Source organism: Pristiophorus japonicus, chromosome 14, assembly GCF_044704955.1.
Source record: "Pristiophorus japonicus isolate sPriJap1 chromosome 14, sPriJap1.hap1, whole genome shotgun sequence".
Lineage (NCBI taxonomy): Eukaryota > Metazoa > Chordata > Chondrichthyes > Pristiophoridae > Pristiophorus > Pristiophorus japonicus.
Window position 1 is genome coordinate 146,093,095 of NC_091990.1, and position 144,179 is coordinate 146,237,273.

General features: G+C 44.5%; 2 protein-coding genes across 6 annotated transcripts; both read left to right on the forward strand.

Moving 5' to 3' along the window:
* The first annotated feature begins 1,313 nt into the window (after window positions 1-1,313).
* Window positions 1,314-104,650, forward strand: alkbh3 (alkB homolog 3, alpha-ketoglutarate dependent dioxygenase). 5 transcript variants are annotated; one of them, XM_070899673.1, is made up of 11 exons: window positions 1,314-1,624; window positions 12,611-12,727; window positions 22,101-22,198; window positions 39,052-39,086; window positions 40,513-40,560; window positions 42,545-42,648; window positions 52,765-52,853; window positions 52,960-53,169; window positions 90,865-90,939; window positions 99,233-99,331; window positions 103,922-104,649. In XM_070899673.1, exons 2-11 carry the CDS (start codon window positions 12,649-12,651, stop codon window positions 103,997-103,999), a joined length of 915 nt encoding a protein of 304 aa, XP_070755774.1. In that variant the 5' UTR covers window positions 1,314-1,624; window positions 12,611-12,648; the 3' UTR covers window positions 104,000-104,649. The 5 variants fall into 5 exon arrangements, with proteins under 5 accessions (XP_070755774.1, XP_070755775.1, XP_070755776.1 ...); XM_070899674.1 differs by lacking the exon at window positions 1,314-1,624 and adding an exon at window positions 1,784-1,964; XM_070899675.1 differs by lacking the exons at window positions 1,314-1,624; window positions 90,865-90,939 and adding exons at window positions 2,558-3,157; window positions 57,951-58,017 and having other exon boundaries at window positions 103,922-104,650.
* Window positions 104,651-138,702: 34,052 nt separating this feature from the next.
* On the forward strand, window positions 138,703-139,740 carry c14h11orf96 (chromosome 14 C11orf96 homolog). Its single transcript, XM_070898628.1, has one exon. The coding sequence runs from the start codon at window positions 138,784-138,786 to the stop codon at window positions 139,150-139,152; it is 369 nt and encodes a 122-aa protein (XP_070754729.1). The 5' UTR covers window positions 138,703-138,783; the 3' UTR covers window positions 139,153-139,740.
* The last annotated feature ends 4,439 nt before the right edge of the window (window positions 139,741-144,179 follow it).

Below are 144,179 nucleotides of genomic sequence, written 5' to 3' on the forward strand. Positions count from 1 at the left end.
GAGTAGGGTGTTTGTAGTCAAACTAGACAATGGACAAATTTGCAGAAAGCACCTGGACCAAACGAGGCTGCGGTTCAGACTGCCCTGAACAACCCACAGCAGACACCACCTTTTTAGAGCCCACAACACACACCCAAAGGATCAACGACACAACCCCGGACCACGAAATCAAACCCATCACGCCCAACAGCCCAGTAAGGCCAGGCTCACCCAGCAGCCCTGCAGGGCCAACAACACGCCAGAACAGACATTTGTACTGAGGCAGTCCACCAGGGAAAGAAAGGCTCCCGACCGCCTCACCTTGTAAATAGTGTTCACTTTGGCTTTGGGGGGGGAAGTGATGTTGTGTATCTGTAAGTGGAGGGAAGCAGTTGAACAGGTGGTCTCATGAAAACTAAATTAATGAGTCTCTCATACTTATTGGAGATGAGTGTTGTGTATCTGTAAAGCATGCACTCCCATGTTCCACCACCAGGGAGCGCATCCCCTGAAGTCCCAAGGGATCCCAGCATCCCTTGGGAGCACTGTATATAAGCCGACCCCTAAGGCTTGTTCCTCACTCTGGAGTGTCTTAATAAAGACTGAGGTCACTGTTACTTTAACCTCCCTGTGTGCAGTCTTATCTGTGTTAGGAACAGAATAATGAGGGACAGTGCCGAAGGGTTTAAGGGGACAGTTGCTATATGGGAGGGGGGAAGAAAGCTAGTTATTTTTGCTCTCCAAGCTGATACTGGAGTAGTGAGTGTTTTGGGTAAAGGAGAATGAGACCCAAATGTGCTTGATGTCACCTAGCCAGATCTGGCAATGGATGGCTAAATCAGTTGTGCAGCAGGTATTTTCAAGTCTGCCCCTTGGACATAACAGAATGAAGATGGGGACTATACCAAGAGGAGCGGACAGGAGAGAGTACAGGTTTTGCTAGGGACAAGGGGATCAAACGTGTAATAATAACTGAGAAGGTTCTTGGATCCTCAATAAGTTTACCCAAACTTGCATCGAACATGTGGATATGTCCGAATGAGATTGTTTAAAGCAGAGACTGGATGCCAAAAGTGGAAAAAGAATTCCTTTTTCTAGTAATATTCGTCATCTTAAGCAGAAAGCTCACCACAATTTGTTTAAAAAGAAATCTAATCAAAATTCCAACAGCTCCATACTTCCAGCATGTGTAGTATATCTATTATTAAAATCTTCAACCTGCACACACTTGATGTCACAGTCTCACACACCCACTCCCGCGCTCACACATACTATTGTACTTCTACAATCTGGTCACCAGGTGGCACTGGATTATGTTTGGCCAGGAATCACAATAGTGCGGCACAGGCGGAGGCCATTCGACCCATCGAGACTGCTGGCTTTTTCGAAGAGCAATCCAGTCTGTCCCACTACCCCGGCTCTTTCCCCATTTCCCTGCAATTTTTCTCCTTCAAGTATTTATCCAATTCCCTTTCGAAAAGAATTATCTCTCAATCAACATAAAAACAGATGGTCATTATCACATTGCTGTCTGTGGGAGCTTGCTGTGCTTCCCACATTACAAAAGGGACTATACTCCAAAAGTACTTCATTGGCTGTAAAGCGCTTTGAGACGTTTGGTGGTTGTGAAAGACGCTATGTAAATGTAAGTTTCGATTTCCCCTCTTTTTTTTCTCTCTCTCACTTATTTCTCTCTGCTCCTCTCTTTCATTTTCTAGTCTCAGCCTCAGGTCTGCAGATCCGGCCAGAGGATATACTGAGGCTGGGCCGAAGGCAGTGCGACACCTGCAGAAACAAAATGCAGGAGTCGCTGTGTGAAATGGCCGTCCCGCCCGCCGCCAGTGGTGCCGATTGAAGTGGGAGATTGTTCTCCCAGAGCCGGGGGCGGGGGAGAGGCTGGCGGGTGGGAACGATTGTCCGGCGCTCCGCGGTGCCGGAATCAGCCGGTCCCTGAGACTGTGACACAGCGGGAGTTAGAGTCTGAGGTTGGTGGGGAACGGACCGGAAATCGCGGGCGGGGATCTCCCATAACAACCGGAGAAAGCCCCCTCCCCCATAGTAACCGGAGAGAGCCCTCTCCCCTATACTAACCGGGGAGAGTCCCCCCATCCCCATAGTAACCGGAGAGAGCCCCCTCCCATAGTAACCGGAGAAAGCCCCCTCCCCTATACTAACCGGGGAGAGTCCCCCCATCCCCATAGTAACCGGAGAAAGCCCCCTCCCCCATAGTAACCGGAGAGAGCCCCCTCCCCTATACTAACCGGGGAGAGTCCCCCCATCCCCATAGTAACCGGAGAGAGCCCCCTCCCATAGTAACCGGAGAGAGCCCCCCCCATAGTAACCGGAGAAAGCCCCCTCTCCCATAGTAACCGGAGAGAGCCCCCTCTCCCATAGTAACCGGAGAGAGCCCCCTCACCCATAGTAACCGGAGAGAGCCCCCTCACCCATAGTAACCGGAGAGAGTCCCCCCCCCCATAGTAACCGGAGAGAGTCCCCCCCCCCCCATAGTAACCGGAGAGAGCCCCTCTCCCCATAGTAACCGGAGAGAGCTCCTCCCCATAGTAACCGGAGAGAGCCCCCGCCCCCATAGTAACCGGAGAGAGCCCCCACATAGTAACCGGAGATAGCTCCCCCTCCCCAATTTGAAACGGAGGGAGGGCCCCCCATAGTAACCGGAGAGCCGCCCTCATAGCAACTGTGAATAGAGCCCAATTCACTGGGAGTGAGGAGCTATCTCTCTTGATTCCACCACTGTTTCTATGCGATAAGTTGCTACTCCAACATATAGTCCTGGATAGCTGCAATTTCCTCCAGCTAACAATTGATGATTTTAAAGTCTTCATCTTCAGCCCCACTACAAACTTTGTTCTCTTGTGACCGATTCCATCTGCTCCATGGCCGCTGTCTCGGGCTTACTCTGATTGTTGGAAACTTCAGTCTGAACCCTGAGCTGAGCTTCAAGCCCACATTCTCTCCACCACAGAGACTGCATACTTCCATTTCCGTAACATCACTCACCCCTGTCCCTTTGGTTTGCCGCTTTTTTTTGTTGGTTATGGCTCTATCAAATGCTTGTGACATTTTTCTGCGTTATAGGCACTATATAAATACAAGTTGTTGTTGACCTATATTTCTGATACGGAGTAAATATGGTGATATATCAGCCAAAAACCTGCAAGTTGGTTTGAGTTTTTTTTAAAGTAAACTATATTGCCAGATTTTCAAAATGTAATTCTGTATGTTGTAAAATATGACAAACATTTGAAATGGTTGTGTGGCAATAACTAGTTGCACTTCTGTAATTGAGGGCTAATTTCTAAATTAACAGAAACTGAATTTTCACACATTCCTTTTCTCTTCCTCCCCGCCCCATATATGCACATTTTATATATATATATGTAGCTTATTGTTTCTGAAATTTATCATCGTTGCTGTAATTCAGCAGCAGTTCTGGAAATCTCAGTCTATACATTTGTTTCTGAATGTGATTCTCAGTTTTAACAGTTATGAAAATAACTATTAATATGGGCCTTTGTTGTAGAGAGATTGTATGGGTTGGTAACAATCAGCTTGGCTCAGTTGGTACCAGTCTTTCTTCACACAGAGGGTTGTAAATCTTTGGAATTCTTTACCCCAGGGCAGATGCTCAGTCGAAGAGTATATTCAAGACTGAGATCAATAGATTTTTGGGCACTAAGGGTGTTATGTCTTTAATACTCTTATGAATGACTCCACGAGATCTAGTATTGTCCTTGAGCTGTTATGACCTTAGTCCCATTTATTGTAACTCCAGAGTGAGGCACAAGCCCGGTGAGCAGCCTTTTATACTAGGCCCTGCACACCTATGCAGGTGACCCTCAGGTCTTTCACCACAGTGCCCTCTGGTGGCACACCTTGTGACTGTACAGTTAGTATACATGGTTTACATACATGACAAAGGGAATCAAGGGATTATGGGGATATGGCACGAAAGTGGAGTTGATGTAGAAGTTCAACCATGATATTGAATGATGTGCAGGCTCGAGGGGCTGTATGGCCTACTCCTATTTCTTATGTTCTTACTCAAGACAATTGTGAGGCTTAAGATGTTTACCTAAACTGACACTTCAGTGTGGTATAGAGTTGTGGTATAGAGACTCTGTCTCATAATTGTGATGTTAAACTATGGCCCTGTCTGCCTGCTCAGGTAGATGTAAATAATCATAGAATGGTAACAGCACGGAAGAAGTCCATTCGGCTCATGAATCCGTGCCGATTCTCAGCTAGTCCCACTCGCCTGCCCTTTCCCTGTAGCCCTGCAAATTAATTTTCCTTCAGATATTTATCCAATTCCCTTTTGAAAGATAAGATTGAGTCTGCCTCTTTCCGGCAGTGCAATCCTGATCTTAACTATTCGCTGCGTAAAAAGTTTTTTCTTGCGTTGCTTTTGGTTTTTTTGACAATCGCCTTAATTCTGTGACCTCTGGTTTTCGACCCTTCTGCCAATGGGAACAGCTTCTCTCTATCTACTCTGTCCATAAGCAGGAGTAGGCCATACGACCTCGAGCCTGCCCCGCCATTTAATACGATCATGGCTGATCCAATCATGGATTCAGGTCCACTTCCCTGCCCACTCCCCATAACCCCTTATTTCCTTATCGGTTAAGAAGCTGTCTATCTCTGTCTTAAATTTATTCATTGACCCAGCTTTCACAGCTCTCTGAGGCAGCGAATTCCAACTGATTTACAACCCTCTGAGAGAAGAAATTCCTCCTCATCTCAGTTTTAAATGGGCGGCCCCTTATTCTAAGATCATGCCCCCTAGTTCTAGTCTCCCCTATCAGTAGAAACATCCTCTCTGCATCCACCTTGTCAAGCCCCCCCCCCATAATCTTCTGAATTCCAATGAGTAGAGGCCCAACCTACTCAACCTTTCCTCATAAGTCAACCCCCTCATCTCCGGAATCAACCTAGTGAACCTTCTCTGAACTGCCTCCAAAGCAAGTATATCCTTTCTTAAATATGGAAACCTAATCTGTACGCAGTATTCCAGGTGTGGCCTCACCAATACCCTGTATAACTGTAGCAAGACTTCCCTGCTTTTATACTCCATCCCCTTTGCAATAAGGGCAAAGATTCCATTGGCTTTTCTGATCACTTGCTGTAACTGCATACTAACCTTTTGTGTTTCATGCACCAGGATCCCCAGATCCTGCTGTACTGCAGCACTTTGCAAATTTTCTCCATTTAAATAATAACTTGCTCTTCGACTTTTTTTCTGCCAAAGTGCATAACCTCACACTTTCCAACATTAAACTCCATCTGCTAAATCTTTTCCTACTCACTTAACCTGTCTATATCCTTTTGCAGGTTTTTTGTGTCCTCACACATTGCTTTTCCTCCCATTTTTGTATCGTCAGCAAACTTGGCTACGTTACATTCAGTCCCTTCATCCAAGTCGTCAATATAGATTGTAAATAGTTGGGGTCCCAGCACTGGTCCCTGCGGCACCCCACTAGTTACTGATTGCCAACCCGAGAATGAACCATTTATCCCGATTCTGTTTTCTGTTAGTCAATCCTCTAGCCAGGCCAATGGGGCAGAACTCCCTATTTCCTCTTCCCGCGAGCGTTTGACTAAAAATAAGAGAAAAGATGCGCATCTACCTTTTAGTCGAATGCCCGCCAGAGATCCCGAACTCGAGGCATCCTCTTCTTGCATAATGGAGTGTGTTCACGTTGGGACGTCCGCAGGAGTCATGTGGGCCTGGACACCCAATCACGGGTAAGTATTTTCTTATTCATAGTAACAGGAGTTTCGTAAATGTAAAACTCCTATTACTATGAATGAGAAACACCCCAAAATGCGCACACACTACATAAATCATTAAAAAAAACACCTCACATAAATACACTAATAGAAATTAAAGTTGTTAGAAATGTTTTTTTAAAGAAAAAAAATTTGCCGATTTTTAAAAAAAAGTTTTAATTATGATTAAAAATAAATGTAACGTATTGGGCAAGGTTTTAAAAAATGTGCTTTTTAACTTTAATTTATTTATATTTTTGTATGTTTTTAAACTCTTACGCCTGTAAAAGTAGGCTAGGCAAGAGTTTTGAGCACATTTGCTGGGCAAAATATGCTTAAATCCTGCAATCTTGCCCTTGCAAATGTCCTCACTCCCGAGATACGGAGGATCTGTCAAGCCAGAAACTTAACAGATCGGAAAAGCCGGTTTTCAGCGCAAGCACATTGCACGCTGAAAACCGGCTTTTCCGATGCCTTCCCGGGTCCGTAGAAACTTCGTACGGATCCGGGGAGGCCGGGATTTCTGCCCCAATATATTACCCCCAACCCCGTGAACTTTTATCCTTTGCAGTAACCTTTTATGTGGCACCTTGTCAAATGCCTTCTGGAAGTCCAAATACCCCACATCCACTGGTTCCCCTTTATCCACTCTGTTCATTACATCCTCAAAGAACTCCAGCAAATTTGTCAAACATGACTTCCCCTTCATCAATCCATGCTGACTCTGCCTGACTGAATTTTGCTTTTCCAAATGTCCTACTACTGCTTCTTTAATAATGGACTCCAACATTTGCCCAACCACAGATGTTAGGCTAATTGGTCTATAGTTTCCTGCTTTTTGTCTGCCTCCTTTTTTAAATAGGGGCGTTACATTTGCAGTTTTCCAATCTGCTGGGACCTCCCTAGAATCCAGGGAATTTTGGTAAATTACAACCAATGCATCCACTATCTCTGCCGCTACTTCTCTTAAGATCCTAGGATGCAAGCCATCAGATCCAGGGGATTTATCTGCCTTTAGTCCCATTATCTTACTGAGTGCTACCTTCTTAGTGATTGTGATTGTGTTCCTCCTCCCCCCTATAGCCCCTTGACTATCCACTGTTGGGATATTTTTAGTGTCCTCTACCGTAAAGACTGATACAAAATATTTGTTCAGAGTTTCTGCCACCTCCATGTTCCCCATTACTAATTCCCCGGTCTTGTCCTCTAAGGGACCAACATTTATTTTAGCCACTCTTTTCCTTTTTATATACCTGTAGAAACTCTTGCTATCAGGTTTTATATTTCATGCTGGTTTACTTTCATAGAATATCTTTCTTTTCTTAATCATTTTTTTACTCATTCTTTGCTGGCTTTTAAAAGCTTACCAATCTTCTGTCCTCCCACTCGTTTTGGCCACTTTGTATGCCCTTGTTTTTAATTGGATACCATCCTTTATTTCTTTAGTTAACCACAGATGGCTATCTTTTATTTTGCACCCTTTCTTCCTCACTGGAATATATTTTTCTTGAGAGTTATAATTGTCCAGACCACTCATTATTTTGAACACATCCCAAATCTTCTCTCAATCTTCTCTGCTCCAAGGAGAACGACCCCAGTTTCTCCAATCTATCAATGTAACTGAAGGTCCCTCATTCCTGGAATCATTCTCGTAAATCTTTTCTGCACCTTCACTAAGGTCTTCACAACTTTCCTAAAATGTGGTTCCCAGAATTGGATACAATACTCCAGTTGGGGCCGAACCAGTGTTTTATACAGGTTCATCATCATTTTCACACTTTCATACAGATTGAGCATCCAAAATCCGGAGTTCCGGAATCCAGGACGATCCGTCACAGCGTCATCCGGAATCCGTAAAATGTTCCGGAATCCAGACCAGATGACCCTGCCGACCTCAGGGCCTCACCGTTGCCCGACCTCGGGCCTCGCATCGCCGGCCTGCCCGAATACCTCCTCGGCGAGATCGGCCAGCCCGAACACCTCCTTGATGCGGCCCACCCGACGACAACATCCTTGGCGGGGCCCACCCGACAACAATCTCGGCGGGTTTCGCCCGTCGATGACCACCTTGGCGGGGCCCGGCCCGACGGCGACCTCCTTGGTGGGGCCCGGCCCGGCCCGATGGCAACCTCCTTGGCGGGGCCCGGCCCGGCCCGACGGCGACCTCCTTGGCGGGGCCCGGCCCGGCCCGGCCCGACGGCGACCTCCTTGGCGGGGCCCGGCCCGGCCCGACGGCGACCTCCTTGGCGGGGCCCGGCCTGGCCTGACGGTGACCTCCTTGGCGGGGCCCGGCCCGGCCCGACGGTGACCTCCTTGGCGGGGCCCGGCCCGGCCCGACGGCGACCTCCTTGGCGGGGCCCGGCCCGGCCCGACGGCGACCTCCTTGGCGGGGCCCGGCCCGGCCCGACGGTGACCTCCTTGGCGGGGCCCGGCCTGGCCCGACGGCGACCTCCTTGGCGGGGCCCGGCCCGGCCCGACGGCGACCTACTTGGCGGGGCCCGGCCAGGCCCGACGGCGACCTCCTTGGCGGGGCCCGGCCCGGCCCGGCCCGACGGCGACCTCCTTGGCGGGGCCCGGCCCGGCCCGACGGCGACCTCCTTGGCGGGGCCAGGCCCGGCCCGACAGCGACCTTCTTGGCGGGGCCCGGCCCGGCCCGACGGTGACCTCCTTGGCGGGGCCCGGCCCGGCCCGACGGTGACCTCCTTGGCGGGGCCCGGCCCGGCCCGACGGCGACCTCCTTGGCGGGGCCCGGCCCGGCCCGACGGCGACCTCCTTGGCGGGGCCCGGCCCGGCCCGACGGTGACCTCCTTGGCGGGGCCCGGCCTGGCCCGACGGCGACCTCCTTGGCGGGGCCCGGCCCGGCCCGACGGCGACCTACTTGGCGGGGCCCGGCCAGGCCCGACGGCGACCTCCTTGGCGGGGCCCGGCCCGGCCCGGCCCGACGGCGACCTCCTTGGCGGGGCCCGGCCCGGCCCGACGGCGACCTCCTTGGCGGGGCCAGGCCCGGCCCGACAGCGACCTTCTTGGCGGGGCCCGGCCCGGCCCGACGGTGACCTCCTTGGCGGGGCCCGGCCCGGCCCGACGGTGACCTCCTTGGCGGGGCCCGGCCCGGCCCGGCCCGACGGCGACCTCCTTGGCGGGGCCCGGCCCGGCCCGACGGCGACCTCCTTGGCGGGGCCCGGCCCGGCCCGACGGTGACCTCCTTGGCGGGGCCCGGCCAGGCCCGACGGCGACCTCCTTGGCGGGGCCCGGCCAGGCCCGACGGCGACCTCCTTGGCGAGGCCCGGCCCGGCCCGACGGCGACCTCCTTGACGGGGCCCGGCCTGGCCCGACGGCGACCTCCTTGGCGGGGCCCGGCCCGACGGCGACCTGCTTGGCGGGGCCCGGCCCGACGGTGATCTCCTTGGCGGGGCCCGGCCCGGCCCGACGGCGACCTCCCTGGTGGGGCCCGGCACGGCCCGACGGCGACCTCCTTGGCGGGGCCCGGCACGGCCCGACGGTGACCTCCCTGGTGGGGCCCGGCCCGACAGTGATCTCCTTAGTGGGGCCCGGCCCGACGGTAACCTCCTTGGTGGGGCCCGGCCCAACGGCGACCTCCTTGACAGGGCCCGGCCCAGCGGCGACCTCCTTGGCGGGGCCCGGCACGGCCCGACGGCGACCTCCCTGCCGGGGCCACGCCCGAACACCTCCATGGTGGCAGGGCCCCACCGACGATCTCCTGGACGGGGCCGGCGACCCGATCAGCTTCTCGGAGAGCAAACCCCCCCCCCTTCCCCCCTCCCCTTTCTGACATTCCGAAGTCTGAAAAAACATGAAATCTGGCTCGGCCTCGGTCCCAAGGTTGCTGGATTCGGGATGCTCAACTATTTATGAAGCCCAGGATCCTGTAAGCCTTTTTAACTGCTTTCTCAGCCTGCCCTATCAACTGAATGATTTATGCACACATACCCCTAGGTCTCTCTATTCGTGCACCCCCTTTAGGATTGCACCATTTAGTTTATATGTCCTCTCCTCATTCTTTCGTCCAAAATGCTTCACACTTTTCTGCGTTAAACTTCTTCTCCCATGTTTTCGGCCATTTCACCAGCCTGTCTATGTCCTCCTGAGGTCTATCACACTCCTCCTTACTGTTCGCTATACTTCCAAGTTTTGTGTCAGCCATAAATTTTGAAATTGTGCCCTGTACACCCACATCCAAGTCATTTATATGAAGAAAAGCAGTGGTCTGAGTACCTTCCTCCAGTCTGGAAAAAAAATCATGTGGCACTATTTGAAAAGTGGGAGTTCTCATGATATCCTAGCCAAATTAACTCTAAAATCAGATTATTTAGTTATTGATTCATTCGTTTTTGTGGGCCCCTCCTGCATGTTATCACGTTTGCTGAGAGAACAATAGTGAGTGTTTCAAAAATAATTCACTTAGCTGTAAAGCACCTTGTAACGTCCTGAGGACGTGAAAGAAGTTATGTAAATTCACGCATTTTGCTTTCTATGTGCATCCTTAAAACTACAAACAAATCTCATTTCAATTGATGTGTACATTTTTATCGCTGAGCTGCGACTCAGCAAGTCCAAAGTCAGTGGTGTCTGCCTGCTCCTCTGACCATAGTAAAACATCTATAGTGTTGGGACAGTGCAGAAGCAGCGTGCAGTGTTGGAGATTGCAACTGCTCCTGTGCAACGGACTACAGGAAGAGGTTCTGCGATGTAAAACACACCATGAGAAAGGTTTCCTTGCCCATAGCTGTTGTTTATTGCTGCCGGATGTTGATACACGTATAGCTGACAGCGACAGGAAAGTAAACTTGCAGTGCTGCCCACTGGAAAGATCCATTTCATCAGGTTTTCGTGGCAATTCATCCTCGTTCAAGTGACCGCCTATGAATGAATGATTTACCGGCTACGCGAGACCCGCACTTCTGTGACATTATCGCAGCACAGAATAAGCTTGTGCTAAAAAAAATGCAATTAGCCCCTTAGGTTTGGCACTCGTCAGTTTTTCGAGTGGGTTGTTATGAACATTTCTAAAATGTAAGCCGGGCGTCAAACGGTCAGGTTTTTTTCCATTATCGGGTGTTTGATTTTCTTGTTGATAAAATACTTATTCAAACTCCAATCTCATTTTCTGACATAGAGACATAGAAAATAGGTGCAGGAATAGGCCATCCGGCCTTTCGAGCTTGCACCACCATTCAATAAGATCATGGCTGATCATTCCTTCAGTACCCCGTTCCTGCTTTCTCGCCATACCCCTTGATTTATTTAGCCGCAAGGGCCATATCTAACTCCCTCTTGAATATATCCAATGAACTGGCATCAACAACTCTCTGCGGTAGGGAATTCCACAGGTTAACAACTCTCTGAGTGAAGAAGTTCCTCCTCATCTCAGTCCTAAATGGCTTACCCCTTATCCAAAGACTATGTCCCCTGGTTCTGGACTTCCCCAACATCAGGAACATTCTTCCTGCATCTAACCTGTCCAGTCTCGTCAGAATTTTATATGTTTCTATGAGATCCCCTCTTATCCTTCTAAACTCCAGTGAATACAGGCCCAGTCGATCCAGTCTCTCCTCATATGTCAGTCCTGCCATCCCAGGAATCAGTCTGGTGAACCTTCGCTGCACTCCCTCAATAGCAAGAACATCCTTCCTCAGATTAGGAGACCAAAACTGAACACACTATTCCAGTTGGGGCCTCACCAAGGCCCTGTACAACTACAGTAAGACTTCCCTACTCCTATACTCAAATCCCCTTGCTATGAAGGCCAACATACCATTTGCCTTCTTCACCGCCTGCTGTACCTGCATGCCAACCTTCAATGACTGATGAATCATGACACCCAGGTCTTGCTGCACCTCCCCTTTTCCAAATCTGCCACCATTCAGCTAATCCTATTTTCTGCTCTGCCCCTGTTCAGTTTTGGAATTGGTAAAAATATGGCGTCCTTATTGGTTCCCACAATAATAAGCAATATCAGTGATGAATGAGCATGATAAATGACCAGTTTATAGGATTTTAGCATTGGTCGTTATAGGCATTGTCTTCAGTCCTCGCCAGAAACCCGTTCCCAAGCCACCAACTCCATTCCTCTCCCTAGTCACTGTCGGAGGCCGAACCAGATTGTTTGCCACCTTGGCATCCTAATTGAACCTGAGATGAGCTTCCGACAACATATCCGCTCCATCACCAAGACTTCCACCTTCGTAACATCGCCCATCTCCAAACTTGCCTCAATTCATCTACTGAAAACCTCATGTTACCTCTTGACTTGACTATTCCAGTGCTCGCCTGGTCAGCCTCCCATTTTCCAAGCTTCATAAACTTGAACTCATCCAAAACTTTGCTGCCCGATCCTAACTTGTAACAAGTCCTGTTTGCCCAGCACCCCTGTGCTCACTGACCTATATTTCCTGCTGGTCCAGCAATGCGTTGATTCTAAAATTCTCATCCTTGTTTTCAAATCCCTCCTTGGCCTTTGTCCCTCACTATCTCTGTAACCTCTTCCAGCCCTACATTACTCCAAGATCTCTCTACTTCTCCAATTCTGGCCTCTTCCTCATCCCCAATTTTAATCACTCCAGCATTGGCAGCCATGCCTTCAGCTGCCGATGCCCTAAGTTCTGGATTTCCCTCCCTAAGCCTCTCCATCTCTAACTCTCCTTTAAGGTGCTCCTTAAAGTCTATCTCTTTTCACCTGTCCTAAAATCATCCTGCGTGGCTCGGTGTTAATGTTGATGACTCTCCTGTGAAGCGCTTTGGGATGTTTTACTACGTTAAAGGCGCTATATAAATGCAAGTTGCTGTTCTGACAGCTCGATCGTGTGACCCTCTACTTTTCTTTTAGTGTGTTATGGCAGTGAAGAAGTGAGATTTACAAGACTCATGGCAGACAAAAGACAGCGGGCAAGAGTGCAGGGTTCGTGGGCAGGGCCCAGTAAGACCGCAGCAAGCTCATTTCAAGGTATGACATGTAAACCGGAATTTTTTTTAAAATCAGCATTTTCTTTTTAGAAAACTGGTAGGTTATTATTGAAGCAGAAAATTAGGATTGTTGCTATCATGGGGAATGAGAATGGTTATCAGTGTTTACATATTAGAATGAATAAGGGGCTTCGAGTTGACCAAACACTAAACTAGTGAATGCATAATCTGAGTTTCGCTCAGTATTTTTTGTTTTTTTAAACTATCTCGTCCTACTGTCTTATCTTGTTTACCTACTGCATCTAATGAAGTTTTGTCAGTTCATTTTAATTCTTTAACAATGTCAAGAGGTATGGAATCTTAATAATAAACAAGCCTTGAGCTGCTGCTATGGAAACTTATGTTCACAGCACGTTAGCATTGCTGTACAGCTGCTGTTTGGTAAGTTATGCAGCCTGAGAGCATAGTGCTAGAGTATCGGATTCTGAATTAGGATGCCCAAATTTGCATTGCAATCTCAACTGACAGAATTGGGATTTTCCCATTGAGATCACCAGGGGAAGAGTGGGTCCCTTTTCCCTTCCTCTTCTCTCTGCATTCCCCCCTCCCCCCCCCTTTGCTTAAGGGCAGAACTTGCCAGAATGACTGAAGCATTGATGTGTAATGATGCGTACAGGATGGAACATTCAGCTCTCCTGATCAACGATAATGGATATGAATTGTGGAGGACGTAAGTGAATGATTGAAGAAAATTTAAGACTATAATTTTCTAACATTCAATGATAAGTGTAGGGGATATCAATCCTGCACAAGCTACCCAAAGAGATATGTAATTTGATGGGTTTCAGTACCTAACTAGTTAACATTTTCTGTTAATGTGTAAAATGATAGTGACGTCAATACTTTATTGTGATGTCATTACTGTGGCAATGTAATTTTCTTTCTTGCTTTTGGGACAACACAAATACTGTTAAGTGTCATGTTTTGAAAAAATTAGATGAAAACACCATCCTGGGGTCCAAACGACACATAAGTGGATCCCCTGTAGACTCAATAGCATTTCTGCAACATAATGAAAAATAGAACATTTTATCAAAAGAATGTAATTGCCTTCTCAATTTTCAGTTATGCATCATTTTATTCAACACAACAATTGTACCTCATCATTTTTTAGATGTTTTTAATCCCCTTCTCCTTGCGCCTCCCACACAAGTGATCTGTTCCAAGCCCCTGCTAATGTTACTGTTAAGCCAACTATTAGCAGATAGTCTGGAATGGCTCACTTTAATTTTTCCCTCGCCAGTTACATTTAAGGTTGGGAATTGCAAGTGTGAACTTTTAATCTACCCTTCCATGGTATTGATGCCGAATCACTCAGTCGTTTGTAAATGTCATATTATCAGTCCTGACAAAGTCTACAGCTGAAACCTTCAGATGCTGAAGAATATACTGTATTTTTCAGCATGTTGTGTTTGTATTTCCTATTTCCAGTATTTGAAGTTTTTGCTGTTTTATGATTTTTTTGTAAATGTCAGGATTTAAAACCGATGTAAGTTGCTATTCAAACCCTGTGCCAGCCTCCCAAGTATTTGCTTGGATTATATAACAGAATCATAAAAGGTTTCACTGGGTATGGCAGAAATATTAAATGAGTACTTTCCATCGGTGTATCCATAGGACAATTGAATACAAGATGATTTATACTGTTTTACCCATGTACAAGATCTTAGTCAAGCCGCACTTGGAATAGTGTCCAGTTTTGGTCTCCTCACATGGTGGGTGATATTGAGGCTCTGGAAAGGGTGTAGAGGAGGGCCACTAGACTAATTCCCAGTCTAAAGCATCTTGGTTATTAAGATAGGCGGAAAGTATGGCGGAGAGGCACTGTTGGTGCGAATACACGACCTCATCTCTCTCATCTGGAGGGAGGAGAGCATGCCGGGAGATCTCAGCGATGCAGTGATCATGACCATCTTTTAAAAAGGGGACAAGTCCGAATGCGGCAACTACAGAGGAATCTCCCTGCTAACAGCCACTGGGAAAGTTATCGCTAGAGTCCTCCTCAACTGTCCTCTCCTTGTGGCCGAGGAGCTCCTCCTGGAGTCACAGTGTGGATTTTGTCATCTACAGGGCACAACGGACCTCATGATATTTGCAGTGTGACAGCTGCAGGAAAAATGCAGGGAACAGCGTCAGCCCTTATACATGGCCGCCTTTGACATTACAAAGGCCTTTGACTCTGTCAACTGCGAGGGTCTATGGAACGTCCTCCTCCATTTTGGATGCGCCCAAAAGTTCGTCAACATCCTCTGCCTGCTCCATGACGACATGCAGGCCGTGATTCTTACCAACGGATCCATTACAGACCCAATTCACGTCCAGACCGGGGTCAAACAGGGCTGCATCATCACCCCAACCCTCTTCTCAATCTTCCTCGCTGTCATGCTCCACCTCACAGTCAACAAGCTCCCCGCTAGAGTGGAACTAAACTACGGAACCAGTGGGAACCTGTTCAACCTTCGCCGTCTCCAGGCCAAATCCAAGACCACTCCAAGCTCTGTCGTCGAGCTACAGTATGCGGACAACGCCTGCGTCTGCACAAATATAAAGGCTGAACTCCAGGACATAGTCGACGTATTTATCAACACCTACACCGAGGCGTACTAAAGCATGGGCCTTACGCTAAACATCCGTAAGACAAAGGTCCTTCACCAGCCTGTCCTCGCCGCACAGCACTGCCCCCCAGTCATCAAGATCCACGGCGCAGCCCTGGACAACGTGGACCATTTCCCATACTTTGAGAGCCTCCTATCAACAAGAGCAGACATTGATGATGAGATTCAACACCGCCTCCAGTGTGCCAGTGCAGCCTTCAGCCACCTGAGGAAAAGAGTGTTCGTAGATCCAGGCCCTCAAATCTGCCACCAAGCTCATGGTCTACAGGGCTGTAGTAATACCCGCCCTCCTGTATGGCGGGTATTACTACAGCTCTGTAGACCATGTACAATAAACACCTCAAGTCGCTGGAGAAATACCACCAACGCTGTCTCCGCAAGATCCTACAAATCCCCTGGGAGGACAGATGCACCAACATTAGCGTGCTTGACCAGGCCAACATCCACAGCATTGAAGCACTGACCACACTTGATCAGCTCCACTGGGCAGGCCACATTGTCTGCATGCCAGGTACGAGACTCCCAAAGCAAGCGCTCTACTTGGAACTCCTTCACGAGCCAAAGGTGGGAGAGGAAACGTTACAAGGACACCCTAAAAGTCTCCCTGATAAAGTGCAACATCCCCACCGACACCTGGGAGTCCATGGCCAAAGACCACCCTAAGTGGAGGAAGTGCATTCGGGAGGACGCTGAGCACCTCGAGCCTCATCGCCGAGAGCATGCAGAAATCAAGCGCAGGGAGCGGAAAGAGCGTGCGGCAAATCTGTCCCACCCTCCCTTACCCTCAACGACTATCTGTCCCACCTGTGACCGGGACTGTGGCTCTCATATTGGACTGTTCAGCTCATAAGGATTCAGTTTAAGAGTGGAAGCAAATCTTCCTCGATTCCGAGGGACTGCTTAATTGATAATTAAGATAGGCCAAAAAGAGTTAGGACTCTATAACTTAGAGAAGCGTAGATTTAGGGGGGGATCTGATTGAGGATTATAAGATCAAATCATAGAATGGTTACAGCACAAAAGAAGGCCATTTGGCCCGTTGAGCCTGTGCCGACTCTCAGTGAGTCCCACTCACCTGCCCTTTCCCTGTAGCCCTGCAAATTTTTTTCCACCTGATACTTATCCAACTCTCTTTTGACCAATAAGATTAAGTCTGCATCCACCACCCTTTCAAGCAGTGCATTCCATATTCCAACCATATTATCATCATAGGCAATCCCTTGGGGTCGAGAATGACTTGCTTCCACACTAAAAATGAGTGCTCAGGTAACTGATTAACTCATTTTAAATGGTGGAAGATGCCTTTGCGTGAATTCTTTTAACGTGGAGTGGCCGTTGCACACCAGCTACCACACGGGTTTGACGGAGCAAGGTCTTTGTCCAGTGGCACGGAGATCCAAGATGACTGGAGACCAGGTTCCGCTGCATGTGCCCACACACAAACCCAAACATACTCCTACTGTCCTCCTTCCCACAGGATCTCTACGTGGAATTCATAGTACGCAATGTGAGCCTCACAGCCTCGCTATTGGCCCGTGCTGTACCTTCCCTTGGTCTTGTCCACACTGCTCCACCTCCTGTGATCCGACCTCTCCACTCCTCTGTGTCTCGTCTGTCCTCTCCTCTCCGCTCCCAACTACTCTGCGTAAAAAAGTTTTTTCTTACATCGCCTTTGGTTCTTTTGCCAATCACCTTAAATCTATATCCTCTGGTTCTCGACCCTTCTGCCAATGGGAGCAGTTTCTCTCTATCTACTCTGTCCGGACCCCTCATGATTTTGAACATCTCGATCAAACGTCCTCTCAATCTTCTCTCTTCCAAGGAGAACAACCCCAGCTTCTCCAGTCTATCAATGTGATTGAAGTCCCTCATTCCTGGAATCATTCTCGTAAATCTTTTCTGCACGGTTTTTAAGGCCTTCACATCTTTCCTAAAGTGTGGTGTCCAGAATTGGACACAATACTCCAGTTGGGTCTGAACCAGTGTTTTATAAAGGTTCATCATGATTTTCACACTTTTGTAATCTATACCTCTATTTATGAAGCCCAGGATCCCGTAAGTCGTCTTAACTGCTTTCTCAACCTGCCCTGCCACCTTCAACGATTTGTGCACACATACCTCCAGGTCTCTCTGTTCCTGCACCCGCTTTAGGATTGTACCATTTAGTTTATATCTTCTCCTCATTCTTTCATAAAAATATATTACTTCACACTTTTCTGCGTTAAATTTTATCTGCCACGTGTCCATCCATTTCACTAGCCTGTCTATATCTTCCTGAAGTCCATCACTCTCCTCCTCACTATACTTCCAAGTTTTGTGTCATCTGCAAATTTTGAAATTGTGCCCTGTACACCCACATCCAAGTCATTAATATATATCAAGAAAAGCAGTGGTCCTTGAACTGACCGCTCTATACTTTCCTGCAGTCCAAAAAACAACCGTTCACCACTACTCTCTGTTTTCTGTCACTTAGCCAATTTTGTATCCATGCTGCCACTGTCCCTGTTATTCCATGGGCTACAACTTTGTTGGCAAGCCTATTACATGGCACTTTGTCGAACACCGTTTGGAAATTGATGTACACTAGATCAAACCTCATTAACCCTACCTGTTACCTCATCAAAGAACCCGATCATGTTGGTTAAACACGATTTGCCTGGCTTTCCTTAATTAATCCACACCTATCCAAGTGACAATTTTATCCCTGATTACTGACTGTTTCTAAAAGCTTCCCCGCTACCGAGGTTAAACTGACTGGCCTGTAGTTGCTGGGTTTACTTTTTCACCCTTTTTTGAACAATGGTGTATCATTTGCAATTCTCCAGTCCTCTGGCACCACATCCATATCTATGGAGGATTGGAATATTATGGCCAGTACCTCTGCAATTTCCACCCTCAATTCCCTTGGGATGCATCCCATCCGCTCCTGGTGATTTATCTACTTTAAATACAGCCAGCCTTTCTAATGCCTCTTTTAACAATTTTTATCCTATCAAGTGTCTCCACTACTTCCTCCTTCACTATATGGCAGTAACCTCTTCCTTGGTGAAGACAGATGCAAAGTGCTTGTTTAGTACTTCAGCCATACCCTCTGCCTCCATGCATATGTCTCCTTTTTGGTCCCTAATTAGCCGCACTCCTCTTCTTACTACCCTTTTATGATGTATGCCTATAGAAGACTTTTGGATTACCTTTTATGTTGGCTGCCATTCTATTCTCATACCCTCTCTTTTCCCTTCGTATTTTTATTTTCACTTCTCCTCTGACCTTTCTATATTTAGCCTGACTCTCAGATGTATTTAAAACCTTGCATCTGTCATACGTGCTCTTTTTCTGCTGCTTCATATTCTCTATCTGTTTCGTCATCCAGAGAGCACTGACTTTAGTTGCCCTGCCTTTCTCGCTAGTGGGAATATACTTCAACTGTACTTGAACTATTTCCTCTTTAAAGGCAGCCCATTGTTCTATTACAGTTTTGCCTGCCAATCTTTGATTCCAGTTTACCTGGGCCAGATCCATTCTCATCCCATTGAAATTGGCTTCCCCTCTGTTAGACCTTTTTACTCTAGATTGCTCCCTGTCCTTTTCCATAGAAATGAAGGGAATTGATTGTGTTCCAGTTGACAGTTTTTTTTCAATTAAACAGGTTAGGCAGGACCAGGGGTCACACATTTAAGTTGTATAAGGATATATCTAGGTTAGATGTCAGAAGGTGGTTCTTTTCCCAGAGAATAGTGGACTTTGAAACAAGTTGCCATCTCGTGTGGTGGACGCGGACTTGCTGAATCCCTTCAAGCGAGAGCTGGATCTGTTTCTGGCTGGGACGGAGATCACCTCTTACAGAAGGTAGGTACTGCAGGGAATTCAGGGCCAGAGTGATCTCCTGGACTAGTTTCGATTGCCTAGATGGATCAGAGGGAGATTTCCAGATTTTTCCCCAAATTAGCCTGGGTTTTTTCATCTTTTTTTTGCCTCTCCCAAGAGATCACATGGTTTCGGGTGTGGTGAAGTGTATATGTTTTGATACACAAGGTATCGCAGTTGTGTGGGACAGGCTCGCTGGACCAGATGGTCTTTACCTGTCCGTCATTGTTCGTATGTTCGTCACCACTGAGCTTATCAAATTCTACAGCATGGTGTGATATTTTATCAAGTTGGCGTGGGTGAATAAAACTTATATTTTCAATTTAAATTTTAAATAAAGGCGCTAAATAATTGCAAGTTGTTATTTATTTAAGATTTATTTAAGAAAAAGAATTAATGTATTATTTACTTTTTTTTTCTTTTTAGAAATTATAATCCTTTTACCATTTGGGTTAAGGGAATGCTTAAAGCTGCAATGATCCTCCTATTTACATGTTGCAGCCCTGATGCTGTTGTTTGATTACAGAACATGTCCAGATGAGGGCACCAAGTGCTTAGCAACACTAATGACAAAATTTGCAAATCACATTTTTTGAACAGTTGGATGTCTGCTCATTACTTGTGTGTGTGAAACTAACACTGCTGTGCCTGAAATAGTCATTTTTGCTTTGGTTAATGGATTAGTGTTATCTTATGTCAGGAGTTGGAAATCTTTTCACAAAAAGCACATTTTTCTTTTTTGTTGTTGTTGTGAGGGTAACGATCATTTTTTTAAAATGTATTTCTTTTCCTCAATTGTGTCTCCTCCTGCCATACAGTGTCCATGGCTGAGAGATTTGAGTTCCTCCCAGACTTCTATCATTACTTCTGGATCTGTTCATTGATATTTAAGGCCATTAAGGGAATGATTCTTCTCCCTCTGATTGAGAGCTTGGGCTCGTCTCAATATTTATCCAAAGTACTGGAGGTCAGAGCATGTACGCAACAATTTGGGGTATTGTAGATGTGAAGTCACATCTCATCTTGGTGCTGACTATGCAAGGGCACTGTAACGCACTGCTGGCATGCAGGAATTTTAAAAAGCTTATTGATTTTCCCTTTATGAAAACAAAGGAATTGGATGATATACTGTCGGTATAGAACATAGAGTGAAGGCCATGATTTCCACATGACAATTGGATGATATACTGTCGGTATAGAACATAGAGTGACGGCCATGATTTCCCACATGACAATTGGATGATATACTGTCGGTATAGAACATAGAGTGACGGCCATGATTTCCCACATGACAATTGGATGATATACTGTCGGTATAGAACATAGAGTGACGACCATGATTTCCCACATGACAATTGGATGATATACTGTCGGTATAGAACATAGAGTGACGACCATGATTTCCCACATGACAATTGGATGATATACTGTCGGTATAGAACATAGAGTGACGACCATGATTTCCCACATGACAATTGGATGATATACTGTCGGTATAGAACATAGAGTGACGACCATGATTTCCCACATGACAATTGGATGATATACTGTCGGTATAGAACATAGAGTGACGACCATGATTTCCCACATGACAATTGGATGATATACTGTCGGTATAGAACATAGAGTGACGACCATGATTTCCCACATGACAATTGGATGATATACTGTCAGTATAGAACATAGAGTGACGACCATGATTTCCCACATGACAATTGGATGATGTACTGTCGGTATAGAACATAGAGTGACGACCATGATTTCCCACATGACAATTGGATGATGTACTGTCGGTATAGAACATAGAGTGACGGCCATGATTTCCCACATGACAATTGAAAGCAGAGTTGCCCGAGACCACTCTTCCTCGGTTGATGAAAGCTAGTTTAAGAGCAGTAGTAGCAGAGGTCAGATCGAATTGCCTGAATGTAACATAGGAAGAACCTGAAAAAGGGAGGGAAATACAAAATGGAGGGGTGGGGGAGAGGGGGAGGAAGAGGTCAATTAAGGAGGATGTGACCACGTCCTTTTCACTGTCCTTTATCCAGCTGCCAGTACTTTTTCCACCTCACAGATGCCATGTTCTCCCTCAAAGACATTTGTTGAATGGGCCTAATGAGATGATAACAAGTGATTGATATTACAATAATTGACTTGAGACCCTTTTTAAAAAGCACATGTTCTGGTGGAAACTTTAGTCTGTGGGGAAAAAAGTATCAAAATAACTCAAATGCCTACATAGAAATGTCATCATCATAGGCAGTCCCTCGAAATCGAGAAAGACTTGCTCTCCACTGTAAGTGAGTTCTCAGGTGGCTGAACAGTCCAATATGGGAATTGCAGTCTCTGTCACAGGTGGGACAGACCGTGTTTGAAGGAAAGGGTGGGTGGGAAGTCTGGTTTGCCACATGCTCCTTCCGCTGCCTGCGCATGTTTTCTGCATGCTCTCACGGCGAGACTTGAGGTGCTCAGCCCCCTCCCGGATGCTCTTCTTCCACTTAGGGCGGTCTTTGGCCAGAGACTCCCAGGTGTCGGCGGAGATGTTGCACTTTATCAATAAGGCTTTGAGGGCGTCCTTGAAATGTTTCCTCTGCCCACCTGGGGCTTGCTTGCCGTGTAGGAGTTCCGAGCAGAACGCTTGCTTTGGGAGTCTTGTCGGGCATACGGCATACCCGACACACAGAAATGTAGTCTTGTTAGAATATGCATCTTAGAGGGTGAGTGTATGCAAATTTTTGATTTTTAAAATGTTGCATTGATGGGACACCCTGTATCTTTCGTGTATTTAGAAATGTCGATTTTGAATATAATAAGGAGCATTTTGTGTTTGTAATATCTGCATTTTAAAGTGTAGTGTGACCCATTTACTTTTAGCTAGCAGACATTCTTCAGAAAATGATGTTGGAGCGCATTGGCCAGCGAAAGAACAGGCTGCAGCTGATAGAAGATTTGTCTTTCAAGATCCAACAGAGGTAATCTAAAGAATGGAATGTTTTTTTAAGTTTGTGATCCTATCTTGCTTAGTACATTGGGTCCAATTTTACAGGCAGTATGATGCAATCCACTGACGTACAGACCACTAATATCCAAAGTGCTCGAGAATTAAAAGCGCCTTTCATGAATAGAGGCCAACTTTATATTTTGCTTGATACAGACAAGCAACAAACTTACCAGAAATGAAAACAGATCCCTGCATTCACTCCACAGGTAAACTGGGAGCAAGAAGGCAGGAGAGGTACATATTTCCCCAGGCAGGATGGTCTTTGCAAGCACAGTCACACTTTTCACATGGGAAAAGAAAGTGCATATATGCTGCTCCTTGATTATTGCTTAATGCAATAAAAATCTGTTTTAAAAAGCTGTATAGAAACAGAGAAAATAGATGCAGGAGTAGGCCATTCGGCCCTTCGAGCCTGCACTACCATTCAATAAGCTCATGGCTGATCATTCACCTCAGTACCCCTTTCCTGCTTTCTCGCCATACCCCTTGACCCCTTTAGCCGTAAGGGCCCATATCTAACTCCCTCTTGAATATATCCAATGAACTGGCATCAACAACTCTCTGCGGCAGGGAATTCCACAGGTTAACAACTCTCTGAGTGAAGAAGTTTCTCCTCATCTCAGTCCTAAATGACTTACCCCCTTATCCTTAGACTGTGTCCCCTGGTTCTGGACTTCCCCAACATCGGGAACATTCGTCCTGTATCTAACCTGTCCAGTCCCGTCAGAATTTTATATGTTTCTATGAGATCCCCTCTCATCCTTCTAAACTCCAGTGAATACAGGCCCAGTCGATCCAGTCTCTCCTCATATGTCAGTCGCTGTACTCCCTCAATAGCAAGAACGTCCTTCCTCAGATTAGGAGACCAAAACTGAACACAATATTCCAGGTGAGGCCTCACCAAGACCCTGTACAACTGCAGTAAGACCTTCCTGCTCCTATACTCAAAATCCCCTAGCTATGAAGGCCAACATTCCATTTGCCTTCTTCACCGCCTGCTGTACCTGCATGCCAACTTTCAATGACTGATGTGCCATGACAGCTAGGTCTCGTTGCACCTCCCCTTTTCCTAATCTGCCGTCATTCAGATAATCTGCCTTCGGGTTTTTGCCACCAAAGTGGATAACCTCTCATTTATCCACATTATACTGCATCTGCCATACATTTGCCCACTCACCTAACCTGTCCAAGTTACCCTGCAGCCTCTTAGTGTCCTCCTCACAGCTCACACTGCCACCCAGCTTATTGTCATCTGCAACTTGGAGATATTACACTCAATTCCTTCACTACATCATTAATGTATATTGTAAATAGCTGAGGTCCTAGCACTGAGCCCTGCAGCACCCCACTAGTCACTGCCTGCCATTCTGAAAAGGACCCGTTTATCCCGACTCTCTGCTTCCTGTCTGCCAATCTGTTCTCTATTCACGTCAGTACATTACCCCCAATACCATGTGCTTTAATTTTGCACACCAATCTCTTGTGTGGGACCTTGTCAAAAGCCTTTTGAAAGTCTAAATACACCACATCCATTGGTTCTCCCTTGTCCACTCTACTAGTTACATCCTCAAAAGATTTTCGAAGATTTGTCAAGCATGATTTCCCTTTCATAAATCCATGCTGACTTGGACTGATCCTGTCACTGCTTTCCAAATGTGCTGCTATTTCATCTTTAATAATTGATTCCAATATTTTCCCCACTACTGATGTCAGCCTAACCGGTCTATAATTACCCGTTTTCTCTCTTCCATCCTTTTTTAAAAAGTGCTGTTACATTAGCTACCTTCCAGTCCATAGGAACGGATCCAGAGTCGACAGACTGTTGGAAAATGATCACCAATGCATCCACTATTTCGAGGGCCACTTCCTTAAGTACTCTGGGATGCAGACTATCAGGCCCTGGGGATTTATCGGCCTTCAATCCCATCAATTTCCCTAACAGGATTTCCTTCAGTTCCTCCTTCTCACTAGACCCTCGGTCTCCTAGTATTTCCGGAAGGTTATTTGTGTCTTCCTTCGTGAAGACAGAACCAAAGTATTTGTTCAACTGGTCTGCCATTTCTTTGTTCCCCATTTATAAATTCACCTGAATCTGACTGCAAGGGTCCTATGTTTGTCTTCACTAATCTTTTTCTCTTCGCATATCTATAGAAGCTTTTGCAGTCAGTTTTTATGTTCACAGCAAGCTTACTCTCATACTCTATTTTCCCCCTCCTAATTAAACCATTTATCCTGCTCTGCTGAATTCTAAGTTTCTCCCAGTCCTCAGGTTTGCTGCTTTTTCTGGCCAATTTATATACCTCTTCCTTGGATTTAACACTATCCTTAATTTCCCTTGTTAGCCACGGTTGAGCCACCTTCCCCGTTTTATTTTTACACCAGACAGGGATGTACAATTGTTGAAGTTCATCCATGTGACCTTTAAATGTTTGCCATTGCCTATCTGCCGTCAACCCTTTAAGTATCATTCGCCAGTCTATTCTAGCTAATTCACGTCTCATACCATCGAGGTTACCTTTCCTTAAGTTCAGGACCCTAGTCTCTGAATTATGTGTGTCACTCTCCATCTTAATAAAGAATTCTACCATATTATGGTCATTCTTACCCAAGGGGCCTCGCACAATAAGATTGCTAATTAGTCCTTTCTCATTACACATCCAGTCTAGGATGGCCAGCCCTCTAGTTGGTTCCTTGACATATTGGTCTAGAAAACCATCCCTAATACACTCCAGGAAATCCTCTTCCACCGTATTGCTACCAATTTGGTTAGCCCAATCAATATGTAGATTAAAGTCGCCCATGATAACTGCTGTACCTTTATTGCACGCATCCCTAATTTCTTGTTTGATGCTGTCCCCAACTTCACTACTACTGTTTGATGGTCTGTACGCAACTCCCACTAGTGTTTTTGCCCTTTGGTATTCCGCAGCTCCACCCATACAGATTCCACATCATCCAAGCTAATGTCCTTCCTTACTATTGCGTTAATTTCCTCTTTAACCAGCAACGCTACCCCACCTCCTTTTACTTTCTGTTTATCCTTCCTGAATGTTGAATACCCGTGGAAACGGAGTACTCAGCCTTGGTCACCCTGGAGCCATGTCTCCGTGATGCCAATTATATCATATTCATTCATTGTTGCCTGTGCAGTTAATTCGTCCACCTTACTACAAATACTCCTCGCCTTGAGGCGCAGAGCCTTCAGGCTTGTCTTTTTAACACACTTTGCCACTTTAGAATTTTGCTGTAATGTGGCCTTTTTGATTTTTGCTTTGGGTTTCTCTGCCCTCCACTTTTACTTTCTTCTTTCTATCTTTTGCTTCAGCCCCCATTCTACTTCCCTCTGTCTCCCTGGATAGGTTCCCATCCCCCTGCCATATTAGTTTAACCCCTCCCCAACAGCACTAGCAAACACTCCCCCTAGGACATTGGTTCCGGTCCTGCCCAGGTGCAGACCGTCCGGTTTGTACTGGTCCCACTTACCCCAGAACCGGTTCCAATGTCCCAAGAATTTGAATCCCTCCCTTCTGCACCACTCTTCAAGCCATGTATTCATCTGAGCTATCCTGCGATTCCTGCTCTGACTAGCACGTGGCACTGGTAGCAATCCTGAGATTACTACCTTTGAGGTCCTACTTTTTAATTTAACTCCTAGCTCCCTAAATTCAGCTTGTAGGACCTCATCCCATTTTTTACCTATATCGTTAAAGTATCGTACTGTGAAGGTTTCCATGCAATCTGTTGTCAGTCCCAAAGCACAGAATAGTATTAATTTATTAATCTTGGACAATTCAATTCAGTGCTTTTTATTATGTATCAAGTCACAATGCTGGTTAACATTGATTTAAATGTTAACCAATGGCATTGATGTGATACAAAATGTTGAATATTCTGTGGGATATGTTCTTGATGCATGTTAGTTGCTCCCCAATTTTCTTGTTTTTAACAAATCGCAAATGTAAATCACGCCACTGTACACATTCCTGTCATGTGTTTAAAGGGCATAGGATGTGCATCGTAAATTATTTAATGCTTTCTGCTTAGCTTTGCACATGGCAGTATGTCTTGAGGATTCATTCGTTTTCGAACAGTCTGTAATCCAAGTGGATATAGAAGGTTTGATTTCAGCTGTGTGTTTTTAAGAACATCTAAAAGGCTTGATGGCTAGAATTGTATGCATGAAAACACACATATGGCTTGTTTATCAGAATTTTAAAGAGGGAAGATTCTTGATCTTATCAGCCTTCTATAGTACAGAATTGCTTCAGGAAACAGTTCTGTTAATTAGAATTTTTGCTCTTTGGCTGTAAAAATCACTGCACATATGTGTTTTATATTTTTGCTGTCTCTGCTTTGGCTTTTGGTACTGATACCAAAGGCAGAACCTGGGTTTGTGCTTCTGATATTCAGTAAGCCACTCCAATGTGGGCTCCTTGGGCTGGAATTTGGTCAGCATTTCCACTGGGCTTTTCGGCAGTATTCCTATTTTTTGGTTGAAAACCACCCGGTGCAAGTTTGATCAAAGTGTTCCGCCGGCAGTTTCGAAATACCGCTGGGGAGCGGACTGTCGGCATGCAACACTGAAAAAAACGCATCCGCTCAAGTGTGGTGGTAGTGGTGTTCTGTAGTTGCTGAAACAAACACTGCCCAGGAGAAACCAGCCGGAGCAGCCCTTCGATCAGCGGTAGGTATGAAACCCTACAAAAAAAGGTAAGTGAAAGGTTTTTTTACATTCTTTTGCAGCAATTCACTGGAAAAGGGTCCCGTGAATGTTTTCCAATTTTTGATTTTTTTTTGTTATTTTGAAAAATTTTCCCCCTCCCTAGGCCCATATTTTGACTAAATACCACTCAATTTGACAAGATCGCGTTTTCCGCCGAGAATCCACGTGGAACACCGATTTTTCCATTTTTTAATCAATTTTCCGCCGTTCTTAATTGAATAATCTTAGCCGTTTTTTGGGCGGTAGTCCCGTGGTGGCAGTTTTTGATCAAATTCCAGCCCTTTATAAATCACTACACATATAGTGGTAAAAATAATCATATGAATGGGTTAATTTGTTCCTGCTATAAAAGGGGCTATTAGAAACTACTCGATGATTTTATTGATTTTTTTAAAACCAAAAAAATCATTAGTATCTGCATTAACATTATGAATATTGAGAATTATTAAATTGGATACTCTGAAATTGCTATCTTGCCTTTTTTATTTTGCTTCCTAAGTGGTGCCTACATTTTGATGAAAGACAATGATTAATGTTTGATTGATGTGGATAATTAATGTTTAAGTACATTGCTGTGATGATTGGATGAGTTCGGTCACAGGTAACTTCAAGTGAGTAACTGTATGTTGTGTGGGTGTGTGACAGCGTGGGCAATAGTGATGCATTGAAGAGGTAACTGTGTGGGCGACAGACTGTGGGTGACTTGTTTACCTCTGATTCAGAATAGAGAGAATATGGTTATGTTTTGAGGACTTAGTGACAAGGACATGTAGTTTTCTCTCTCACTTCTAGAGATGACCTTCCAAATGATTTCTATTCCTAATGTTTTGTAGAAACAGAATTTTCTTTAAATTCTCTCTCTCTCTTAAATTAAACCAGCAAAACTGATAATCTGCCTCTCAGAAGTCTTTCTGTTTTGAGGGCATACAAGTGACCTCTTACCTGTGCTAATGTTGTAATTGGGTTCTCTTGCAACTCAACCTGCAAATTCTTTCCTCCTTGTGGGGAAGATCTGGTACCCACCCCATTAGTAGAGCTGAGACAGGGAACTATGAGTATAAGTCTACATCCTACCCACTGTGCTACGCTTGTTAGTGTACCAATATGATGTAGTGTCAGCTGTGGCTCAGTGGGTAGCACTCTCTCCTCTGATTTAGAAGGTTGTGGGTTCAAGTTTCACTCCAGAGACTTGAGCAAAAAATCTCGACTTACACTCCAGTGCAGTACTGAGGAAGTGCTGCACTGTTGGAAGTGCTGTCTTTTGGATGAGACATGATACCGAAGTCTCCTCTACCCTCTCAGGTGAACGTGTAAGATCCCATGGCACTATTTCGATGAAGAGCTGGGGAGTTATCCCCGGTGTCCTGGCCAATATTTATCCATCAATCAACATAACAAAAGAAAACAGATTATCTGGTCATTAGCACATTACTGTTTGTGGGAGCTTGCTGTGCACAAATTGGCTGCCGCATTTCCTACATTACAACAGTGACTACACTTCAAAAGTATTTCATTGGCTGTAAAGCACTGTGGGATATCTGGGTGTCATGAAAGGTGTTATATAAATGCAAGTCTTTTCTTTTTAGTTGTTGACCACCCGAGATTTCAGTTTTGTTTTTCAATTTTACATCTCAGTTTTTTTCTCGTGCTTTTCCCAGGTTGTTAGAAAATGCCCGAGTTGACGTGGTGGTGCACACCCTTCATCTCTGAGGAAGCACCTGGCCTCCACTTGGCTCCACTCCTGAGAATTTGACATGTAAACAAGTGCACAATTGGTCAGTTTAAAAGCAGCTTTGGGATCAGGCCTCTCCTTTGAGGAATGGTGTATAGCATGGAAGGAATCTAAAAGGGAAAAAACTCAGTAAGGATAGTGTTAGAGTTGAATATATAAGTACCATCTTTTTTTCAAAATAATTACTGTACAAAATTACAGACACAAAAGATGTAGATTCATATAATCAGGTTGACCTTTTGGAAAAGTTTGACATACTTCAGGTTAAGGACCTTAACCTTAAATATACAACCACAAATTACATACCCACAGGATCGGTCAACTCTTCCTGGAAAATTTTAAGAAGTTGCGAATCTCCAAAATTTGCTGGTCAATTTATACCACTTTGCCGTTTGCTTCGTACAAATGGTATCTCACCCTTAGCCGCCACGTTATTTTTAAGAATTTGCTGAATTTTCACATTAATTGCCCATTAAACATGTCGCAGAAAGTTAGGGCTCATAATTAACAGCCTAAGTACCTTTATAACAATGTGATTATTGTTAATGCAATGCCCAGAAAAAGAGAACAATTTAAACTATTGCATCTCACTCCTGCGTGCAATAAATTCTTCTTAAAGATTTTTAAAATGTCAAATTTTTAAATTGTTATCTATCTTTTTTTTTTAGCAATTAGCATTGACTTCTAGTCAACATTTGCTCCCTCCTAATCACTCATTTTATTGGAGCACCAGGAGGTGCTGAACATCAAAGTGTCACGTTTTCATGACTAAAGGACAAAATAGAAAAACATCCGCAAGCTGAAAATATAATAATGAATAGTCAACATGGATTTCAAAGGGGAAAGTGTTGCTTGACCAACCTCATTGAATTCTTTGAAGAGGTAACAGAGAGTGTAGACAAAGGTAATGCGGTAGATGTAATATATCTAGATTTCCAAAAGGTACTTTGATAAGGTACCACATAATAGATTAATGAATGAGGTCAGATCATGCAGAGTCAGGAAACAAGTAGCAGAATGGATAGCCAGCTGGCTGCAAGACAGAAAACAGAGAGATGGGGTAATGGGTAGCTGTTCAGAGTGGTAGATGGTGGGTCCACAAGGATCAGTGCTGGACACACGGTTGTTCAAAATTTATGTTAGCCATTTAGACTTTGGAATCAAAAACACAATTTCTAAATTTGTGGACCACACCAAATTGGGGGCAATACTCAACAGTGAGGGGACTGCAACAACTTACGAGAAGGCATTAATACACTTGCAGAATGGGCATATCATTGACAAATGATTTTCAACATGGATAAGTGTGAGGTATTGCATTTTGGTAAGAAAAATAAGGAGGTCATAGATTACTTGGAAAATAAGAATCTAAATGGGGCAGAGGAGCAAAGGGACCTGGGAGTACAAATAAACAAATCACTAAGTTACAATACAGATCAATAAGACCATAACAAAAGCAAACCAAGCACTGGAGTTTATTTCTAGAGGGAAAGAAGAAATGTACTGAGTTATGCAAAAGTTGTATCGAACCTTAGTAAGACTACACTTGGAGTACTGTGTACAGTTCTGCTCACCATATTATAAAAATGATATAGAGGCACTGGAGAAGGTGCAGACAAGATGTACAAGGATGATACCGGAACTGCAAGGTTTTACCTATCAGGAAAGGAAGAACAGGCTGGGTCTTTTTTCTCTTGAAGGCTAAAGTGTACCCGAATAAAGGTCTTTAAAATTATGAAAGGTTTTCATAGAGTAGATACAGAGAGAGTGGTTCCACTTGTGGGGAAGTGCAAAACTAGAGGCCATCAATATAAGATAGTCACCAAGAAATTAGATAGGGAATTCAGAAGAACCCTCTTTACCCAGAGAGTAATGAGAATGTGGAACTTGCTACCACAGGGAGCAGTTGAGGCGAATAGCATAGATGCATTAAAGGGGAAGCGAGGTAAACATTTGAAGGAGATGGGAGTAGAATCAGAGAATGGTTACAGCACAGATGGCAGCCATTCGGCCCATCGAGCCTGTGTCCGCTCTCGACAAGAGCACTTCAGCTAGTCCCACTTCCCCACCCCTTCCCCACCCCTTCCCCGTAGCCCTGCAATGTTTTCCCCTTCAGGTACTTATCCAATTCCCTTTTGATAGCCACAATCGAATCTGCCTCCACCACCTTTTCAGGCAGTGAATTCCAGATCCTAACCACTGACTGCATAAAAAGGTTTTCCCTCAAGTTGCCTTTTGTTCTGCAAATCACCTTAAATCTGTGTCCTCTGGTTTTCGACCCTTCTGCCAATGGGAACAGTTTCGCTCTATCTACTCTGAGCATACCCCTCATGATTTTGAATACCGCTATCAAATCTCCTCTCAACCTCCTCTGCTCTAAGGAAACATAGAAACATAGAAAATAGGTGCAGGAGTAGGCCATTCGGCCCTTTGAGCCTGCACCATCAATAAGATCATGGCTGATCATTCACCTCAGTACCCCTTTCGTGCTTTCTCTCCATACCACTTGATCCCTTTAGCCGTAAGGACCATATTTAACTATCTCTTGAATATATCTAACGAACTGGCTTCAACAACTCTCTGCGGTAGAGAATTCCACAGGTTCACAATTCTCTGAGTGAAGAAGTTTCTCCTCATCTCGGTCCTAAATGGCTTACCCCTTATCCTTAGACTGTGACCCCTCGTTCTGGACTTCCCCAACATCGGGAACATTCCTCCAGCATCTAATCTATCCAGTCCCGTCAGAATTTTATATGTTTCTATGAGATCCCCGCTCATTCTTCTAAACTCCAGAGAATATGGTCCGAGTCGATCTAGTCTCTCCTCATATGTCAGTCCTGCCATCCCGGGAATCAATCTGATGAACCTTCGCTGTACTCCCTCAATAGCAAGAACGTCCTTCCTCAGATTAGGAGACCAAAACTGAACACAATATTCCAGGTGAGGCCTCACCGAGATCCTGTACAACTGCAGTAAGACCTCCCTGCTCCAATACTCAAATCCCCTAGCTATGAAGGCCAACATGCCATTTGTCTTCTTCACCGCCTGCTGTACCTGCATGCCAACTTTCAATGATTGATGTACCATGACACCCAGGTCTCGTTGCACCTCCCCTTTTCCTATTCTGCCGCCATTCAGATAATATTCTGCCTTCGTGTTTTTGCCCCCAAAGTGGATAACCTCACATTTATCCACATTATACTGCATCTGCCATACATTTGCCCACTCACCTAACCTGTCCAAGTCACCCTGCAGCCTCTTAGCATCCTCGTCACAGTCCAAATACACCACATCCACTGGTTCTCCCTTGTCCACTTTACTAGTTACATCCTCAAAAAATTCTATAAGATTTGTCAAGCATGATTTCCCTTTCATAAATCCATGCTGACTTGGACTGATCCTGTCACTGCTTTCCAAATGCGCTGCTATTTCATCTTTAGTACTTGATTCCAACATTTTCCCCACTACCGATGTTAGGCTAACCATTCTATAATTCCCCGTTTTCTCTCTCCCTCATTTTTAAAAAAGTGGTGTTACATTAGCTATTCTCCAGTCCATAGGAATTGATCCAGAGTCGATAGACTGTTGGAAAATGATCACCAATGCATCTATTATTTCTAGGGCCACTTCCTTAAGTACTCTGAGATGCAGATTATCCGGCCCCGGTGATTTATCGGCCTTCAATCACATCAATTTCCCCAACACAATTTCCCGCCTAATAAGGATTTCCTTCAGTTCCTCCTTCTCACTGGACCCTCGGTCCCCTAGTATTTCTGGAAGGTTATTTGTGTCTTCCTTCGTGAAGACAGAACCAAAGTATTTGTTCATCTGGTCTGCCATTTCTTTGTTCCCCATTTATAAATTCACCTGAATCTGACTGCAAGGGACCTATGTTTGTCTTCACTAATCTTTTTCTCTTCACATATATATCGAAGCTTTTGCAGTCAATTTTTATGTTCCCAGCAAGCTTCCCCTCATACTCTATTTTCCCCCTCCTAATTAAACCCTTTGTCCTCCTCTGCCGAATTCTAAATTTCTTCCAGTCCTCGGGTTTGCTGCTTTTTCTGGCCAATTTATATACCTCTTCCTTGGATTTAACACTATCCCTAATTTCCTTTGTTAGACACGGTTGAGCCACCCTCCCCGTTTTATTTTTACTCCAGACAGGGATGTACAATTGTTGAAGTTCATCCATGTGATCTTTAAATGTTTGCCATTGCCTATCCACCGTCAACCCTTTAAGTATCATTTGCCAGTCTATTCTAGCCAATTCACGTCTCATACCATCGAGGTTACCTTTCCTTAAGTTCAGGACCCTAGTCTCTGAATTAACTGTGTCACTGTCCACCTTAATAAAGAATTCTACCATATTATGGTCACTCTTCCCCAAGGGGCCTCGCACAACACCCAGTCAAGGATGGCCAGCCCTCTAGTTGGCTCCTCGACATATTGGTCTAGAAAACCATCCCTAATACACTCCAGGAAATCCTCCTCCACCGTATTGCTACCAATTTGGTTAGCCCAATCTATATGTAGATTAAAGTTGCCCATGATAACTGGTGGACCTTTATTGCACACATCCCTAATTTCTTGTTTGATGCTGTCCCCAACCTCGTTATTATGTTTGGTGGTCTGTACACAACTCCCACTAGTGTTTTCTGCCCTTTGGTATTCTGCAGCTCAACCATACAGATGCCACATCATCCAAGCTAATGTCCTTCCTTACTATTGCGTTTATTTCCTCTTTAACCAGCAACGCTATCCCACCTCCTTTTCCTTTCTGTCTATCCTTCCTGAATGTTGAATACCCCTCGATTTTGAGTTCCCAGCCTTGGTCACCCTGGAGCCATGTCTCTGTAATCCCAATTATACCTTATTACGAATACTCCTCGCATTGAGGCACAGAACCTTCAGGCTTGTCTTTTTAACACATGTTGTTCCTTTAGAATTTTGCTGTAATGTGGCCCTTTTTGATTTTTGCCTTGGGTTTCTCTGCCCTCCACTTTTACTTTTGTTCTTTCTATCTTTTGCTTCTTCCCCCATTTTACTTCCCTCTGTCTCCCTGCATAGGTTCCCATCCCCCTGCCATATTAGTTTAACCTCTCCCTAACAGCACTAGCAAACACTCCACCTAGGACATTGGTTCCGGTCCTGCCCAGGTGCAGACCATCCGGTTTGTACTGGTCCCACCTTCCCCAGAACCAATGTCGCAGGAATTTGAATCCCTCCCTCCTGCACCACTCCTCAAGCCACGTATTCATCTTAGCTATCATGCTATTTCTACTCTGACTAGCACGTGGTACTGATAGCAATCCTGAGATTACTACCTTTGAGGTCCAGCTTTTTAATTTAACTCCTAGCTCCCATTCAGCTTGTAGGACCTCATCCCGTTTTTTACCTATATCGTTGGTACCTATATGCACCACGACAACTGGCTGTTCACCCTCCCCCTCCAAAATGTTCTGCAGCCGCTCCGAGACATCCTTGACCCTTGCAGCAGGGAGTCAACATACCATCCTGGAGTCTCGATTGTGGCCGTAGAAACGTCTATCTATTCCCCTTACAATAGAATCCCCTACCACTATAGCTCTCCCACTCTTTTTCCTGCCCTCCAGTGCAGCAGAGCCGTCCACGGTGCCATGAACTTGGCTGCTGCTGCCCTCCCCTGATGAGTCATCCCCCCCAAAAGCACCCAAGGTGGTCTATCTGTTTTGGAGGGGGATGATCGCAGGGGACCTCTGCAGTACCTTCTTCCACTGCTCTGCCTGATGGTCACCCGTTCCCTATCTGCCTGAGTAACCTTTACCTGCGGTATGACCAACTCACTAAATTGCTAATCCCGACATCCTCAACTTCGCGGATGCTCCAGAGTGAATCCATGCGCCGCTCCAGTGCCGCAATGCGGTCTGTCAGGAGCTGCAGCTGGACATACTTCCTGCATATGTAGTTGTCAGGGACATTTCCCACATAGCACAGGAGGAGCATGGCACGGTGCTGTGCTCAACTGGCATGACTTAACCCTTAAATTACTTAATTTACTTAATTTGGCAATAATGACAAAGGTTTCCTACTGATAAGAAAAAGAAAAAAGAAAAACTACTCATCAATCAGCCAGCCAATCACTTACCCTCTTGGCTGTGACGTCACACCTCGATTACTTTTTACTTCATTGTTTACTTCCCGCCTCTGCTGCAGCTAGCAGCTCCCTCTCTGCCGCTGCTCGCTCTCAGCCGCTGCCCTTGTAGTCCTGTTCACCCGCTGACTTCCTCTCGCGATGCTGCTCCCTCTCAGCCGCTGCTCGCTCCCAGCCGCTGCCCTTGTAGTCCCGCTCACCCGCTGACCTCCTCTCGCGATGTTGCTCCCTCTCTGCTGCTCGCTCTCAGCCGCCGCCCTTGTAGTCCCACTCACCCGCCGACCTCTTCTCGCGATGCTGCTCCCTCTCAGCCGCTGTTCGCTCCCAGCCGCTGCCCTTGTAGTCCCACTCACCCGCCGACCTCTTCTCGCGATGCTGCTGAGAACAACCCCAGCTTCTCCAGTTTATCCACGTAACTGAAGTCCCTCAGCCCTGGAATCATTCTTGAAAATCTTTTCTGCATTTCATATCCTTCCTAAAGTATGGTACCCAGAATTGGATGCAATATTCCAGTTGAGGCCGATCCACTATTTTCTAAAGGTGGTTCTTGTACTCTATGCCCCTAATAGAGAGTTATGCTGCTAGAGTTAAATAAGGTTAGATCCTAAGTACCTAGCCAAGAATGTTTAAACTATCATTTTAAATTGCAGTAACAATTTAGCAAGTTACCTTATTCCCAGTAACCATTTGTTGAGATCAATGCAGAATATCACTTAAATGTTAATTATAAGAGGGTGTTTTGTTCTAGCCCTTACAATACTATGTTTTTATGTTATCTCCAGCCCTACAATCCTCCGCGATATCTGCGCTCCTCCAATTCTGGCCTCTTGAGCATTCCCGATTTTAGTCGCTCCACCATTGGCGGCCGTGCCTTCAGCTGCCAAGGCCCTAAACTCTGGAATTCACTCCTTTAAGCTCTCCGTCTCTCTATGTCTCCTTAAAACTTACCTCTTTGACCAAGCTTTTGGTCATCTGCCCTAATATCTCCTTGTGTGGTTCAGTATCATATTTTGTTTGATAATGCTCTAACCCCATGAGATGTTTTACTACGTTAAAGGCGCGGACACGATGGACCGAAATGGCCTCCTTCCGTGCTGTACATTTCGATGATTCTATGAGTCTATATAAATACAAGTTGTTAACTTTAACTATACACAAACTTTGTGTAAAATAACTGATAGTCTGTGAATGTTGGAATTCTCTCTCTTTTTAAACGTTTATAAATGATTTCTTTGCTGCTAAAAAGAGGAGGGTCAAAATTAATTTTCACCAGTCGCACAGAATGGAATTCTGGCAAATCACCAACCCACTTTAGACCATGCCCGATTTTCTTTTCCATTATTTACAATGGAATAGGAAATCGGGTGTGGTGTAAAATGGGCTTCAGATTCACTATGAGCCAGTTTTGCGCTACTGGTGAAGACAATTTTCACCCTCGACATAACAAAAATTCAAACAGATTTTAAAACAAATGCAGTATAAAAACCTATCCTCTTATCTCTTCCTAGCCCCCCAAAAATGGGGGAACCAGTGGATGTGGTGTATTTGGATTTTTAGAAGGCATTCAATAAGGTGCCACATAAAAGGTTACTGTACAAGTTAAAGTTCACTGGGTTGGGGGTAATATATTAGCATGGATAGAGGATTGGCTAACTAACAGAAAACAGAGCTGGGATAAATGGGTCATTTTCGATTGGCAACAGTGACGGGTGGAGTGCCGCAGGGATCAGTGCTGGGTCCTCAACTATTTACAATCTATATTAATGACTTGGATGAAGGGACCGAGTGTAATGTTGCCAAGTTTGCTGATGATACAAAGATGTGTGGGAAAGCAAATTGTGAGGAGGACACAAAAAATCTGCACAGTGATATAGACAGGCTAAGTGAGTGGGCATAAATTTGGCAGGTGGAGTATAATGTAGGAAAATGTGAGGTTATCCACTTTGGCAGAAAAAATAGAAAAGCAAATTTTAATTTAAATGGAGAAAAATTGCAAAGTGCTACAGGACAGAAGGACCTGGGGGTCCTTGTGCATGAAACACAAAAAGTTAGTATGCATATACAGCAAGTAATCAGGAAGGCAAATGAAATGTTGGCCTTTATTGCAAGGGGGTTAGAGTATAAAAGAAGAGAAGTCCTGCTACAACTGCACAGGGTATTGGTGAGGCCACACCTAGAGTACAGTTTTGGTCTCCGTATTTAAGAAAGGATATACTTGCATTGGAGGCTGTTCAGAGAAGGGTCACTAGGTTGATTCCGGACATGAGGGGGTTGACTTATGAAGATAGGTTGAGTAGGTTGGGCCTATACACATTGGAGTTCAGAAGAATGAGAGGTGATCTTATCGAAACATATAAGATAATAGGCCCAAGTTTCGGCCTCAGTTGCTCCTGATTTTTTGGAGCAACTGGTGTAGAATGGAGTATCTTAGAAATTCAAATTCTCGGCATTTAGTTTGCTCCAGTTCCAGTCAGTTAGAACAGTTTCAGTTTGGAACAGATTTCTTTTCCCAAAAGGGGGCGTGTCCGGCCACTTACGCCCGTTTTGAAAGTTTCGGCAGTGAAAACATACTCCAAACTAACTTAGAATGGAGTAAGTGTAGATTTTTGTACGCTCAGAAAAACCTTGTCTACACTTAGAAAATCAGGCGTAGGTTACAAATCAGGCGTAGGGAATGGGGGGGGTGGGGGTTTAAAGGGAAGTTTACAAACATTAAACACTTCAGTTTTACAAATAAGGAGCCATCATTAATAATAAATGATAAATACATCAATAAATCAACCAATAAATCAATCAAAAAAAATTAATAAAAAATGAAAGAAATTTAAAAATCAATAAATAAAACATTTTCTACTTACCGACTGCAGCACCGGGAGTCCTCCAACAGCGTGCTGGGATGCACCCCCCCCCCTCAGTGTGTGTCTGTCAGTGTCTCTATCTCTCTGTCTGTCTGTGTGTGTGTCTCTCACTGTCTGTCAGTGTATGTGTTTCTGACGGCGTGGAGGGAGAGAGTGGGGCGTGGAGGGAGAGAGTGGGGCGTGGAGGGAGAGAGTGGGGCGTGGAGGGAGAGGGGAAGGGGGGAGGAGAAGGAGGGAGGAGGGGGGGAGGAGAAGGAAAGGGGAGGAGGAGAAGGAAAGGGAGAAGGAGGCTGAACGGGCCGGGCCCAAGATTTCGGGCTGGGCCCGCCCCCAGCACCGGATTTACAGGTAGGTGGCGTCGCGTCCCTGGTCCGGGGGGCGTTGGGAGCGCGGGTCGGGAGCACGGTGGCGGGGGGGGAGCGCGGAGATCGGGTCGGGGGAGGAGAGCGGGGGCCGGGTCGGGGGGGGGGCGGAGAGCGGGGGCCGGGTCTGGGGGGGGGGGGGGGGAGTGCGGGTGGGGTCAGGGGGGCGGTCGGGTCCGGGGGTGGGTGGGGAGGAGCGGGAGTCAAGTCGGGTCGGGTCCGGTTGGGAGGAAGCAAGAGCTGGGCGTGGGAGGCAGCCTTATCCACGCCGCCCCAGTGAGGCCATTCGGCCAGGGCTAGGGGCTGCGTGCTTCGGGTCCCTCCCACACAGTTTTGGGCGCCTGGAGCTACTGCACATGCACGCCCACTGTAGCAGAGGTCCCGGCACTGTTTTCAGCGCAGGGACCTCTGCCCCCCACAGTTTGTGCTGCGCCGCGCCCAGCTCCAGAGGACCTGCAGGGAGCCAGAGAATAGGTAAGTATTTTTTAGGCGCACTTTGTGGCGCGAAAAACGGGCGTCCAGGTCGGGGCTGCGCGGCCCGAAACTTGGGCCCAATGTCTCAGAATAAGGGGCCGCCCATTTAAAACACTGATGAGGAGGAATTTCTTCTCTCAGAGGGTTGTAAATCTATGAAATTCTCTGTCCCAGAGAGCTGGGCAATTGAATATATTTAAGGCGGAGATAGACAGATTTTTAAGTGATAAGGGAATAAAAGGTTATGGGGAGCGGGCAGGGAGCTGAGTCCATGATCAGATCAGCCATAATCTTATTAAATGGCGGAGCAGGCTCGAGGGATCAGGTGTCCTACTCCTGCATCTCTTATGTTTTTATGATGATTGCCATTGCCAGACAATTATACTTGTGTAGTGAATAGTATGAACGTATATTCTAATATCTTTAAAGAATTTGTAATGTATTCTCCTCCTGATTGCTTAACATTACTTCAATGATTTGACTTAAAAAAAAATTAAATGTGCAATATTTTCATTCTTTTGTGTAACATGTTTCCTCGTTAGGTTCAGCGTAAAATTCCAGAAGAAAGGATCATTGAGTAAGTACAAAAATGCCATTCTGTATAACTCTTGGTAAAAAGACTTAAAATCCTGCACTGTAATGTTTCTCATACTGATGCAGAATACTGTCATAGGCTATGATCTTTTGTTATGCTGTGAAAGTGATGAATGCAAACTGCTCAAACAAGACCTAAAACAACACATGTCTAGCTGTATCAGCAATTTATAGTCCAGTTCCCAAAAAGCTAAGTCCTCAATTTTTGCCATAGAGTTAGAATCACCACTTCTTTCCAATTGGGAAAATAACAGACAATTTCCAGGTACAAAATTCTAGTTTGCATAGGAAATAACCAATGTTGGTAGTAATCTCATGGCTCACATGTCAGTTGTAAACTGCTCAAACTGCAGTTTGTGACATCATCTGCACCCCGTTGATTTTGCTACCTAGGGATCAACTGCAGCTATGTTTTCCTCTAATCAGCACCAATTTCTTTCAGGTCTGCTATTTTTGCATAGATACAACATACCTAAAACATGAATTAATTGGCTATGTTGTTACTTGCTACTAGATTATCTCTGACATCAAAGTTAAATCTTTTTACGTAGACTCATACTAATGATCGCTATTTTGGCCTAATTTTTAATCTTGTGTGTATACTTCCTGATGATCTGGAAGGTGCTATATTTAAGGAAGTTTGTTCTTCTATCTGTGTATATCATTTTGGATTTCTTCCCATCATATTGGAAGTTTGATTTTTTTTCAGGATGTTTTGAGATGTTCTGAGTAGGTAAAATTTTTCCTGTTTCATGGCTGCATTTCTGTGACTAAATTGGCTGACAAGTTGTCACAGGAATACAGTTACAAAATAAAAAGTATTGAAGTCAGGAAAAACTCCGAAACAATGGAAATCCTCATTATGCAAGGAAAATGTCATTACTATGAGAGGATTATGCATGATAAATTGGATTTCTGGCTTATTTGTGTTTTCAGTGTTCTGTTTATAAAAAAAAAAATTTAATTCCTCCAAGGACATTTCAACTCATTCTCTTAAGTCTTCCTCCATCTCTGACTGGGTTTCACTAAAACGGTTTCCAGATTGCTATTTAAAATGCTCCTGAGTAGTTTCAACTTAGCGATCTTTATAGTAATATGGATTTTTAAACTGCTTTGATTTTATGTTCAAATGAGCAGATTATATTAAGAAAGGCAAGTTGGATTTGGAGAGTCTGAGTCATGGGTTGGAGATGATGACCAACTGAAGAACAAATAATGTTTCAATTGTAGTGTAAACTAAACATCTATTTGAAGAGCAGTAAATTACAGAAAATAAGTTACTAATTATTAGTCCTGGTGATCTTCCAATTTATGCATTCAATGCCATTGGTTTATTTTCCATATTGTATCCAACCAGTCTTACAGGTTTCCTTCTCAGATTTTAAACAAATTATTTCTTTATTCTTAAGCAAAGGCGGTTTATATGAAATCAGCAGTGGGATATCAGGAGTTTCCAGGTAAGAAATTAAGGTTTTTCCTCCTGTTCTCTGTGTGAAAAGTCAGGGTAGAATGAATAATTTGGGGGATTTGTTTATCTTTGTACATTTTCTTTGTGAGTCACAATGTTGTATAACAAGAACCTAGAATTAGTGATTTCAATGCTGAATCATGAAAATTGACATGAAATTTAAATGGATGGTCTTCAAAGCTCCTGAAAGGCACGGGCTCAAGTTAAGATATAATTCTAGTGGTGCTGGGAACCCACTGGTACTTGCCCAAGTGGATAGGCTTTGTTGCTTCATGAGAAAGTCTGCTCCGTGACTGTTCAACCATGGGGCATCACAATCTTGGTCCAGTCCTTCCCCGCACACACCTCATTCGAACAGGAGTCACTGTAAAGGAACAGGAACTGTGGTGGACATTTTTGCTCTCTAGCTCAGGGACACTAAGACCACTTATAACAGCACCCTTACTGCCATTCCGATTTGACATTAGCTAATTTAGTGCAAACTCGCAATCAAATTTTGCAAGTTCCAGGTCTGCATGGTTCAGTACCACTTTGGGAGGTTCCCTGATCCAGTGAGCCATCAAAGTGGATGTTTCTTGTCATGAATAGCCAAAATGGCAGCAACCATCGCGATATAGGATTTCTCTTGTCAAATAATGGTTAATTGGACATTGTTAAATCCTTACTCAACAAATAATCCTTTTATTCCTCAGTTGTAATTTAACTAAATTGAGGTGGCTATATGTTTTTAGAAAACTTTTATTTAAAAGAAATCAAATCTTTATTTAAAAAAAGTGAAACTGCAGTTTTGTTTTACAATGTTTAAGATTCGAGAACTGCATAATTATAATGCCCAAGTCAATTGCCTCAACAGTTCAAGTTTTCTTTAGTCTTGCAGGAAAAAACTTGATGTGGCCTTCCTTTTGATGTAGCATTTCCTCCTGTCATTTCAGTGATGAAACGTGTTGCTATCAATGGTTACACTATGAAAAACGATATGATTACCAAAACCTTGTATACTGGTAATCTAGTAGCAAAAGTATCTATATTGAAAGATAGTCTCGCACTCCAGTCTACCAACCTTAATTGTGAAATGTTAGCTGAATTGTTTTGTAGTGCCTTGCAGTCGTTTCATTTTCTGCTGCCAAGTTCCCCAGTGATCAGTACTTGTCTCTCTGCTCCCCAATCCGTGCCATTCACTTTGCCATTGTTTTCTGCATACTCCATTGGGCTGATCTCCCATGGCCCTGCTCCCAAAATTGGTGCAATGCAGCAGAGAAATGGATGATAACCTTTTCCACGCATTTTGGTTCTTAATAGCACTGCACATGCTCTATGGCTCTTCGGGTATTTTGAAGAAAACACAGCAATGTAAATGTCATGCAAATGAGTATCAGCGACCTCTGAACTTAAACCTTCTCATAGCACTGGGTGCAGTTCGGGGTAAATTGCTTCTAGAAAAATAGTGCTACTGATTCCAGAGCTGCCATTTAGCCACTTAAGGGGCAGGCTCATGCTGCCAAGAAAGGTCTTTATTTTTGGCCTTTTGAATAAAAAATGTCTTTGGTGCTTCTGGACTTAATGTTTTACATCTAGTGATGGAGGCAGTGTTTAGTACTGTGCCACTTGTCCTTTTGTGATGTGGCTTATTTGGAGGCAGCTGCTGAAGTAATTCCCTGAGCACCTGTTTCTGCCCCAAAATGCCCCCACTCGGTGCCTGCTCCTCAGCCCAGTGGACTGCACTTCAGGTGCGTTCCATACTAATTACATCCAGATCCGACTGGAGGTGGGGGGACAAATTGGCCTTATTTTTTATTGCTTCACTCTTACTCCTCCATACCCACCACAACAAATTAGGTTGTAGGGGATTAGCATTCGAATAAACGTTTGCAGTACCTCGAAATCATATCATAGAATGTCTAGGTTTTACAGACGATTCAGAGAAACTTTTTCAGTTTATTCTAACTTTTTTTCTTGTATTTTTCCATTACCAGACTGCATCTAAAACCTGGTTTTGTTGACCCAAAAGAAGCTGATTGGATGTTTGAACAGCTACATATGGAAATACCCTGGCGCCAAAAATCTAACATCAGACAGGGTTTGTTTCATCTTAGAATGTTTGTAGTTTTCTAGTGTATTATATTTCTGTCACAAATATAATGAGGTTTAATCCTCATGCCTCAAAATTTACAAAATATAGGGATCTGTTTAGTTTCCTTGTTTTTTTCCCCAAATTATTTTCCCCTTGCAAGTGTCCACGTTTCTGTTAATACCACTCATAAACCAGCTACTAGAAAGTGTGAGCGATGTGGATTCTCACTTTTCTCCCTCCAGCAAACCACCTCCATTAGGTATGTCTTTCAAATAGTCCATCTTAGAATTCATAACCTTCTATCATTAATGCACTTTGCCATCTCAAATCTTTGCCACCTTGCCATGCTATCTAAGTTCTCCCCTCTCCAAGATTCAAATGGGCCCAAGAAATATTTTTGGCTCCCACTGGAGCCACGTTGGCACTGGAGAAGATAGTGAATGTTTGGGGCCTTCAGAAAGCTGAGTCTCAATTAATATAAGTTCGACTGAGGCCTTTCAGGAACGCAAAGGGAGAATTTCCCAGGGAAGCCCCAGAATCTCACCACCCCTGCCCCAGACTCATCCCTTTCACATAGGCTGCCCAACAAGAATTTAAAGGTCCTGTCTAAATAATGTGGAATCCCAACAGAGCTGATTCTGGCCCATATTCTGGATGCACCTGGGCAGAAATGGGACTTGCGTCCTCTCCCAGCTCAGGAATTTCTGGGCCTAGATATTTCGAGAAGAAAGCAGACAGTTTGAATCTAGCTCAAGACATGCTACAGTCTCCTGAGAAGAGTTGGTTAAATAAGCTACAGACCATTAAAGTTATTGTAACAGAGCTTTTGGACTCTATTCAGGCAAGTTAAATTTACAACTCTAGTATCTTTTGAGTGTACTGGGGAAAGAAAGCGAGCAGATCTAGTCTCAGTCAACTGAAAAGTACTTTCTGTTGGATTTATAGAATACTAATGACAGTAAAATCTGCACCCCAGCCTTTGGTGCTGACCAAAGCAGTTGCAGTGAAACATTATGCAAGTGTAAACAAGAAAATTTACCTTTACAGTTGATTAACATCCCGATGCTTATCTGTACATGATCAAGAATGAACTGTTGCTTGGTCTACTCTAACTTTTATAGTTTAATTCAAAGCACTTTCAACTTGTGCAGTATCTCATTTGAATTTAAGTGATGCCTTATTTCCAGCATTTGTTTATCAAGTGATATCGTCATTGGGATGATGAGATTCTTGTTACCGACACAAAAGGTCTACTGAGTTAATGTTAACGGAACAGCTATTTTAATGGTTAATGGAACATTTTTTATTTTAATAGTCTCTACAAACTTAAGGTTGGTCAAAAATGCTAATATTTAATAATCCCTTTGTAATTTAAAAGCTTGTTTACTGATAGATTCTGTGGTTATTAATTTTTATGATGGCAGGTTGTTCAGCAATTTATTTCAAATGAGCTGATGAACTTGATGGATGAACTTCAGCAATTGTACATCCCTGTCTGGAGTAAAAATAAAACTGGGAAGGTGGCTCTCAACCGTGGCTAACAAGGGAAATTAAGGATAGTGTCAAATCCAAGGACGAGGCATATAAATTGGCCACAAAAGCAGCAAACCTGAGGACTGGGAGAAATTTAGAATTCAGCAGAGGAGGACAAAGGGCTTAATTAAGAGGGGGAAAATAGAGTACGAGAAGAAGCTTGCTGGGAACATAAAAACTGACTGCAAAAGCTTCTATAGATATGTGAAGAGGAAAAGATTAGTGAAGACAAACGTAGGTCCCTCGCAGTCAGATTCAGGTGAATTTATAATGGGGAACAAAGAAATGGCAGACCAATTGAACAAATACTTTGGTTCTGTCTTCACGAAGGAAGACACAAATAACCTTCCGGAAGTACTCGGGGACCGAGGGTTTAGTGAGAAGGAGGAACTGAAGGATATCCTTATTAGGTGGGAAATTGTGTTAGGGAAATCGATGGGATTGAAGGCCACTAAATCCCCGGGGCCTGATAGTCTGCGTCCCAGAGTACTTAAGGAAGTGGCCCTAGAAATAGTGGATACATTGGTGATCATTTTCCAACAGTCTATCGATTCTGGATCAGTTCCTATGGACTGGAGGGTAACTAATGTAACACCACTTTTTAAGAAAGGAGGGAGAGAGAAAACGGGTAATTATAGACCGGTTAGCCAGACATCAGTAGTGGGGAAAATGTTGGAATCAATTATTAAGGATGAAATAGCAGCGCATTTGGAAAGCAGTGACAGGATCGGTCAAAGTCAGCATGGATTTATGAAGGGGAAATCATGCTTGATAAATCTTCTGGAATTTTTTGAGGATGTAACTAGTAGAGTGGGCAAGGGAGAACCAGTGGATGTAGTGTATTTGGACTTTCAAAAGGCTTTTGACAAGGTCCCACACAAGAGATTAGTGTGCAAAATCAAATCACATGGTATTGGGGGTAATATACTGACGTGGATAGAGAACTGGTTGGCAGACAGGAAGCAGAGAGTCGGGATAAACGGGTCCTTTTCAGAATGGCAGGCAGTGACTAGTGGAGTGCCGCAGGGCTCAGTGCTGGGACCCCAGCTCTTTACAATATACATCAATGATTTAGATGAAGGTGTTGAGTGTAATATCTCCAAGTTTGCAAATGACACTAAACTGGGTGACGGTGTGAGCTGTGAGGGGGACGCTAAGAGGCTGCAGGGTGACTTGGACAGGTTAGGTGAGTGGGCAAATGCATGGTAGATGCAGTATAATGTGGATAAATGTGAGGTTATCCACTTTGGGGGCAAAAACGCGAAGACAGAATATTATCTGAATGGCGGCAGATTAGGAAAAGGGGAGGTGTAACGAGACCTGGGTGTCATGGTTCATCAGTCATTAAAAGTTGGCATACAGGCACAGCAGGCGGTGAAGAAGGAAAATGGTATGTTGGCCTTCATAGCTAGGGGATTTGAGTATCGGAGTTGTAGGGAGGTCTTACTGCAGTTGTACAGGGCCTTGGTGAGGCCTCACCTGGAATATTGTGTTCAGTTTTGGTCTCCTAATCTGAGGAAGGACGTTCTTGCTATTGAGGGAGTGCAGCGAAGGTTCACCAGACTGATTTCCGGGATGGCAGCACTGACACATGAGGAAAGACTGAATCGACTGGGTCTTTATACACTGGAGTTTAGAAGGATGAGAGGGGATCTCATAGAAACATATAAGATTCTGACGGGATGGGACAGGTTAGATGCGGGTAGAATGTTCCCGATGTTGGGGAAGTCCAGAACCAGGGGACCCAGTCTTAGGATAAGGGGTAGGCCATTTAGGATTGAGATGAGGAGAAACTTCTTCACTCAGAGTTGTTAAGCTGTGGAATTCCCTGCCGCAGAGAGTTGTTGATGCAAGTTGATTAGATATATTCAAGAAGGAGTTAGATATGGCCCTTACGCCTAAGGGGATCAAGGGGTATGGAGAGAAAGCAGGAAAGGGGTACTGAGGGAATGATCAGCCATGATCTTATTGAATGGTGGTGCAGGCTCGAAGGGCCGAATGGCCTACTCCGGCACCTATTTTCTATGTTTCTATGATAGCTCAAGTGTTTGTTGGAGCATTAAGACTAAGGGCTCAATTTCCCCCAAAACATTTTTTTGGCGTACTTTAAGAGTTATGGACAATTTTTTGGGACCCAAGTACGCCAAAAAAAGAATTCTAAGTTTCCCTGTTGGATTTCTTCATTTTGGCGTGGCTTAACCAGACCTTTCGTTTTGGGGGTGCAGCCTTGATCTGCGCCAAAAGGATCGGACTGCCATGGTAACCAGAGACACAATGTGAGCTGAGGCTGCAAAGTGAAGTATACAGCCAGCTCCCAACACATTAAAAGAATTGAAAAACACATAGCAGCAACTTGCCTCCAACCCCGCCTGAAGAGCTTGCCGGTCCAGTCCCATTCTCAATCCCCATTTCCTCTGCTCGCTCGCTCTCTCTCTCTCTCTCTCTCTCTCTCTCTCTCTCTCTCTCTCTCTCTCTCTCTCAATCGGGGACCGGGAGAATGGCAACCGAAAATGGGACCGGACCAGCAAGCCCTTTGGACGGGGTTGGAGGTAAGTTGCTGCTATGTATTTTTCAATTCTTTTAGTGTGTCCGAGCATCTGCTGTTCTGATTTCCATATCTCTCCGGAAGGTTTTTCTGGAGAGGCCACATATGTTGGCCTAAGCAGAACTGGAGTAACTCTCAGCTGGCCAAACTTCCCTAAATGGCCAGAATTGGCGTGAGTGGCAGGTTATGCCCCCTTTGGCTGAAAAAAAAACTGACCTAAAAAAATCGTAACTAACTGAGTTACAATGGTGCAAATTGATTGAGGAAATTGTGGTTTTTCAACTTAGGCCAAAAAGAGCAGCCCATTCCAAAATAAACGGCGCAAATCACTGGGGAAAATTGAGCCCTAAAGGTTGGAGTCTACAAAATGTTTTAAGTTTTACATTTAGAAACCTGCTGTTCTCTATCGAGGGACTGAAACTATGTAAAATTGATGTTTCTTGCTAAGCACTGCTTTAGTACTATGCCTTTACACTACACTACATACATGCTTTTACTGCATTTAGTGTGGTAAGCAAAAAGAGATTTGTATGCTAATTGTGGCGAATCCAGCGTCCATTTGGAACACTAAATGCTTGGAGTGCTGTCAGGTGTTCTCTCATCCTGCAAACCTAGGCACAGCCCCTAATAATGGCCATTCTATCTTACTGTAGAATAACTTACTTTGTAAAAGTAATTTTGTAGAATATTCTCTCAGATGGTTCCTCTCTGACTTTGTTTTGGTGTTAGAGCTCTAGTTCCTATCTTGATTCTGATCTGATTTTTAATACTAATATAAATTTAGTCTGATTTCATGCCAATTCTAACCACATTATAAATCTATTCTAATTCTAAATTGGTAAATATATACCTGGACTAAAATGTGAATGGTCCTTGATATATAATCTATATCATACGATTCAATGCATGTTCCCTTGCTTGCCACTATGTAAACAAAACATGTGTAATTAGCACACAAGAATATTCTCATTGTCTCTTAGTAAATATACAAATTGTCAGTTTTTCCTGTACTTATGCAGAAATATCTCCAGAAACCCTATATTCACGAGAGGAGGCAGTAGCAAAGTTCCTGATGATTAAAATCCTCCATGTTCAGTTTTTTTCCTTACTAAATTTCAGTTGCTGAGTGGGAATAGCCTGAAGTAATCCATAATTCTTTTTTGAAAAAAAAATTGTGCATGTGCTTCAGTTACTTTTTGCAGGAGGTATTTTTTCCCCTTTTTAACTCCTTATGGGGAAATTGTATTTTCAATTCCACACCTTTCCTGGACACGTGACCTGCTCCAACACTGCTGGGAGGTGTGTGAGAGTGGCACTATGTGACTCCTATTGATTTTTCCCTCCTTTTATGGGAAAAGCCTGAAAGATTAAGAACAGTAGTCCAACATGTAGAGACTCTTGGGTGCAAACTCACATTCCATCACTCAGTGGCACAGTGCATTGATGTTCCATTGTGCTGCGCTAACATGCAATCTCAAGCACCAATTGATAGTGATTCATTTTCACTGTTTTATCATCGTCATTTTCATCAGACTTGTTCATTTACTTTGTCACTAGGCTATGGTTGCCTATTGTAATGAATCCCAGTGGGCACTGTCTGTGTCAAACTTTATATTCAGAAAACTAAAATGAGACATTCCAAATGTAGTCTTCTCTCTTCCAAGTGCTCCCACAGACCTTGATTATTGTACTAATGCTCATTAAAACTAATTTGGGCTTGGTCCTAGAACAAATAATTAGAGGAACAATTAGGATCCACTGATAGCTCTGATGTAACAAAGAGCAAGAGAGAATAATGTTGCTGGGGGTGAAGATAAGAGAATGCATCTTCAGTTCCTCAGCTTCATTCCTTTCTGACACCGATGCCTTCTCCAGTGCAGTCTTGTTCACTGCTCAAGGTCATTTTCCATTGGAGTTGCTTGGACCCCTGCATGGGAGGTTGATTGATTTTATATGCTACTTATATGCCTATATTGGTTGCATTCTTCCAATGGTTCTGACAAATTCTACTCTTAGAGGAAATTTAATCCATCTTAATTGGGTAAAACCCCTGAAGGTAGGATCTCCTTCCAGGAATGTTATTCCAGCAATGCGACCAAGTAATCATTCAGACACATCTGGTAAACTTGTCATGCATATAGGGAAGTTAGAGTGAGGTTCGTCCCACTCACTTCCCTTTTATTTTTCGTTTCTCTACCTTTCTATCTCTATCTTAACTTTATTCTTATTGAGAATGGGACAATATTAGCGATACAAAAGCAAAATACTGTGGATCCTGGAATCTGAAATAAAAACTGAGAATGCTAGAAATCTCAGCAGGCCGGGCAACATCTGTGGAGAGAAAAACAAAGTTAATGTTTCGGGTCGTCGACCCTTTGTCAGAACGGCCGAATGTTTGAAGAGAGCACATTCTTAAGCACTGAAAGGGGCAGGGGAAGAAAGAATAAAATGGAAGGTCTGTGATAGGGTGGGTTGCAGGAGAGATTAGAGAGACAAAAGGGATGATGGGCCGCATTGAAATGGTAATGACAGAAGTTAGAAAAAGGTTAAGCTGGATAGCGTGTGAATGGCAGAGTAATGACCAGCTGCCATTAGAGACAAAAAAAAAGAGAAGAAAGAAGAAAAAAAACATAAGATTGGTGGGGGGAGTGGGGGTAGGGACTCAAAGATGGCCAGAGGTTATGCTCCGAAATTGTTGAACTCGATGTTGAGTCCAGTCTCCACTCCATTCCTTCTCTGAGATCTCCGTCCTCGGACTCCTCCACTGTTCCAATGAAGCTCAAGCAAGCTCAGGGAACAGCGCCTCATCTTTCATTTGGGCACTTTACAGCCTTCTGGACTCAACATCAATTAAACAATTTCAGAACATAACCTTTTTTTTCTCTTTGTCTCTAATGGCAGCTGGTCATTACTCCGCCATTCACAGGCTATCCAGCTTAACCTTTTTCTAACTTCTGTCATTACCATTTCAATTCGACCCATCATCCCTTTTGTCTCGCTAATCTCTCCTCCCTTCCACCCTATCACAGACCTTCCCTTTTTCACTGCTTAAAATGTTCTTTTCAAACATTCGGCAGTTCTGACGAAGGGTCGTCGACCCGAATCATTAACTTTGTTTTTCTCTCCACAGATGCTGCCTAACCAGCTGAGATTTCTAATATTGGTGATATGATGTATCTGTTTTTATTGCCAGTTTGTTACTAAATAAATAGTCAAAATTTTCTTTTTTATAGCGTAGGTAGTGAAATGTGCTCTATTTTATATCTATTTTCCCGTCCCTACCTCACCGTGAATATCAATATCAGTACTGTAAAGACAAGAGTGCAGCAAACACATTGCTGTTTGTCCGAACAACACTTATCTAAATTGGCCAGACCTTCCAATATGCCCTGTATTTCCATCATGCTGTACCTTTTCTGCTAATTTAATATAATTTAATACAGTACAACATTGGAATTAATGTGATCAGCTTACCAAATGTTTCACTTAATGAAACAGTGGTGTTTCCTGAACTGATTGGTTAAATGACGTCCACTGTGCACATTGGTGTCACACCTCTTTTTTTTTTATTCATTCCTGGGATGTTGGCTCTGCCTAATTGACCTTGAGAAGGTGGTAGTGAGCCACCTTCTTGAGCCGCTGCAGTCCTTTTGCTGATGATACTCCCACAGTGCTGTTAGGGAGGGAGTTCCAGAATTTTTACCCAGCGACAATGAAGGAATGGCGATATATTTCCAAGTCAGGATAGCGTGTGACTTGGAGGGAAACTTGGACGTGATGGTATTCCCATGCGCCTGCTGCCCTTGTCCTTTTAGGTGGTAGAGGTCGTAAGTTTGGGAGATGGTGTCGAAGAAGCCTGGGCATGTTGCTGCAGTGCATCTTCTGATAGTACACACTGCAGCCACGGTGCGCCAGTGGTAGAGGGAGTGAATGTTTAAGGTAGTGGATGGGGTGCCAATCAAGCGGGCTGCTTTGTCCTGGATGGTGTTGAGCTTCTTGAGTGATGTTGGAGTTGCACTCATCCAGACAAGTGGACAGAATTCCATCACACCTCTGACTTGTGCCTTGTAGATGGTGAAAAGGCTTTGGGGAGTCAGGAGGTGAGACACTCACTGCAGAATAACCAGCCTCTGACCAGCTCTTGTAGTCACAGTATTTATCTGGCTGGCCCTGTTAAGTTTCTGGTCATCAACCCCCAGGATGTTGATGGGGGAGGATTCGGTGATGGTAATGCCGTTGAATGGGCGGTGGTTAGATGCTCTCTTATTGGAGATAGTCATTGCCTGGCACATGTGTGGTGCGAGTGTTACTTGCCACTTATCAGCCCAAGCCTGAATATTACCCAGGTCTTGCTGCATGCGGACATAGACTGCTTCATTATCTGAGGGGTTGCAAACACTGTGCAATCATTAGTGAACATCCCCATATCTGACCTTATGATGGAGGGAAGGTCATTGATGAAACAGCTGAAGATGGTTGGGACCTAGGACACTGCCCTGAGGAACTCCTGCAGTAATGTCCTGGGGCTGAGATGATTGGCCTTCAACAAACACAACCATCTTAATTTGTGCTAGGTTTGACTCCAGCCAGTGGAGAGTCTTTTTCCTGATTCCCATTGACTTCAATTTTACTAGGGCTCCTTGATGCCACACTCTGTCAAATGCTGCCTTGATGTCAAGGGCAGTTACTTTCACCTCACCTCTGGAATTTACCTCTTTTGCCCATGTTTGGACCAAGGCTGTTATGAGGTCTGGAGCCGAGTGGCCCTGGCAGAACTCAAACTGGGCATTGGTGAGCAGGTTATTGGTGAGTAAGTGCTGGTTGATTGCACTGTCGACAACAGCTTCCATCACTTTACTGATCATTGAGAGTAGATTGATGGAGAGGTAAGTGTCTGGTTTGACTTGTCCTGATTTTTGTGGACAGGATATACCAGGGCAGTTTTCCATATTGTCAGATAGATGCTAGTGTTGTAGCTGTACTGAAACAGCTTAGTTGCTGGAGGCGCGTCTAGTTCTGGAGCACAAGTCTTCAGCGGAGATATTGTAGGGACCCATACTCTTCGCTGTATCCAGTGCACTCAGCCATTTCTTGATATCACGTGGAGTGAATCAAATTGACTGAAGATTGGCTTCTGTGATGGTGGGGACCTCAGGAGGAGGCCGAGATGGATCATCTGGTTAAAGATGGTTGCAAACACTTCAGCCTTGTCTTTTACACTCACGTGCTGGGTTCCACCATCATTGAGGGTGGAGATGTTCATGGAGCCTCCTTCTCCCATCAGGTGTTTAATGGTCCCACCCCAACTCATGACTGATGTGGCAGGACTGCAGAGCTTTGATCTGATCCGTTGGTTGTGGGATAAACTGACAACTTTCATAAACTGATTGTCTAGCTTCTGACTTCTGTTTTGAAGCAAGATAACAATGTTCCATAAAACAAACATTTTGTACCGTTTGTTCTCATAATTTCAGAAGTGCTTTGTGAATAATTTCAGTTGCCCCATCATTTTAAAGGAAACATTCCTTGATGTTCCTCTCAATATGAAACATTGATAGACTATCCAAACGAGTGCATTGCTTTAATGTTTTGGGAGAGGAGGAGGAGTAAACCAAATGAAACTATCTAGATGCTTGTATTATGTGTTTTGTAATTCAACTCCAAACCTGTTGTATTTGAAAGAACCACTATAATGTCTAAAATGGTAATCGAGTAATACAGAGATATTTTTTAAATTTCAATCTACCTGAAAGGACTTTTATAGATAGTGTCTGAAGCCTATTTGATTGGGGGTGGGTGGCATCCCAGCCGAACTCTATCCTTGCACACCGGACATCCATACTGATCCACTTTCCAGCAGGGTCATAGAATGGACTCGAGTGAGAATCATGGCTGATTCTCTTTTTGACTAACTCTTGCTTGACATTGTGGCATTCCTGTTTAAAGGGTCAGTACAAAAGACGATCGTGTGGTATATTTGGACAGATATAATGGCTCTTGGAAAAAGGACTTATTTTCATCTGTGAATGTTTTATGTGCTGCAGGTAGATCATATGAGGAGCCACGGCTTACAGCCTGGTATGGAGAACTCCCATACACATACTCCCAGTCAGCTATGGAATCAAACCCTCATGTATGTTATTTCACCACCTTCAAAGCAAATTACCCATCTGTAATGCTATCCTTGGATACACCAGGGGATTTTATGATCTGGTGATAATCTATTGTGTTCCATTTAGTGGCACCCTTTGCTGACTATGCTGAAGGATCACGTCGAGGAAGTAACTGGATACACGTTTAATTCTCTTCTTTGCAATCTGTATCGAAATGGCAAGGACAGCATTGATTGGCACAGTGATGATGAACCAGCGCTGGGACGACATCCTATTATTGCATCGCTCAGCTTTGGGGATACCAGGAACTTTGAAATGAGGAAAAAGCCACTTCCAGTGAGTACGACATTTTTTTTAAATCACTTTAGAGACAAATAACATCGCAATAATTGTATTTCATTTGTTTTACACAGATAAAATTAAGTGAAATACAATAAAATCTCAATTATCACCTGTAATAGAGGGAAACCCCAGTAGTTAATGGTAAAAACACCATAGGCTGGAATTTTCAGGGGTGACTGCAGGCACGATCGGTGACAGATCGGGTGGGAAAGTTGTTATTTTTGAAACCCGCTGTCATCGTGTCCCCACGCGCCTTTCCCCCAGGCATGTCTGTCATCGTGGAGCCAACCTGACCATCAGCGGTGGACGACCCAGTTGAGATGATTAACAGCTACTTGACAGACCCTTAACAGGCTTTTTTAACTTACTTTTAAAATTTAATTGCATGGCCACGGCAACCACGCTGCTTGGGAAGCACGTCTGTCAACCTGAGGCGGGAGTTCAGTGGCCATTGCTCCAGCTGATTACTTAACAGCATCAAATGTACATAAAAGCTCCCACCTGACAGATGATCACTTTCGTTATCTACAAGCTGTTGCTCAGTCCATTTCCAGCACAGATTCTGCAGGCTGGAATTCTTTTCAGCAAAGTCTCCATCCAGTCTCACCTCATTGTATGAACTCTCTCACCATTGACAGAATGCTTCTGTCATCTGTAGTTCACCTGCCAATGTATTCGATCAACATTGGTGCCATTTATACTGTCAATGAGGAGTCTCAACAGCAGCAGCACTAGGCATACCAGCTGCACCAACAACAACAACCTTCTCCCTTCTCCGCAGTCACCTGATGCTGCACAGGACAGAGAGCATCAGCACCCCACCACATAGTTGCCCGGGAGCCCAGGGATGGCCTCATCATGGCCAGAGTTAGTTAACTTTACGCTGTACACCCATATCGCTGCCACACGATGAGCCAGGTTGGCACCAACCCACACCAACACCAACAGCATAAAGCATTCCTACAATGGCCAAGCCATTCCTTTCACACATCACCATTGCCTGGCCGGGGAGGGTACTGTTATGTTTCACCATTCACTGCAACTCACTAAACCACTTTCAAAGGTGCACACAATTCTGTCCAAGACCAGAAAATATTGAAAATAAAGATTTTTATGTTTGACACCACATTAGCATAAACTTTACATAAAGATTGGTTAAATCAACCAAGTGGCTACCCTTGTGTGTTGTTAGTTGGTATGATTGCACTAGGATAAGCGCGAGTGTGAGGGGTGGCTCGTGAGATGGGGATGTGAAAATGTAGGTAGAGAAAGAGGGATGGGTGGAGGTGCAAGGTATGTTGATGTGAAGGAGTAAAATAGAGAAGGCAGAGTGATGAGAGGCACAGCAGGATGGAGTTGAGTGTGGTTTTTTACCAACGTTTCCTGATCTAATGAGATCATTGAAAGGTTTGCGGCACAGCACCCAGGTCCTCCTGAATGCATCCTTGCTTGTGACCTCCTCTGCAATATGCGACCAGGCTGTTTTGGTCTCCTAGGGAGGTTTCTTCTCATCGGAAGGGAAGAGGACAGGGAGTCATTGGAGAGCCTGGATGCAGCCCTCTGCCTCTGTGCATTGTCGCGTTTGCAGCACTCCAAAGCTGTAGTACATTAACAGCTCCATATTAGATTAAATGTCAAATCTAATGTGGCCATGGTCCCGTTAAAGATCCTGACTGAAAACACGTCATAGAAAATAGGTGCAGGAGTAGGCCATTCGGCCCTTCGAGCCTGCACCACCAATCAATAAGATCATGACTGATCATTCACCTCAGTATCCCATTCCTGCTTTCTCTTTGATCTCTTTAGTCGTAAGGGCCATATCTAACTCCGTCTTGAATATATCCAATGAACTGGCATCAACAACTCTCTGCAGCAGGGAATTCCACAGGTTAACAACTCTCTGAGTGAAGAAGTTTCTCCTCATCTCAGTCCTAATTGGCTTACCCCTTATCCTTAGACTATGTCCCCTGGTTCTGGACTTCCCCAACATCAGGAACATTCTTCCTGCATCTGACCTGTCCAGTCCCGTCAGAATTTTATATGTTTCTATGAAATCCCATATCATCCTTCTAAACTCCAGAGAATACAGGCCCAGTCGATCCAGTCTCTCCTCATATGTCAGTCCAGCCATTCCAGGAATAAATCTGGTGAACCTTCGCTGCACTCCCTTAATAGCAAGAACGTCCTTCCTCAGATTAGGAGACGAAAACTGAACACAATATTCCAGGTGAGTCCTCACCAAGACCCTGTACAACTGCAGTAAGACCTCCCTGCTCCTATACTCAAATCTCCTCGCTATGAAGGCCAACATACCATTTGCCTTCTTCACCGCCTGCTGTACCTGCATGCCAACTTTCAATGACTGATTTACCATGACCCCCAGGTCTCGTTGCACCTCCCCTTTTCCTAATCTGCCGTCACTCAGATAATATTCTGCCTTCCTGTTTTTGCCCCCAAAGTGGATAACCTCACATTTATCCACATTATACTGCATCTGCCAAGCGTTTGCTCACTCACCTAACCTGTCCAAATCACCCTGCATCCTCTTAGAGTCCTCCTCACAGCTCACACCGCCACCCAGCTTAGTGTCATCTGCAAACTTGGAGATATTACACTCAATTCCTACATCTAAATTTATAATGTATATTGTAAAGAGCTGGGGTCCCAGCACTAAGCCCTGCGGCACTCCACTAGTCACTGCCTGCCATTCTGAAAAGGACCCGTTTATCCCGACTCTCTGCTTCCTGTCTGCTAACCAGTTCTCTATCCACATCAGTACATTACCCCCAATACCATGTGCTTTAATTTTGCACACCAGTCTCTTGTGTGGGATCTTGTCAAAAGCCTTTTGAAAGTCCAAATACACCACATCCACTGGTTCTCCCTTGTCCACTCTACTAGTTACATCCTCAACAAATTCTGGAAGATTTGTCAAGCATGATTTTCCTTTCATAAATCCATGCTGACTTGGATCGATCCTGTCACTGCTTTCCAAATGCGCTGTTATTTCATCTTTAATAATTGATTCCAACATTTTCCCCACTACTGATGTCTGGCTAACCGGTCTATAATTACCCGTTTTCTCTCTCCCTCCTTTCTTAAAAAGTGGTGTGACATTAGCTACCCTCCAGTCCATAGGAACTGATCCAGAGTCGATAGACTGTTGGAAAATGATCACCAATGCATCCACTATTTCTAGGGCCACTTCCTTAAGTACTCTGGGATGCAGTCTATCAGGCCCCGGGCATTTATTGGCCTTCAATCCCATCAATTTCCCTAACACAATTTCCCACCTAATAAGGATTTCCTTCAGTTCCTCCTTCTCACTAGACCCTCGGTCCTCTAGTATTTCCGGAAGGTTATTTGTGTCTTCCTTCGTGAAGACAGAACCAAAGTATTTGTTTAACTGGTCTGCCATTTCTTTGTTCCCCATTATAAATTCACCTGAATCTGACTGCAAGGGACCTACGTTTGTCTTCACTAATCTTTTTCTCTTCACATAGCTATAGAAGCTTTTGCAGTCAGTTTTTATGTTCCCAGCAAGCTTCCTCTCATACTCTATTTTCCTCCTCCTAATTAAACCCTTTGTCCTCCTCTACTGTATTATAAAATTCTCCCAGTCTTCAGTTTTGCTGCTTTTTCTGGCCAATTTATATGCCTCTTAGATTTAACACTATCCTTAATTTCCCTTGTTAGCCACGGTTAGCCTTGTTTCCTCCAGACAGCGATGTACAATTGTTGAAATTCATCCATGTGATCGTTAAATGTCTGCCATTGCCTATCCACCATCAACCCTTTAAGTATCACTTGCCTGTCTATTCTAGCCAATTAACGTCTCATACCATCGAAGTTACCTTTCCTTAAGTTCAGGATCCTAGTCTCTGAATTAACTGTGTCACTCTCCATCTTAATAAAGAATTTTAACATATTATGGTCACTCTTCCCCAAGGGCCTCGCACAACAAGTTTGCTAATTAGTCCTTTCTCATTACACATCACCCAGTCTAGGATGGCCAGCCCTCTAGTTGGTTCCTTGACATATTGGTCTAGAAAACCATCCCTAATACACTCCAGGAAATCCTCCTCCACCACATTGCTACCAGTTTGGTTAGCCCAATCAATATGTAGATTAAAGTCACCCATGATAACTGCTGTACCTTTATTGCACGCATCCCTAATTTCTTGTTTGATGCTATGCCCAACCTCACTACTACTGTTTGGTGGTCTGTACACAACTTCCACCAGCGTTTTCTGCCCTTTGGTATTCCGTAGCTCCACCCATACCGGTTCCACTAATGTCCTTCCTTACTATTGCGTTAATTTCCTCTTTAACCAGCAACGCCACTCCACCTCCTTTTCCTTTCTGTCTATCCTTTCTGAATGTTGAATATCCCTGGATGTTGAGTTCCCAGCCTTAGTCACCCTGGAGCCATGTCTCCGTGATGCCAATTACATCATATCCGTTAACTGCTATCTGTGCAGTTAATTCGTCCACCTTATTACGAATACTCCTCGCATTGAGACACAGAGCTTTCAGGCTTGTCTTTTTAATACACTTTGCCCCTTTAGAATTTTGCTGTAATGTGGCCCTTTTTGCTTTTTGCCTTGGGTTTCTCTGCCCTCACTTTTACTTTTCTTCTTTCTAGCTTTTGTTTCTGCTCCCATTCTACTTTCCTCTGTCTCCCTGAATGACGTCACCAGACCTGCTCCATTTAATTGGGCCGGGTAACGTGCTGGGTGGGCTTATTGGCCCTATTAACGTATGTTCATTTTCAGCAGCAGAATAGAGCTAGCAGTGTGGTCGTAACCCGCCATGACCACCACCTGCTCCGGACCCGCCGAGGTAGGCAGAATTATGGCCATACAAATAACAAAAGAAGTATTATGTTGTTTCTTAATAAAATAATTTAAACCAGAAGTAATTGAAGAAACGTTAATTGATTGTTTAAAGAAGAAACGTCTCGTGTGATTTTGTCTGGCAAAAAAATTTCAGAGCTTCCAGAAAATTGGAATATGGCTAATCAAGGTTCCACTATCTTACAGAACAAAGTGAGTTGCAGGTTATTTATATTAGTTGTAGATCTCCCATGGCAATAATTAAGGTGAGTCGGAGGTTATGGTGTTACAAGGGAGCGAGTGCTCGGATAGGAGAATGGGGAGAGGGTGTACATCATCATGGTACAAATTTGATAAGTTTGTGCCAGACAGTGATTTTTGCTTGGTTTGTGAAACATGGGCTTTTCCTTGCCCACTGCAGGTAGATAAAGATTTTCCAGGTACAGTACATCAAAATTGGATAAATAAGTAAATCTGGCTGAACTGCATAAATAAATAATCTTTTCAATATAGTTGCCTCTGAAAGAGCTCAAAAATTAACGCTTTGCATTGTTTTGCTTTTTTATATACAAGAAGCAAATCAATTCATAAGTTACTTCTAAAGTACTTCTGGCTGTAGATAAAACTTCCATGTCTTTTCATTGTTGTCATTTCTCAATGATGCCTCTTCCATCACTGGACGAGCTGACAGTCCTGGCATGCTCTGTGAATAACCAGTCTTGCTGTAAATCATTAAAAATAATCACCTTCCCCAGCTCCAAAATGTGGGCATGCTTATTAGACTGCGAAGGGAGGCAGCCTTAGTGTTGTAAGGTTTTTGCTTTCCTTGTTCTTACTACAGTTCATTGGGCTCAATTTTCCCCGAGTCCATTTTCTGGTGTACTTGCCCGAGTTGCGCCACTTAATTACGTGAATAGATGCGCCAGGGAAAAATCTTCATTGTTTCCCCGATGTTTGGCCTGTAATCTGCAGCCGCGCAGCATGGCCAGTCGCCTCGGGGGATGGAGCCTGCAGTTTGCGCTGGAAAAAGGAGCCGGGCCTTCTGCGCATGCGTAGGGGAAAAAAATGACGTTCTTGACGTCGCTGAAATGGCCGCACATGTGCAGTAGCGCTCCGAGTCTGGGAGACTTCCTTCAGCTTCATATAATGAGTAACCTTCGAGGTCTGCCAACAAGTAATGGTACAATGACAGTGCAATAGATTTCAAGAAGCTGTAGATTCTAACAGACTCTTTCTCTCCCCACCCCCCGAGCCTCTCCGGTGCCTTCCCGCCGCTCTGTGGTCCCCAATGCCGGCCAGTTCACTCCCAGTCTGCTCCCTCGCCCTAGCTGAAAGGCTTGCCTGTACGTTCTCCCGCCCCTAGCCCTTGCCAAAGGGCTTGCCGGTGCGTTCTCCCGACTCTGGCCCAGGCCGAGTGGCCTCCCGGTCCGCTCCCCAGCCGCTAGCCCAGACCGAGTGGTCTCCTCCATCCCGGTCCCCGCACCTAACTACACCCGAAAGGCTCCCCCCCCCACACCCTCTCCCTCCCCCCACCTCTCTCTTCCTCCCCCACCTCTCTCTTACCTTTCCTGCTGCTGCTGTCCGGGCATCTGCTGCACTTACCTGCGCCGATTTCTTTAACTCTCTGCAAGGGTTTTCTCGAGTGGCCACATACACTGTCCTATGTAGATATGGAGTAACTATTAGTTGGCCAAAGTTGCCTAAATGGCCAGAATTGGCGTAGGTGGCTAGTAACGCCCCCTTTTGAGGAAAAAAAACTTAACTAAGTCAGTTACGCTGGTGCAAATTGATTGGGGAAACGGGGGATTTTTAAGTTAGGCCAGTAAAAGCAGCCTACTCCAAAAACAACAGAGCAAATACTGGGGAAAATTGAGCCCTTTGACTCTGGGATTTACAGGAACAAAATATACATGACACAACTCAAAACTATTAGTTTACTAAAACCAACAACACACGGACAAAACCCCTTAAGAGATTTGGTTGAAACATACAATCACCAATTCCTTGGCTGTGTCTGAGGTTGACTGTAAGCCATTTCCTTAGTTGCAGCTTGTGTCTCGAAGACTAGCTGGCTTCGTTGCTGTTCCTGTGTTCTGCTTCTGCTTTCGAAAATGGGTCTTCTTTATACCAAAAACCAACAACACGATGGCCGCATCAGATGTGAACTCTTGATGACTAATTGTTCCTCATCTAGAGTCATTGTTCATGGTTACCTTTCCAAGGTGATTTAATGGTTGGTTTACTGTAGCATTCATATCCAAATGACTCAGGGTCTGGTCCATTGTCTAGGCCGACCCTAATACCAGCCTTTCTGGAGCCACAGTCCAGAAACAATGTCACCCTTAAGGTAAGTGAATGTTCCTGTATCTTTTCCAACAGGAAACCATTGAAGATGTGAATGTCTCTCTTCTGCTGCCATTGTCCAGTGATTTGGGTCGGTGGCATATATCTTGTATCATTGTTCCTCATGATGTCTGATGGTTTGGTTGTAATGTAAGGAGCTCCTCAGCCACAGGGAGAAGACGGTTGAGGAGGCTGACAACAGGAGATTCCTCTGTAGTTACCACAGTCGGACTTGTCCCCTTTTTTAAAGGTGGTCACGATTACTGCATCTCTGAGATCTGCCGGCATGCTCCAGATGAGAGAGATGAGGTCATGCATTCGTGCCAATAGTGCCTCTCCGCCATACTTTAGTGCCTCAGCGGGGATTCAATCTGCTCCTGATGCCTTGTTGTTCTTGAGCTGATGGATGGTCTTTTCTACCTCGTGCAGGGCTGTGGTTTTGCTGACATGGTGGCGGGTAGCAGGCTGCGGGATGGAATCGAGGACACTCATGTCAAAGGCAGAGTCTCGATTAAGGAGATCTTCGAACAGCTCCTTCCAACGGGTCCTGACTGCCTCGGTGTCCTTGATCAGTGTCTCCCCGTTCTTGGCCAGCAGTGGGGTGGGGCCTTGGGTGCTTGAGCCGTAGGTGAACTTGACTGCGGTGAAGAATCCTCGCACATCATGACTGTCGGCCAGCTGCTGAATCTCCTGTGCTTTCTCCATTTATTCTTTAGATCGCGGGTTTTTTGTTGGACCTCGGCCTTAAGCCGCCTGTAAAGCTGCTTTGCTGCTCCCAAGTTAGGTTGTTGTTTTAGGTTCAGAAATTACCTGCGTTGCGATTGATTAGCTCTTGGATCTCCTGGTCATTCTCATCAAACCCGTCCTGGTGTTTCCTGGTTGAGTGACCGAGCATCTCTTCGCAGGCGCTGGTTATGGAGGCCTGGAGGGCAGACCAAGCGCTGTGGGCATTCTGCGTCTCCGGGTCACGAGGGTCGCCAGGTTAGCAGTATAGGGCCCTCTTAGCTGGGTCTTTGAATGCCCCGGCTTTGATTTTTCTGCGGCACTGCTTCTGTTGCTGTCGTCGCTTTGGGGCTATATTGATGTTGATGACGGAGGGATTAGGCGATGGTCAGTCCAGCGGTCATCGGCTCCTAGCATGGCACGGGTGATGTACACGTCCTTGCGATCCCTTGCTCGACGGGTGAAGTAGTCAGGCAGGTGCCAGTGCTTGGAGCGGGGATGTTGCCACGACACCTTGTACTTGTCCCTCTGGACACACGGACAAAACCCCTTAAGAGATTTGGTTGAAACATACAATCACCAATTCCTCGGCTGTGTCTGAGGTTGACTGTAAACCGTTTCCTTAGTGGCAGCTTGTGTCTCGAAGACTAGCTAGCTTTGTTGCTGTTCCTGTGTTCTGCTTCTGCCTTCGAAAATGGGTCTTCTTTATACCAAAAACCAACAACGCGATGGCCGCATCAAGTGTGAACTCTTGATGGCTAACTGTTCCTCATCTAGAGTTATTGTTCGTGATTACCTTTCCAAGGTGATTTAATGGTTGGTTTCCTGGTAGCATTCATATCCAATGGCTCAGGGTCATGTCCATTGTGTAGGCCAACCCTAATACCAGCCTTTCTGAAACAATGTAACCCTTTAAGGTAAATGAATATATGAATGTTCCTGTATCTTTGAAACCATTGAAAGTGTGAATGTCTCTCCTGGTGAATGTCCCTCTATCGTTTCAGACAGGAAATTATTGAAGGTGTGAATGTCTCTTCTGCTGCCATTGTCTAGTGATTTAGGTCGATGGCATATATCTTGTATTGTTGTCCCTCATGATGTCTGATGGTTTGGCTGTAATGTAAGAATTAACCCTTTCCTGCAGGCTGTAATGCAGTTCTGAGGTTTTATATTCAATAGTCCAATTTTACCGTTGGGGAGGAACAGATCCTGCATGCATGCTTGGACTCTTCCTCCAAACTACGTGCACACAGTCACAGTGGAGCATGCTGTGATCTGTAATCTGCTACTTGTCTGGGTTTCCTTTGATCTGAACATGATACCTCTGGACTCAGCTTGAGGCTTCTCAATCTTGGTAATATTTTAAACACAATAAAACGAATAGGTAAATGTTGTATTTTTTTTTACTTTATTATACTACAAACTTTATTTCTGGAAGTGAATCTTCAGCTTAATGGAGAAACCAAGATGGTGGCTGACAAGATTTTCATTGGTTCATTCTTTTCAGTTGTAAATTACATCTCTATGACTATGACCTTCATATCCATCTTTCTTGTCTGCAACCTTAAAAAAAAAAAATTGCTGGTCACAGGAATGTGGGAAAGGAGGACCTTGAGACAATCACTATCACTAGGGGGGTAGTGCTGGACAGGCTAATGGGACTCAAGGTAGACAAGTCCCCTGGTCCTGATGAAATGCATCCCAGGGTATTAAAAGAGATGGCGGAAGTTAAAGCAGATGCATTCGTTATAATCTACCAAAGTTCTCTGGACTTTGGGGAGGTACCATCAGATTGGAAAGCAGTTAATGTAATGCCTCTGTTTAAAAAAGGGGGCAGACAAAAGGCAGGTAACTATAGGCCGGTTAGTTTAACATCTGTAGTGGGGAAAATGCTTGAAGCTATCATTAAGGAAGAAATAGCGGGACATCTAGATAGGAATAGTGCAATCAAGCAGACGCAACATGGATTCATGAAGGGGAAATCATGTTTAACTAATTTACTGGAATTCTTTGAGGATATAACGAGCATGGTGGATAGAGGTGTACCGATGGATGTGGTGTATTTAGATTTCCAAAAGGCATTCGATAAGGTGCCACACAAAAGGTTACTGCAGAAGATAGAGGCACACGGAGTCAGAGGAAATGTATTAGCATGGATAGAGAATTGGCTGGCGAACAGAAAGCAGAGAGTCGGGATAAATGGGTCCTTTTCGGGGTGGAAATCGGTGGTTAGTGGTGTGCCACAGAGATCGGTGCTGGGACCACAACTGTTTACAATATACATAGATGACCTGGAAGAGGGGACAGAGTGTAGTGTAACAAAATTTGCAGATGACACAAAGATTACTGGGAAAGCGGGTTGTGTAGAGGACACAGAGAGGCTGCAAAGAGATTTAGATAGGTTAAGCGAATGGGCTAAGGTTTGGCAGATGGAATACAATATCGGAAAGTGTGAGGTCATCCACCTTGGGGAAAAAAAACAGTAAAAGAGAATATTATTTGAATGGGGAGAAATTACAACATGCTGAGGTGCAGAGGGACCTGGGGGTCCTTGTGCATGAATCCCAAAAAGTTAGTTTGCAGGTGCAGCAGGTAATCAGGAAGGCGAATGGAATGTTGGCCTTCATTGCGAGAGGGATGGAGTACAAAAGCAGGGAGGTCCTGCTGCAACTGTATAGGGTATTGGTAAGGCCGCACCTGGAGTACTGCGTGCAGTTTTGGTCACCTTACTTAAGGAAGGATATACTAGCTTTGGAGGAGGTACAGAGGCGATTCACTAGGCTGATTCCAGAGATGAGGGGGGTTACCTTATGATGATAGATTGAGTAGACTGGGTCTTTACTCGTTGGAGTTCAGAAGGATGAGGGGTGATCTTATAGAAACATTTAAAATAATGAAAGGGATAGACAAGATAGAGGCACAGAGGTTGTTTCCACTGGTTGGGGAGACTAGAACTAGGGGGCACAGCCTCAAAATACGGGGGAGCCAATTTAAAACCGATTTGAGAAGAAATTTCTTCTCCCAGAGGGTTGTGAATCTGTGGAATTCTCTGCCCAAGGAAGCAGTTAAGGCTAGCTCATTGAATGTATTCAAATCACAGATAGATAGATTTTTAACCAATAAGGGAATTAAGGGTTACGGTGAGCGGGCGGGTAAGTGGAGCTGAGTCCACGGCCAGTTCAGCCATGATCTTGTTGAATGGCGGAGCAGGCTCAAGGGGCTAGATGGCCTACTCCTATTCCTAATTCTTATGTTCTTAACCTCGCTGTAGTGTTTGATAAAACCATCATCCTCCACCATCCAGTTCTGTGGGATTAGCATTGCATGCTTCCACTCCTACCTAACTGATTGTAGCCCATCTCCAGGAATGGTTTCTCTTCCTGCCTCCACATTGTCTGTGAGGATTTATTTCCAACAACCTCCTCTTTCTCAACTATATGCTGACCCTTGGAAACATTGTGTGGAGACACAGGGTTAGTTTCTATACATATGCTGACAATGCCCAGTTCTTTCCACCACCTCTGTGTTGTTTGACTGACCGATCAACATTGTCATGGGTGAATCACAATGTCCTCTAGCTAAACATCAGGAAGGCAAAAGCCATATTTTTGCACCCACCATAAACTCCACTCCCTTGTGACTGACTCTATCTCGTTCTCCAGCCATTTGCTCAGCATGAGCTAGACCCTGAAATACCTTAGCATTCTGTTCAGTGGGAGCTGAGATTCAGACTTCAGATCCTGTCTGTCACCAAGTCCACTTATTTCCACCTAAGCCCCTCCACCACTCAGATATATTGTCACCACTAAGCTTGATTTCGCCGATGCCCTACTTGATAGCCTCCCATGCTACACTATGCAAAATGCAGCCACACGTATCCTGTTCCACACCAAGTCCAGCTTGCCCTTCAACCCCTGCCTTCCTAACCTGCACCGGCTTCCTGTCCCCCATGTATTTAACTTAAAATCCTCAACCTTATCTTCTTCCTACAGCCTTCTGTCATATTTTCACCCCCTCATCTTATTATTCCTCCTCCCACAGCCCTCTATTCAGCTCATTTTTGATGGGTGAGCCTTCAACTACCTTGGCCTCTCTCTGGAACTCCCTCCCTAAACCCCTGTGCCTTTTCACCTTTTTCTCTCTTTAAAAACCTCTTGACATTTTTTTTACACAGCTTCTGCTCACCCATCCTAAACTCTCCCTCCATGGCTTAGCATCTATTCCTCTACTTTTATCCATTGCGAAGCGGCTTGAAATGCTTTTTATGATAACTTGCATTTATATAGCGCCCTTGTCATTGGTAGCTTTTGTTGTATACGAGATCTGCATTTATTATCATACTGCAGATGTTGGAAATCTGAAATAAAAACAGAAAACGCTTGGAACACTCGGCAGGTCAGACAGCATCTGTGGCAGATCGATGATCTTTCAACAGAACTGGAAAAAGTTAGAGATGTAACAGGTTTTAAGCAAGTACTGAGGCAGGGGAAGGGACGATTAAATGACAAAAGGAAAAAGGGGCTGGTAATAGAACAAGTAAAGAAACACAATATGGGTCTCAAGGAGGTGTAAATAATAATAGCAGAATCATTACCAACAACTGCTATCCAAAACAATGGGAGCGGTGGTTACGATCTGAAATTGTTGAACTCGGCATTGAGTCCGGAAGGCTGTAAAATGCCTAATTGAAAAATGAGGTGCTGTTCCTTGAGCTTCTGTTGAGCTTCATTAGAACAGTGTAGGATGCTGAGGTCAGAGTGGGAGTGGAGCCGGGAATTAAAATACAGGTGACTGGAAGCTCAGGGTCACACTTACGGTGTTTTCATAATTCCTTAGCAGTTTCATCTACCTGCTTTTCCCACATTGGATTGGTATTTTGCCGAGTGCAGACAAGATGGCTCATGTTGCAGTAGCAGGTCTCTGCTTCAAAATACATAAAAAATTTGTACTGGCATTTAATTGGCGAAAAAGCAGGCCTTTGGAGCTCTTTTCCAGACTGTCACCGGCAATTGTCTTTGTTAATGTTCCTTCAACCTCCAAAATGGACTGAGAGTCCAGAATGCAAAGAAAATAAAGAATGCAGTTTTAACTTAATGTTATTTAATAGGCAAAAAAGGAATGCTAGGATAGATTACGTTAGAAAAAAATTAAAATAGAAGGGGAAGGGGAGAAGACGGGGGGGGGGGTGGGGTTGCAATTTCATACCACCTTGTGATTAGTTTGAGAAAGGTACAAGCAGAGGCCTTGAATTGATATGTAAACCAGGTAAACAAATAGAATGGGCCACATTTAAAGTATATCAGTATGGGTGAAGAAGAAAGATTTCCTTCCACAATTACTAAAATGTAAACACACAAAATTCCAAAAATACTCCGGTCCATAAGTTTCACTTGTTTTTGTTTATCCATTCTGATGGACCTATTGGGTATTTCCAGCATTTTATGTGTTTCAGATTTCTGGTATTTGCCGGTTTTCTCCCACAACAATTCATTTCTAGGCATTACTGTGAGTGCCACAGAACTTCAGCATTAATGTTAATAGCTTCTACTTCATGTATTAAAAAGGGAATCCTGTCATCAAAATCCTACTCTTGGACTTGGAAGCACATAATCTAGGCAGACACTTCAGGGAAGGGTGCAAACAGTGATGCAACATTAAACCAATACCTTGCCTGCCTATTCAAATGGATATAAAAGATCCCATGGCACTATTCAATGGCTGAATTTTCTCCTGATGTCCTGGCCAACATTCTTCCCTCAACCTGCAGCATCAAATATCAACTAATTAGTAATTTATCTAATTTGTTGTTTGTGGGATATTGCTGTGTATTTGCAACTCTGTTTGTTTACATAACACTTCAAAACTCATTCACTGATTGTGAAGTTGGTTGGGATATGCTTTGTGATGTCCCAAGAATATAAAAATAAATCATCTAAGTTCAGTTTCTTTCTTTATCAGATCTGTTTCAAACTGGAAACAGTTAGTCATTGTTTTCTTGCATTGAATCTTTTGGAATAATTTTGTCTCAATCCCATGAATGCTGATGACTGGAGGAACCAGCAAAGAGGTGCTAACTGAAATTGGTGTGTGGGAGCTGAATTGACATGTACACCTGAATTGACTAGATTACTGGAATACGCTAGGTTATTTGCTGCTTTGTAGTTCAGCTCCTTCACACTGTTGATTAGTAACTAATCCAAAGCAGCGATGTCATCAGCACTTAAATTTTAAAGAGAAAAAATAAGTACTTTATGTTTCAATACCATCCAAAACAGAAAAGTAGAGAGGAAACAGTTTAGAGAAATGAGTAGCAAACATAGAATAATCATCATGGGGGATTTCAACTACCCCAAAAATTAATTGTCCAGAAGAGGTAGGTAAAGGGGATAAGGGAATGGAGTTCCTACAATGTGTACAGGACTTCTTTCTAACCCAATATGTAAGAAGCACAACAAGGGAGGATTTGCTACTGAATCTAGTAATGGGAAATGAACCAGAGCAGATAAAAGAAGTAAAAGTAGGGGAACATCTAGGCAATAGTGGCCACAATATAATACGGTTTAGGATAATAATTGAGAAGGAGATTTGAGGGGCTGAGAATAGATTTTGCAAAAATAAAATGGACAACAATATTGGCAGTGATTTAGAACAGCAATGGGAAACATTTAAAATGGTGTTCCACAGAGCCCAGGAAAAATATTCCGCTAAAAAACAAGAACAAACTAAACATTAATGAAACACCATGGATGAATAGAGACATAAGGGAAAATTGAGGGTAAGGAAAGGGACATACAGTAAGTATACGGGCAGCAAAGGAGAGAAGAAAAAACAGGAGAAAAGTCCAAAAAACTTTTAGGAAGGCAAAGAGGAACTATGAAATTAAATTATCAAGGAACATAAAGTAAATTAGTAAAATATTCTACAGGCACATAAATTTAAAAAAAAGGAAAGTTGGGATGGGACCAGAGCCATTAAGAGACAGTCAGGATAAAATCACAGGCAGCAATAGTGAAATGGCAGCAATGTTAAATAATTATTTTGCCTCAGTATTTACCAGGGAGATGGATCAAGTGGATATGACATTGGAAGAAGAGATTAGAAATGATATAACCGTATTTAAAATAAAAAGAGGAGAAATATTAAATAAACTAATCAAACACAAAGAGGATAAAAACCCTGATCCACACATTCTAAAATAATCTAGGAAAGAGATTACACATATGTAATAATTCATTTGAAAAAGGTGTTGTGCCAGAGGACTGGCGGATAGCTAACATTATACCTATATTTAAGAAGGGGATGGAACATGTCCAGGGAATTATAGACTAATCGGCTTAACATCGATAGTAGGGAAAATAATGGAATCCCTAATAAAGAAGAAAATAGAAAAACATCTAGAAACCAAAAATACAATAATGAATATTCATTATGGATTTCAAAAGGGAAAGCTTTGTTTGACCAATCACATTGAATTCTTCAAAGAAGTAATAAAGAGAATAGACAAGGGTAATGCAGATGTAATATATCTAGATTTCCCAAAGGCCTTCGATAAGGTACCACATAACAGACTAATGAATAAGGTCAAAGCGTGCAGGCACCAAGAACAAGTAGCAGAATGGATAGCTGGCTGAAAGATAGAAAGCAGAGAGTAGGGGTAAAGGGTAGCTATTCACAGTGGGAGAAGGTGGGAAGTGGGTGCCTACAAGGTCAGTGCTGGGATCGCAATTTATATTAATGATTTAGAATTTGGAATCAAAAACAAAAGTTCTAAATTTGCAGCGACACCAACTTGGGAGGGATAGTCAACACTGGGTAGGACTGCAACAAATTACAAGAAGACAGTAATAATCTTGCAGAATGGGCATATAATTGGTAAATTATTTTCAACATAGATAAATGTGAGGTATTAGATTTTGGTAAGAAAAATAAGGAGGTCACATATTACTTAGCAAATAAGAATCTAAATGAGCAAAGGGATCTGGGAGTACAAATACACAAATCACAAAAATTTGCGTCGTAGGTCAATAAGGTCATAACAAAAGCAAACCCAGCACTAGGATTTATTTCTGGAGGAATAGAATTGAAATGTACAGAAATTACTCTTAAATTTGTATCGAACTTCGGTTAGACCACAATTGGAGTACTGTGTGAAGTTCTGCTTGCCATATTGTAAAAGGGATATCGAGGCACTAGAGAGGGTGCAGAAAAGATTTACAAAGATGATACCAGAACTGCTAGGTTTAACCTATTGGGAAAGGATGAATAAGCTGGGTCTCTTTTCTCTTGAAAAGAGACGGCGAAGGGGGTAACCTAATAAAGGTCTTTAAACTTATGAAAGGTTTTGATAGAGTAGACAGAGAGAGAATGTTTCCACTTGGGAAGAGAAAAACTAGAGGCCATCAATATAAGACAGTCCCCAAGAAATCAAATCGGGAATTCAGAAGAAACTTCTTTACCCAGAGAGTGGTGAGAATGTGGAACTCACTAGGGAGTAGTTGAGGCGAATAGTATGGATGCATTTAAGAAGAAACTATATAAGCAGCAAAAAAGGGTTATGCTGATAGAGTTAGATGAGGAAGGATGGGAGAAGGCTCAAATGGAGCATAAACGCCATCATGGACTGGTTGGGCTGAATGGCCTGATTCTGTGCTGTATATTCTGTGTAATTCTATGAAAGCAAAGAATGCTAAAATTCTAAAACTTTATGTTAACGAAAACAAGATATTCCGATGGTGTGATTGCTTATAAAGAGCCGCAGAGGGGCAACTAGCCAAAATTTGTGTTACGGCTTTTGAAAATGGAAGGCTTGCAAAGGTTCTAGTCATTGTAGTCCAGCTTTTTCTTATTGACAGATACTCTAAATAAGAACTTTTGAAAGCATAATGCCAATCTTCACACTGTAATAGAGCAATAAAAATTGTAGCTAAAATCATTGTAATTTCTCAATTTTCAAATACAGTATAGCTAAAATGATCCATCCTCATGTACACACAGATTTTACAAAAGCTGGCTACAAAATTTCATAGTAATTCTGCAATATCAAATGGTCCTGGCAGGTAGTTACTGATTAATCTTGTCTATAATTTTATTACTAACTAGAACCATTCTATGGAAATGTGAACCGTGATTGTTTTGAGAATATCAGAATACAGAGCGTCTCCATTTTGTTTTAAAATGGTAACACATGTATTTCAACAATGTGAGCTGCACGTGGACTTTGATGCAGTAAGTTGTCCTCTGCGTGTATCTTGTAATGACCTTCCCTTTTAAAAAAAAATGTTTCACACACAACGCATTTAATATATTACCTCACCAATCACTGCAGTAATCTTTCAGCACTGACTCAGTGTTAAGGCCACATACTGGTCCACTTTTTGTCCATATATTCTAGCAGGTGTCTAAATAAAACTTGTGTCCGAAAACGTGTTTTGGATGAGAGGTTAAACCAAGGCCCCGTCTGCTCTCTCAGGTGGACGTAAAGTGACTACACTTCAAAAAGTACTTCATTGGCTGTAAAGTGCTTTGGGACATCCGGTGGTCGTGAAAGGCACTATATATGCAAGTATTTTTTAATGAAATCATGGTTACACTGTCTGTTTAACCTAGAGAATAGATATGAGTATAAGATTTTCATTTCAGCTTTTAAACCGCACTTTTTAAAATCCTAAAACATCTATAAAATAATAAATAACTTATGATCAAAGCCATCTGTTTGACTTGTACTAGAAGCTCTGAACCCTAACATCTGACTCCATTCTGTTCCCTGGCCCCTTGCTCAAGCTAAACCCAGTGGTGCAGAACCTCGGTGTCCTCTGGGTTGAGCTTCAAACCCACAACAGTCCATCAAGAAGATTGCCTAATTCACCTTAATAACATCAGCCACGTCCATTACGAGCTAACTTTCACTAACGCTAGGGGCTAGAAATTCGCCAGGTTTGCATCTGTTTTACCGCCATTATTGGGCGGAAAAAATGTGTTTTTGCCGGTTTAAAAAAATGATCGTCATTTCACAAGTTTCGTCACCGGTTTTGCGCCCGCGATAAAAAATTATCAGCCGTCCTTTTTCTATGACGTCAATCGTCGAGCAATGCTCCACTATCGCCGGTTTTGCAAAATTCGCTAATATCGCCATTTTTACCGCCCGCTCAAAAACCCACCTGAAAAAAATCATGCCTTACCAGGTCGGACTTGCCATGCACCAGGCAATAATGGTGCCATCTTGAAAAACGGAGCAAAAGTTCAGTGCATAAAAAGATTTGGAGGGAAGGCTGCGTTTTACACATTGAGTTTTTTTGTGGGTTTATACTTCATAATTAAGAACATTTAAAAGAATGGGAGCTATACTATCTCTGTCATTATTGCTGGCTGCTTTATGCAGGATAGAGCTGGAAGAAGGCTTATTCAAAAGAATTATGAGCGTAATCAAAGAGCTCGCAGATATATGGGGAGGAGGCCTTACCCCCATCGAGTTTACAGGGAACAGCACTCATACTTGCAGCTGTCTGAGGCACCGTGCATTCGAAGGCTGCGCTTTCGAAAAGAGGTGGTCACACAGATATGCCAGCTCATAAAGGCAGACGTACAGTCTACAAGCTGGAAAAGGACTGCACTACCCGTCGAGGTGAAGATGACTGCGACACTTGCCTTCTATGCCTCCGGCTTCTTTCAAGCATCAGAAGGAGACATATGCTCCATCTTGTAGCACCCTACACATCGCTGCATTCACCAGGTGACGACTGCACTGTATGCACATAGGATGGACTTCATAAACTTCCCAATGACCAGGGAGGCATAGAATGAGAGGGCTATAGGTTTTGCAAGGTACAGGCTGCCATTGACTGTACTCCCATCACCCTGCAAGCACCTTTAGAGGATCCAGAAGTTTGCAGAAACCAAAAGGGATTCCACTCCCTGAATGTACAGATCGTGTGCTACCATACTCAGTGCATCATGGCAGTAAATGTCCAATTTCCAGGGAGCATCCATGATGCTTTCATCTTGCGTGAGAGCAATGTCTCATACCTGTTTGAGCGTCAGTCATCAGGCCAGAGCTGGATTCTGGGGGACAAAGGTTACGGCCTCGCCACCTGGCTCATAACCCCCCTCCGCAACCCTCGGACAGAAGCCGAGCATCGCTACAATGACAGCCATATAGCCACACATATCGTCACAAAGACAATTGAAGTGCTGAAGCAGCGCTTCCGATGACTACTCTGGAGGCTTCCTGCAATACTCCCCTCAGCAGGTCTTTGAATCCATTGTGATGTGCTGCATGCTACGCAACTTGGCCATCATGAGGGGACAAGATTTGCCACTGGGGACTGCAGGACCACCTCAGGAGAGAGGGGAGGAGGATGTAACTAGTTGAGTGGACAAGGGAGAACCAGTGGATGTGGTGTATTTGGACTTTCAAAAGACTTTTGACAAGGTCCCACACAAGAGATTGGTGTGCAAAATCAAAGCACATGGTATTGGGGGTAATGTACTGACGTGGATAGAGAACTGGTTGGCCGACAGGAAGAGAGTCGGGATAAATGGGTCCTTTTCAGAATGGCAGGCAGTGACTAATGGAGTGCCGCAGGGCTCAGTGCTGGGACTCCAGCTCTTTACAATATACATTAATGATTTAGATGATAGAATTGAGTGTAATATCTCCAAGTTTGCAGATGACACCAAACTGGGTGGCGGTGTGAGCTGTGAGGAGGATTCTAAGAGGCTGCAGGGTGACTTGGACAGGTTAGGCAAGTGGGCAAATACATGGCAGATGCAGTATCATGTGGATAAATGTGAGATTATCCACTTTGGGGGCAAAAACACGAAGGCAGAATATTATCTGAATGGCGGCAGATTAGGAAAAGGGGAGGTGCAGCGAGACCTGGATGTCATGGTTCATCAGACATTGAAAGTTGGCATGCAGGTACAACAGGCGGTGAAGAAGGCAAATGGTATGTTGGCCTTCATAGCTAGGGGATTTGAGTATAGGAGCAGGGAAGTCTTACTGCAGTCGTACAGGGCCTTGGTGAGTCCTCACCTGGAATATTGTGTTCAGTTTTAGTCTCCTAATCTGAGGAAGGATGTTCTTGCTATTGAGGGAGTGCAGCGAAGATTCACCAGACTGATTCTCGGGATGGCTGGACTGACATATGAGGAGAGACTGGATCAACTGGGCCTTTATACACTGGAGTTTAGAAGGATGAGAGGGGATCTCATAGAAACATATAAGATTCTGATGGGACTAAACAAGTTGGATGCGGGAAGAAAGTTCCTGATGTTAGGGAAGTCCAGATCCAGGGGACACAGTCTTAGGATAAGGGGCAGGCCATTTAGGATTGAGATGAGGAGAAACTTATTCACTCAGAGATTTGTTAACCTGTGGAATTCCGTACCGCAGAGAGTTGTTGATGCCAGTTCATTGGATATATTCAAGAGGGAGTTAGATATGGCACTTACGGCTAAAGGGATCAAGGGGTATGGAGAGAAAGCAGGAAAGGGGTACTGAGGGAATGATCAGCCACGATCTCATTGAATGGTGATGCAGACTCGAAGGGCCAAATGGCCTAATCCTGCACCTATTTTTTATGTTTCTATGAGGAGCCTGTCGATGAACCCATGCTACCACCACCCCCACCACCACAGGGGAGGCCTCGAGGAGCTTTCGCCACTGCAAAAGCCTTGCGTCAGCAGCTCATAATTCAACGCTTTGCATGAAGGCTGAATGGCACATTTCATCGTTGACTGCCCACTCTATCCCTCCATGTTGACTATTCCCCCTTTTATTCTGCAAATGAGACACTGCACAAGAATGGTTAAGGTGACAAAAACAATTTATAAAACATTATTACATTTATTAAACATGTTTACATTAATGAAAGTTTGGAAACTTTAATTTTGTAACTTTAATAACATTTTAACGGACAATCTGCGACATGTCCTCCCTCATGTCCATAGTACGGCAATGTTGCCGGAGATCCCACCCAGGACCTCAAGGAGCTGTCGGCTGAGCTGGATGTTCTCCCGAGACAATCCCACCAAATCCACGTGTGCGCCTGCCTGCCTTTCAGCAGACCGGCTTTGCCAACTCAGCTTCCGCAGAGATGGCATACGAGGTTCAACCCTGGGTGTTTGTTGCTGCAACCCACTTGGATCCGGGGCCTCAAATGCTGGAAAGCCAGAGAATGTGGTGACTTCCTCTGACAAATTGGTGGCCGCAGCTAAAGTAGTTGGTGCCTGCGTGGCACCCACCCCCACCCTCCCACCCACACCCAACGAGACCTGCCATGCGTTGCTCGAGATTGGTGAGTGGTATTATTTGGGGAGGACCGCCACCTGTGCGCCGCTGCTCCTGGCGGTTCTCGGACAGTTTGCCCTGCAAAGATGACAATACAAATGGTTACCAGAGGGTCCTTCTGCTCTTGTGGCACACACAGATAGTCATCAAAGCACTTGTACCATACTGTGTGCATTTAATATGGTCCTGTGTTTACTGGCCCTGGTAGTTGTAGGTGGTTCATGAGGAAGACATCGAAGTGCAGAAACACTTTTAAGATGTTAAAAAGTAGCTTTCATAATGTGTGATGATCATTCATGGCAAATAAATTGCAACACTAAGCCTACCAATACCAACATGTGCCCTGTTTACAATTTAAGTAATTGGAGTGCATCAATAAAAATATTACTTACTCTTACAACCCTGCAATGGTTGTCTACATTTTTCTACATTGTTTGTGGTCCCTCCTTATGGAATCCACTGAAGAAACCTCCTCAGCCACACTTTTCCATAGTCGTCTTAAAGCAGCTGGGGGGAGTTTAGAATGACCCTTTTTATTAATCTCCCTCCATCTGCTTTCTATAGCAGTAATGAGGGCTTTATCAGCATCAGGAGTGAATAGTCTGGCCCTCTTCTTGCTGAATTCACCCTGCATTTTGTATTGTCCTGTCGTCGATCAACCTCTAAATGAACTCTCAAAAATAGCTGATTCAGTCCTGGGTGTACTGTGCATGCACGGGCACACCCTGACAGGTGACCAGGATCGCGGGAAAAAAATCGGGGGGTGGAGTGGGGGAATTTAAAATGTGCAGAAGGTCCTTTTTTTTTAAAAAAAAGTTCGGTAGTTTTGTTTCAGGCGCACAAATTGAGTTGTGCAAGGCCGGATTTTATCGGCATTTACCATTTGGTGAATTTTGCGAGCTAAAATGATAGCAGTATTTCAGCAATTTAAAAAAAACGGCACCACGATTAGTGCCAAAAAAACAGTCACAGTGCTAATTGGCTCATTTCTAGCCCCGAGACTTTCATTTACTCCTGTCTCCTCATTGCTCAGTGTCTCCAATTTTCACCTTGCTAGCATTCTGAATCCCACCCAACACAAACTATAATGTGTTCAAAACTCCATTGCCCGTATCCTGTCTCCATTTGCCAAATCATTGATTTCAAAATCCTCATCCTGTTTGTAAATCCCTTCATTGCTTTGTACTATCCTACTTCACAACCTTCTCATGTCTCAATTTCTGACACTGCCGTACTATGTGACCCTTCGTGGCAGAGCTATTAGCTATCATGCCCTTGAATTTTGGAATTCTCTTTCCCTACATGTGCACACATGTGCTTTTTTTTCTCTCTTCAATTTTGCTCTTTTTCTGCCTGTTTTTCTTTTCCCTCACTCTTTTACATGTTTTCTCTTTCTCTTTCCCCTTTCGCCCTCTCCAAAATCCTTCTGAAAATCTACCTTTACAATCATGCCTTCAGGCTCCTCCCAACTCCTGCTCAGTGTCAATTCCCCTTTCTCTTCCGTCTTCCCCCATCCCCTCCCCCAACGAAGCATCCTTGGAGCATTTTGCTACATTGAACTCATGTTTTAAGTGTGAGTTGATGTTGATGTTGTGTATCTGTAAAGCATGCACTCCCATGTTCCGCCACCAGGGAGCTCATCCCCTGAAGTCCCAAGGAATCCCAGCATCCCTTGGGAGCACTGTATATAAGCCAGTCCCCAAGGCCTGTTCCTCACTCTGGAGTGTCTTATTAAAGACTGAGATCACTGTTACTTTAACCTCCCTGTGCACAGCCTCATCTGTGTTAGGAACACAATAACTGGCGACGAGAATACAAATCCAAGGCGAAGATGCAGCAAACTGTGGGCATCCTGGAGAAGTTCTCGGAGGGTGAGTACTGGGAAGCCTGTGTCAAACGGCTAGACCAGTACTTTGTAGCCAACGAGCTGGACGGAGAAGAAGCGCTGCAAAAAGGAGAGTAGTCCTCCTCACAGTCTGCGGGGCACCGACCTACAGCCTCATGAAGAATCTTCTGGCTCTGGTGAAACCCACAGATAAGTCTTATGAGGAGCTGTGTACACTGGTTCGGGTGCATCTTAACCTGAGGGAGAGCGTGCTGATGGCGAGGTATCGGTTCTACACGTGCCAGCGATCTGAAGGTCAGGAAGTGGCGAGATATGTCGCCAAGCTAAGGTGACTTGCAGGACAATGTGAGTTTGATGGCTACCTGGAGCAAATGCTCAGAGACTTTTTTGTACTGGGCATTGGCCACGAGACTATCCTACTAAAGCTTTTGACTGTAGAGACACCGACCCTCAGTAAGGCCATTGCGATAGCACAGGCGTTTATGTCCCCAGTGATAACACCAAACAAATCTCTCAGCACACAAGTGCTAGCAATGTTCATAAATTAACTGGAACTGTGTTTTCGAGCAGAAATGTACAGGGCAGAACCCACGAGTCTGCAACTGCCAGCAGGCCACAGGTGACGCAGATGTCTCAGAATCCCCAACAAAGTATGAATGCAAGGCAATTCACACCTTGTTGGCATTGCGGAGGTTTCCATTCAGCCTATTCATGCCGCTTCAAAGGGTATGTTTGCAAGAGTTGTGGAACAATGGGGCAGCTCCAACGAGCTTGCAAACGAGCTGCAAGCTCTGCAAAACCTGCTAACCACCACATGGCAGAGGAAGATCAGTCCATGGTGGATCAAAGCAATTTAGAGCCTCGGAGAGAAGAGGCAGATGCTGAAGTACACGGGGCGCACACATTTTCAACAAACTGCCCACCTATAATGCTAAATGTAAAATTGTATGGCTTAACTCGTGGTCATGGAACTGGACACTGACGCTAGCCAATCCATCATGTGTAAAAAGATGTTTGAGAGACTGTGGTGCAACAAGGCATTCAGACCAGCCCTGAGCCCCATCCACATGAAACTGAGAACGTACACCAAAGAGCTTATCACTGTCCTCAGCAGCGCCATGGTCAAGGTCACCTACGAGGGCACGGTGCACGAACTGCCACTCTGGATTGTCCCGGGCGATGGCCCCACATTGCTTGGAAGGAGCTGGCTGGGCAAAATCCGCTGGAACTGGGATGACATCCGAGCGCTATCACATGTCGATGAGGTCTCATGTACCCAGGTTCTTAACAAATTTCCTTCCCTTTGTGAACCAGGCATTGGAAACTTTTCCGGGATAAAGGTGTGGATCCACTTGGTCCCAGAGGCACGACCCATTCACCACAAGGCGCAAGCGATACCTCACATGATGATGGAAAGATTGGAAATCGAGCTGGACAGGCTGCAACTCGAGGGCATCATCTCCCCAGTGGAATTCAGCGAGTGGGCCAGCCCAATTGTTCCAGTACTCAAAAGTGATGGCACGGTCAGGATTTGCGGCGATTATAAAGTTAACTATTAATCATTTCTCGCTACAGGACCAATACCCACTACCTAAGGCAGACGACCTATTTGCGACGCTGGCAGGAGGCAAAATGTTCACCAAGCTCGACCTGACTTCGGCCTACATGACGCAGGAGCTGGAGGAGTCTTCAAAGGGCCTCACCTGCATCAACACACGCAACGGACTATTCATCTACAACAGATGCCCGTTTGGAATTTGGTCGGCTGCAGCAATCTTCCAGAGAAACATGGAGAGCCTACTCAAGTCGGTACCACACATGGTGGTCTTTCAGGACGACATATTGGCCACGGGTCGGGACACCACCGAGCACCTACAAAACCTGGAGGAGCTCCTTCAACAACTGGATCGCATAGGGCTGCGGCTGAAGAGGTCGAAATGCGTCTTCATGGCAACAGAAGTGGAGTTTTTGGGGAGAAAGATCGCAGTGGATGGCATTCGGCCCACAGACGCCAAGACAGAGGCGATCAGGAACACGCCCAGGCCACAGAACATCACGGAGCTGCGGTCGTTCCTGGGACTCCTCAACTATTTTGGTAACTTCGTACTGGGGTTAAGCACCCTTTTAGAGCCCCAACATGTGTTATTGCGCAAAGGTGAGAACTGGGTATGGGGAAAAAAAACAAGTAATTGCTTTTGAGAAAGCCAGAAACATTTTATGCTCCAATAAGCTGCTTGTATTGTATAACCCGTGTAAAAGACATGTGCTAGCACGTGACGCGTCGTCGTACGGAGTCGGGTGTGTATTACAACAAGCTAACATTGCGGGGAGGTTGCAACCTGTTGCCTATGCTTCCAGGAGCTTGTCTAAGGCCGAGAGGGCCTGCAGATGATTGAGAAAGAGGCATTAGCGTGTGTGTTCGGGGTAAAGAAAATGCATCAGTACCTGTTTGGCCTCAAATTTGAGCTGGAAACCGATCACAAACCCCTCACATCCCTGTTCGCTGAAAACAAGGGGATAAATACTAATGTCTCAGCCCGCATACAAAGGTGGGCACTCGCGCTATCAGCGTATAACTATACCATCCGCCACAGGCCAGGCATCGAGAACTGTGCGGATGCTCTCAGTCGGCTACCATTGCCCACCATGGGGGTGGAAATAGCGCAGCCTGCAAACTTCTTGATGGTGGCGCAGCCTGCAGACTTGTTGATGGTCATGGATGCATTTGAAAATGATAAATCACCTGTCACGGCCCGCCAGATTAGGACTTGGACCAGCCAAGATCCTCTGCTGTTTCTCATAAAAATCTGTGTACTGCACGGGAGTTAGGCCAGCATCCCCGTTGAAATGCAAGAGCCAATCAAGTCATTCCAGCGGCGAAAAGACGAGCTGTCCATTCAGGCAGACTGCCTGTTGTGGGGTAACCGCGTAGTGCTACCAAAAAAGGGCAGGGAGACGTTCATCTTGGATCTCCACAGCACACACCCGGGTACAGTAATGATGAAAGCGATAGCCAGATCCCACGTGTGGTTGCCCGGTATCGACCCTGTGTACAGCAATGCAGCGTGTGTGCTCAGTTGAGCAAAGCGCCCAGAGAGGCACCACTAAGTTTGTGGTCCTGGCCCTCCAGACCATGGTCAAGGATCCATGTCGACTATGCGGACCCGTTTCTCGGTAAAATGTTGCTGGTGGTGATGGATGCTTTTTCAAAATGGATTGAATGTGAAATACTGTCGGGAAGCACCGCCACCGCCACCATTGAAAGCCTGAGGACCATGTTTGCCACCCACTGCCTGCCTGACATACTGCTCAGTGACAACGGGCCATGTTTCATCAGTGCCGAATTTAAAGAATTCATGACCCGCAATGGGATCAAACATGTTACCTCGCCCCCGTTTAAACCAGCCTCCAATGGGCAGGCAGAGCGGGCAGTACAAACCATCAAACAGAGCGTTAAACGAGTCACAGAAGGCTCACTCCAAACCCGCCTGACCAGAGTACTGCTCAGCTACCACACGAGACCCCACTCGCTCACAGGGGTGCCCCCGGCTGAGCTACTCATGAAAAGGACACTTAATACCAGACTCTCGCTGGTTCACCCCAACCTGCATGATCAGGTAGAGAGCAGGCGGCAGCAACAAAATGTAAACGATGGTTGTGCCACTGTGTCATGGGAAATTGATCTGAATGACCCTGTGTATGTGCTAAACTATGGACATGGTCCCAAGTGGATCGCGGGCACGGTGATAGCTAAAGAAGGGAGTAGGGTGTTTGTAGTCAAACTAGACAATGGACAAATTTGCAGAAAGCACCTGGACCAAACGAGGCTGCGGTTCACAGACTGCCCTGAACAACCCACAGCAGACACCACCTTTTTAGAGCCCACAACACACACCCAAAGGATCAACGACACCACGCCGGACCAGGAAATCGAACCCATCACGCCCAACAGCCCAGCAAGGCCAGGCTCACCTAGCAGCCCTGCAGGGCCAACAACACAGCAGCCCAGCGATGGCACAGCCAACAAACCAGAACAGACATTTGTACTGAGGCGGTCCACCAGGGAAAGAAAGGCTCCCGACTGCCTCACTTTGTAAATAGTGTTCACTTTGACTTTGTCGGGGGGGGTGGGGGGAGTGATGTTGTGTATCTGTAAAGCATACACTCCCATGTTCTGCCACCAGGGAGCTCATCCCCTGAAGTTCCAAGGGATCTAAGCATCCCTTGGTAGCACTGTATATAAGCCAGCCCCTAAGGCCTGTTCCTCACTCTGGAGTGTCTTATTAAAGACTGAGGTCACTGTTACTTTAACCTCCCTGTGTGCAGCCTCATCTGTGTTGGGAACACAATAGATGTGAGGTAAAATTTTCAAGTGGCAGAAATGATATATAGATAAGTGTAAGTCCAGTCAGCAAAACAAACAATGATTAGTTATATTGCAAATCAGTAGAATATAAATCTGAGATCAGGCCACAGTTTCAATACTACCCTCAACTGAGGAATAAGGGAAATATCCAGCCGGGAAATGATCTAAAGAAGGACCAGAAGGCACAGCCCTCGCATCAGAATTGAATTGTGAGGAAAGGTTTAAAGAAAACTCTGCCTCTTCAGCCTTGAAAAGAAGCAAATGGTAGGGGTCCTTTTTCAGGTATACAATACTAAGTGGCATAGAAAATTTTTAATCTGGTGCACTATTTCAAGTTAAATCATGACTAAGATGAGGGAAACAAGGTTTGAACTGCTGTAAGGTAAGTTCAACACTCAAATCAGGTAATACTTAACCCAAAAGTGTTCTTTTAGGGAAGGTAGTGGAGGCAGAAGCTTTGGAATCACTAAAGAGGCAGTTGGGTGTTGTGATGGGAGGGGCTGTAGGTGTCTGGAAGGATGAATTTAGGTTTACTGGCTTCCCTAATCTGTATCTTTTTTTGTGAATGTTGCAGGACAGCAACAGTTGAGATCAGATTACTTAAAGATATCAGTATGCTTTCAATGCCTCATTCTCACTAGGTATTTATTATTTTTGATTAGACTTGAACGGGCGCACTACTGAGAGATCCCATCCATCTCTGCATTAACACTGCTGTTATAGGGGAGTATTAAAATAAGAATTGACTTGAAAGCTCACCTTATCTTTGGTGATACAAAATAAATCTCGTATTTGTTTTTTCTCTGTTTCTCTCATTTGCCAGGGACTCCAAAGTATACTGTCACTGGACTGCTTGTGTGTCAAAAACACAACTCTTACGCGCACAAGCACGCACGCACACCTTTCTCCCTAGATAGCTATAGTTGCAGCATTTCTTTTGAAATAGACCTTTGGTAGCTAACAATTTAAAATACACTCAAAGTAGGCATGTCACTTGGAACTGCACATCCTTGGCATCAACTAATTGTTCTTATACTTGCGAGTCAGCAGCATCTTATCCTGATATAGCATATCTGCATAAAATCAGAATTAAAGGTTAAATTGAGTTGCATAGTTTGGGAGAACATCTATATTCATAACCCATTTTTTGGTTTCCATATTTGCGAAAGGATATACTTTGGAGGCAGTTCAGAGAATGTTCACTAGGTTGATTTGGGGATGAGGGGGTTGACTTATGAGGAAAGGTTGAGTAGGTTGGGCCTCTACTCAATGGAATTCAGAAGAATGAGAGGTGATCTTATCGAAACGTCTAAGATTATGAGGGGGCTTGACAAGGTGGATGCAGAGAGGATGTTTCCACTGATGGGGGAAGACTAGAACTAGAGGGCATGATCTTAGAATAAGAGGACGTCCATTTAAAACAGATGAGGAGAAATTTCTTCTGAGGTTGTAAATCTGTGGAATTCGCTGCCTGAGACTGTGGAAGCTGGGACATTGAATACATTTAAGACAGAAATAGACAGTTTTTTAAACGATAAGGGGCTATGGGGAGCGGGCAGGGAAATGGAGCTGAGTCCATGATCAGATCAGCCATGATCTTATTGAATGGTAGAACAGGCTCAAGGGGCCGTATGTCCTATTCCTGTTTCTATTTATTATGTTCTTATTTTGAAAATCTTAATAGATCAAAACATCAAACTTCTATGTTCATAACAAAGCTGCTTTAAAACCAATCTGAAAAATCTATAGTTTTTTGAAATGATTGCTTGTGGATAGTAGTGGTGCTATGAAAATTGTGTGGGTGGCATTGACAATACAGGGAAAATCTTACTTGTGGTGCTGAAGGTTTCCATAGCAACTGCATAAAAGTGCTGGTTTAAAGTATATGTTCTAGGCATCTCTGAATAGCCTTCCTGGAGAAAAAAATAAGTGTTCCTTCTCATGGATAAATCAATAACAGTAATATGTCTCAGACCTTAAGAATTGACCTACAAACAGCATTTGTTTAGTTTTGCAACTAAAATGGTTAGAGGCCTATTGTTAGGAAAAATGACTAAGGATGTTAAAAATTTGAATTCACAACACAGTTGCTTTATAAGGGAGCATGACTTGTAAATATTCATTTTTGTTATTTGACTGTTTTGTAAAACTCCTCATTACATGATTTGGGTAACTCAATGAACTGGTTTCAGATAAAAAGTCCACACTGAATTCCACTGTTGGAAAGGAAAAGGGAAGTACATAGCACTGACTATTGTGCAGGATTTCCGATGTTGGAGGGGAGGTTGGGGCACTGCAAACTGTTTTCAGACACGTTGCTGACAGAAGCACGCCCTTGTTATTGACTGACTCGTCTCTTCTGGGTAATCCAGAATTAGTTTTGATAGTGCACAGCATTTCAAGCTTGCTGAATGTTTGATCTAAATTAGTTTTTGGGTGCACATTATGGTAGCTTTTTTCTGGGGGTGGCAGGAGGGTGAAGAGTCATGCCCCAGGTCACAATACAAAATAGTACCATTCTGGTTATGTACAAACTCAGGTTTTTTGATGTAAGATCTAATTTCAGTGATTCACTAATCTCGAAGCTCTTCATTAAGCAATAAGTGCATCAGCATTTGTGATGCAAAGGCATAATATATTTTTGACTGACTGAAGGTTATGAAGAGATTTCTTCTTTCTGGTGTGATAGTGAGTCGGTTGTCTTATATAGGATATGTTCCAGAATGAGGCAAAGATTTTGCCACAATATCGTTCTTCATTTAAATGATTCTCCATTTTGTTTGGTAGTTATACTGCCCTCCATCCCAAGCACACACTATTTGGGCAAAAAGATAATCTGTCCCTTGGTTTCTGCCATCGTTGCTAGCGAGAACTTGCATTTATATAGCGCCTTTCACATCTCCAGGATGTCTCTTAGTGTTGGTTGAAGGATAAATATTGGCCAGGACACCGAGAGAGCGCCTCTGCTCTTCAAATAATGCCATTGCCTCGTTTACATCCACCTGAAGAAGCAGACAGAACCACGGTTTAACTTCTGCTCTTAAAGATGGCATCACTGGCACAGCAGCACTCCTCAGCAATACACGGAATTGTCAGCCGACATTAAGTCATGCAGTGGGACTTGAACCCACAACCTTTAGACTCAGAGGTAAGGCTGTTACCTAATGAGCCAAGCTTGCTGCAAAAATGTGCTTGGGTTGATTAATTCTCCAATATTTCCATTGCTTTTTTTGTATGGACATTCAATCAATCATGTCTGTAAGGAGAGGCAGCTTCAAACCATTCTGAATAATGTTGAAATGCAATCTAGTTTGAATAGAATATCCAAATGTGAAGGGGGTAAAAATGTTTAAGTAAGTTATTCAAGTCTGGACATTCATCATCTGCTGTCCTAACAGATGTGTTAACCTGTTTATTTTAAATGGGTTAATGCTTCTCTTAAAATAGCAGAGAGGAATTTTATTTAATGTGTTTGTGCAATAACACACGCTCAGTAATTTCCAGACTTAAGCCTTCCTTCATTCTGAAGTATCCTGCATCTGTTATTATTCATAATTGTGTACACTCCATTTATCAAATGACATTTTTAATATTACTATATAAACATTACCAGCTTCACACTGTAAAAAATAAACTAATGGTTAGCAGCAGTGGTTATGCTAAGTATACAGCTTTGTAAATATTTTGAACGTAGGGAAAATTAATGTTAAATGTAACACAGAAAATGTTACAGACTGCATAAGCTTATTAGATATTTTTATATCATTTCCAAATTTCTATTTATGTTGTTTCGGTTGATACTCCCTCAAATAATTATTCTTTCATACCCTTTCTTGGGTTCCCTGTAACATGCATCATCTACCACTGGGAGGGCAGGGTCTTGTTCGTGAGCCTCTCCCAGTGTCATTCTGAAACCATCTGTTGGAGGTCACATGAGCAGGCAGGCAATGGTTCCCTCTCCAGTTTAACTTCTCCCTTTTAAAAACTGCATGGCTTTCACTACGCCCCTCCCCACAGCAGGATGGCTGAGATTGGGGACATGCATGTGAAGACCAAGGGCCATAAAGCCATGTATACTACCACCACAGTTACCTGTCTTCAAATGTTTTGGTTCCAGGTCAGAATCAAATCTATTTTTCTTCTTTTTTTTTTAAATGAATGTTTTGCATCAGTAACAAAGTGTGAGATTGGTGTTGATGCACCATTTTAAATATATGAATACGCATTATGATTTAGTTTTTTTTACCAATGCCATTTTCTCGCAAAAATGGCTTGACAACTGCTATAGTAGTACCTCTTATGATCTGAAAGCTTCAATTTTCATTGTTTGCAGTACGGAATTAAGATAGTCTAGGGCTAAGAATGAGTCTACTTATCAGTAATACTGTGGATTGTACCATTCCCAGTACATCTCATGTCGAAAGCCAGAAAATATTGAATGGTAAACCCACTTCATACAGGCTAAAATTGCTGAATGAATTTTTTATTTGATGATTCATAGAAATGAAGACAGACAGTACAAGTCATAATTTACAACTATTCAGTATAAGTTGTAATTTACAATTGAACCCGGATGCCTGTTCGAAAGAATCCATTGTTCTCCTAGTTTAAAATGACAGTGTCTTGTAATGCATAATCAGAATTTGATACATCTGACTGTTGATCGGAGTACCGATCCCCATCGAAGAGAATCATTACCTTAACTAATTCTGGATCGAAGAACTCTCTGCCTATGTCATGTATGTATGCTTGGGTTTACTAGCCACCAGGTGGCGCCACTGTCGGAGGTCATTGGGCTGTGCGGCCCAGGTATAAAAGGCAAGCCATTTTATAATGTAATCACTTTGGGCCCTAATAAAGCAGAGCCAGGTTTGTACCTGTTCAGCGTTTACAGTATTCAGTCTATTGAGTTATTGCATACACAACATTTGGCGACGAGGTAACAAGAACCTTCACATGCAAAAATGAGCACAATTGGAATTCGGGAGCAATTCGTGGAGGGAGAAGATTGGGCAGACTTTATAGCCTGCTTGAACCAGTACTTCGTGGCCAACAAAATGGAGAAAGAGGCAGACGCAGTTCAGCGCCGGGCAGTCCTCCTCACGGTGTGCGGTCCAAAAATCTATGGACTCAAAGAATCTCCTCACGCCCTTAAGTCCAATGGACAAGGACTATGAAACATTGTGTGCTCTGGTACGTGACCATCTCAAACCAGATGAAGGCATCATCATCTCAAGCTATCGATTCTATATGCACGTTCGATCTGAGGGCCAGGATGTATTCATTGTCAACCTGAGACGTCTAGCTAGACCATCTAAGTTCGAAACTGCGTTGGCAGACATGCTACGGAACTTCTTTGCAATCAGCATCAACCATGAGATGATCCTGCATAAGCTACTGGCGGCGGAGACGCTGGATGTAAGCGAAGCCATCACGATTGCCTAATCATACATGACGACAGACAAAAGCTTAAAGCAGATATCATTGAAAAATCAGAACTCGGCAAAAATTGTAAACAAGATAGTACCGTCGTTTGGCAGAGCTGCATATGGCATGGCCTACCCGACTGTGTACGCGAAACCTGTGGCTGCTCAAAGTTCGCCAATGGGAATGAATCCGATATCACCGTGTTAGTGTTGTGGGGGACATCATCGGCATCATCGGTGTCAGTTTAAACAGTATATTTGTAAAGGCTGTTCGAGAGTGGTGTATCTCCAGCGCATGTGTCCGCAACTGAGCAAGCGTGCTGTGACACACCACGTGGAGGATGATGACCAATCTAGCGCGGATCGGGATACGTAATCCGAGCTACCAGAGGAGGAAGTGTATGGACTGTATTAATTCCTAACAATATGGACTGTATTCGTCCCTAAGAAAGAGCCAACCGATAATGATTAATGTAAAATTTAATGGTGTGCAGTATCGATGGAATTGGACACGGGTGCGAGTCAATCAATAATGAGCTAGAGGACATTCGACAGGCTGTGGGGTACTAAGGCTGTGAGGCCTAAGCTGAGTCCAGTCAATACCAAATTGCGTGCGTACACTAAAGAGCTCATAACGGTGATTGGCAGTGCAGTAATCAAGGTGTCGTATGGTGGTGCAGTTCACGATTTACCATTATGGATTGTTCCAGGCAATGGTCCAATGCTGTTCGGCAGGAATTGGTTAGAAAAAAAATCAAATGGAACTGGAACGAGATCAAAGCGTTGTCTGAGGAGGATACTCCATGTGCTCAAGTGCTGAGCACGTTCCCCTCGCTGTTTGAACCAGGCATCGGCAATTTCACGGGAGCCAAGGTGCAGATCCACATGGACTCAGATGCAAGACCTGTCCATCATAAAGCTCGGGCAGTTCCATACATGATGAGGGAGAAGGTTGAAATCGAACTCGACATGTGAAGGGTTCATATCACCGGTCAAATTTAACGAATGGGGCAGACCTATTGTTCCCGTGTTGAAAAGTGATGGCACTGTCAGGATTTGTGGAGACTACAAGGTTACAATCAACCGAGTTTCGAAACACAATCAATATCCGTTACCGAAGGCCGATGACCTATTTGCAACGCTAGCCAGGGGGATGTCTTTCACAAAACTGGATCTGATGTCGGCCTACATGACACAGGAACTGGTCGACACTTCGAAGAAACTTGCGTGCATCAACACTCATAAAGGACTGCTTATCTACAACAGGTGACCTGTTGGAATTTGCATGGCTGCAGCCATATTTCAGAGGAACATGAACAGTCTACTGAAGTCCGTCCCCAGAACTGTCGTGTTCTAAGATGACGTACTGGTCACAGGTCGTGACTCCGCCGAACATCTGAACAACCTGGAAAAGGTTCTACATCGTCTGGACAAAGTGGGACTTAAACTGAAATGCTCGAAGTGCGTCTTCATGGCACCGGAAAATTGCTGGAGAGGAAAATCAGGCCCACGGACTCGAAAACCAAGACCATCAAAAATGCACCCAAGCCTCAGAATGTGACGGAGCTGCATTCGTTCCTTGATTTACTCAACTACTTCGGTAATTTCTTACCTAGATTGAGCACATTAATAGAGCCACTGCACATGCTGCTAAGAAAAGGCGACAACTGGGTTTGGGGTGCATCTCAAGCTAGAGCTTTTGAGAAAGCTACTAATCTGCTTTGCTCTAACAAGCTGCTGGTACATTATGATCCGTGTAAGTGTCTAGTATTGGCCTGTGATGCTTCGTCATATGGAGTTGGTTGCATACTCCAACAAGAGAATGAGTCGGGCAAATTACAACCTGTTGCATATGCTTCAAAAAGTTTGTCAAAGGCAGAAAGAGCCTACAGCATGGTAGAGAAAGAAGCACTAGCCTGTGTGTATGGGGTTAAAAAGATGCATCAGTATCTGTTTGGTCTTCGGTTTGAACTGGAAACAGATCACAAGCCACTCATTTCATTGTTTTCAGAAAACAAAGGTATCAATACCAATGCATCGTCCCACATCCATAGTTGGGCACTGACATTATCTGCCTATGATTATGTCATTCGCCGTAGACCTGGCACTGAGAATTGTGCCGATGCATTGAGTCCTGTCTGCCGTTGCCCACACCAGAGGTGGAAACATCACAACCGGCAGACCTATTGTTAGTCATGGATGCTTTTGAAAGTGAAGGAACCTCCATCACGGCCCAACAAGTTAAGACCTGGATCAGCCAGGACCCAATATTGTCGGTTGTGAAACGTTGTTTCCTTAGTGGTGATTGGACTGCCATACCCAAGCAAACGTGTGAGGAGACCAAACCTTACATCCGTCACAAAGATGAACTATCCATTCAATCAGATTGTATACTGTGGGGTAATCATGCTGTTATGCCCAAGAAAGGCAAAGAGAAATTTGTGCATGATCTACATAGCACGCATCCCGGTATTATCATGATGAAAGCCATTGCCAGGTCTCATGTATGGTGGCCTGGAATTGACTCTGATCTGGAATCATGCGTGCATTAGTGCAACACTTACATGCAGCTTAGTAAAACACTAGCGGAATCTCCGCTGAGTCTGTGGTCGTGGCCATCTAAACCATGGTCCAGGATCCACATCGACTTTGCAGGTCCCTTTCTGGGAAAGATGTTCTTAGTTGTGGTGGATGCTTATTCGAAGTGGATAGAGTGTACAATCATGTCATCCAGCACATCCACAGCTACCATTGAGAGCCTTCGTGTCATGTTCGCTATGCATGGTCTACCTGACATCGTTGTAAGCGATAACGGATCTTGCTTCACCAGTATGGAGTTTCAAGAGTTCATGAAACTCAATGGTATCAAACATGTGAGGTCAGCACCATCCAATGGACAAGCAGAGCCTGCGGTCTCCCCTGCTGAACTATTGATGAAGAGGTCTCAAGACCAGGCTCTCTCTCGTCCACCCTGACTTGAATAATCGTGTCGAATACAGATATCAAAGTCAGCAAGGATATCACGATCGCGGTATTGTGTCATGCAACATTTCTATCAATGATCCTGTGTATGTACTGAATTATAGTCAAGGTCCCAAATGGATCGCCGGTACTGTTACGGCCAAAAATGGGCAGATATGCAGGAAACGTGTCGATCAGATAAAGCTGCGGTACAGGGATGAACTGGAACAGTCTGAGGAAGACACAATCAGTGACCAACCAACCTACCCTCAGTCATCAGAGGACTCCGCTGTCATCAATGAATCTGGACTTTCAATCACTGACATGGTCAATGAATCTGGACTTTCAAACTCTGACGTGGTCATTGCCACTCCCATCAGATTAGCTACCCAGACCCTAGTCCTAACAGATTTAGAACGCTCGCCCAAGGCTGGAGTTAAACTGAGACGTTCAACTCGGGAGCGGAAAGCCCCCGGACCATCTCCATTTGTAAAAAGACCATTACTAATATTTTAAAGGGGGATATTGTCATGTATGCTTGGGATTAGGCAGCGCCACTGTCTGAGGTCATTGGGCTGTGCGCACAAGTGTGCGGCCCGGGTATAAAAGGCCAGCCATCTTGTAATGTAATCACTTTGGGCCCTAATAAAGTAGAGCCAGGTTTGTACTTGTTCGGAGTTTACAGTATTCAGTCGATTGAGTTATTACATACACAACAGCCTATGAGACAAACAAATCGCCTTTGAGTAGCTATCTTAGTTTTCAATAAATTGTGTGTACCTTGTAAAACTGAGTCACTAAAACTTTAGAAAGACGTATTGCTGAATTTCCTGTAGCTTTGCTCACCACATGTCGCAGGATAGGCTTTCTGGTCTTAGCTGTGTCTGTCATTCTTGTGGTGACATTTTCATGTTTAGTTCATTTGCTCTCTTTTCCCATCTTCTAGTTTTGATTCTCTTTTTTTGCTCTTTTCTGACTGATCTGTTTTGCTTTTATGGTTTTTCTTTTTCTACTCTCTCTCTCTCTCTCTCACTCTCTCGCATATTTTCTCCTTTTGTTCTTTGTTCTTGCTCTTTTTCGTCAGAGGTATAGATGATAGTCAGGGAAAGCATCAGGCCAGTTTGGAGTGTGTGCTTTTCTGGCCGCAGATGGTAATTGGAGAGTAGTGGGAAGGATTGGGCCCTGACTGTATTTTTAAATGGCAGGTCTGCAGCATTGGTCAAGAGATGGAGGCATGTGGATAGGAGACTATTACTCCAGTTGAGAAAAGAAACATGAAGCCAGTGGTGCTGCAGAACATAATGGCCCTGAAATTCTGGCCTCGCCGGGTCCATACGGAATGCATACGGACCTGGTGAGGCCTCGCCAAAAGCAGTTTCTGGTGTGCAATGCGCATGCGCCGAAAACCGGCTTTTCCAATCGGTCAAGATAACTCTTGGCAGATCCTCCGCATCCCTGGGAAAAGAACATCTGCGCAGGTGAGATTGGGCTATTTGTCCATCTCTTGCCCTGTGAATGTCCTTCAAACTCTTACTAAAAGCAGGCGCATAGCTTACTTTTACCAGCGTAAGAGTTTTAAAAAATAAAATTGAAATACACATTTTTATAGTTAAAAACCCTGTCCACTAAGGTAAGTTTATTTTAAACCCTATTAAAACACATTAAAAAAAAATCCAAAATATATATATTTTTTCTAAATCATTAACTTTAATTTCAATTAATTTTAAATATGTGTGGTGTTTTTAAAATTTATTATGTTGTGTTTGGGTGTTTTAGGGGGTTATTCTCATTGATAGTAATGGGAACTCATAAAATCGGAGTTCCCATTACTGTCAATGAGAATACTGCAGAGTATTGGTGGTCCAGGCCCACATGACTTCAGCTTCTCCATCCGTGTTTAGAAAACGTGGACGCGCTGCGAAGTGCCTAGAAAGAAGGCCTCCGACCGGAATCGAGGGCGCCTCCGGGACTACCAGGTACATTCGTAGAGAAATTTCGGGTTGGAGGCGTTCGTCCGAAGGAAGCCTCCAACTGGAATTTCAGGGCCAGTATTACTGAGCTTGCAGACACAAATCTCGAAGTTTGGAAAACTAATTGTGAAAATACTGGAATTATATAGGAAATGTAAACAACAATAACAACAACTTGTATTTCTATAGCGCCTTTAACGTAGTGAAACGTCCCAAGTCGCTTCACAGGAGTATTATGAGGTAAAAATTTGACACCAAGCCGCATAAGTAGAAATTAGCGCAGGTGAGCTCAAAGAGGTATGTTTTAATGAGAGTCTTGAAAGAGGAGAGGGGCAGAGGTTTAGGCAGGGAGTTCCAGAGCTTGGGGCCTAGGCAACAGAAGGCACGGCCACCAATGGTTGAGCGATTATAATCAGGATGCTCAAGAGGGCAAAATTAGAGGAGCGCAGACATCTCGGTGGGAGGGGGGAGGTGTTGTGGGGCTGGAGGAGATTAGAGATAGGGAGGAGCAAGGCCATGGAGTGATTTGAAAATAAGGATGAGAATTTTAAACATCATAAACAGATGTGACACTACCATTATAAGCTACATACTCTTTGCCTCTCTCCACTTGATCTCTCTCTTGCTCACACACTGATCTCTCTGCCCAATGTCTCTGACTTAATTTGTGACTTATCTGTGTCTGTCCCCAGCTTTCTCTCTTTTTAACTTGATTTATCTCGGTCTCATTCCTGCTATCTCTTTTCCATTGATTTTATCCCTTTGAAGTCTCCCTCTTCTGATTTATTCTTGCCCTCGTTATTTCTGTCTTCCAATTTCTCTGTTTCTCTATTTCTCCCTGTCATGTATGTAGACCATGTAAACTAACTGCATGCTCACATAAAGTGTGTCACCAGAGGGTCACCTGCATAGGTGTGCAGGGCCCAGTATAAAAGGCTGCCCACCATGCTTGTGGCTCACTCTGGAGTTACACTAAATGGGACTAAGGTCACAACAGCTCAAGTACAATACTAGACCTCGTGGAGTCATTCATAAGATTATTAAAGACTTAACAACTGGCGACGAGATTTCAAACTTTCACGCAAAAATGACTAACGATGCGTTAGAAAAGTTCTCAGAGGGTGAAGATTGGGAAGCCTTTATGGAGCGGCTCTACCACTATTTCGTAGCCAACGACGTGGTTGGTGACGATCCGGTCACACTGGCAGATAAGCAGAGAGCTATCCTGTTGACCAGTTGTGGGCCCACAGTCTACGGCCTCGTCAGGGACTTACCAGAGAAAAGAATGACCAAGTCATACGAGGAGCTGAAAGTGCTAATTCGGAACCAACTCAAACTGAAGGGGAGCATCCTCACAGCCAGGCATCGGTTTTATAAACACCGCCGATCTGAGGGCCAGGAAATCGCAACGTACGCTGCCTACCTCAGGAGGCTGGCAGGATCATGTGAATTCAGCGCATCCCTCGCTGATGCGTTGCAGGACGTCTTTGTAATTGGCATCGATCATGAGGCCCTTCTTCACAAGCTACTGTCTTCCGAAACCACCGTCACTCTGCAGAGGCCATCAGCATCGGCCAGGTGTTCATGATTTCAAGCTGCAGCTCCAAGCAGATGATAGAAACATAGAAAATAGGTGCAGGAGTAGTCCATTCGGACCTTCGAGCCTGCACCGCCATTCAATGAGTTCATGGCTGAACATGCAACTTCAGTACCCCACTCCTGCTTTCTCACCATACCCCTTGATCCCCCTAGTAGTAAGGACTTCATCTAACTCCTTTTTGAATATATTTAGTGAATTGGCCTCAACAACTTTCTGTGGTAGAGAATTCCACAGGTTCACCACTCTGGGTGAAGAAGTTTCTCCTCATCTCAGTCCTAAATGGCTTACCCCTTATCCTTAGACTGTGTCCCCTGGTTCTGGACTTCCCCAACATTGGGAACATTCTTCCTGCATCTAACCTGTCTAACCCCGTCAGAATTTTAAACGTTTCTATGAGGTCCCCTCTCATTCTTCTGAACTCCAGTGAATACAAGCCCAGTTGATCCAGTCTTTCTTGATAGGTCAGTCCCGCCATCCCGGGAATCAGTCTGGTGAACCTTCGCTGCACTCCCTCAATAGCAAGAATGTCCTTCCTCAAGTTAGGAGACCAAAACTGTACATAATACTCCAGGTGTGGCCTCACCAAGGCCCTGTACAACTGTTGGGGAGGGCATCAAACATGAAATTAGGGGTGCGTGCAATAAAGGTGCAGCAGTTATAATGGGTGACTTTAATATGCACATAGATTGGGTTAACCAAACTGGAAGCAATACGGTAGAGGAGGATTTCCTGGAGTGCATAAGGGATGGTTTTTTAGACCAATATGTCGAGGAACCAACTAGGGGGGAGGCCATCTTAGACTGGGTGTTGTGTAATGAGAGAGGATTAATTAGCAATCTCGTTGTGCGAGGCCCCTTGGGGAAGAGTGACCATAATATGGTGGAATTCTGCATTAGGATGGAGAATGAAACAGTTAATTCAGAGACCATTGTCCAGAACTTAAAGAAGGGTAACTTTGAAGGTATGAGGCGTGAATTGGCTAGGATAGATTGGCGAATGATACTGAAGGGGTTGACTGTGGATGGGCAATGGCAGACATTTAGAGACCGCATGGATGAACTACAACAATTGTACATTCCTGTCTGTCGTAAAAATAAAAAAGGGAAGGTGGCTCAACCGTGGCTATCAAGGGAAATCAGGGATAGCATTAAAGCCAAGGAAGTGGCATACAAATTGGCCAGAAATAGCAGAGAACCCGGGGACTGGGAGAAATTTAGAACTCAGCAGAGGAGGACAAAGGGTTTGATTAGGGCAGGGAAAATGGAGTACGAGAAGAAGCTTGCTGGGAACATTAAGACGGATTGCAAAAGTTTCTATAGATATGTAAAGAGAAAAAGGTTAGTAAAGACAAACGTAGGTCCCCTGCAGTCAGAATCAGGGGAAGTCATAACGGGGAACAAAGAAATGGCAGACCAATTGAACAAGTACTTTGGTTCGGTATTCACTGAGGAGGACACAAACAACCTTCCGGATATAAAAGGGGTCAGAGGGTCTAGTAAGGAGGAGGAACTGAGGGAAATCCTTATTAGTCAGGAAATTGTGTTGGGGAAATTGATGGGATTGAAGGCCGATAAATCCCCAGGGCCTGATGGACTGCATCCCAGAGTACTTAAGGAGGTGGCCTTGGAAATAGTGGATGCATTGACAGTCATTTTCCAACATTCCATTGACTCTGGATCAGTTCCTATGGAGTGGAGGGTAGCCAATGTTACCCCACTTTTTAAAAAAGGAGGGAGAGAGAAAACAGGGAATTACAGACCGGTCAGCCTGACATCGGTAGTGTGTAAAATGATGGAATCAATTATTAAGGATGTCATCGCAGTGCATTTGGAAAGAGGTAATATGATAGGTCCAAGTCAGCATGGATTTGTGAAAGGGAAATCATGCTTGACAAATCTTTTGGAATTTTTTGAGGATGTTTCCAGTAGAGTGGACAAGGGAGAACCAGTTGATGTGGTATATTTGGACTTTCAGAAGGCTTTCGACAAGGTCCCACACAAGAGATTAATTTGCAAAGTTAAAGCACATGGGATTGGGGGTAGTGTGCTGACATGGATTGAGAACTGGTTGTCAGACAGGAAGCAAAGAGTAGGAGTAAATGGGGACTTTTCAGAATGGCAGGCAGTGACTAGTGGGGTACCGCAAGGTTCTGTGCTGGGGCCCCAGCTGTTTACACTGTACATTAATGATTTAGACGAGGGGATTAAATGTAGTATCTCCAAATTTGCGGATGACACTAAGTTGGGTGGCAGTGTGAGCTGCAAGGAGGATTCTATGAGGCTGCAGAGCGACTTGGATAGGTTAGGTGAGTGGGCAAATGCATGGCAGATGAAGTATAATGTGGATAAATGTGAGGTTATCCACTTTGGTGGTAAAAACAGAGAGACAGACTATTATCTGAATGGTGACAGATTAGGAAAAGGGCAGGTGCAAAGAGACGTGGGTGTCATGGTACATCAGTCATTGAAGGTTGGCATGCAGGTACAGCAGGCGGTTAAGAAAGCAAGTGGCATGTTGGCCTTCATAGCGAGGGGATTTGAGTACAAGGGCAGGGAGGTGTTGCTACAATTGTACAGGGCCTTGGTGAGGCCACACCTGGAGTATTGTGTACAGTTTTGGTCTCCTAACCTGAGGAAGGATATTCTTGCTATTGAGGGAGTGCAGCGAAGGTTCACCAGACTGATTCCCGGGATGGTGGGACTGACCTATCAAGAAAGACTGGATCAACTGGGCTTGTATTCATTGGAGTTCAGAAGAATGAGAGGGGACCTCATAGAAACGTTTAAAATTCTGACGGGGTTAGACAGGTTAGATGCAGGAAGAATGTTCCCAATGTTGGGGAAGTCCAGAACCAGGGGACATAGTCTAAGGATAAGGGGGAAGCCATTTAGGACCGAGATGAGGAGGAATTTCTTCACCCAGAGAGTGGTGAACCTGTGGAATTCCCTACCACAGAAAGTTGTTGAGGCCAATTCACTAAATATATTCAAAAAGGAGTTAGATGAAGTCCTTACTACTAGGGGAATCAAGGGGTATGGTGAGAAAGCAGGAATGGGGTACTGAAGTTGCATGTTCAGCCATGAACTCATTGAATGGCGGTGCAGGCTAGAAGGGCCGAATGGCCTACTCCTGCACCTATTTTCTATGTTTCTATGTTTCTAGTAACACCTCCCTGCCCCTGTACTCAAATCCCCTCGCTGTGAAGGCCAACATGCCATTTGCTTTCTTAACCCCTGCTGTACCTGCATGCCAACCTTCAATGATGACTCACTCACAGGACTCAAACCCGGCAAGTACTGTAAATAGAATGGCGCCTTTCACAGGCAGAACTGTTGAACGTGAATCTGCCCAGGACAGAGCATGCAGGCCCCCCGAGTCCTTTGACTCAGAGGGCTGCAAACGCAAGTCAAGTAGCACCATGCTGGCATTGCAGAGGTAATCACAGGGCTCATCAGTGTCGGTTCAGAGACTATGTGTGCAAAGGCTGCAGCACAATGGGCCACCTCCACCGAATGTACAAAAGAGCTGTGACTCACCACGTGGAAGAGGAGTCAGCAGATTGCTGTGAATCCAGCGCGGATTACAAGGAGATGGCTAGAGAGGCAGTTCAGTCCCAGGATGAAATGTATGGAGTATATACCTGCACCACAGATTGTCCTCCAGTGATAATGGAAGTCGAGATAAATGGCATTCCAGTCTTCATGGAAGTGGACACGGGGGCGAGTCAGTCAGTAATGAGCCAGGAAGCCTTTGAGAGGTTATGGAACGATCAAGCTGAACGACCCAAGTTGGTCCCGGTTCAGGCAAAGCTGCACCAAGGAACTGATATCAGTTGTTGGTAGTGTGGATGTAAGTGTATCCCATGATGGCACGGTGCACAGTTGGCCATTGTGGATTGTTTCAGGTGATGGACCAACGCTACTTGGAAGAAGATGGATGGGGAAGATTCATTGGAACTGGGAAGACTTCATCCCGCCAGAGATCGATGTCCCCCGTGCTCAGAGGCAGAGCAAGCCCCCACCTTCGGTTGGACCAGGCACCGGAGAGCAGATCCGCGCAGCCCCCGAGGCATGACTGCGTGGTGATGATCCGGCCGAGACGACCCGAACGCACCTTCCGGTTTCAGTGGCAGGACTCCTAGGGAGGAAGATTGAATCCGAGGGCGCCTTCCCAGCTTCAGTGGCAGAATTCCTGGGAAAGAAGATCATGGACAGGGAAAAGATGGCGTCCAAACCACGAGGTGCAGCGCTAATGGAGCAACGACACGTGATTCCACGCAAGGAAGACGATTGGGGTAAAAGTAGTAAGGCAATTTTAAAGGAGGCCAGCTACCCGCCATTTTTGAATGAACTGCTTGAAATTGGTAACCAATGTAAAAGTCCAGCTGTAACGAGCAAAATGATGTTGAGCGATGTCAGGTGCAAATTGCAATCAGCCAATGTAGCGGGCGAACACCTAATGGTCGTATACAGGTCCAGCAGGCTACCCAATGTTGTAGCCTGCATACTCGGGACCAGAACGATGTATCATAAAGTGTCCCCACAGCTGACAGAAGTAGACAAGCCGCAGAGTAAACGATCCCCAGAGAGCAGAGGCACTGGTAGATATCCTGCCTCAGATTGGTTTAACATTGCAGGCACCCGATGGCATGAACCGCCACAGGCCAGAAACAGTAAACTGCACCTATGCTCGCAGTCGGCTACCGTCGCCCACCACCCGGGTGGAAAAGGCGCAGCCCACAAACCCACTCACCACCACGGCAATGCCCAAGAGCGAAGGGTCACCCGCAACGGCTCCTCCGAACGGGACCTGGACCAGCCAGGATCCCAAACTAGAGAGTGCTCACAACGGTGCCCTCAAGGAAATCGAGTCAGCAGTCCCCTGCGAACTGCTAGACAAGACGAGGTAGCCCCATCGTTGCTTAGACGAAACGCTCACTCGCTCAGACCGCTTCCCAGGGAGCAGCAGCGACACTGTGCAAACGAAAAGGACAGGGAGGTCACAGACACATCAACTGTCTTTGGGCCTGCCCAACATTAGGAGTAACAGCAAGAGCCCTGAGCTCCGGCAACTCGAGCAAAATGAGCTCACCTCGCCCACAGACCCACTAGCATGTGGCACTGCGCCGCCACCAGACGCCCCAGATCTCATCCAGCCGTGCTGGAACTAGACTGTCCTTGTGTACCTGTACTGATATATCTGTACTGATCATGTGAACATACCACACTAAAAGAAAAGCAACTGTAATCCACCTAATAAATGTATCAAGCTGTAAATGTAAAACCCATGTGATGAACTTGAATGCAACTTGCATGTAACGGGCCATTAGCATGATCTCTGTGTGGGGGGAGGGGGGAGAATGGAGTAGTCATGGACTCAACCAGAAACCACTGGGACCTCCAATGGCAACAAATCTCACTACCAACCCACCCAAGCTAGAAGCAACCCCCCAATGGTCAACCAGGAAGAGCAAAGCCCAGGTTACTGTCAATGTACGAGTCAATTTGCATTAAAGACTTGGGGGTGGGGGGGGGGGGTAGGAGGAGGAGGAGTAATGTCATGTATGTAGACCATGTATACTAACTGTATAGTGTCATAAGGTGTGCCACCAGAGGGCACTGCGGTGGGAGACCTGAGGGTCACCTGCATAGGTGTGCAGGGCCCAGTATAAAAGGCTGCCCACCATGCTTGTGCCTCACTCTGGAGTTACAATAAATGGGACTAAGGTCACAACAGCTCAAATACAATACTAGACCTCGGGGAATCATTCATAAGAGTATTAAAGACATAACATTCCCCATCCTGATTCCTCCTGATTTTTGTTCCCTAGAATCCTTCCACAGCAGGGTTTATGGAACTCATGCCTTCTTGCACATTCCCTCAAACAGTCATTGCATGGTCTCCAGATTGGTGTCTTTGAGGCTACAAAGTACTAGAATGCCGGCAGCAGAGGAATGAGTTTTTGAGCCAGGGGGCAATTTCTTAACTTGCCCACGCTGTCTTCATCATGAAAGTGGGAGGTGTTCTTCGTCATTATTTTGGGGCTCCTGCTGGCCTGTGTGAGCACAACATTCATCTCCCTTGTCTCTTTGTACTTTCCTGCTGCTTGCTGAGTGTGGGATGTGGCACTAAGCAGCAAACTGTGATTGGGGGGGCTGGGGTGGGTGGGGGTGGTGAAGTTCTGCCAGTGGAGTTAGGATCTTTCAATAACAAATTCTGCACAGAGGGATGCAGTTGTGGCTGAGAGATTGGACAGGGTGGAGCGGGGTATTATCAATGTTACGTTGCTCTCGATACTCTTAAAATTTCTTGGGGTTGCGTCTAAGGTTACTAGCTCTCCAGGATTGTCCTGGAGTCTCCAGGAATTAAAGATTAATTTCCTGGACGCTGCTGCGAACAAAATCCCAGGAGAAAAAATTATAGGGGCACTGAGAAAAATTAGTGTTTATTTTGTGATTTTTTTTCATTTTCTTTGAACGCTTTGGTTTCTTCTAAAAAAAAATATTGGAGATGTGAAAAAAGGCTGTTGGACTGGGCAGGGCGGTTGGAGGAGAGAGGTCATTTGATGTAATATCCAGGAATACATCCAACCAGAGTTGGCAATCCATCACACTCAGCAGTAACATATCCTCTGTATATATTAATGAATAGTTCTGATATTCTTAAATTGTTTCATCATCTCTCTTTTGTTCTATCCAGGAAGAGAAAGGAGATTATACATATGTAGAAAGAATTCGGATCCCGCTGAACCACGGGTGTTTGTTGGTAATGGAAGGGGAAACTCAGCAGGATTGGCAGGTGAGAAACATACCAAGAGCCTCCTAAGTAATACAGCAGATCGTCCAATACAGGATATTTTGTCAATAAAAATGTTTTCTCTATCATGAGTTTCAGCATTTGCTAACACAGAGATTCACTACCAATATTCTGTGGTTGCACATTTTTCAGGGGAAGAAAAAGAAAGACTTGCATTTATATAGCGCCTTTCACGACCTCAGGATGTCCCAAAGCGTTTTACAGCCAATTAAGTTCTTTTTTTTGGAATTGTAGTCACTTTTGTAATGTTTGAAACGTGGCAGTCAATTTTCACACAGCAAGGTCCCACAAACAGCTGTTAATGTATTTTGTGATCCAACAACAGAAGAATTATAGTACATATGGATTGATTTTATACATATTAATTACTTTATGTGCAGTGACAAGCCTTTTTAAAACATATTCTAGATTGTTTGAGTGAACAACAAAAGTATTAATGTATTAATACTGACCAAACTTCATGGAATAGCAGTTAAGGTGCTTCATTACTATTATTGTGTTGATGGAATCCAGTGCCTAAAACTCTGTTCCTCCAACCACGTGTGAGTGATCTACACAGTCAGTTCTCAGCTAAGATACTGGTTGGAAAGACCCATTTCAAAGGGATATGACTAAGTAAACAACTCAAATGTACCTAGTGTTTGCCAGGCACATATTGAAAGCCATATGAGATCCCCAACGCCAATTATTCATCCTCACAACTAAACAACAACAACGACTTGATTTACTTTAGGGCTGCCAATTAACTGCTGTGATTAATGCATTAATTTTTCTTAATGCACATTAATCTTAGAGAGTACTTTGGAGCTGCCTGCAACCTTCAGGTCAACTCACCATTAGCTTCTGAGCATGTGTCAAACTTATCTTCTACACACATACAACCATTATATCCTTTTGCACATGTGTGTCGTTGCCAGGGAGATAGCAGTGTCGGTCAGTGATGTTCATAATGGATCCTGAAGCCAGCTACAGGTTGTGTCTCCATCAGGCTTGGGCCCCAGCAGGCCTGCTGCTCCTTGGATCACCATTCATGGCCTGTCGAGTTGATTATTACCACGATTAAAACCAATATTAACTGAGATTAAAAATGTTAATCATGAGATTAGTCGCAATTTTTTAATTGCTTGCTAGCCATAATTTATACAGCACCTTTAACATAGAAAGTATCCCAACGCACTTCACAGAAGTGTAATGAGATAAATATTGACACCAAGCCAAAGAAGATATTAGGAGGATAACTAAAAGCTTGATCAAAGAGATAGTTTTTAAGGAGGATCCTAAAGGAGAGAGAGAGAGAGACAAAGGTTTAGTGAGGGAATTCCAGAGCTTAGGCCCTCGACAGCTGAAGACATGTCCGCCAATGTTGAGATAAAGAGAGTTCAGGATAAACGAGGCCCGATTTGGAGGGATACAGAGTTCTCTATAGTAATAGGACTGGATGAGGTTACAGAGATAGGATGGGGCAAAGCTGTTAAGGGATTTGAACACAAGGATGAGAATTTTAAATTGGAGACTTTAGGGGACCGGAACCAATGTAGGTCAGGAAGCAGTGGGGTGATGGGTGAGCGGGACATGTGAGTGTTAGGATACGGGCAGTAGAGTTTTTAAAATCAACTGAAGTTTATGGAGGCCAGCCAGGAGAGCATTGTAGTAGTCATTGTGCTAGTTTCAGCAGCAGATAGCTGAGGCTGGGGTAGGGGTGGACGATGTTGCAGCGATGGAAGTAGGTAGTCTTTGTGATGGAGGGGATATAGGGTTGGACGCTCAGCCAAGGGTCAAAGAGGACGGCGAGGTTGCGAACAGTTGGCTTCAACCTGCGACAGTGTCTAGGCATGTGATCAGTGGCAAGGGTAAAAGTTTGTGTCGGGGCCAAAAACCATGGCATTGGTCTTCCCAATTTTTAATTGTTAGAAATATCAGCTCATCCAGGACTCAATGTCGGACAAGCAAGCTGACAACACAGGCAGTGGAGGGGTTGAGAGAGGTCGTGGGGAGGTAGAGCTGGTCAGGTAGGTAGGTATGGTCAGCATTCATGTGAGATATGAGGGTAAGGATTTAATTGGGGGGAAGGGCATCAAAGGTGAAGGTGAGGGAGTGATTGAGCAGATCAGCAGCTGCAGAAGTATCATGGCTCTAAATGCCAGTTGCTTGGAATAGAGGGCCAAAGTCTAGACATTCGGGAGTTTCAAAGTGCAGTTGTAAATAATTTTTTTTTTTGGGGGGGGGGAGGTGGGTGGGGAGAAGAGTCTTTTTCCAGGGCTAGATGTAGAAGAAAGTAGGGTTGTAAGGAGGTAGGGATATGAGTGGTGAGAGATATAAGGATCAGAGATGGCCTTGTCTGTGATCTAGATAATTGGAATCGAGTGTCCATGTGAGATGTCAAGGTTGTGGGGTGGGTGTGAATATGGAGGAGAGGTTAAGGGAGGACAGGAGGGCAGTGAAATCAGTGGAGAGAGAGCAAGATGAATTGAGATGGAAATTAAAATCACCACAGATGAGAAGTCACTCGGTGCAGAGGCTGAGGGAAGAATGAAATGAGGATATCTCGGTGAAAAGTTTGGGGTGTGAACTTAGCAATTCATAGGGCCCAAGTTTCCACAAGAAAAAAAACGGGCGCCCCTCTGAGCTGGGCGCCCGTTTTTCGCGCCTAAAACGGCGCCTAAAAAAATCCTCGGTATTCTCCACCTACTTACAAGTCCTGTGGCACTCGGCGCAGCCAGCACGAGCTGTGGGGGGGCGGAGCCAGGTCCCGGCGCTGAAAACAGTGCCGGGACCTCTGCACATGCGCGCTACAGTCGGCACGCAAGTGCAGTAGCTCCAGGCGCCGAACTGTGTGGGAGGGGCCCGAAGCACGCAGCCCCTAGCCCTGGCTGAATGGCCTCACTGGGGCTGCGTGAATGAGGCTCCTCCCACGGCCAGCTCCTGCTCCCCGCCCCCGACAAGACCCGACACCCGCTCCTCGCCGACCAGACACCCGCTCCCCCCCCCCTCCCCGACCCGATACCCGCTCCCCCCCCCCCCGACCCGACACCCGCTCCCCGCCTCGACCCGACACCCGCTCCCGCTCCCACCGACCCGAGACCCGAGACCCGCTCCCCCCCCCCTCCCCGACCCGACACCCGCTCCCCCCCCCGACCCGAGACCCGAGACCCGCTCTCCCCGACCCGACACCCGCTCCCGCTCCCACCGACCCGAGACCCGCTCTCCCCCCCCCTCCCCGACCCGACACCCGCTCCCCCCCCCCGACCCGACTCCCGCCCCCCCCCCGACCCGACACCCGCTCCCCCCCCCCCGACCCGACACCCGCTCCCCCCCCCCCGACCCGACTCCCGCCCACCCCCCGAGACCCGCTCCCGCCTCCCCGTGACCCGACACCCGCTCCCCTCCCCCCCCCCCCCCCCCCGGACCCGACACCCGCTCCCCCCCCGGACCCGACACCCGCTCCCCCCCGCCGACCCGACACCCGCTCCCCCCCCCCGACCTGACACCCGCTCCCGCCCCCCCCCCGACCCGAGACCCGACACCTGCTCCCCCCCCGACCCGACACCCGCCCGCCCCCCCCCCCGACCCGAGACCCGACACCCGCTCCCCCCCCCCCCCCGGCCCCGACCTGACACCCGCTCCTCCCCCCGCCCCGACCCGCTCCCCCGCCCCGACCCGCTCCCCCTCCCCGATGCCCTCCCCGACCCGACACCCGCTCCCCCGCCCCAACCCGAGACCCGCTCCCCCGAGACCCGCTCCCCCCCCCCCGACCCGACCCGAGACCCCCTCCCCCCCGCCCCGACCCGAGGCCCGCCCCGACCCGAGGCCCGCTCCCCCCCCCGACCCGACCCTCCCCCCCCCTCCCCGACCCGACCCTCCCCCCTCTTTTCCCCCCCCTCTTCCCCCCCCTCCTCCCTCCCCTCTCTCTCCCTCGTCTTCCTTCCTCCCTCCCTCCCTCTCTCTTCCCCCTCCCGCTCAGCGGCACGAACGGCTGCAGAATTCTCCCTGGCTGAAGCACTTTCACACAGGTAGGAAGATGGTTTATTTAATCTTTTCTTGGCTTATAAATGTTTATTCAGGTTGGATTTATTTGTATAATATTTGTAGAAGTATAAATAAGGATTTATTGTTGAATTTAATGAGTTCCCTTCCCCCCCACCTTGTTCTGGGCGCCTAATTTGTAACCTGCGCCTGATTTTTTAATGTGTAGAACAGGTTTTTTAAGTTCTACAAAAATCTTCACTGGCTCCATTCTACTTTAGTTTGGAGTACATTTTCACTGTGGAAACTTTCAAATCAGGCGTCAGTGGCCGGACACGCCCCCTTTTGAAGAAAAAATTCTGTTCTAAACTAGAACTGTTCTACCTGACTAGAACTGCAGAAAAAAAATGTGGAGAATTGCGATTTCTAAAATAGTCCGTTCTCCACCAGTTGCTCCTAAAAATCAGGCGCGAATCATGTGGAAACTTGGGCCCATAGTGTGGGACCTATCTGGGGGTGGAGGTGCTTTTAGAAAAGAATATGTAAATTAAAGGATGTTGAAGTCAGTACTGCAGATATTTGAATGCATTTTACTATTACTGTTTTCAGCATCGAGTGCCAAAAGAATACCATGATAGAAATCCACGAATAAACCTGACATTTAGAACAATTTATCCTGAGGCCTGATGGAACTGAAGATAATGCTACAGCATGACCGTATTAAAAATAAGTGAAAGAGCAAGAGACTCCAATTGGGCGTTCATTTTTGTTTGAAAGATTGGACTTGTGGGCTGTACAGTTGAATAAAAAAAATTCTTAACAGGTTATTGTTTCTGATAAAATAGACAAAAGAAATTTCATACGAATGTGTTTTAGAGTTCATCTGCTAATAGTCACAGAGCGTAACTTTGGACTTTTACTTTAAAGTTGAATATCTAGAAAGTTTCACTATTACAAGCTTAGGAAATATGTAGTTTGGATCTTCTGAATTTGATCTGTATTAGGGAATCTGATCGCTAGAATTATGTGTACAGCAAAGTTGTGATTAGTGTTGGAAAAAAGTTTTCGAATTCTGAATGTTTAACAATCTACAAAGAGTTGCTTGATTGGTAATATGCTTTGAAGTGCTTGGTTCCTAGCCCATTGTTTTAGGGCTTAGAAGTTTGTTCTAAATAAGAATGGATGCCGAAATACATACTTTGCCTTTTTCCTTGTGTTTCTGATTGAAAAATATAGAGAGCATGATATCAAGTGTTTGAAAAAGAGTTGAAAAATAAGATGCAAATACTGACATATTAAACAAAAATCTAATACTTATATGGCAATGGTTGTCATTGAGTTAATTTATTAAGATGACAATCGCACAAACTTAAGGGACTTCATCTGGCGGAGGCAGCACTTGCGCAGGTGTAAGGGTCTTCAGCTAGGGGAACGATGCACTTGCGCTGGTGTAAGGGACTTCGGCTGGAACTTGGTGGCTTTTGGGGAGATCTATCCTCTGGCTTCTGAAGTCAAAATGGATCGAATTACAAATTGGAAAGTCAGTCAGAACTTGGGCTGGGTGGTTCCAGTTACACAGAGGAACTTCAGGGTGTGGCTTATCCTCCAAGGGGACCAATCAGCAATGGGTCATGTGATAATGGAGAGCAAATCAGAGACAAGGCGGCCATTTTGGCAGGACAAATAAACGCATCCCGAATTTAAGTGTTGATGGAATTTAAAAAAAAATTAAACCAAGAATTCAGCTGTAGATTTTTTAGTGGCCAAAATGGCTCCATTGGTCATTGTACCATACTAATTAAAAGGAGTATGCTATTTAAAATAAACTGCAGTGATCAAACATAGAGCAATGTCAAACTTGGTTAAGAACTGCAATGTTATGGGTTCATTACTTTGCTTCATTTGAAAGGTATCAAAGTTTATCACACCTTTTAAAATAAATTTAGACTTCTGAAGGTAGCAGATTTGGCAGCCAAAAACTAGCACTGAATATCTAATTGTTAACACATTCATATATAATTTTGTCAATGTACTTTCAAAATAAGTCTAAAAAATATGAAACAGACCATATGAAAACACTTTAACGAAGACCACTATTGGAAGTTACTAAAGGATTAACTCAAGAACTTTTTTTTAAATCCAAGAGCTTAGTTATTGAAAAGGTTTTTTTTTCCTCCTGCAATCAATTCTTAAAATGTATTGCTGAGCTACAGAATATGTTTTCTTGTTGGAGATTACTTTTGTACACTATTAAAATAGAATAAGCATTTTCTACACTTTTAAACAAAGTTATATCAGCTGATGGCTCAATGAGTAGCTGAACCATGCAGATCAGGACAGTTCCAGGTTTGACTCCTGGTCTGTGTTGTAGCTGATCTCAGCTATAGTGTATTATAGAAATCGTAAATAGCTTCAGCACTCCTGGATTACGAAGGGGAAAAACATCCGAGGTTCCCACTCCAAATTGCTATGCAGCAACCCCTGCCGGAATTGCATCGATGGAGTTCAGTTAAGGATAGGAACTGGTTTGGCTGTGATGCCCCTGTGGTTGAATTGCCTGTTGCCAGCGAGTGCCGAGATTCATACATGAATAATTATAACTTGAGCCAGAGTGGGAGAGGAAAAAATTGGTGAGAAAGAAGTAAAGTACTGACTATATTTTGTAAAACTAGTTACAGAAAACATTATGCACTGCAAGAGGTTAAATTGGTGGAATTTGTAATATAATGAAGCTCAATTGGTACGCACCAAATAACTGGAAAGATTGTTAAACCAAGCACTGATCTGGCTTTTTACTGCAATTCGTTCCAGTGGACATTTATTGGTCTGTACTCCAGAACTGCTCTCCATTGCTGATCAACTCTTTTTAAAAAGTTGCCAATCTAAAAGAAACAGGGCTGGCATATTTGACTTCAATAGATTTTCTGTATTCTGAGGCAGTGAAATACAATTGTTAATAAAAGTAGATATAAACTTTCAACTTTGGTGCTTTAGGTTTCAGTACGAATAAGTCATGAGAGATTCACTTGCTACTTACACATTCCAGTGATGGTAAACCAGCACATTTCAGTGCCAAAAATATACATTGACTATAGAGCCCTAGTTTGCTGATACTGCTAAGTGGAAGCCAAGAATATATTGTTTAGAATAAAATAAGATACTGTAATTTTCGGTTTTATTTTAAATAATAAATAGAATTATTGCTGGGATTTGAGTTTCAAAATTTACAGCCATTTCCTGGAGTATTTTTTAATCTTAAAGATCATTGTTTTGGAGAACTTCACCTGTTTCCCATGTGCAACAAAATTAACAACTTCTACTTCTTCTTAGGCAGTCCCCCGGAGTCGAGGATGACTTGCTTCCACACTAATATGAGTTCTCAGGTGACTGATGAGACAATGAGGGATCTACAGTCTCTGTCACAGGTGGGGCAGACAGTGGTTGAAGGGACGGATGGGTGGGGTGCTTGGTTTGTCGCACGCTCCTTCCGCTGTTTGCGCTTGGCATCCACGTGCTCCTGACAAAGAGACTCGAAGTGTTCAGCACCTTCTCTGATGATTCTGCTCCACTTTGACCGTTCTTGGGCCAGGGATTCCCAAGAGTCGGTGGGGATGATAAATTTTTTCAAGGAGGCTTTGAAAGTGTCCTTGAAGCGTTTTATCTGCCCTCCTGGGACTCGCTTGTCGTGACGATGCTCAGAGTAGAGTGCTTGTTTCGAGAGCTGAGCATCGGGCATGCAGACAATGTGGCTCGTCCATTGGAGCTGATTGAGCATGGTCAATGCTTCGATGCTGTGGATGTTGGCCTGAGAGAGAACACTGATGTTGGTGCACCTATCCTGCCATGGATTTGTAGGATTTTGCGGAGACAACATTGGTGGTACTTCTCCAGTGCTTTGAGGTGCCTACTATACACAGTCTATGTCTCTGAAGCATATAGGAGGGTGGGTATCACTACTGCTCTGTAAACCATGAGCTTGGTTCCGGGTTTGAGATCCTGGTCTTCGAACGCTCTTTTCCTCAGGCGACCGAAGGCTGCACTGGCACACTGAAGGCGGTGTGGGACTTTTGTCATTGATGTTTGTCCTTGCTGACAGTAGGCTCCCGAGGTATGGAAAGTGGTTTACATTGTCCAAGGTCTCGTCATGGATCTTGATAATCGGGAGGGCGGGGGGGGGAGGGGCAGTGCTGTGTGGCGGGGGCAGGTTGGTAGAGAACCTTTGTCTTATGGATGTTTAATGTATGGCCCAGACTCTCATATGCTTCGGTGAAGGTGTCAACGATGGTTTGGAATTCGGTCTCCGTGTGCACAGACACATGTCATCTGATACTATAGTTCAATGACGGGTTGGAACAACCATCGATCTGGACTGGAGGCAACAGAGGTTGAACAGTTTCCGGTTTGTCCTGTAGATTAGCTCCACTCTAGCAGCGAACTTGTTAAAGCTCTTCAAGTCTCAACGCAAAGAGCGTGAAGAGGTCAAGCGCAGGGAGCGGAAGGAGCGCGCGGCAAACCAGCCCCACCCACCCCTTCCCTCGACGAATGTCTGTCCCACCTGTAACAAGGTCTGTGGCTCTCGTATTGGACTGTTCAGCCATCAAAAAGCTCACTGTGGGAGTGGAAGCAAGTCTTCCTTGATTCCGAGGGACTGCCTATGATGATGTTAAAGGTGAGATGAAGCATTGCAGCAAAGAAGATTGAGAAGAGCGTTGATGCGATGACACAGCCTTGCCTGACCCCAGTCTGCACTTGTATTGGGTCTGTGGTGGATCCGTTGGTAAGGATCACGGCTTGCCTGTCATAGTGAAGCAAGCGGAGGATGGTAACAAATTTTTGAGGACAGCCGAATTTGAGAAGGACACTCCATAATTCCTCACGGTTGACAGAGTCGAAGGCCTTTGTGAGGTCAAAAAAGGCCATGTACAAAGGTTGATGCTGCTCCCTACATTTTTGGGGGATTTGTAGTGTGGTGAAGATCATGTCTGTTGTGCCTCTTAGTGGGCGAAATCCACATTGCGACTCTGGAAAAAGCTCTTCAGCCACTGGGAGGAGACGATTGAGGAGGATTCTTGTGATAATTTTCCCTGTGGCAGACAGCAGGGAAACGCCTCTGTAATTACCGCAATCAACTAATCAATGATGGACTAATGGATCATAAGCTCATTACAGATGAGGAAGGCCATTCAGCGCAGCTTAGTTCTACCATCCAGAATGACTATAAAGTCCCGCATTACAACATCCTTGTATGTTTCCAGGACTTTCACCCCACTACCTTACCTGAGAGTCCATTCCATGTGTTGATCACTCCTTCTTTTGTCGAATCATATGACTATGAAATACACAATTTATATGTAGGCTTTAACTTCATTTAAACATATTTCACCTTTTACCCAGTGTGGTAATTTTATTCATATAATAAACTGGGGAATTAATAATGGGGAACAGGGAAATGGCAGCGACTTTGAACAAATATTTTTGCATCGGTCTTCACGGTAAAAGATACTAAAAACATCCCAATAATAGATATTCTAGGGGCTATAGGGAGGGGGGAACTTTAAACAATCACTATCACTAAAGACAAAGTACTTGGTAAAATAATGGGACTAAAGGTGGACAAGCCCCTGATCAAGGACCTGATGCCCTACACCCTAGGGTCTTAAAAGAAGTGGCTGCAGAGATAGTGGATGCATTGGTTGTAATCTACCAAAATTCCCTGGAGTCTGGAGAAGTCACAGCAGATTGGAAAACTGCAAATGTAAAGCCCCTATTTAAATAAAGGAGGGAGACCAAAAGCAGGAAACTATAGACCAGTTGGCCTAACATCTGTCATTGGGACATGCTAGAGTCCATTATTATGGAAGCAGTAGCAGGACATTTGGAAAAACATTATGCAGTCAAGCAAAGTCAGCATGGTTTTATGAAAAGGAAATCATGTTTGACAAATTTGCTGGAGTTCTTTGAGGATGTAACAAGCAGGGTGAATAAGGGGGAACCCATGGATATGGCGTATTTAGATTTCCAGAAGGCATTCGATAAGATGCCACAAAAAAGGTTACTGCACAAGATAAGAGCTCACGGGATTGGGGGTAATATATTAGCATAGATAGAGGATTGGCTCACTAACAGAAAACTGTGTAATTTTCCGGTTGGCAAACAGTAATAGTGGGGTGCCACAGGGATCGGTGCTAGGACCTCAACTATTTACAATCTATATAAAGACTTGGATGAAGGGACCGAATATAATGTAGCCAAGTTTGCTGATACAAAGATGGGTGGGAAAGCAAGTTGTGAGGAGGACACCAAGAATTTGCAAAGGGTTACAGACAGGCTAAGTGAGTGGGCATACATTTGGCAGATGGTGTATATGTGAGTAGGTGTGAGGTTAGCCACTTTGGCAGGAAAAATAAAAAAGTAAAATACTATTTAAATGGAGAGAGATTACAAAATGCTGCAGTACAGAGTGACCTAGGGGTCCTTGAGCATGAAACACAAAAAGTTAGTATGCAGGTACAGCAAGTAATCAGGAAGGTAAATGGCATGTTGGCCTTTTTTGCAAGGGGGATGGAGTATAAAAGCAGAGAAGTCCTGCTACAACTGTGTACATCATCATCATAGTCAGTCCCTCGAAACGAGGATGACTTGCTTCCACGTCAAAAAGGGATGCATTCACAGGTGTTTCAATGAAGGACATAATATTCCAGGTCCCGAACTACATGTTGAAGGGTGGAAGTACAGGGTATTGGTGAGACCACACTTAGAGTACTGTGTACAGTTTTGGTCTCCTTATTTAAGGAGGGATATACTTGCATTGGAGGCAGTTCAGAGAAGGTTCATAAGAACATAAGAAATAGGAGCAGGAGTAGGCCATACGGCATTTAATCCGATCATGGACTCAGGTCCACTTCCCTGCCTGCTCCCCATAACCCCTTAATCCCTTATCGGTTAAGAAACTGTCCATCTCTGTCTTAAATTTATACAATGTCCCGGCTTCCACAGCTCTCTGAGACAGCGAATTCCACAGATTTACAATCTTCGGAGAAGAAATTCCTCGTCATCTCAGTTTTAAATGGGCGGCTCCTTATTCTAAGATTATACCCCCTAGTTCTAGTCTCCCCTATCAGTGGAAACATTCTCTCCTCATCCACCTTGTCAAGCCCCCTCATAAGCTTATTCATTTCGATAAGATCACCTCTTATTCTTCTGAATTCCAATGAGTAGAGGCCCAACCTCCTCAACCTTTCCTCATAAGTCAACCCCCTCATCTCCAGAATCAACCTAGTGAACCTTCTCCGAACTGCCTCCAAAACAAGTATATCCTTTCGTAAATATGGAAACCAAAACTGCACGCAGTATTCCAGGTATGGCCTCACCAATACCCTGTATAACTATACAAGACTTCCCTGCTTTTATACTCCATTCCCTTTGCAATAAAGGCCAAGATTCCACTAGCCTTCCTTTGATCACTTGCTGTACCTGCATACTAACCTTTTGTGTTTCATGCACAAGTACCCCCAGGTCCCGCTGTACTGCAGCACTTTGCAATTTTTCTCCATTTAAATAATAACTTGCTCTTTGATTTTTGATTTTTTTTTGCCACACTTTCCAACATTATACTCCATCTGCCAAATTTTTGCCCACTCACTTAGCCTGTCTATGTCCTTTTGCAGATATTTTATGTCCTCCTCACACATTGCTTTTCCTCCCATCTTTGTATTGTCAGCAAACTTGGCTGCGTTACACTCGGTCGCTTCTTCCAAGTCATTAATATAGATTGTAAATAGTTGGGGTCCCAGCATTGATCCCTGCAGCACCCCACTAATAACTGATTGCCAATCCGAGAATCAACCATTTATCCCGACTCTCTGTTTTCTGTTAGTTAGCCAATCCTCTATCCATGCTAATATATTACCCCCAAACCCCGTGAACTTTTATCTTGTGCAGTAACCTTTTATGTGGCACCTTATCAAATGCCTTCTGGAAGTCCAAATACACCATATCCACTGGTTCCCCTTTATCCACCCTGTTTGTTACATCCTCAAAGAATTCTAGCAAATTTGTCAAACATGACTTCACTAGATTGATTCCTGAGATGAAGTGGTTGACCCATGATGAAAGGTTGAACAGGTTGGGCCTATACTCATTGGAGTTTAGAAGAATGAGAGGTGATCTTATTGAAAGATATAAGATACTGAGGGGGCTCAACAAGGTAGATGCAGAGAGGATGTTTCCCCTCATGGGAGAATCTCGAACTAGGGGGCATAGTTTCAGAATAAGGAGTCACCCATTAAAAACTGAGATAAGGAGGAATTTTTTCTTCTCAGAGAGTTGTAAATCTGTAGAATTTTCTGCCCCAAAGAGCTGTGGAGGCTGGGTTATGGGGAGTGGGCAGGGAAGTGAAGCTGAGCCCAAGATCAGATCAGCCACAATCTTATTAGTTGGTAGAGCAGGCTCGAGGGGCCAAATGGCCTACTCCTGCTCCTATGTCTTATGTTCATATGTTAAGCTCAAGGACAACTCGATGGAGCACTAGCTTGTAACAATTCAAAGTAGTGGGTTACAGGTTTGCACTTGGTATTGCCCATAAATTGAGTTACCGACTTCAGCTGTGGTACAGTGATGTGGTGCTGAATGGTTGATGGGTGTGTCCCTCCAGAAAGGAGGACAGAAAATTAGAGGTAAAGTCAATTGCAGTCACTCAAGTGCCTCATTACACATGAGTTCAGAGCGGCATTGGCAGGAGCCCTTGGGAACAGTTTGTCCACCTTTTTGATGCAGTGAACTGCAAAGGAGGTAAGAATGGCATTAAATGTTTCCATTTGAAGACTGTAGATATAATGACCATATGCATTTTTAATACAGGCTAGAATTATTTTTCACCCTATCTACTCTGTAAATGGCTCAACTTATCCAATCATATGTACATGTACGTTTATGATGTAAAATAGTGATTCCACTCTTTTTACAGAAATATTGTATGTGCTGTGCTGGTAAAATGATAGCAATATATGATGTATTTGCAACCGGCAGATCAATCTTTGTTAGAAAAGGCAGGGTTCCCTGTTCCGTGCTCTTTTCCAAACTTTCTTTATAAATACAAAGAAGAAAGAACTTGGATTTATATAACATCTGTCACATCCTCAGGATGTCCCAAAGTTAATGAATACTTTTCAAGTGTAGTCATTGTTTTTATGTACTTTTTTGATGCAGGGAGCATTTATATCCACCTGAACAAACAGCTAGGACCTCAGTTTAATGTCTCATTCAAAAGGTTGGACCGCCAATAGCGCAGCACTCCGTCAGTACTGCATTGAAGTGTCGGCAGCATTTCCAATGCTACACTAAATTATGTGCTATTTATAAAGGAAGGTTCTGGTTGTATGATAAATCTGTCACTTCCTATAATTGAGGTATATTTTGTCATCTGTGACTTTTTTTTAAGTTGTAGTCTGATGGTGATAATCAAAGTCTAAATCTCCAATAAAACCTGCACTTTTATTTCCTTATTGTCTACTTCAAAGGATTTCCAAATTGACAGATGATGTGATTAAAGAGCCTGTTGTCGCAGATCTTCAGACCTTTTCATCCTATTAATATGTTGTACTCTAATAACCCAGAGAACTGACGTTAACATGATGAAGCTTGGCTTTATTACTGATGCAATTTTAAGACTTAGCTAAATTTTGAGTGTTAAGCTTAATGAATCGGTAATGAGATTATAATTTCAAAGTTACTTAATAATCTAAATATTTCTGAAATCTGTGACATCAAATGTTAGAAGCAAGTAGTTTTGTAACAACAATGCACTTGTAATATACATTACATAAATGTTACAACTGTAACCGGCTCCAGTTGCTCACTAGATTGATTAATAGAAAGCTGGACCTTACCCAGTGGCTGTAGGCTTAATTTTCAGGGCTGACATTTAACTCTGCCAGCTACACTTAGTCCTTGACATGATCAGGGTTGCCCCCTAGTCGTGGAGCATTTCACCTCCAGATTTGGAAAGGCTGACACAGTAGATGACCTCCAAGGGCAGGACTGTGACCTGTTGGTGATTGTGCAACCGCAGTAGAACTGAAGTTGTAGAGAAATTGACCTTTTAAATAATCTGTTTTCTTTGCTAACCCAGTGCTAAGCCTAATGATCGGTGCTATACTTTAAGTGGCTGTGTTTAGAGAAACAAATGGAGAAGACAGCTAAGTAATGAAAAGCAAAGCAAGAGTCCGAGCCAATAATTACTCTGTACAGCAGCCATCTGGACTGACACAGTACACCAATTAAAACTGCAACTCAACTACTTAGCAATGAACTTGACACTTAGTGAATTACAAAGTCAGAAATAAGAAATTACTCATATGGAGACCAAAGTTAGCTGTTAAGACTGATTTAAGGATTACACTGTATGAAGAACCTAGTTGATCAAGAAATATGACCATAATTGTCCAATTCGCCAAGATTTGATTCTGGAGTAAAAACTGAAGCAAGTGTTTGGATTGTACATTATTTTAAATGTGATACTTTTAAGGGATAACATGACCAGTTGTCAGACTGTGTAAATATCTAACCGGACGGTCTGCACCTGGGCAGGACCGGAACCAATGTCCTAGGGGGAGTGTTTGCTAGTGCTGTTGGGGAGGATTTAAACTAATATGGCAGAGGGATGGGAACCAATGCAGGGAGACAGAGGGAAACAAAAAGGAGGCAAAAGCAAAAGACAGAAAGGAGATGAGGAAAAGTGGAGGGCAGAGAAGCCCAAGGCAAAGAACAAAAAGGGCCATTGTACAGCAAAATTCTAAAAGGACAAAGGGTGTTAAAAAAAACAAGCCTGAAGGCTTTGTGTCTTAATGCAAGGAGTATCCGCAATAAGGTGGATGAATTAACTGTGCAAATAGATGTTAACAAATATGATGTGATTGGGATTACGGAGACGTGGCTCCAGGATGATCAGGGCTGGGAACTCAACATCCAGGGGTATTCAACATTCAGGAAAGATAGAATAAAAGGAAAAGGAGGTGGGGTTAAGGAGCAAATTAAGGCAATAGTTTGGAAGGACATTAGCTTGGATGATGTGGAATCTATATGGGTAGAGCTGCAGAATACCAAAGGGCAAAAAACGTTAGTGGGAGTTGTGTACAGACCTCCAAACAGTAGTAGTGATGTTGGGGAGGGCATCAAACATGAAATTAGGGGTGCGTGCAATAAAGGTGCAGCAGTTATAATGGGTGACTTTAATATGCACATAGATTGGGTTAACCAAACTGGAAGCAATACGGTGGAGGAGGATTTCCTGGAGTGCATAAGGGATGGTTTTTTAGACCAATATGTCGAGGAACCAACTAGGGGGGAGGCCATCTTAGACTGGGTGTTGTGTAATGAGAGAGGATTAATTAGCAATCTCATTCTGCGAGGCCCCTTAGGGAAGAGTGACCATAATATGGTGGAATTCTGCATTAGGATGGAGAATGAAACCGTTAATTCAGAGCCCATGGTCCAGAACTTAAAGAAGGGTAACTTTGAAGGTATGAGGCGTGAATTGGCTAGGATAGATTGGCGAATGATACTGAAGGGGTTGACTGTGGATGGGCAATAGCAGACATTTAGAGACCGCATGGATGAACTACAACAATTGTACATTCCTGTCTGGCGTAAAAATAAAAAAGGGAAGGCGGCTCAACCGTGGCTATCAAGGGAAATCAGGGATAGCATTAAAGCCAAGGAAGTGGCATACAAATTGGCCAGAAATAGCAGCGAACCCGGGGACTGGGAGAAATTTAGAACTCAGCAAAAGGAGGACAAAGGGTTTGATTAGGGCAGGGAAAATGGAGTACGAGAAGAAGCTTGCAGGGAACATTAAGACGGATTGCAAAAGTTTCTATAGATATGTAAAGAGAAAAAGGTTAGTAAAGACAAACATAGGTCCCCTGCAGTCAGAATCAGGGGAAGTCATAACGGGGAAGAAAGAAATGGCGGACCAATTGAACAAGTACTTTGGTTCGGTATTCACTGAGGAGGACACAAACAACCTTCCGGATATAAAAGGGGTCGGAGGGTCTAGTAAGGAGGAGGAACTGAGGGAAATCCTTATTAGTCGGGAAATTGTGTTGGGGAAATTGATGGGATTGAAGGCCGATAAATCCCCAGGGCCTGATGGACTGCATCCCAGAGTAATTAAGGAGGTGGCCTTGGAAATAGTGGATGCATTGACAGTCATTTTCCAACATTCCATTGACTCTGGATCAGTTCCTATGGAGTGGAGAGTAGCCAATGTAACCCCACTTTTTAAAAAAGGAGGGAGAGAGAAAACAGGGAATGGGTAAAATGATGGAATCAATTATTAAGGATGTCCAGTGCATTTGGAAAGAGGTGATATGATAGGTCCAAGTCAGCATGGATTTGTGAAAGGGAAATCATGCTTGACAAATCTTCTGGAATTTTTTGAGGATGTTTCCAGTAGAGTGGACAAGGGAGAACCAATTGATGTGGTATATTTGGACTTTCAGAAGGCTTTCGACAAGGTCCCACACAAGAGATTAATGTGCAAAGTTAAAGCACATGGGATTGGGGGTAGTGTGCTGACATGGATTGAGAACTGGTTGTCAGACAGGAAGCAAAGAGTAGGAGTAAATGGGGACTTTTCAGAATGGCAGGCAGTGACTAGTGGGGTACCGCAAGGTTCTGTGCTGGGGCCCCAGCTGTTTACACTGTACATTAATGATTTAGACGAGGGGATTAAATGTAGTATCTCCAAATTTGCGGATGACACTAAGTTGGGTGGCAGTGTGAGCTACGAGGAGGATGCTATGAGGCTGCAGAGCGACTTGGATAGGTTAGGTGAGTGGGCAAATGCATGGCAGATGAAGTATAATGTGGATAAATCTGAGGTTATCCACTTTGGTGGTAAAAACAGAGAGACAGACTATTATCTGAATGGTGACAGATTAGGAAAAAGGGAGGTGCAAAGAGACCTGGGTGTCATGGTACATCAGTCATTGAAGGTTGGCATGCAGGTACAGCAGGCGGTTAAGAAAGCAAATGGCATGTTGGCCTTCATAGCGAGGGGATTTGAGTACAGGGGCAGGGAGGTGTTGCTACAATTGTACAGGGCCTTGGTGAGGCCACACCTGGAGTATTGTGTACAGTTTTGGTCTCCTAACCTGAGGAAGGACATTCTTGCTATTGAGGGAGTGCATCGAAGGTTCACCAGACTGATTCCCGGGATGGCGGAATTGACCTATCAAGAAAGACTGGATTAACTGGGCTTGTATTCACTGGAGTTCAGAAGAATGAGAGGGGACCTCATAGAAACGTTTAAAATTCTGACGGGGTTAGACAGGTTAGATGCAGGAAGAATGTTCCCAATGTTGGGGAAGTCCAGAACCAGGGGACACAGTCTAAGGATAAGGGGGAAGCCATTTAGGACCGAGATGAGGAGGAATTTCTTCACCCAGAGAGTGGTGAACCTGTGGAATTCTCTATCACAGAAAGTTGTTGAGGCCAATTCACTAAATATATTCAAAAAGGAGTTAGATGAAGTCCTTACTACTAGGGGAATCAAGGGGTATGGTGAGAAAGCAGGAATGGGGTACTGAAGTTGCATGTTCAGCCATGAACTCATTGAATGGCGGTGCAGGCTAGAAGGGCCGAATGGCCTACTCCTGCACCTATTTTCTATGTTTCTATGTTTCTTATTAATTTAACTACATCTAAATTCGGGCAATTTCATGCTTTTGAGAGCTCAGCTATTCATTGTATTCATTGTATCCGGACTTCCTTAAGATGGTTCCTGTTTGTGAATGGTCTTCTCTCATTTCTCCCCAAGCCAGTCAGAAGAATGAGCTGAATTCTTGTGTCTGGTTGAGTATGAATACCAGTTACTTTGAACTTGGCTCTTTTAGCTGGGGTTCCACATTGTAACCACAGGCTCTTTCCATAAATTAGAACATGACAAATTCTCACGTTCTGGCTAAATTTCAATCTAAATACTGACTCCTTAAATGCCTTTTATATATAAAAAATCAAATTACTGTAAATAATTGACACTGACTTTAACATCCTTTTATTTCTGGTTTAGAAGAGTTGGTGAGCCTAACAATGTGAAGCAGTAGATTAACATCCATGGCAGAAACAAAAGCAATGCTTAGTTAATTAGTATACGTTTACTGTTAATTCAGCTCCCTCATATTGTCAAGTTAAGCAGCTCCTCCAAGCCAATCCCCCCCAATTATGTCATACAATTTGAAGAAAAATGCTCATTGAACAAAAGCAAATAGCTGGGAGATGGAGTGTAATAATTCTTCGTGTCAGTTTGATTTTTAGAAGATGGTGGTACTTTTTAAACTAACTGTCACAGAAAGGAATACAGGTCATTTGAATTTCTGGCTTGCGCAGAGCAGTTATTACTGCAGCTGTTTTCAGCTCCCAATAGCATTTAAATGTCTTCCTGGCAATATTCCTTATATCAAGCATAAAGTTGTCTGAATGTAGCCAGTGAGAAATTAAATATTAATCCAGGAAGACAAGGGATGAACAGATATTCAGCTCAGTAGCAAGTACTGGCCGAATACAATTGATAACAAAAATTTAAAGTGCCCAGTGTTTGCAAAGACTCCAATATGTTGGATCCCTAATTTTCTGTATGTAGGATTCTAGCTGTTTTAAAAGGGAATTAACACGTGAAAATAATGTTTTCACTGGCCAAGGGAATTAAGGGCCAGATTTATTTGTTTGTCCTCATCATTGCAATGGTTTTTAAAGTGTAAAATTAGGAATAGAATGCAATTGCCATCAAATTGCCATCAGACAACATAATATGCAAATACTCAGCAATCATTCCTTGTATGGGTATGCACTTAAAAATGGCTCACTGGGCGGGTCCCAGGTAGCACCATTGCTAAAATCAGGCAGTAGCAATATGACTCAGCTAGAATTTCCCCGCCTCTGCCTTGCTGTTGGAATTTTAACATGCCTCAGCTCCGCAGTGTTAGTTGTGGCTTAGTGGGTAGCACACTCACCTCTACGTTAGAAGGTGGTGGGTTCAAATCCCACTCCAGGGACTTGAGTACATAAAATCTAGTCTGACTCTCCAGTGGAGTGCTGGACTGTCGGAGGTGCTGTCTTTTGGATGAGACCTTAAACCCTGCCCTCTCAAGTGGGCATAAAAGATCCCATGGCACTATTTTGAAGAAGAGCAGGGGAGTTATCCTGGAGTCCTGGCCAATATTTATCCCTCAATCAACATAACAATCAACATGTCAATGATGTACTGATGTACTGTAACACTAGACTTGAATGTACCTTCGCCCTGCATATACCTTATCTGTACACCAGAGGGTGCTGCTGCTGGAGACCTAAGGGTCACCTGTGCACTGCAGGTAACCAAGTATAAAAGGGAGCTCAAGAGGTGTCCTCACTGTAGGAGCTGCAATGAAGGACTACAGTCTGTACAGTTCAAATGCCATACCTCTGCCTCGTGGTGTCATTAACAGAGTGCATACATACACAATAAATGGCGATGAGGTTACGAATTCCACGCACAACATGTCTAATCTCAGCAACTTCCAATAATTCACCGATGGGGAAGATTGGGACGCCTTCGTGGAAAGGTTAGAACACTTCTTCATCGCGAACGACCTGGATGGGGACCCACCGACCACGCTGGTGAACAAGCGCAGGGCCATCCTGCTCAGCAGTTGTGGGCCCACTATCCATGGCCTCATCAGGGACCTGCTAGCCCCTGCGAAGACCTCAACCAAGAGCTATGCGGAGCTCATAACTCTAATACAAGAGCAACTAAAACCCAAAGAGAGCATCCTCACAGCCAGGCACTGGTTTTACACTCACCGGCGGCCCAAAGACCAAGAAATTGCTAAATATGCTGCAGATCTAAGAATTTGTGATTTTGGTGACCACCACACCGAAGCATTAAGGGACATTTTCGTTATTGGAATCAGCCACGAGGGCCTCCTTCATAAACTGCTTTCTGCAGACACTACGGTCACCCTGCAGAAGGCAATCAAAATGAGCCAGGCTTTCATGATCTCGGTCTGTGACTCAAAACGAATGATGACCTACACCCAGGACTCTAAACTGACGAGCGCAGTGAACAGAATGACGACCTTCAGAGGCTAGAATGCTGCCCCGAGTCCCGCAACCCTGAGTCCGCCACATGGGGCCAACCAGCTAGCCCCATGCTGGCGCTGAGGAGGAAACCACAGGGCCCACCAGTGCCGATACAAAGACTATACCTGCAAAAGCTACAATGCGAAAGGTCACCTGCAGCGAATGTGCAGAAAAAGTCTTACTCACCATGTCGCTGAAGAGTTGGCTGATCACCTGGGCTTCGATACTGATGAAGACGAAGCTGCTCAGTTCCTGGGAGAAGAGTACAGAATATATACTTGCTCTGCTGAGAGCTCCCCGTGGAAGATGGAAGTGGACATCAACGGGGTTCCAGTTTCGATTTTGGAACAATCCTGCCGAACGACCAAAACTGTCCCCAATCCAGGCGAAGCTGCTCACCTATACAAAAGGCACCATTTTAGTCATTGACAGCTTGGACGTCCAGGTGTCCCATGGCGGTGCGGTGTACAAGCTCCCCTTCTGGATGGTTGCCGGCAATGGTCCAACACTACTGGGAAGAAGTTGGATGAAGCAGGTCCAAATCAGTCAGAGCGACGATGGCCTCCGGGCCCCAGCGATCGACATCCTACGTGGCCCCAAACTTGGAACCATCGCAGCACCTAGAAATTCTACCGCCCAGCTCGACTGCGTGGCGACAACACAGGCTGCACAATACTGTGGCGAGATCATCCAACCCGACGTCCAGACCTTACCTTCCAGGCTGTGGCAGGACTCCGAGGGAAGAAGATCGGTGAAAAAGGTGGATTTCCGACGTCCGTGACCGAACCTGGGGAGAAAAGGATCACCACAGCCTACCTCGAGGAGAGTGAGAACATGGCGGCCGCACCACGAGGCGAAGAACCTATAATCAAAATGGCCATGACCAGACCATGAGGGGCAGTGTTGGAGGAGCAACATATGGCACCGAGCGTGAATGGATTAGAAGGCCCCCTTAAAGGTGACTGGCAACCCAAGGCAATTAAAAGGATAGTTCCACTCTAGACACAGGGATGCCAAGGACATTAAAGTTAAAACTGCAGTAAGCGAATGCAAGTATGCAAATGTAATGTTAAATGGTGATGCCAGATTAACTAATGGGAAAAATGTAATGAATGGTTGTAAAAGTGATGTAAGCAACAAGTTTGTACCATTAAATAATGCTATAAATGCTAATATGATAAATGTGACCCTGTATGGAGACACCGATGCACAAGAATGTTATGTGCAAAATGTGATAATGTGAAGAGAGATAACAGTGTAGAATCGACTATTTGTGATCAGAGCCAATGTGTCATGCATGTAAAAAGTAGACTGTTAAAGGACACCGGGTGCTGCAGATATGTAAGAGAAAATTGGCATGAGGGGTATAAGCGAAATAAGGTTTAAAGTGCCGGCTTCTACATTGGCTCAGCAAAAGGGGCAGAAGGTCTGTGGCTGATCTCACATTCTGACATATTCCAGCACCAAGGACCCAGAGGCCTCTGATTCAACACTGATGTACCAAAACACCAGATAACATTAAGGTACGTCCAGTCCAACAAGATAAGACTCTGTGAAAAGACTCTAAACAGACTTTAAAGCGCTACGTACAATCAGCAAATTCTAACCCAATGAGCTAATCCCAGCTAAGGTCTAAAAGTTGCCTTGAGATCTTGGTCTGTCAATCCAAAATATTACTAATAAGGTAACCCAATTAGAGATCGAGGGAGGTCATACCAGGGGGGGGGGGGGGGGGAAGAGATCTATGAAATGTATAAATGATGTACAATTTTGCTATTCAGGGAACATCTCCACTCACAGGCGGCTGTAATGAGAAGTGTTCCCGGACATCCATAATTAAAGATCGTTATACCTTGCCATCCGTCTCCATCTAATACTTCGAGGGCTGCTACGCGGGTTGGGACTAGCATTGACCCTTTATATCAGAGGGCCCGCTCGTGGGAAGAGAAGCCTTTCAATTTTCCCCTTCAAGGTACAATGTCAATGCCAGAGGAAACCCCCCATGGGAGACTCCCAGGTCCAGCGGGCTATCTAACCATCTAGCCTGGGCTTTTGGGACAAATGTAATTCCCCAGGAAGGGCTCACACACACTCACTGGGAGCAGACCCACTGCAGAGACAGCAGTCAATGGGCAACACAGCCACCACCACTGGCAACCTGCCCCAGATCGGCCCGACACCCGCTGGCCACCAGGGCCAGCACAGGGAGTGAGAGGCCAGTACCCTCCAGCTTTCCCGGCGGATCCTGGAATGACCAGACTTCCACCACCAATGGAGGACAAGGAGCCCACACAGCCCTGTGGCCCTGCCCACCACTTACCCATTCTACAGTGTATGTACCTTACCCATTGCACTGGCTCCACCACTGAGGAATCCTCCAACAGTGACACCCACATGGTCTGTGTGTGAGGGGGGGGGGGCGGAGGGCGGAATGGATGAAGGCAGCCTCAAGCACAGGGATCACACTTGGCACCCACACAACCCTCACCACAACCTCCCACAGCCCACTATTGATCACCTCCCCATGTCATGGTAATAAGGACTTGGAAAAGGCATGGGGGGAGTGTTGTTATGTATGCATGTCAATGATGTACTGATGTACTGTAACACTAGACCTGAATGTATCTTCACCCTGCATATACCTTACCTGTACACCAGAGGGTGCTGCTGCTGGAGACCTAAGGGTCACCTGTACATTGCAGGTAACCAAGTATAAAAGGGAGCTCCCCTCTTGGTGTCCTCACTCTAGGAGCTGCGATAAAGGACTACAGTCTGTACAGTTCAAGTGCCATACTCTTGCCTCGTGGAGTCATTAACAGAGTACTTACACACACAATAATTATGACATTGTTGTTTGTGGGAGCTTGCTGTGCACAAATTGGCTGCTGCGTTTCCCACATTACAACAGTGACTAAACTTCAAAAGTATTTCATTGACTGTAAAGTGCTTTGAGACGTCTGGTGGTCGTGAAAGGCGCTATATAAATCCAAGTCCTTTTTTTAGGGTGACTTCATTTTTGACATGCTACATTCTCCAAGGGTACTTGCGGGATACATATCAACCTTAATGAAATGCTACTTTGACAACTCCAAACATCAAAATCCTCCCTGCTGCTACAAATTCTGTCTGTTGCTGAGTGTTTTGGAAATATCTTGTTCAGCAGCAGGAGGATTCGGAACACTTCTAAGCTATCACATTATCGAAATGTATTTATTTATCCTTGACAGCATAGAGCGCCCTTTATGCAGAGAGTTGATAGTGGGAGTTGCAACAAAGCTGAGAAGTGTACAAGGAACATGTTTTCCTGGTAAAAGCAAACATTTTCTGCAATGTGATAAAGCTGGTCAAACATGAGTAATAAAAAATAATTCTAAATGCTGGATGGCTGAAACAAAAATGCTAGAAATATGCATCTATAAGGAGAAAAAAACATGTTAAGAAAACATGTCCTTGATGGAGTTAGATGAGGAAAGATGGGAGGAGCCTCGAGTGGAGCATAAATGTGACCATGGTCTGGTTGGGCCAAATGGCTTGTTTCTGTGCTGTATATCCTATGTAATGTATTCTCTATGTTATAACTAAGATAAACCATCCAAGTATCTTTTTCTTGCCTCATTATCAGATTCCTGTTTCTCTATTAAGCAGTTTGCATATCATTGTACGCATTAATTTCCTCTTGGTGATTAGAGTATCTATTACTTTTCCCCCCTTTCTTCTCTCCTCAACCTTGCAGAGGCTTGCTTATATTTCAGTTCTGATGAAGGGTATTCACGAAACATTAACCTGTTTTTTCTCCTCACGCCCGCTGATGTGTATTTTCCAACAATTTTTTTGGTTACACTACATTTGTACCTAGGCGAAAAATGTAACTGCTTCTCCCACATACACTTGTAGTGTGCATCTAATAGAGCAGCCTCGGAGCTTCCTCCCCGTGTCCACCAAGCCAAAACTTTTCCCAGGCCTTCCCCTGCCCTCACCCTGATCTTTAATCTTTCTTTAGTTGTTCTCCCAGCTCATTATGAGACCCACCAAACTGCTGACCACCCAACTTATTTTCCTATCCCCCATGCTAGCTGACCTTGTTTCCTCTCCTCAGGTACTCTCCATTTCTTCAAAAAAGAGCCACCTTCAATCCCTTTGTCCAAGTAAACTGTGGCTCCATCTCCAACCTTCCTATCTTCTTAAGTCCTTGAACGTGTTGTCATCTCCCAGATCTAAGCCCACCTTTCTCATAATTCCATATTTGAAACTTTCTTATCATGTTCTCACCCCAATCACAGTACTGAGGCAGCCTAAATTTGTTACAGATTACATCATTTGTGACTGAATATTGAGCATTTTCCCTTCTTGGCCTTTCTGCAGCCTTTGACAATGGTCAACCACATCATCCTCCTCCAATACCTCTCCTTTATTGTCCAGTTCAGTGGGACCTCACTCATTGGGTTCCACTCTTACCTATGTAATTGTAGCTAGAACATCTCCAGCAATAGTTTCTCTTCCTGGCTATGCATCATTACATCCGGGGTCCCTCAAAGATCTATTCTTTCCCCCTCCTCTTCCTTATCTACAAGCTGCTCCTCGGTGACATCATCTGAAGATATGGGGTCAGCTTCCACATGTACACTAAAGACACCCAGTTATACCTCTCCAACTCCTCTCTCAACCCCTCCACTGAATTTGTGAATGTACAGTAGACACCAAGTCGCTGGAGAAATACCACCAATGATGCTTCCACAAGATCCTACAAATCCCCTGGGAGGACAGACGCACCAACATTAGTGTCTTTGACCAGGCCAACAACCCTAGCATTGATGCACTGACCAGATTTGATCAGCTCTGCTGGGCAGGCCACATTGTTCGCATGCCAGACACGAGACTCCCAAAGCAAGCGCTCTACTCGGAACTCCTTCACGGTAAACGAGCCAAAGGTGGGCAGAGGAAACGTTACAGGGACACCCTCAAAGCCTCCCTAAAAAGTGCAACATCCCCACTGACACCTGGGAGTCCCTGACCAAAGACCGCCCTAAGTGGAGGAAGTGCATCCGGGAGGGCGCTGAGCACCTCGAGTCTCATCGCCGAGAGCATGCAGAAATCAAGCGCAAGCAGCGGAAAGAGTGTGCGGCAAACCAGTCCCACCCACCCCTTCCCTCAACGACTATCTGTCCCACCTGTGACAGGGACTGTGGCTCTCGTATTGGACTGTTCAGCCACCTGAGGACTCATTTTAAGAGTGGAAACAAGTCTTCCACGATTCCGAGGGCCTGCCTATGATGATGATGATGACTGTGTTTGTGCTGTCAGACTGTCTGTTTGACATCCAGTCTTGGATGAGCTGCAATTTCTTCTAGTTAAACCTGGGAAGACCGAAGCAATCATCCTTGTCATTTGCCACAAACTCTGTATCCTTGATATCCATTCTATCCCCTTCTACAGCCTTTTGGGGAGAGCTTTTCTGTATTCATTTGGCCCCCTCCTTCCCCTGAAGGTGGCATTTGGAGGAGGCATTTGAGGGTGTTCTCACATAACAACGACAAAAATTTGTATCTATCTAGTGCCTTTAATCTAGTAAAATATCCAAGGCACTTCACAAGAGTGCTATTGAAAAATTTGATACTGAGCCACAGAAGGAGGTAATAGGGCAGATGATCAAAAGCTTGGTCAAAGAAGTAGGTTTTAAGGACCGTCTTAAAGGAGGGTAAAGAGGCAGAGAAGTTTAGGGAGGGAATTCCAGAGCTTAAGGCCTTAGCAACCGAAGGCATGGCCACCAATAGTGGAGTGATTAAATTGGAGGAGCGCAGAGATCTCATCAGCCCTCTCTTTTAGTTGAGGTAAGATATGTAGGCCTTTTGATACCTCAAAAAAATAAGCATACAAAAATAACAATAAAATAAATTAATACTAGATATTGCATGATGTTTAGATTTGATACGAGCTAATCATTTGAAATTTTATGAGTTTACTCCCATTTCATTGTAAAAACCATTTCAAGTAAATTATAGCTTTATCATTTGATTTGATTTTAGAAACTGGCCTGTAACCCATGGGAGAGTTGACTGTCCAGTTAAGGAGTCCAGTAGCAATGTTCAGTTGGTCTATGATGTTACAGGTCAATGTTTCAAAATCACAAAATGATCATCACTTTTTGATTTGCAAATGTGCTGTTTGCAGTGATAAACTTTTAGAAAATACAAAACAGTAAATTGTCATATTATTACCATAGAGGTTTACAGCATAGAGGAGGGCATTTGACCCAGTGGCCAGAATGTTAGTTTGGAGGGAGCGGAGATGGGGCTATGGTACAATGCGGTTGCATCATTCCTGTTACGTTCTCATGTCTCTCAGAGCAGTATAGATACAGAGCTTACAATGGAGAGTGAGGTACACAGAAGGAAGCACTGGCTGATTTTGATTTTAAGATTAGCGTTTAGAATCACTGTTTCCCACCCACAGCCAGCCAGATGGAAAGGCTAGCTGGCTGTCAGGCCTGTGGCACCAGTACTCAGAGGGAAGAGGGAGGGATATGGGGAGGAATTTAAATTCAGTTAATTACAATTTTTTTTAAATCTGGAAAATAAAGCAAGTGTCAGTAATGGTGACCATGAAACTATCAGATTGTCGTAAAAACCCATCTGGCTCATTACTATCCTTTAGGGAAGGAAATCTGCCATCCTTATCTGGCCTATATGTGACTCCAGACCAACAGCAAAGTGGTTGACACTTAACTGCCCTCTGAAATGGCCTAGCAAGCCACTTAGTTGTAAAAAAAAATGCTACAAGAAAGAATAACAACAATAAAACCAGAAAGACCACCCGGCATCTACCTCGGCACCGGCTTCAGACACGACAATGGCACACCCAGCCCAGTCAACCCTGCAAAGTCCTTCTCACCAACATCTGGGGACTTGTGCCAAAATTGGGAGAGCTGTACCACAGACTAGACAAGCAATAGCCTGACATAGTCATACTCACAGAATCATATCTTTCAGCCAATGTCCCAAACACCTCCATCACTGGATATGTCCTGTCCCACCGGCAGCATAGACCCACCAGAGGTGGCAGCACAGTGGTATGTAGTCATGAGGGACTGTCCTTGGAAGTCCTCAACATTGACCCCGGACCCCATGAAGTCTAATGGCTTCAGGTCAAGCATGGGCAAGGAGACCTTCTGATTACTACCTACCGCCTCCCTCAGCTGATGAATCAGCACTCCTCCATGTTGAATACTACTTGGAAGAAGCACTGAGAGTACCAAAGGCACAGGATGTACTCTTGGTGGGGGATTTCAATGTCTATCACCATGAGTGGCTCGGTAGCACCACTACTGACCAAACTGGCCAAGTTCTGAAGGACATAGTTGCCAGACTGGGCCTGCAACATGAGGGAAAAACCTACTTGACCTCGTCCTCACCAATCTACCTGTCGCAGATGCATCTGTCCATGACAGCATTGGTAGCAGTGATCACTGCACAGTCATTGTGGAGACACTGAGGATACCCTCCATCATGTTGTGTGGCACTACCTCCATGCTAAATGGGATAGATTCATAACAGATTTAGAAGCTCAAAACTGGGCACCCATAAGGCACTATGGGCTATCAGCAGCAGCAGCAGAATTATATTCCATCACAATATGTAACCTCATGGCCCAGCATATCCCTCAGTCTACCATTACCATCAAGCCAGGGGACCAACCCTGGTTCAATGAAGAGTGTAGAAGAGCATGCCAGGAGCAGCACCAGGCATACCTAAAAATAATGTGCCAACCTGGGGAAGCTGCAATACAGGACTACATGCATGCTAAAAAAGCAGAAGCGACATGCTATAGACAGGGCTAAGCGATCCCACAATCAACGGATCAGATCCAGCCACAGCCAGTTGTGAATGGTGGTGGACCATTAAACAAATGATGGGAGGAGGAGGTTCCATGAATATCCCCATCTTCAATGATGGTGGAGCCCAGCACGTGAGTGCAAAAGACAAGGCTGAAGCATTTGCAACCATCTTCAGCCAGAAGTGCGGAGTGGATGAACCACATCGACCTCCTCCTGAGGTCCCTACCATCACAGAAGCCAGACTTCAGCCAATTCGATTCACTCCACATTGTATCAAGAAATGGCTGAGCGTACTGGATACAGAAAAGTCAATGGGCCCCGACAACATCTCGGCTGTTGTGCTGAAGACTTGTGCTCCAGAACAAGCCACGCCTCTAGCCAAGCTGTTCCAGTACAGCTACAATACTGGAATCTGCCCGACAATGTGGTAAACTGCCCAGGTATGTCCTGTCCACAAAAAGCAGAACAAATCCAATCCGGCCAATTACCACCTCATCAGCCTACTCTCAATAATCAGCAAAATGATGGAAGGTGTCATCAACAGTACTATCATAGGCACTTGCTCATCGATGCCCAGTTTGGGGTCTGCCAGGACCATGCGGTTCCAGACCTCATTCAGCCTTGGTCCAAACATGGACAAAAGAGCTGAATTCCAGAGATGAGGTGAGAGTGACTGCCCTTGACATCAAGGTAGCATTTGACAGAGTGCGGCATCAAGGAGCCCTAGTAAAACTGAAGTCAATGGGAATCAGGGGAAAACTTTCCACTGGCTGGAGTCATACCCAGCACAAAGGAAGATGATTGTGGTGGTTGGAGGTCAATCATCACAGCCCAAGGTCATTTCTGCGGGGGTTCCTTTGGGCAGTGTCCTCGACCCAACCATCTTCAACTGCTTCAACAATGACCTTCCCTCCATCATAAGGTCAGAAGTGGGGATGTTTGCTGATGACTGCACAGTGCTCAATGCCATTCGCAACTCCTCAGATAATGAAGCAGTCTACGTCCGCATGCAGCAAGACCTGGACGACATTCAGGCTTGGGCTGATAAGTGGCAATTAACATTTGCGCCACTCAGATGCCAGGCAATGACTATCTCCAACAAGTGAGAGTCTAACCTCCGCCCATTAACATTCAACGGCATTACCATCGCCGAATCCCCCACTATCAACATCCTGGAGGTCACCATTGACCAGAAACTTAACTGGACCAGCCACATAAATACTGTGACTACAAGGCACAAGTCAGGAGTGTGATGGAATATTCTCCACTTGCCTGGATGAGTGCAGCTCCAACAACACTCAAGAAGCTCAACACCATCCAGGACAAAGCAGCCCTTGATAGGCATCCCATCCACCACCTTCAACATTCACTCCCTCCAACATGGCTACAGTGTGTACCATCTACAAGATACACTGCAGCAACTTGTCAAGGCTTCTTCGGCAACAGCTCCCACATCCGCGACCTCTGCCACCAAGAAGAAAAAGGGCAGCAGGCGCACGGGAACACCATCACCTCCAAGTTCCCCTTCAAGTTACACACCTCACTGACTTGGAAGTATATCACTATTCCTTCATCATCGCTAGGTCAAAATCCTTGAACTCCCTCCCTAATAGCACTGTGGGAGTACCTTCATAACATGGACTGTAATGGTTTAAGAAGGCAGCTCACCACCATCTTCTCAAGGGCAATTGGGGATGGGCAATAAATGCTGGCCTTGCCAGTGATGCCCACATCCTGTGAATGAATAAAAATAAGATCAGATGCCGGAAGGCTGGAGAGGGAAGATCAGAAGGCCATAGGGATGATTGGGGGCAGGAGGGAAGGGCGGAAGGCCGGGGGGGGATCGGGAGACTGAGGATCGAAGGCCAGAGACGGGAGTGAGGGATCCGAGGCCTTGAGGGAATGGGGGCGGGGAGGGGGGCTCGTAGGCCTCGGGGAGTTCTGGGGCGATTGGGAAGGTCGGCGGGGGGGGGGGGGGGGGGGGGGAGGGGTCCGATCGCGGAGGGTTGGCGAGGCAAATACGTTGGATCCAGCAGGCAAGTGGGAAGTCACTTACATAAGAACATAAGAAATAGGAACAGGAGTAGGCCATACGGCCTCTTGAATCTGCTCCACCATTCAATAAGATCATGGCTGATCTGATCATGGACTTAACTCCACTTCCCCGCCCGCTCCCCATAACCCCTTATCCCCTTATCATTTAAGAAACTGCTAATTTCTGTCTTAAATTTACTCAATGCCCCAGCTTCCACAGCTCTCTGAGGCAGCAAATTCCACAGATTTACAACCCACTGAGAGAAGAAATTCCTCCTCATCTCTGTTTTCAATGGGCGGCCCCTTATTCTAAGATCATGCCCTCTAGTTCTAGTCTCCCCCATCAGTGGAAACGCATCCTCTCTGCATCCACCTTGTCAAGCCCCCTCATAATCTTATACATTTCAATAAGATCACCTCTCATTCTTCTGAATTCCAGTGAGTAGATGCTCAACCTACTCAACCTTTCCTCATGTCAACCCCCTCATCCCCGGAATCAACCTAGTAAACCTTCTCTGAACTGCCTCCAAAGCAAGTATATCCTTTCGTAAATATTGAAACCAAAACTGCACACAGTATTCCAGGTGTGGCCTCACCAATACCTTATATAGCTGTAGCAGGACTTTACTGCTTTTATACTCCATACCCTTTGCAATAAAGGCCAAGATACCATTGACCTTCCTGATCACTTGCTGTATCTGCATACTATGCTTTTATGTTTCATGCACAAATACTCCCAGGTCCCGCTGTACTGCGGCACTTTGCAATCTTTCTCCATTTAAATAATAACTTGCTCTTTGATTTTTTCTGCCAAAGTTCATGATCTCACATTTTCCAACATTATACTCCATCTGCCAAATTTTTGCTCACTCACTTAGCCTGCCTATGTCCTTTTGCAGATTTTTTTGTGTCCTCACATGCTTTTCCTCCCATCTTTGTATCGTCAGCAAACTTGGCTACGTTACACTCAGTCCCTTCTTCTAAGTCATTAATATAGATTGTAAATAGTTGGGGTCCCAGCACTGATCCCTGCGGCACCCCATTAGTTACTGGTTGCCAACCAGAGAATGAACCTCCTGGATCCAGCAGTCCTCGCCTCCCTTTAGCTGGTGGGTTCCTGAGGCTTGGAAGCCCGCCCACAGTTAAAACTCCTGCGAGCGGTTTGGCTGCCCGCCCCCATCCCGCCTCCGTTAAAGCGGAAATTGGGCAGGTTGGTTTGCGGTTCAGATTTTTAACTCTTTAACTTCCCACCCGATCCCAACCTACCCATTTTGGGGGGTTAAAATTCCCCCCATTATGTCTGTGCTGGCTATTTGCTACAGCAATCCAAATCTGCTCCTCCACTGCCCTGCTTTCTCTCTGTAGCCTTGTGCACTCCTCTGCTGCAAACAGGTTTTAAATGTATCAGAGGCGGAGAAAGAGAAATACTGTTTGTAATTATTTAGAGTCTTTAACTGAGATATAGAAGATGATTGGAACAGTGCATCTGCACCCTTAGAAGAGATGAGTTCTTTCTCATTGAACAACAGATGGAGCCCTTTTCAAAACCAGGTTTAATAAACTCCTACCACAGAAAGAATTTGAAAAAATTATTTTAAAAGTTTGGCAAATCTTGTGCAGCAAAAGCTATTATAAAAATATCCTACATACAGAAAAAATCTAAATGTAGTAGATATTATAATTCAAAATGCAGGAGATTCTGCCTGTAGAAAATGCTCACTTTTTAAAGACTGGTTACTCTCGTGTCCTGTTAGAAAGATGTTTTCCTTGTACATTACCGAAATCTATTTTGTCTTGTATATAGTATAATATTATCTAGAAGGATATGTTGTTTTGTGTAATAAAAAATATATATAATTCAAAATGGTAATTATCATATTGGCCAGAACGGACACAAAAAAATTGTCAACTCTCTTTTGCATTTTTTAATGGTTTATTCTACAGTTAAGCTACGAGACAGTGATGTGAGTAGTTAAGAAAGCCCCCAGATGTCTTCTTGTAAGAGTATTAATTTTAGAGGCTGACGTTATTACTGTAATTGGGGTGATCTCCTTGGGTAATGTGATGCCTATGTGGGAGTGGACGTAGGCTTACCAAGCTGACAAATCTAGAGCATAGCTATCTATGAGCTGCACATTCCTCTTCACTGACAGTGGCCTGGATTAAGACACAATCCTAACAGTAAATATATGCTCCTAAGTCGAATTTATTAATAATTATTGTCTATCTCAAAAAATTGCTCCTGTTAACTTTTATAACTGGTCATAACAAAATTGTTGTGAAGGAAAATATATAAAAAAATGAAATAAACCCACATTTGGATACACTGGGTATTTTTTTGAGGGTGCTGTATTTACACACACTTTTTGCGTTTCTTGTGATTTATCAGTCTGTAAACTTCTGTTAATGGAAACATCCATGTTATGAGCAAACACTACCTTTATAAAGAAGTTGATAATGTTTATCTTAAACTGCCAAAACATTATTCTAATATATTTACTTGTCGTCAAAAGATATAATGTAATTATAAAAATGTTCCTGCATGTAGTATGAAGCTAGAAAGCCTAATAACTAATGGCAGTCATAAACAGCCTCTGACATAGGTTACTGACAAGTTTTAATGATTTATTGAAAGTATCTAAACACATACAGCCAGAGCTTGATTGAATATTAGTTTTCAGATTAAATTTTTTTCTATATGCTTCTAGACAATGGTAAATAAAAAAATGCATTGCCATTATACTACATAATTCAGAGAACCAACTATTTGTGCTAACTTGTGCTTCTTGTGCATCAAAATATTATTTAGCAAAAATTGATTGTGTCACACTAATATCTGAATTTAAATTAGGATGGACTTATACTGAACTAACTTTGTGATGAAACACACTCGCAGAGGTGCACTAGCATGATTTAGTCTGGCAGAAGTTTAAAAAAACTGACCTATTGTATAAGTCTCTTCCTAATGGTCTCTAGTTTGAACACATTTCATTTTTTCAGTTGATGTTGTGGTTTGTATAATAATGCTGCTCCCTCTCCTCGCCTATGGGTTCCTGATGGAACCAGAAAACTGGAGTGAAGAGCAGAGGTCAGCACTATAAGTACATAGATTATGCCTTCCTGAAGCTCACTTCTGTGTGACATCTTTGAATCTCCATTACGAACGATGGTTGGAAAAAAACACACACAACAGTTGGGTTCCCTTTTCAGATTGACAGGGATAGGGGAGAAGGAGCAAATAATGATGGCTATGGCTATTAAAAAAATAGATTTGGTAATCAAGATACTGAGATGTACATATGCAAACGAGAAATGCAGAGGAAAGGCAGGTCTTTATATGTAAACTGATACTGAGAGACCTTCCAAGAGTCTTTTGGGGGTACTGAGCCTTGTGCATGCACGTAGGCTGTGAAATATCAAAGGGAAGGCCTAGGGAAGGTGTGCTGGCTCCAGAAGTGGAGCAGAACATGAGCACCAGATCTCAGAGAAAGGCAGGACTGTCAAGAGGAAAATTGGAGGAGGTAATTCTAGCATTAAACAGCTAACTTTATAGTAGCTTTTTGTTAACTTTATCTATAAATATATATGTCTTTTGTATTGTGTGTTCTTCCTGTAACTCTTTACTTACTTTTTTAAAGATTTTTCTGTCACAGTTAAATACTTGCTTCCAAGACTCCCAATTCCATCTCCAAGATACTCAACACCCTCTCCACGCACTACCATCTCTCTTCTACCCCTCTAAGCACCAATGTCATTTACCCATTCCCAACTGTTCCTGACTCACAAATGTTGCCTCTTCCTCTCTCCCACTTTATTCTTTCCCATTCCCTCTTCTCACTTGGATCAAAATTTTTTAAGTACCATTAGCAGTCTTCAGCCAGTTGTTTTATTTCAATTACTATCAAATACAAAATGTGACATTACAGTGTTTGATGACTGTATACTCAAAAAGCATTTCAATAAGTGCCAGGCAAAAATGAAGTGAAAGAATTGTGGAGACACAAAATGGACTATTTTTTTTACTGAGCTGCCTGACATCCAGTCATCGATTCCTTGGCTGTTGAAGTAGCTTCAGGGTTGGCTGTCTTGTTTGGCACCCTCCCCGTACAACAGGAATGCAGCTTGTCTGGAATGAACCTGAAGCCTAACCGTAACAGTCTCTGTCAGCACTTTACTCATGGTGAAGATTTTTATTTATTCATTTATGGGATGTGGGCGTCGCTGGCAAGGCCAGTATTTATTGCTCATCTCTAATTGCCCTTGAGAAGATGGTGGTGAGCTGCTTTCTTGATCGCTGCAATCTGTGTGGTGAAGGTATTCCCACTGCTGTTGGGGAGGGAGTTCCAGGATTTTGACCCAGCGACGACGGAATGGCGATATACTTTAGTTAGAGGTCAGATTTCTGCATATGACACAACTCGGTTTTAGTCTCATTGGTGAATCTCAGCTCCGACAAATCAGTGTACTTACATCTCTGCCTGTAGTATTCAGGCGGGAGGGTAGTGGCAGGTGGGCACAGCCCCACTGTGATCCAATCTCATGCCTGGCATTCCTAAGTACTCTTGTCCCTCCATAAAACGGAAATATAATTAAATATACCCTGGCGAGCAAGAGACCAAAGTTCTTGCCTCTGGGTACGTGCGTCTGTTGGGAATGGAGTGCAGCCCCATTCACAACTATAAGTTCTCCTGGTAGGGAAGTGAGAATTGGGCTAACATAAGAACATAAGGAACACGAGCAGGAGTGGGCCATTTGGCCCATTGAGCCATGTACACAAAAGGGACTCGTTCACAAACAACCAAAACTTACAGTGCAAACCAGCTCACCAACTAGGTGCGCAAAAGATTTGCTCAAATAAATTTACTAAAACCCATATTTATACTATTATGTCGTATAAGAGCATAAAAAATAGGAGCGTGCGTAGGCCACTTGGTCCATCAATCCTGCTCCGCCATTCATAACTGATCTTCTACCTCAACTCCACTTTCCTGCCCAATCCCCATATCCCTTGATTCCCTTTGGGGCATAAAGGAGCTGACAGCCAACACTCAAGAATTACACTTAAGGTTAACCTGAGGATTTGTGTAAGAAGATTTGGCCTCTAACTCAGGTACAGCAATGATACTTGTGGCTGTAGAAGGGCAACTGGGTTATGCGCAACAGAACTTTTGTAGCAAAATAATATATTATAGTTTACCTGGCAAAATGCTCCTGTCTGCATGGGAACACCATTACCTGCAAGTTTCCCTCCAAGTCACACATCATCCTGACTTGGAAATATATTGTTGTTCCTTCATTGTCGCTGGGTCAAAATCCTGGAACAGCACTGTGGGAGTACCTTCACCACAAGGACTGCAGTGGTTCAAGAGGCAGCTCACCACCACCTTCTCAAGGACAATTAGGGATAGGCAATAAATACTGGTCTTGCCAGCGATGCCCACATCCCAGGAACGAATAAACATTTTTATAAAACAGTACCTATCTGACCGACCATGACAAGTACTTCAAGAGATCTGCTGGTACAAAAGTAAACATATACCAATGACATTCCCTTGCAGTGAAATAATTCCTGTTACCAGTGATGTTGAAATCATATCCTACTCCTAGCCAATATTTATTCCTGAATCAACATCACTAAAACAGATTATCGGATCATTATCCCATTGCTGTTTGTGGGAGCTTGCTGTGTACAAATTGGCTGCTGCGTTTCCTACATTATAACAGTGACTACACTCCAAAAGTACTTTTGTGACTCCTCCACGCCGTCTGTCATTTTACCAGTTTCCAGTTTTGTAGCCCCAACCATCTCCTTTTCACCATGGGCATCCAATCCCTCTGCACTTCCATCCCCCACCAGGATGGCCTGAAGGCGCTCTGCTTCTTCCTCAAGTAGAGGCCCCACCAATCCCCATCCCCCACCACCTTCCTCCCCCTGGCTGAACTTGTTCTCACATTGAACAACTTCTCCTTCAATTCCACTCACTTTCTCCAAATTAAAGGTGTTGCTATGGGAACCCGCATGGGTCCTAGCTATGCCTGCCTTTTCATGGGATATGTGGAACATTCTTTGTTCCAGTCCTACTCGGGTCCTCTCCCTCATCTCTTTTTCTGATACATTGATGACTATATAAAGCTTAGTAAAGACAAACATAGGTCCCCTGCAGTCAGAATCAGGGGAAGTCATAACGGGGAACAAAGAAATGGCAGACCAATCGAACAAGTACTTTGGTTCGGTATTCACTAAAGAGGACACAAACAACCTTCCGGACAAGGGAGAACCAGTTGATGTGGTATATTTGGACTTTCAGAAGGCTTTCGACAAGGTCCCACACAAGAGATTAATGTGCAAAGTTAAAGCACATGGGCTTGGGGGTAGTGTGCTGACATGGATTGAGAACTGGTTGTCAGACAGGAAGCAAAGAGTACGAGTAAGTGGGTACTTTTCAGAATGGCAGGCAGTGACTAGTGGGGTACCGCAAGGTTCTGTGCTGGGACCCCAGCTGTTTACACTGTACATTAATGATTTAGACGAGGGGATTAAATGTAGTATCTCCAAATTTGCGGATGACACTAAGTTGGGTGGCAGTGTGAGCTGCGAGGAGGATGCTATGAGGCTGCAGAGTGACTTGGATAGGTTAGGTGAGTGGGCAAATGCATGGCAGATGAAGTATAATGTGGATAAATGTGAGGTTATCCACTTTGGTGGTAAAAACAGAGAGACAGACTATTATCTGAATGGTGACAGATTAGGAAAAGGGGAGATGCAACGAGACCTGGGTGTCATGGTACATCAGTCATTGAAGGTTGGCATACAGGTACAGCAGGCGGTTTAGAAAGCAAATGGCATGTTGGCCTTCATAGCGAGAGAATTTGAGTACAGGGGCAGGGAGGTGTTGCTACAGTTGTACAGGGCCTTGGTGAGGCCACACCTGGAGTATTGTGTACAGTTTTGGTCTCCTAACTTGAGGAAGGACATTCTTGCTATTGAGGGAGTGCAGCGAAGGTTCACCAGACTGATTCCCGGGATGGCGGGACTGACCTATCAAGAAAGACTGGATCAACTGGGCTTGTATTCACTGGAGTTCAGAAGAATGAGAGGGGACCTCATAGAAACGTTTAAAATTCTGACGGGTTTAGACAGGTTAGATGCAGGAAGAATGTTCCCAATGTTGGGGAAGTCCAGAACCAGGGGTCACAGTCTAAGGATAAGGGGTAAACCATTTAGGACCGAGATGAGGAGAAACTTCTTCACCCAGAGAGTGGTGAACCTGTGGAATTCTCTACCACAGAAAGTTGTTGAGGCCAATTCACTAAATATATTCAAAAAGGAGTTAGATGAAGTCCTTACTTCTCGGGGGATCAAGGGGTATGGCGAGAAAGCAGGAATGGGGTACTGAAGTTGCATGTTCAGCCATGAACTCATTGAATTGAGGTGCAGGCTAGAAAGGCCGAATGGCCTACTCCTGCACCTATTTTCTATGTTTCTATGTTTCTATGATGCCGTTTCCTGTTCTCACCTTGAACTTGAAAATTTCATTCACCTTGCATCCAATTTCCACCCTTCCTTCACCTTCACATGGTCCATCTCTGACTCTTTCCTTCCCTTCCTCGACTTCTCTGTCTCCATTTCTGGAGATAGACTTTCAACCAGTATACACTATAAGCCCACTGACTCCCACCCCGTATCGTGTAAGGACTCCATTCCATTCTCCCCGTTTCTCCATCTCCGTCGCATCTGCTCGGACAGCACTACCTTTCACACTAGTGCCTCTGACATGTCTTCCTTTTTCCTCAACAGAGGATTCCCCTCCGCCATGGTTAACATGGCCCTCGACCGTGTCCATTCTATTTCCCACATCTCTACTCTCACCCGTTCCCCTCCCTCTCAGAATCACGACAGGTTTCCCCTTGTCCTCACCTTTCACCCCACTAGCCTCCACGTTCAACGGACCATTTCCACCACCTGCGGTTTTGCCTCCTCCCTTTCCACTATCCAGGGCCCCAAACACTCCTTCCAGGTGAAACAGCGATTTACTTGTACTTCTTTCAACTTAGTATATTGTATTCGCTGCTCACGGTGTGGTCTCCTCGACATTGGGGAGACCAAACGCAGATGGTGACCACTTTGCAGAACACCTCTGTTCAGTCCGCAAGTGTGGCCTTGAGCTTCACCTGTCACTTTAATTCTCCACTCCACTACCACTCTGACCCCTCAGTCCTCGGTCTCCTACATTGTTCAAATGAAGCTCAACGCAAGCTCGAGGAACAGCACCTCATCTTTCGTTTAGGCATTTTACAGCCTTCTGGACTCAACATCGAGTTCAATCATTTCAGAACATAACCTCTAGCCATCTTTGGCTCCCTTTTCCTTCCCCCCATCTTATGTTTTTTTCCTTCTTTCTACCCTTTTTTTTCTGTCTATAATGGCAGCTGGTCATTACTCTGCCATTCACACCCTATCCAGATTATCCTTTTTCTAACTTCTGTCATTACCATTTCAATGGCCCATCATCCCTTTTATCTCTCTAATCCCTCCTGCCTCCCAACCTTCCCTTTTGTTCTTTCTTCCCCTCCCCCTTTCAGTGTTTAAGAATCTGATCTTTTCAAACATTCTGACGAAGGGCCATTGACCCGGAACGTTAACTCTGTTTTTCTCTCCACAGATGCTGCCTGACCCGCTGAGATTTCCAGCATTCTGTTTTTTATTTCAGATTCCAGCATCCGCAGCATTTTGCTTTTGTTTTGTGCTCCAAAAAAACTTCATTGGCTGTAAAGTACATTGGGACGTCCGGTGGTCGTGAAAGGCGCTATAGAAATGCAAGTCTTTCTCTTTCCTGGTCAAGCATTGCAATTCAATGAGAGGCCATTCTTTTCAGCCAGGGCATCCCCTAGTGGGGAAAACACAATCTGAACATACCCACGTTGAGCTTGAGACGACTTGGCTGCACAGCTCCCGCTTGGCTGTCGCTGCTGCTTGTTATTTCAGCCCCCTTTCCCGTTACCGCTTTGCAACACATTGCGTACCATTATTTTAAAAAGCCATTTCCCGACGAAATACACTGACTGACTGATTGATTGAATGCAGATTAAAATCGATGTGCGACATACATAAAGCGATCAAGGTTGCAAGTTAAAACATTGCGCTTTGCAAAAATCTAGCCAGCCGCGGTATTGCACTAACTCCAGCCCCGGGGGGAGAGAGGCTTTAAAAAAAGTTGCAGCCGGATCTTAGCCCCCGAAAGGAGCACATCATTAATGAAATCATTTGTTTTGCAAGTACGTCAGCCAAACAACGGAGCAGGATCGCTTTAAATGGCAACTGGTGTCATCGGAGGCTGTGCACACGTGGGTTGGGGCTGTCTGTATAAATTGCTTCTGCACACACACTGACTCAAAGTTGCGTCAACTTGGAGAACGAGTGAGACACAGACAGAGAACAGAACAGGTACTTTGGAGCGGCTGCTGAAGTTATTCAACGGGCAACACGATGGCAGCGGGCAAGCAGGGCGAGGTGGTAGGTATCTGCACCAGTTACCAGGCGGTGATGCCCAACTACGCCGGAATCGCGGAGGAATACCCGCCGTCGCTGCGCCGCCAGCTGCAGAAGACCAAGCTGAAGCAGCGGCGACCCCGGGAGGCCAGGTTCAAGACCCAGCCCGTCACCTTCGACGAGATCCAGGAGGTGGAGGAGGAAGGGGTCTCGGCCCTGGAGGAGGAGAAAGCCAAGAAGTCCTTTCTGCAGTCGCTCGAGTGCCTCCGCCGGAGCGCTCAGAACTGCCGCGTCCAGAAGGCGAGTTTGAACAACTCCACGCTGAGGCACAGCCTGGACTCCAGCGACTCGGATTCGGCCCATTGACCAGCCTTGTGAGCGGCCCAGGCCTCCCCACTCCACACACACAAGTTACTGTGCTTCATAATGAAGTTTTTTTTTAAAGTTGTATTTTGTAAAAAGAAAACATCTATTTTCAAAAGGGAAACTTTTCCGCTTTGACTCATGCGAACCAGGGATAAGTGGTGATATGAGAGATGTTTTGTGCTTGGATTTTTTGCAAGTCGTGGATGAAAGCTCTTCACAGAATCTCTTTTTTTTAAGTCAATGGAACGAAATGTTAAAGCGAACTGATAATTTCTGCCTTTATTGGACATCACTGAAGCTGGGATGTGGATATAAATGCAACTCAATTTAAAAAAAAAAAAACATTTTTTACTCTGCTTTCAGCATAATTAAAATGCGAGCTGTAACTCCCAGTAACTTTCCTTCCTAAACCTTGTCGAACCGGACAGCAGATGCTGGAAGTGTTCCGATAGCTGGGCTCTTGCCAGATTTCACCTCTATTGCTTTAATACTTGCAATCGGTAATTTATATGTTTGTACTTTTGTGATATTTGCAACAAAACATTAAATTGTAATGCCTTGTGATTAATAAAATCAGTGTACATTTAACATTAGTTATTTAAAATATTTTTCTTAAACCCTGCTTGCTTGAGCTTTTAACATCGAAATGTAGCCAGCCGATGGTGGGTATTAACGGTCTTATTCGCAATGCATCACCACCACCGTCTATTCAAACTGGCTTAGCTGGGTTTGGCTTCATGTTGATAATCATGTGAGTATTTGTCTTGCTCCGGAGCCAGCAGTTGGATCATATTGTGCCGGATTAGCGTTTTCCACTTAGCGCCAATAGATAATATTAGAATTGATGCATGCACTTTGTTTCCCCCTCGTGTCTGCACGCACTCTCATGTTTAGACAGCCTCGATTCCCCCCACCCCCCCCTTTAGAACCCCTGTTTCGATTTTACAAATTAAAATTCCCCCCTTCCCTTCTATAACCGGGTTGGTTCGGTGGGAGGAGGCTCGTGTGGAGCATAAACACCAGCCGCAGCCTGGAGCTGTTGGGCCATTCGGCCTGTCAGTGCTGTAATGTCACTGCAACCTTAAGAAGATAAAGCTAGAACGCCGTTACGCGCAGCTCCAGCCTTTCATTTCCTTCTCTCGCCTCTGCCCCATTTGATGGGCTACAATTGTTTCGCCCCCGCTACATTTCCAATTGAAATCCGACCAGTGTTTTTGTCCCCAGTAAGTTGCTGGATTCCTGTTCCATGTCCGGTGCAGCGCACTAGGGGTATTTCCTGCCAATTTTTCTACTCGTACCACATTATCTATGTTTGATTTTTTTTTAAAGTAACAAGCAATCCTAGAACTATTCCTAATTTGGATCGGTTTCCTAGTGTCATGAAGCCTGGTGACGCCGATAACGCGCAGCGCGTTCCTGTGACGACTGCTGGCCTTTATAGACTAACGCGTGTTTAAAATGCCGAGCGGAGCTGAAAGACATGTGTTACTAATTTCCAGAACACGGCACTGCTGCAGGAAACCACCTCGACGTCAATCATTTTTTTATGAAGTAATTTAATTTAAAAAATGTATCTGATTAATACAAATGCAAAGGGTGCATTGTGATGTAACTGAGGTGTGTTTATAAGGAAAGGAGAGGTTTCGCTCATTTAGCATAGCTCCTAGATGATAAGTAACCAGGTACTAAAACACATTATCACGTTGCTCTTTGTGGGATCTTGCTCTGTGGAAATTGGCTGCCGCGTTTTCTATATTACCACAGGGTCTACACTTCAAAAGTACTTAATTGGCGCTAAAACGCCTTGGGACGTCCTGAGGTGGTGAAAGGCGCTATAAAAATGCAACACTTTATTGTCTGAACCTTTTGATGTACTGCTGTCTTGGAATGCACTCCAGTAATCTTTTTTTTTATAATATAATTAGATTTAGACTTTTTCAAACCAAATAAGCAGTGGTGATGATACCATTTCAATATTATCAAGAGTTCTGTGATTAAATCATCCGGTTCAAATAGAACCACTGTACAAAAGCTAAATACTGCCGCTGCTGGAATCTGAAATAAAAACCCAATGTTGGAAATCTCACCGAGTCAGGCAGCATCTGTGGAGAGATAAACAACGTTTCGAGTCGACGATCCTTCCGTCAGTTTTTCTCTCCGATGCTGCCAGAACCACTATGTAATCCAGTGTTGTCCACTATAGATATTAGTCATGTGTGCCTAATTGCATTTTTGATTATCAAATGAATAATACAGTTGGACATGTGATTGCAATACTCATACACACATTGTGTATGCCTGTCTATTTTAATTTTTTTGTGCGTTTGTTGGCAATGAAAAGCAGTGAGTGAGTGAGTTTTGATCCGTGTGTGTATGTGTACTACTTTGCTGCTTATTGGTTATTTGCTAAAATGTTGAGACGCGGTGAAAACGCTGGACTTTAGCACCATGGAAACATCTGCAATATATGGAGAGGGATGCTGTCATCGTGGTCCGCTCGGCCAATCCAAATAAACACACCAGCCGTCAAAAGAAAGCAGCCCAACCAATCATGGGCATGTTGTGGCAAAGGGCACGCAGCATCCAAGAGCGAGTCAATATTCTCAGCAATCACTGATGAAGTCAAAGTATCATTTGCAACTGCTGGACAAAAGCCTAGAACTAGCTGCACTAAGATTTACGGTGTCTGATAACTTTGTACCACAATTCCAAATTTGGTGAAATAGAAAGACTGCAAAGTTTTGCACTGAATGGTGCTAGATATTTCTTGAGCAAATATACACATGGCCTGTATTGTGTGCAAGGAGTTTTCTACTAAAATTAGAGCATAGGGCTAAAACGGACTAGTCAGCGATTTCTATTGGGCAATATTGGTGTAATCAATAGTTGTTATTAGTTTTATTTCAGACTGCAAAGGGAAGAACCTATCTTGCACCTACTATTTATGTAGAAGTATTTGATTCCTTTTAGAAATGTATAAAGTTGAGCAATAAGTACAAGTAAAATCATACGAGAATGTGTTAATATTGGTAAAATGCATAAGCTAGGAATGTACCGTCTGATCTCAGTCAGATCGATCTTCAAATACTTCCAGACGATATCCTGCAATCATTGCAATTATACATACTCCTTCAGTGACTGAGTGGCAATATCATACCACATGGGTTACCATAACATTCTATTAATAGTTTATTTTTGCATACTTTGGACATTAATCACATTTTAAAAAGTAATTTCTTAGCACAAAAATGTCTGATGTAAAATATAATTTTGTTAATGCGATGTTACCTGTGGAATATAATTGCTTACCTTCACTGAGTGTTTTAAGTCAAGCTTGTGTCAAGGCTAATGACGCCATTCAGTAAACTTCATGAGTGATGTTGACTTAATAACTCACAAGTGACCAGTCACACATGCATGTTATGGTCGCTTTTGAGAAAACTATTTACTGAGCACACTATAATCTTTGGTTTTTAATGGATAAAAATGATTTAAATAATTTCTCAAATTCCATTGACCTTTATGATATTTTGTCATTAGGATGTGAAGATATAACTTAGTTTTAATAATGTAGTTCCCCATACAAGTTTATTTAAAAAGAGAAAATACTTTGGTTAACCAACAAGCATATCTGACTAATGTAAATGTTAGGGATTTGCCTGGTGGATAAAATATTACACTGAGGCTTTCTTATAGACATTATGTTTATTTATACAAGTTATTAATAGAAATAAATATGAATTGTATTGAGACTGAGAAGCACTGATATAAACAAGGTGCTGATGAAAAGGATATTGCACAATGCAATGTGATATCATCATAAACCAACAAACTTAACAAATTGCCTTTATAGAAACACCCTTTAATGTGAAGAAAGTCACAAGGTGCTTCACTGATGGCTATAAAAAAAACAAATGCAGAGCTTGCCCTTTAATGCATCTATGGTATTCGCATCAGCTACTTCATGTGGTAGCAAGTTCCACATTCTAACCGCTTTCTGGATAAAGAAGTTCCTTCTGAATTCCATATTGGATTTATTGGTGACTATCCTATATTTATGGATCATAGTTTTAGATTCTCCACAAATGGGAACATTTTCTCCATGCTTACCCTATCAAACTCTCCCATAAACACCTCTAACAGATCGCCCCTGATGTTTCAACCTTCTCTTTGAGAAAAGAGCCTCAGACTGTTCAACCTTTCTTAATAGGTATAACCTCTCAGTCCTGGTATCATCCTTGTAAATCCTTTTTACACCTTCTCCAGTCCTTTATAACCTTTTTGTAATATGGAGACTAGAACTGTGCACAGTTGAAATCAACCGCCATGCTTTGATTTGTTTGTAACCTCCCACAGCCCCTCTGAGATCTATGGTCCTTTAAAATCCTTTCTCTCCAGACTTCCTTAAAACCCTCTCTTTCACCAGGTTATTGGTCACCTTCCTAAACTCCACTTTTTTTTTTTAGCTCTGTGTCTGATTTTCCTTAAATCTCTGAAGCACCTTGGGATGGATTTCCACATTAAAGCTGCTATATAAATGCAATGTTGCAAAATCTTACACATTTCATAAGAACATAAGAAATAGGAACAGGAGTAGGCCATACGGCCCCTCGAACCTGCTCCACCATTCAATAAGAACATGGTTGATCTGATCATGGACTCAGCTCCACTTCCCTGCCTGCTCCCCATAACCTCTTATTGTTTAAGAAACTCTCTATTTCTGTCTTAAATTTATTCAATGTCCCAGCTTCCACAGCTCTCTGAGGCAGCGAATTCCACAGATTTACAACCCTCAGAAGAAATTTCTCCTCATTTCTGTTTTAATGGTCGGCCCCTTATTCTAAGATCATGCCCTCTAGTTCTAGTCTCCCCCATTAGTAGAAACATCCTCTCTGCATCCACCTTGTCAAGCTCCCTCAATCTTACACGTTTTGATAAAATCACCTCTCATTCTTCTGAACTCCAATGAATAGAGGCCCAACCTACTCAACCTTTCCTCATAAGTCAAACCCCTCATCCCCGGAATC

Bases quoted from the DNA above. Each gene is read 5' to 3' on its own strand.
- alkbh3 (XM_070899672.1), top strand. The intron at 22,199-39,051 runs GTAATCTAAAGA...TTTCCTCGTTAG, and splicing joins TCTTTCAAGATCCAACAGAG to GTTCAGCGTAAAATTCCAGA. The intron at 53,170-90,864 runs GTGAGTACGACA...ATCCGTGTTTAG, and splicing joins TGAGGAAAAAGCCACTTCCA to AAAACGTGGACGCGCTGCGA.
- c14h11orf96 (XM_070898628.1), top strand. From the start codon at position 138,784: ATGGCAGCGGGCAAGCAGGGCGAGGTGGTAGGTATCTGCACCAGTTAC.